Source organism: Heteronotia binoei, chromosome 4 (assembly GCF_032191835.1).
Source record: "Heteronotia binoei isolate CCM8104 ecotype False Entrance Well chromosome 4, APGP_CSIRO_Hbin_v1, whole genome shotgun sequence".
In the NCBI taxonomy this organism is placed as follows: domain Eukaryota; kingdom Metazoa; phylum Chordata; class Lepidosauria; order Squamata; family Gekkonidae; genus Heteronotia; species Heteronotia binoei.
The window spans coordinates 74,249,941-74,371,836 of NC_083226.1; the positions used below are offsets into that span (position 1 = coordinate 74,249,941).

Here is a 121,896-nt window from a genome sequence, read left to right on the forward strand (position 1 = left end):
TGCAAAATCAGACACTGGTCTATGGTGGAACAGCCAGCTCTGAAACCTGTTTGCTTGTCCACCAGTATGTTTTCTTGATTCAGTCAAGGAGTTTCCAACGTAAGTATCTTGAGTATAATTAACCATTACTGGTGGCCATGCTAGGAGGCTCTAGAGAAGCGTGTGACTCTGGGCGTTTTCGCACTGACCTTAATCGGCAGCGACGTTCCTCTTCACCGCGCAGGATCTGTGCGGATTTCGCACCAATTGCTGCGGAGCACCCGGAAGAGCCGCAAAGTCCCATGGCTTTTGCGGCGCAAATGGAAACTGGGTTTTGGCGGTTTCCATTTGCGCCGCAAAAGCCGCGGGACTTTGCGGCTCTTCCGGGTGCTCCGCAGCGATTGGTGCGAAATCCGCGCAGATCCTGCGCGGTGAAGAGGGACGTCGCTGCCGATTAAGGTCAGTGCGAAAACGCCCTCTGTTTCAGACAAACAGAGCACTGGAAGTGAGATTTCCAAAGCTGGGGAGAGAAAGAAGAAGAAGAAGAAGAAGAAGAAGAAGAAGAAGAAGAAGAAGAAGAAGAAGAAGAAGAAGAAGAAGAAGAAGAAGAAGAAGTGCAGATTTATACCCTGCCCTTCTCTCTGAATCAGAGAGTCAGGGCGACTTACAATCTCCTATATCTTCTCCCTCCACAATAGACACCCTGTGAGGTGGGTGGGGCTGAGACGGCTCTCACAGCAGCTGCCCTTTCAAGGACAACCTCTGCCAGAGCTATGGCTAACCCAAGGCCATTCCAGCAGGTGCAAGTGGAGGAGTGGGGAATCAAACCCGGTTCTCCCAGATAAGAGTCCATGCACTTAACCACAACACCAAACTGTCTCTCTTCTTCGGGACTCTGTATGAAACTTAACCCTGATTAAGTGCCAAAAGATTGCAGGGTTATTTGATTTAGAAGCTTGGGCCATCCAGGTGTAGGAGTCTCTTTGTGCGCTTCATTTTTTCTCTGCTGGAAGGTTTTTTGGGTGCTGCTTTAGGATTTTGAGCTCTAGGGGAGTTTTGGATATATTACTTAGCTTGCACTGCTGTAATTTGACCACTAGATTGTTTTTTGCTGCATGGCAATTTGTATCAAACCAGATCTTTGATTTGCTTTTCTTTAGTGGTTGGATTTTGTGGTCATGAGGTTTCCTTAGGAGGGTTTGCACCAGCCAAGAATAAGGCACTGGTATAATGAAATCATTGTGTCTGTGGCATTTGCTGAGATCACAGTGTTTCAGAGTTGAGATACTTTGTCTGAGCTAAAGTATTTTTGGCATTGATGGTCCACTTTCTCAGACCAGATTAACCTTCTGCAGCTCGGAACAGATTCTAGGTCAACATTGAATTGTTCAGAGATACATTCTGATAAGTCGCAGATGTTAAGCTCCAGAGTGACTAGAAGATGGTCACTGTCTTGTCAAGACTCTACTTCTAGGTACATATTGTGAGTGACCAAATTATAGGATGTCAAATAAAGTCTATAGTATTTGCACCACGCTCTCTCATGGATTGCTGCCTTGACGTGGTGAGAAGGCTTGCGCAGTTCAGTGATGCTGTGGGCTATGCCACGCAGGGCCACCCAAGATGGACAGGCCACAGCTGAGAACCCAGACAAAATGCGATCCACTTGAGAAGGAAATGGCAACTCACTCCAGTATCCTTGCCAAGAAAACCTCATGGACAGTAACAAAAGGCTAAAAGATATGGCGCTGGAAGATGAGCCCCTCAGGTTAGAAGGTGCCCAATATGCTACTGGGGAAGAGCGGAGGGCAAGTCCAAGTAACCGCAGAGTGAAGCAGCTAGGCCAAAGCCAAAAGGACGCTCAGCTATGGATGTGTCTGATGGTGAAAGAACAGTCCGATGCTGCAAAGAACAATACTGCATTGGAACAAGGCTTCCAGTTTTGGATTCATGGAGGATTGACGTGCTTCTCAGTGAGGAGCAGACCAGACCCTCTGTTCTGGGCAGAGAAGGTGTTTTAATGCCTGCTGTCCACATCTTCTGAGGAGATTTACTTTGGCTGATGAGGAATCCCACAGGGGTTTCTTTTTGGCTTTGAAGAGTCTCTGGAGAATAATTCCATTCCAGCGTCTACAGAGGATATCTGGAGTCGTTAAATCAACTTAAATTCATCATGAGCCAAAGCTTCTTTGGGACTAATTAATATCTAATGGAATTTGACGAGTGCTTTTTGAAGGATCATGTCTTAAAAAGGTAACGATCTTTATCTATTGCTCTGGGACTAAACTAAGATTTATTTGGAAGAAAAATAAAGGTCTGGATACTAATATAAGACACTAAAACAAAGGAGGAGGAGGTGGGGGAAAATTGGAACTGAGAAAATTAAAGCAATGACTAAAAAAGGGGGAAATTGGAATTGTACATGCCTGTGGTCAGCTACCCCCTCCAACATTAAAAGAGAACTGCAGAACAAGAAGACGTCACAGGAAATGACATCATAGAAATATCACGAGACTTCTATACCATAGAGAACGAGACTTCGTGGCAAGAAAGGAAAGTGGTGGCCATTAAAAGACGGGAAAATATAAAGAAAGCACCTGAAATCTTTTCGTTGGGATTACAAATGGAAAGTTTTCCGAAACAAGACAGAACATTGCTTTGGTACATGCTTTCGGCTGCACGAACATTATATGCGCAGTTGTGGAAGCAAAATAAATTACCAGAAAAATGGGACTGGATTATGAAAGTTATGCATTGGAGCAAAATGGACAAACTTACTAGAACTTTAAAAGAACTTGATATAGATAAATGGGAGAAATTTCAAAAGTATGTTGAAAAACAGTGGAAGGTGAAAAGACATTTGGTGATTTTTAATAATGGTTAACTTTTTTCTTTTTTTTTAGGATAAAATTTCAACTACAGATAAAATAAAATTATGGAAATATACAGTGTTTTTTACATATGGGGATTTATAGATAACAATTAAGACAGATAACACCAAAAATTAAGTATAGTAATATTATAAGACTATTAATTAAGATAGAAAATAATAAGTAATTTTATTCTTATTTGTATTTTATTATAGTTATAAGTTTTTAGAAGGTTCTTAATAGGTTAATATTACCTTTTAAATTTTTTGTATTTTAAGTTGAATGCACCGGGGAAGTCATAAAAAGGGGGGAGGGAGATGGGAAATGTGATGCAATATGTTTGATGTTTATTTTGGATTATTGATTAATGTTGCTGAATAATAAAAATTGTTTTATCAAATACTGCGTTGGAACGTGGAATGTAAGATCTATGAATCAAGGTAAGCTGAATGTCTCTCTCTCTCTCTGAACATCAACATATTGGGAATCAGTGAACTAAAATTGATGGGAATGGGTGAATTTAACTCAGAGGATCACTACATCTAGTATTGTGGGCAAGAGTCCCATAGAAGAAAGGGTGTGGCCTTTATAGTTAACAAAGGAGTGAAGAAGGCAGTAATGGGATACAATCTCAAAAATGACAGAATGATCTCAGTCCGTATCCAAGGCAAACCATTCAATATTACAGTTATCCAAGACTATGTTCCAACCACTGATGCAGAAGAGGCTGAAGTGGACCAGTTCTATGTAGATCTACAACACATTCTAGAATTAACACCAAAAAAAGATGTCCTCCTCATCATAGGGGACTGGAATGCCAAAGTAGGAAGTCAAAAAATAACCGAAACAACTGACAAGTTTGGCCTTGGAGAACAAAATGAAGCTGGGCAAAAGCTAATAGAGTTTTGTCAAGAGAACAAACTGGTCATAGCGAAAACCCTCTTCCAACAACCTAAAGGCAACTCTACACATGGACATCACCTGAATGGCAACACAGAAATCAGATTGATTATATACTCTGCAGTCAAAGATGGAGAAGCTCCTTATGGTCAGCAAAAACAAGACCTAGAGCTGACTGCGGCTCAGATCATGAGCTACTCATTGCAAAATTCAGGCTTAAACTAAAGAAAACTGGGGAAGCCATTATGCCATTCAGGTTTGACCTTGATCACATCCCTTATGAATATACAGTGGAGGTGAAGAATAGTTTAAGGAACTAGAGTTGTTAAACAGAGTGCTGGAAGAATTATGGACGGAGGTTCATGACATTGTACAGAAGGCAGCAATCAGTACCATCCCAAAGAAAAAGAAATGCAAGAAAGCAAAGAGGCTGTCTGATGAGGCTTTACAAATAGCTGAGGAAAGAAGGAAAGCAAAAGGCAAAGGTGAAAAGGAAAGATTCACCCAACTGAATGCAGATTTCCAGAGAACAGCAAGGAGAGATAAGGAGGTCTTCCAGAAGGAAAAATGCAAAGCAATAAAGGAAAATAATAGAATGGGAAGGACAAGATCTCTTCAAGAAAACTGGAGAAATCAAGGGAACGCTTTGTGCAAAGATGGCCATGATAAAGGACAACAACGGTAGGGACCTAACAGAAGAGATCAGGAAGAGGTGGCAAGAATACACAGAAGAATTATACAAGAAGGATCTCAATGTACATGACAACCGTGACAGTGAAATCGCTGACCTGGAGCCAGACATTCTGGAGTGTGAAGTCAAATGGGCCTTAGAAAGCATTACTAACAACAAAGAGAGCACAGATGATGGTATCCCAATTCAGCTTTGCAAAGTCCTAAAAGATGATGCTGTTAAAGTTATGCACACATTATGTCAATGAATCTGGAAAATGCAACAGTGGCCACGGGACTGGAAAAGATCAGTTTATATTCCAATCCGAAAGAAGATGCCAAGGAATGTTCAGACTATTGCACCATTGCACTCATTTCACATGCCAGCAAGGTCATGTTAAAGATCCTACAAGCTAGGCTTCAGCAGTATGTCGACTGGAAACTACCAGAAGTTCAAGCTGGGTTTCGGAGAGGTAGAGAAACTAGAGATCAAATTGCCAACATTCGCTGGATTATGGAGAAAGCACGGGAGTATCAGAAAAACATCTATTTCTGTTTCATTGACTATGCTAAAGCCTTTCATTGTGTGGATCACAACAAACTGTGGCAAGTCCTTAAAGAAATGGGAGTACCAGACCACCTCACGTCTCCTGAGAAACCTGTATAAGGGTCAAGGTCAGAATGGGATATGGAACAACAGATTGGTTTAGAATAGGAAAAGAAGTTCGACAAGGATGTATATTGTAACCCTGCTTAGTTAATTTATATACAGGGTGCATCATGTGGAATGCTGGCCTGGATGAAGCACAAACCGGAATTAAGATTGCCAGGAAAAACATCAACAACCTCAGATATGCAGATGATTCTACTCTAATGACAAAAAGTGAGGAGGACCTAAAGAACCTCTTGTTGAGGGTGAAAAAAGAGAGCACAAAAGTAGGCTTGCAAGATCACTGCAGATGGTGACTGTAGCCATGAAATTAAAAGACGTTTGCTCCTTGAGAGGACAGCTATGGCAAACTTGGACGGTATAATAAAAAGTAGAGACATCACCCTGCCAACAAAAGTCCATATAGTCAAAGCAATGGTATTCCCAGTAGTAATGTATGGCTGTGAGAGTTGGACGATAAGGAAGGCTGAGCGCAGAAGAATAGATGCTTTTGAACTGTGGTGCAGGAGAAGAATCTTGAGAGTCACTTGGACTGCAAGAAGATCAAATCAGTCAGTCCTAAGGGAAATCAACCCAGACTGTTCCCTGGAAAGTCAGATGGTGAAGCTCAAATACTTTAGCCACCAAATGAGAAGGAAAAGATCCTGATGCTGGGAAAGACAGAAGGCAGAAGAAGAAGGGGATGGCAAAAGATGAGATGGCTGGACAGCGTTACTGATGTAACAAACACGAATTTGAGCAGACTTCGGAGGATGGTGGAAGACAGGAGAGCCTGGCATGACTTTGTCCTTGGGGTCGCAAAGAGTCAGACTCGACTGTGCGACCAAACAACAACAACAAATATTTGCACCACACTCAGACCAGTATGTATACTCCCCAGGGATATCTCCTTTGATAGCCCCATTGAGAATGGAGAAATCTAACCGAGATGCAAGCTGTATATACAGCACTGAGTATCATGCTTCTGTGACTCTGCAAAACTCTGCTATATTAACCAAATATCACAATAGCATATATTTGATTTCTGTCACTGGAGAGCCACATAAGATTTTCTAGCAGGGAACCCAGCAGCTACAGCCACCCAGACTTAAAACACAATAGCTGGCCTTCACATATGGCTTTCTTCAATTTCCATCTAATTGTACCTTAAATTGAGTTAATTCTATTCTTATTCAGTGATCTCTATAGTTAAATATATGAGCTGTAAACTTTACAATAATGGTTTATTAATACTTGACTGCATACTCCCCAATTATAAATTTTGGAGTTGTTTTTAACATTGCTGAAGCCAGCACTATCTATTTAATGTATTTGTTTATTTTTTCATGAATATTTATACAAAGTAAACTCTCAATAAATTGACAGTGCTTATGCCAGTCCCCACTGTAAATCATTTCACATAAATTTACAGTTAATTTGCTAGAATCTGATGCACAGTCAAACACAGTAAATTAAAAGTTATATTCCAAGCTATGTTTATGGCTTCCACTCAGTGATAAATGGATTTTAGCATGGTGGTATTTGGGAGGAGGAAGTGGGAGACACGTAATGCTTTATAAATAATCAGTAGATGGAGCGGGTGGGACAAAAAGGAAGAAATTGAGAGAAGAGGGACATTAAATGAAAACCAGTAAGGTGGATGGCAGGAACACATCACTCAAGTACAAAAGGGGATTGTGGGGTACTGAGGATTAATTAGTTGAATTACTTTCAAGTTCCTTGCAAATGAACAGTTTTATATATATATGCTAAATGTTATTATTAATCTGATTCTCCTGCCACTTCAACAGTATTTTCAAGCTTATCCAGTATTCTGTACCTCTTCACGTTTTTGACATCTACAAAAAGAAGATGTGAGACAGAGTTATTGTTGTATATGTGTTTAGAATTGTATCTATGATATGGAGTTCTTGCCTGGCTCATTGGAGCCTGAAGGACTGAGCTTGGGGTAGGGTGGCCATAATGTCTGAAGGCCAGCCAGGGACACCTTGGGGGGGGGAAGGCAGGAGTGCGCGCGCGCGCCGCCGGAAACAGGAAGTGACGTCACTTCCGGCGACGTCACTTCCGGCGACATCATACCACCGCCGGAAACAGGAAGTGACATCACTTCCTGTGACATCATTTCCCCCGCGCCACCTGCCGGAAACGGGAAGTGACATCACTTCCTGTGACATCATTTCCCCCAAATGGCATCATTTCCCCCAAATGCCACTGCCGGAAACAGGAAGTGACTTCACAGCACTTCCTGTGACGTCCCCAAAAATCCCCCAAATATCACCGCCGGAAACAATTTTGTTCTCAAATCCTGTATATACTTCATCAGTATATGGGATAAGGCACTTTCTCAACTGTGCTGCATAATGCAGCCTATTTATTTTGTCCTGTTGGCTCTGTTGGCTCTATCTGCGCCACCTTCATCACTTTCGGGGTGTGGATCCCCCAGTGGGGTGGGCTCCCGACTCCCTCCGCTGACTGTTTCTGATAGCCCTGCGCCCCCTCTTTCATTTGATATGTGTCCCGTGCGGGTGCCACCCTCCTGCCGGGAGATGCCGCAAAATGAGCCCCCTTGAGGCTTATGGCGGCAGGGCTCGGGGGAAGCAAGCTAGACTGCTGTTCTTTTGAGGGGTTATAGAGTGTTTCGAGCCCCTCCCTGTGGCATTGGTCCCATCGTCGTGGGACCCAGGGGGCCGGCGCAGCAGCCTGCCGAAGCAGCCTGTCACTAATAACACAGGTCGAGATGCGGAAGTGACTGACAGGCTGCTTCAGCGGGCCGCTGCGCCGGCCCCCTGGGTCCCACAACGATGGGACCGATGCCACAGGGAGGGGCTCGAAACACTCTATAACCCCTCAAAAGAACAGCAGTCTAGCTTGCTTCCCCCGAGCCCTGCCGCCATAAGCCTCAAGGGGGCTCATTTTGCGGCATCTCCCGGCAGGAGGGTGGCACCCGCACGGGACACATATCAAATGAAAGAGGGGGCGCAGGGCTATCAGAAACAGCCGGCAGAGGGAGTTGGGAGCCCACCCCACTGGGGGATCCACACCCCGAAAGTGATGAAGGTGGCGCAGATAGAGCCAACAGAGCAAACAGGACAAAATAAATAGGCTGCATTATGCAGCACAGTTGAGAAAGTGCCTTATCCCATATACTGATGAAGTAAATACAGGATCTGAGAACAAAATTGCACCAGAAGACACAAACACAAAGCTCCCTTACACTGAATCAGTGCTTGGGTCCACCAAAGTCAGTATTGTCCACTCCAGTCACAAACACAAAGCTCCCTTACACTGAATCAGTGCTTGGGTCCACCAAAGTCAGTATTGTCACATAAGAACATAACAGAAGCCCTGTTGGATCAGGCCAGTGGCCCATCCAGTCCAACACTCTGCGTCACATAAGAACATAACAGAAGCCCTGTTGGATCAGGCCAGTGGCCCATCCAGTCCAACACTCTGCGTCACATAAGAACATAAGAGAAGCCCTGTTGGATCAGGCCAGTGGCCCATCCAGTCCAACACTCTGCGTCACATAAGAACATAACAGAAGCCCTGTTGGATCAGGCCAGTGGCCCATCCAGTCCAACACTCTGCGTCACATAAGAACATAACAGAAGCCCTGTTGGATCAGGCCAGTGGCCCATCCAGTCCAACACTCTGCGTCACATAAGAACATAAGAGAAGCCCTGTTGGATCAGGCCAGTGGCCCATCCAGTCCAACACTCTGCGTCACATAAGAACATAACAGAAGCCCTGTTGGATCAGGCCAGTGGCCCATCCAGTCCAACACTCTGCGTCACATAAGAACATAACAGAAGCCCTGTTGGATCAGGCCAGTGGCCCATCCAGTCCAACACTCTGCGTCACATAAGAACATAACAGAAGCCCTGTTGGATCAGGCCAGTGGCCCATCCAGTCCAACACTCTGTGTCACATAAGAGAAGCCCTGTTGCATCAGGCCAGTGGCCCCTCCAGTCCAACACTCTGCGCCACATAAGAACATAAGGAGGGAAGGAAGGGAGGAGGGAAGGGAGGAGGGAATGGAAGGGAAGGGAAGGGAAGGGAAGGGAAGGGAAGGGAGGAAGGAAGGAAGGAAGGAAGGAAGGAAGGAAGGAAGGAAGGAAGGAAGGAAGGAAGGAAGGAAGGAAGGAAGGAAGGAAGGAAGGAAGGAAGGAAGGAAGGAAGGAAGGGAAGGGAGGGAAGGAAGAAAGAAAGGAAGGGAGGGAGGAGGGAGGGGAGGAGGGAGGGAACGAAGGGAGGAGGGAAGGGAGGAGGGAAGGGAAGGGAAGGGAGGAAGGAAGGAAGGAAGGAAGGAAGGAAGGAAGGAAGGAAGGAAGGAAGGAAGGGAGGGAGGGAAGGAAGAAAGAAAGGAAGGAAGGGAGGAGGGAGGGAGGGAAGGAAGGAAGGGAGGAGGGAGGGAGGGAAGGAAGGGAGGGAAGGAAGGGAGGAAGAAAGGAAAGAAGGGAAGAGGGAGGGAAGAAAGGAAGGCCGCCCCCCCCCGCTTTCGGCCCCCTTACCTGCGGTGGCGGTCGGCGGCGAGTCGGGCGGCGGCGGCGGGTCGGGCGGCGGCGGCGAGTCCAGCGGCGGCGGCGAGTCCAGCGGCGGGGGCGGCGGCGAGGCCAGGGAGGCGTCGGAGAGGCCTTCGTTGGCCGGCGCTGGCCCGGGAAGGCCTTCCAGAGGCTCTGGAAGGCCTTCCCGGACCAGCGCCGGGTGCTCCGCGGCCTCCCCGCGGCCTCCGCTGGTCGCTGGGGGCCTTCCAGACACTCTGGAAGGCCCCCAGCGACCAGCGGAGGCCGCGGGGAGGCCTTCGCTGGCCGGCGCTGGCCCGGGAAGGCCTTCCAGAGGCTCTGGAAGGCCTTCCCGGACCAGCGCCGGGTGCTCCGCGGCCTCCCCGCGGCCTCCGCTGGTCGCTGGGGGCCTTCCAGACACTCTGGAAGGCCCCCAGCGACCAGCGGAGGCCGCGGGGAGGCCTTCGCTGGCCGGCGCTGGTCCGGGAAGGCCTTCCAGAGGCTCTGGAAGGCCTTCCCGGACCAGCGCCGGGTGCTCCGCGGCCTCCCCGCGGCCTCCGCTGGTCGCTGGGGGCCTTCCAGACACTCTGGAAGGCCCCCAGCGACCAGCGGAGGCCGCGGGGAGGCCTTCGCTGGCCGGCGCTGGCCCGGGAAGGCCTTCCAGAGGCTCTGGAAGGCCTTCCCGGACCAGCGCCGGGTGCTCCGCGGCCTCCCCGCGGCCTCCGCTGGTCGCTGGGGGCCTTCCAGACACTCTGGAAGGCCCCCAGCGACCAGCGGAGGCCGCGGGGAGGCCTTCGCTGGCCGGCGCTGGTCCGGGAAGGCCTTCCAGAGGCTCTGGAAGGCCTTCCCGGACCAGCGCCGGGTGCTCCGCGGCCTCCCCGCGGCCTCCGCTGGTCGCTGGGGGCCTTCCAGACACTCTGGAAGGCCCCCAGCGACCAGCGGAGGCCGCGGGGAGGCCTTCGCTGGCCGGCGCTGGTCCGGGAAGGCCTTCCAGAGGCTCTGGAAGGCCTTCCCGGACCAGCGCCGGGTGCTCCGCGGCCTCCCCGCGGCCTCCGCTGGTCGCTGGGGGCCTTCCAGACACTCTGGAAGGCCCCCAGCGACCAGCGGAGGCCGCGGGGAGGCCTTCGCTGGCCGGCGCTGGCCCGGGAAGGCCTTCCAGAGGCTCTGGAAGGCCTTCCCGGACCAGCGCCGGGTGCTCCGCGGCCTCCCCGCGGCCTCCGCTGGTCGCTGGGGGCCTTCCAGACACTCTGGAAGGCCCCCAGCGACCAGCGGAGGCCGCGGAGAGGCCTCCCCCACCGCTGCCGGCCCCGCGCGCGGGCGGGGAAGGCGGGGAGTGAGGGAGGGAGCGTCCCTGCGCGTGCGCAGGGGCCCTGCGCAGGCGCAGGGACGCTCCCTCCCTCACTCCCCGCCTTCCCCGCCCGCGCCCGCGGCCCACCGGCTCCTGGGCTGCCTAAACCGGGACCTTTAATGGTCCCGGTATAGGGAGCCCGGGATCCGGGATTGGGTGGCCAGATCCGGGAATGTCCCGGGAGACCGGGACGGTCTGGCCACCCTAGCTTGGGGAATAAGGAACAATAGGGAATAGGATCCAAATTCCTGCTGCCCTGCTCCAATCACGAGTCCCCGGCTGGTTTGAATGGTCCAATCACATGCTAGCATTGGAATGTTGGGTGTGTATATAGTTGGCCCTGTGGCCCCAGTCTTCAGTCTTTTGAGACAGCTCTATACTATGCTGTATTCAATAAAAGAGCAATGTTCACTACCACCTCGCCTCATCATTGCATAGAACCTACTATATTATAGTTATCAAATATATTTCTATGTTCTGCCATTATTTCATTCATTGCTATCATAGCTGACCATAGGAAAAAACTTGAGTTGGACCTACATTTTATGTAAATGAGAATATAAGAACTGCCATGGTGGATCATCAAACTTAAGCTCTTATCAAGTTCAGCATTGTAACATCTGGCTTTCAGAAACAGAGAATGATAGGCATTAATGATGTGCACAAAAACATTTTTTACAGTTCATTTTCTTTTAAAAATATCATTTGGATTTGTTACAATCATTATAAATAATTACTTTTCATTATTATATTTGTTTCCATTGGTTTCAATAGGAAATACATTTCCAACTATAACTCCCCCCCCACACACACAAGTTTCCTCCTGGCTGCATTTTAGACAGATAGGAGAAAGTGTACCTATAACTTCTCAAGAAACTGACAAACCTAACAAAAGTAGGAAATGAGTACCAAAAATTAAATGTCATTTGTCATCACATATAGTAGAAACATGGATGCCTTTTCTGTACTGTGCACTGGAGAAAGGCAGAATGCCACCACCCTAACACTGTGCTACTTCTGAAAGAATGAGTTTTGGGGAAGGAGACCTTGCATATTTATCCTCTTGTTCATACATCAATGTGGGTGTGGGTGTTATCTGCCATCAGATTACTTCTGACCAATATTCCCTCTAAGCTGCGGAGTCTTGTGAGCAAAAATTCTATTTTGTGAGCTACTGGCATTAAAGTTTTGAACTACTGGAATTAAAGTTTTTAGTTACTCCATAAATTGCTCTAGGGCTATTTTTCCTGAGCTGAGACAAAAATGTGTGAGATGGAGTCTAAAACATAGTGAGCTAGCTCACACTAACTGAGTTTAGAGGGAACACAGCTTTTGGTGATTCTATGAATTAATGACTTCCAAAATGCCCTATCCAGGGGTCGTTTTGTAGAAAAATAGGTGGTGGAGCTCATCCAGGGATTGTTATGCAGCTGCAATACTATTCAATGGACAAGGAGGTGGAACTCTCAGAATGAGGAGGTGGAACTCTCAGAAAGGTTCAGGAGCTGTGCTTCTGTGAGCTCCCACTGAATCTGAGGCCTGGTCCTATCATTAACAGCCTTGCTAAGGTCTTGCAATTTGAAGGACATGGCTTCCGTCATTGAGTCAATCAATCTCTTGGATCTTTCTCTTTTCTTACTGCCTTCAACTTTTCCTAGCATAATTGTCTTTTCCGCTGAGTCTTGTCTTCTTATGATGTGACTAAAGTACAATAGTCTCACTTTAGACATTTTAACTTCTAGGAAGAGTTCAGGCTTGGTTTAATCTAGAACCCACTTGTTGGTCTTTTCTGGTTCATGGTATCTGTAAAACTCTCCTTCAACACCACATTTCAAATGAATCAATTTTCTTCCTGTCACTGTCAGCTTTCTACAAATTGATATATAGCAATGGGGGAATGCCATAGTATGAATTATTTTGATCTTCAGATACACTATCTTACATTTAAGGATCTTTTCTGGTTCCTTTGTTGACTACATTTCCAAGTCTCAATTTCCTTCTGAATTTTTTGTTGCAGTCTCCATTTTGGTTGATTATGGAGCCAAGTAATAGAAAATCTTTTAAGGATTTCAGTGTCTTCATTGTCAGCCTTAAAGTTGTGTAAGTGAACACCTCCTGCCTCCAACTAATGAGAGATGTCCAGATGATGAACTCTGTAGCCCCCTATGGCCTCCATGACCTTTCCTAGCCTGTTAGTCATCTTCCTCCTTGGCACATCTACCATTTCAGGGAAACTTGCCTCATGCCTCAAGTGCCATTCCAGCCAGTCTGACCAGAAGATGGCCATGGTTGTTGTTCTGCCTGTAGTGTCTGCAAATCTGCCTTAGCCTGGTGTGCCAAACTGATATCTGTGTGGGTCCCCAAGTTGTTCTTGTCCAGTTGTATCACCAACACATCCAGGGGCTGTTGCCTCTCCCCATGATGCCAGATTGTAGGCAGCACTGCATCCCATCTTACTCTTCTTGTGCTGATCCAGGTGACTTGTAGAGTCCCTTCCAGGCTAAGGTCCCTGCCCCATCCAGATGAGGCCATGCAGATTCCCATGCTGTGCCCACATATCCAAACTAATGTGCACCATGTCACTTTAATGGGAAAAGACATTGCTAAACATCAGCACTGAGATGCAGCCAGATGTAAGTCCTGTATGCCTCAGAGTGCTATTCCCAATGGCCTGGATGAGAAATGGCCATAATCTCAAATTGGCTGCCATGGTTGCTGTCCCGATATGATGAATGAGGCCCAAATTCTCTGGCATGGATGCCAAGAGCTGCTATACCAGTCCATAGAATCCCAGCAAACGGATACCTTGTTAGGGGAACTGTTCCCGTGAATGAAGAGGTGACCTAGTCTGTGGAGCCACACCATTAGGGAAAGTATCATAGGGGACCCAGCTTCGAGAAAGCCCCCATGCCTGCTAGTCAGTCATAGACCTCCTGAAAGTCAAGAAGAACCCTGATGTGTCGATCAAAATGTCTCTGACCCCCAGAGGGAGATTGGTAGCATCCACTCTAATATTTTCCACATTCAGTGTCCCAAAGAATGCTAAGGTAAGTGCTGCCTCAAATAAGTTGGCCTCATAGGGGGACCAGCACAGGCTTGGGAATTCTCTCACTAGCAGTGTCAGAATGTCAAATATCAAGGGCATAAATGAATCATGTGCTCTAGGAAAAGTAGCTACACAGGTTGGTGAAGCCATTCAGCCATAAAGCCATAGGCTTTGCTGAAGAATGAAATGGCAGCCATGCATTCCCATATGGTTCTGAGGGCAAATAAATTGGCTATGGAGGACCCACATCTGACACTGGCCAGGCATCTGGACCCCATGCACAAGCTGAAAAGGCCAAGAATGCCATGGCTGCTGAAGAGTAAAAGTGAAAACTGAAATACTGCCTGCATTATGGTGAAATACTCCCTGCTTTATGGTCCAGAGCTGCCCTGAGCCTGCCTTTGGCGGGGGAGGGCGGGATACAAAAATAAAATTTACTTTACTTTACTTTACTCCTTGGAAAATGGGTCTAGATAGCAGTTGGCCTCCAGTGCCAAGCTATGAAAACTTTCTGCCACATGGTGGGCTGAGAAGTTATGTTAGCACACAAACACATGAGGACAAGCCTGTGTACCCGGCACACTACCTGCTCTGACTGTGAGATTGCTTATTCACCATCCTCGCCACTGTCAGGTTATCACACCAGAATTTGACCCTCCTGTTTTGAAACTGATCCCACCATAGCACAACCACTATGAGGATCAGGAACAGTTCTATGAAGGTGAGGTCCCACTGGATATCTGCCTCCACCCAGGAGGCTAGCCATTTTTTTGGCACACCTTTTTGTTGAAATACATGCTGAAGCCACCTACTGCATCAGAGTGTGACTACCTGGCATGAGAAGTTAAGATGCACTATGAGTGATTGCAGCTTTCTCAATGTAGATTTAGTGCACACCAGTGCAAGGGTAATAAGGGCCTGCAGGGCAAGCAGCTTGTCCTTAGGCAGGTGGGAATCCCATTCAGTGGAATCCAGTTGAATGCCCAAATAAGTTAATTGTGTTGTGGAATGCTCAGTCTTATAGTAGGCCAGCAGGACTCCCAGTTCCCCAGCCAGGGCCTGCACAAGCTGTACTGCCTGCTGGACCAGTAAAAGAAAACCATCAAGATAATGTGTGAAATGCAGAGTATTAGCTGTGCTCTTCACCACCCACTCTAGGAAGGTGCTAAATGCCTCAAAGGCTAAACATGCCACTGCACAGCACGTGGCCATGGCCTTGTCTATATACCACAACCTCTAAAATGTAAAGTCCAACAAGCAGAAATCCCCAGGGTGCACTGGGAGAAGGCAAAAGGTCAACTGTACATCACATTTAGCTATGAGCACTCTGGGACCACAAGTCTTTACTAACCCAACCGCATGATCAAAGGATGTGTAGTTAACTGAGCACAATTCTGGAGGAATGGCATTGTCAACAGAGATCCATCCCCTTAGGGAATGACAAGTGATGAATAAGCCTTCTGGGGGACTACTCCAAGAGGAGGTTGGGCAATGGAGGAACATCAAAGGGGGCTGCAACTTGGTCAACAGTACACTCCTTTTAATTTTTGCAGCAGTGATCTCAGGCATCTCCCTATTTGATTTGAGGTTATTGGAGTCCATTGCAATCCATTGACTAGTGAAAGGGATAGGGAACCTGAATGCAAAACCACCTCTAAGATGAGTGGTGACAGACCTCCAGGGGTAGGCATCTAGAATGGGGTGAAGAGCCTGCAGATTGACTGGGGTGATGGCCAAGCCTCAACCTTCAAGCACTTGCTGATTTCCTGGATGAGATGCTAGAAGAGGAGGTGCTCTTGAACTCTCTCACCTTGCAAGTGGCACAGTTGGAAGAGAGCCTGCTGCTCAGAAAGGGAAGGCCTCATTTTCACCTAGTTTCACTGCATCCACCTGGCCCCCAGCTGCCAGTCAGTCAGTTTATTTTTACAGTCTTTGACCAGAACATTTTAGGGGCCCCAGCTGTCTGTGCAGCTATCCTTCCTTGACACAGCCAGGCATGGCTGCAGTCACCTTCATTGTCCTCCCAGACCACAAACAAGATCTGTGGGTGAGTCAGGGCCCCCAGCTTCTGCTTTAGTCATTTCAAGTCTTCACTATTTTCTGTCAGTGATGTGGGTGTCGTCCACATATCTCAAACTGCTAATGTTCCTTCCACCAACTTCCACTCTACCTTCTTCTAAATCTAATCTAGTTTTCCTTAGGATATGTTCCACATATAGACTGAGCAGATAGGGAGATCAAATACATCCTTGTATGACACCTTTGCCAACTAGAAACTCTTCTGTTTCTCTATATTCTGTCCTAACAGTAGTTCCCTGTCTTTTTTTAAAAAAAAAAAATTATCTTCCAATATCTCTCTTTTTTTAAACCAACACACATTTTATTATGAAAAATCAATAAATACAATAAAAATAAAGCAAACTGCAATTATCAAAATTATATCATACTATTACAAAGTTTGAAATATTCAGGAGAAACACTGCAACTAAAGTAGCCCCCTGTCTGAAACGCAGATTCCACTTCAAACCAATCAGATGTTATGGCACACCCATTTATTTTAAACCTGTACATAGCTTTTCATGATCCACATAGTGGAAAGCTTTACTGTAATCTATAAAACACAGCCTCAAATTATTTAAAGCAATAATAAAACATGCGGGTGACCCCTTCCTATGCCTGACCAAGTGCTTTTGGAATTTTTCTCTTTAGTTCTGACAAATGAGTTGGCTGATGAGGAGGAGGGAGATATTGAAAGAAATAGAGAATTGTAAGATAAAGTATGAGAAGGCACAGATTAAGTGCCTTTTGCTTGATTTTTATTTTAAAATATATCCCCACCCCCCACCCTCCTACATTTGATAAGAATGGGAGGGTACTTGAATAGAAGATGTGCAGATGCATCCCATCTAGTTTGGACTGTAATTTAATGAATCAAAAGTGTCACTTTTTACTTATTTCATATTACAGCTAATAGCAGCTTGTGAAAGGGATGTGACTTTCATAGGAGAAACAGCATAGATGACCCCCCCCCCTTTAGTTTTATCACGATAAAAAAAAATGCCTCATATATCTGTGTGGGTTACTGATTGCAGTTCAGCTGCCAAACATTATTGAGATGCTGCTGCTTACTTGGGTGGCATCAGCAAGGGGTGGTACAAGCAAAATGTTTACAGTAGGTGTGCCACTCATTACTGAGGAAGAGATTATAATGTTTGTCTACATACTCTCCAGCTCTTCAGCACTGCTTGTATACTAGCAAACAAAGCACCAGATAACAGAACAGCTCTGACACGTAGGAGTTAGTGATTACATAAAAACAAAGCCCTTCCCCAAGCTGCTGAGCTTTCAGTGTTACTGGAGATTTCCCAAATTAAACAAAAACCTATTAGGGAACTTCTCTTCAATTGCACAGTCTGTGTTACTCTGCTGATTGCTATACATTTCTGTTAGTTACATATCTGTCAGATCAGTCCTAAACATCAGTGAATTCTATACCAGGCAGCCAGACACCAGAACAAATTGCCAGGTAATACTGTTTTCAGAGATGGATTGCTATTGTTGTGAAACTGATTAGAAATAATATTTATATTAATGGGTCATTTTTCATTCATGAATATCCAAATGCACATCCTAATTGGACTCATCAGGTTTTTTGACCCTACATCTGATAAATGGAAATATGCTGCCAAGGGTAAGGAGGTTCCATGCATAGGTCAGATGGCATCAACAACACTGGTATTTGGCTTTGGGCTATCTGAGCCTTAACTTTTACCTGACTATGACCAACTATGTTGCCTTTTTCCTGACTGAATACTTATCTCCCCTCAGTCCTTGCTCTTTGTATCATTCCTCTGTTGGTGTCTTCTGCTTTCTTTACCTTATGTCAAAACCAGCTTTCTCCAGGCTCCTAATGAAAGAAATTACTTTGGATATAGGTATATTGCCATAGGGTACCACTTGTACCACAAACTGCACTGGCTACCCCTTGAGTATTGGATCCATTTCAAGGTGTTGGTCCTTACCTTTAAGGCCCTTTATGGCCTGAGGCCTGCATATCTTCGGGACCGCCTCTCCCCATATGAGCCCCCCTGGGTTCTGAGGTCAGCTGCACAACATCTTCTTGTGATCCCTAATCCTACGGACACCCAACTGGCTTCAACACCAAGCTGGCTCTATGGTATATATATGGCTACACCACTACACCAAACTGGCTCTGTGGTATATAAATGGTTGGAAAGTGTACTTTTCCCCAAAAGGCAGCACTCTCCAAACTTCATTAGTCACTTCAGGGGGATATGGGATACTCCCAGTATGGAAACAAAGAAGAACATCAGTAATTTAATTCCCAGCAAAACCTCAAGTAGTGTAACTCATATGGAAGTGAAGATTTTTACCTCTGAGCCTACACACATGTTGTTTGAAGGGTAGATGTGAAATTGTTGATTCGAAAGTCTTGGGCAGACAGAAAGGTCTTAAAGTGGTAGAAACAGGTCTTTTTATTTTTTGAGCAGGAAAGCACAGGAATTCAGTTCCGGCTGGCTTGGTATCAGGGGATGTGGCCTAATATCCAAATAAGTTCCTGCTGGGCTTTTTCTACAAAAAAAGCCCTGTGCAAAACAATGGTAACATCAGGGACATGTTATTTGACATATGCAAATGAGTTCCTGCTGGGCTTATTCTACAACAAAAGCCCTGAGTAGAAAGACATTCAAAAGTAAAATTAGAAAGTCTGTTCAGACTGACAGTATTCAGACATCACTTCCATAAACTAGAGGAATGGACTAAATGCAACTGAAATGCTGCAGCCCCCAAATCTTTTGATTCATACCCTCAGCTTCTATAAAGTTGAACCTATTCAAAATTACATAATCAACTGTCTGCATAGACAACATGTGAAGACAAATGCTTGGAGCTGAACTTAGTGGAGTGTTTTTGTGAATACTTGAAAATAAAATTGTTGTGTTCGCTCCGTATTTATGTGCCAATAAATTCATGTTGCAAACACAGTGTGACAAACAGCAACATTTACATGTAAACAAGATTGTTCAGACTCATATAATTTTATATATTAAAGTTAAAGCCTAATTAGCCTTTCAAGTCAAGCTGATTATTTCTTGTTTGCTACAATATTCATTCAGAGACATAAACTATACTAAGCAGTGTTCCATCTGAATCCTATCAAACAAAGTTACTGAAGCATGAGGCCTAGGCACGCAGTGAAGCAGAAGACCATGCTATTACATGGATAAATGCTCCAGAGTTACTGAAGCAATACAAAAACAATCACAGAACATGCCTTGCTGAGGTCTCCAGTGCAACTCATTTTAAAAAATAGAGAGAAACAAGAACAAAGCCATTCGCTACCTAGAGGCCTCCAACTGCCCCTAATGCTAAAAGTGAAAAGCAATTTTGCTTTTTAATATTAGGTAGTATGGAGGCAATTAGAAATCAAACATGCACAAGTGTTCTTCTTTGGTCCAGACCAATTATTCTTGGCATAGAGCTATAAACAAAAACTACAGTGCTGTGCTGAAAAGGCAAGTTACATTCTGAAAGGCCTGATGTAAATGAAGCTGAAAAGGGAATAATTATTTCAGCCAAGATTCTGTTGCCAGCACATTAGGATATTTTCACAAATGACAGAAAAAAAATTAGCCTCTCATTCTGTACTTTTGAACTACTGTAATATACTGTATAGTATACTAGAGTAGGGACCCCAGCCTTTTTGAGCTTGTGGCCACCTTTGGAATTCTGACACAAGATGGTGGGTGCAACCACAAAATGGCTGCTTCCAGAGGCAGAGCCCCCCCCCCTCCAGAGGAAGTTCAAATGCAAGGGAGAAGAGGGGTAATTAAAATATGTTGGGAAAGAGGGAGAATAATACCAGCACTGTAGTGGCAGCTACCATCAAAGCAATCTTACTGTAATCAGCATAGCCAGTCAGAAGCCATGCAGAGCAAAATCCCCACCTGGCCCCGTCCATTTTCTTAAAGCACTCCACTGGGGCCAAGAAGGTACCTCCCTCCCCATTGGCCTCATGGTGGGGACCGCTGTATTAGAGATAGGGTTGCCAAGTCCAATTCAAGAAATATCTGGGGACTTTGAGGGTGGAGCCAGGAGACATTAGGGGTGGAGCCAAGATCAAGGCTGTGACAAGCATAATTGAACTCCAAAGGGAGTTCTGGCCATCACATTTAAAGGGACAGCACACCTTTTCAATGCCTTCCTTCCATAGGAAATAATGAAGGATAGGGGCACCTTCTTTTGGGGGTCATAGAATTGGACCCCCTGGTCCAATCTTTTTGAAACTTGGGGGGTATTTTGGGGAGAAGCACTAGATGCTATACTGAAAATTTGGTGCCTCTACCCCAAAAAAAGCCCTCCCAGAGCCCCAGATACCCGTGGATCAATTCTCCATGATTTTCTATGGGAATAAATCTCCATAGGGAATAACAGAGTTCCCAGCAGACATTTCCCTCCCCTCCCCCCACTTTCTGATGACCCTGAAGCGGGGGGAGGGCCTCCAAACCGGGGGATCCCCTGCCCCCACCTGGGGATTGGCAACCCTAATTAGAGAGTGATGCCTAATTCTGCTGAGAAAGGAAGGGATCCTCCCCTTCTAGATGAACCTACCCAGTGATGAAGAACTGCTCAGGAGTGTATGCTGAGGATACTTACCCACTTCCATGAGGGTTAATCTTTAGATGTTCAGTGGATTGCCTTTACTCTTGCTGAACCAGCATTATATAGTGCCAACCTGTTATAAATTTTAAGAACCTGGTAGAGATTTTCCCATTAATTCCCCCACTAAATTATGCTGTTAAGATGGGTTTCTGACCATGAGTTAAGATGTTCAAATGATGCTGTATGATTGCCTACTTAGGTCTTCATATGTGGTTTCAGTTACCTATGAAAGAGCACCAGCCCTCTGAACTTAGCATCTGCCCTTCTTTCCACTGAGCAGCATTTGCTCTGGGGCAACAGCTAGGGGTATGGATGGTCATGGTTGCAACCCAATGGTGAACAGATGCAGAGTACACACACTGGACTGGTGATAGTGTCATCATCAAAACAGATCCAAAGAATTCATGAAATGACTTTCATGAAAACACCCCTTAAAAATGACTGCTCAATCCATGTTTCAATTAAAATGAAAGGAAAGCTGATCAGACAGGCAATTATCAACACCACCTAAAATAAGGAACATTTTTTTAAAAAATGACAGAACTAACAAGAACCAACCCCCTGCCATATACAAGAATGACAGACATACTTCAGTTATGTTTACATGTGGACATTCAGTCAAACCTTAATCAGATTCTGATAACATTTTCTGGTTTAATGAGCTACTCTTCATTATGAACAGCTGACCTGTAGCCATTCACATCCATAACAAAGTGTTTTCCTATCCCGTTTCTGAAAAGCATGCCCATCATGAAATATGTATAAGATTTTTTAAAAAAAACATTATCATTAACTGTGACTAATAAGCCAGCCAACTTGATCAAATATGGTTAAAAAGCTACTTTGAGGTTAAGATCTTGTATGACAGGTTTTGCCTACAGCATTTTTGAAAAAAGCCCCTCTTAAAATAGGATAGTCTGCCATTCTTTTAACTAGTTTTTTCAAGTGAGCCTGCAAATAACCTACTTTTAAAATTACATTTATTTTTAATGATTATTTTTTCTTTTACGGCTACGGGTGCTGAGATTATTGTTATTGTTGGAAAAGAAGGGGCTTGAGTTGTACAATGCTGCCCTCTTGTGGTAGCTATTAATCAAGAAGCACTTAGTTTTCCAGGATTTCTTGTTGCCGCCATCTGCAGTTAGACTTTTTATGATCACAATGCAAATTTCCTGACTAAAGGTTAACAAGAGCTTTGGTTTGTACAAGCAATATAAAAAGCAAATATGCAAAGCTGACCTAACAATTCTAGCATTATGACGCAACTGGGCTCAATTGTAAGGGAGATGCAATGCAAACTATTCTACATTACACATAGGTAATACCTGGGGTTTCTCAAGTCTCCCTCTCCCTCCTCTCTCCCTCTCTCTGCATGGTTATTTTCATCACAAGAACTGCAAGGTGAGATTTGGGAGGTCTGATGTGCTGCCTGAATCACAATGACAGAAAATCATTTGGAATTGATTGCTCCGAACAGCTGAATTACTCCATATAGTTTGATCTTTGATTTGAGTGTAAGGCTTGGGGGTTGGGAGGCAAAAAAAAAGACATGCAATCCACTAGCCACAGAGTAACAGTTTGGACTAAGATAACTGCAAATTTGCAGAGCCAAAAGAAATTATTCTAAGAAATCAAATAGAATGCATGTGTGATAAGGTTGCCAACCTCCTGAAGATCTCCCAGAATTACAGCTCATCTCCATATGACAGGGATCAGCTACCTCCAGAGAATTCATCTCTAGCAGCCAGCAGCATCGCTGCTTGGCTGCAGGGATGTCTTTGCCTCCCCGGAAGGAAAAGGGAGGACTTCTGCTGCCTGTTTGGGTGCAATTCTGAGGGGACAGAGATTGCTGCTGTAACGACAGCACCATTCACCCCCTACCTCAGTCTTCGACAGATGATCGGTGGAGGCAGGGAGCTTTTAGCTCACTCCTGCTTGGATCGTCTCAGTTTCCCTTAAGCAGAGATTGAGTGGCTTAGAGGGTTGGGCAGGAGCGTTTTTGGCTCGCTCCTGCTTCGGCTTGTCAGTTTCATTCCCTGCTTTCCTGCAGACTGTACTGATCGGGTATCTGATAAGGCCCCGGAGGCCTTTCTTTCCTCTGCATTGTTACAGTGAGCTAGAGATCGGGGCTGCTGATAAGGCCCCTGCTAATGCGATGGCGTGGGATCGGCACAGGAGAGAAGGCTCTCTAATTAACAGCCTGTTTAAACTTCACACACTCTTTCTTCCCTCCCCCACCCCTTTTCTTCTTAAGAAGGGGATTTGGCATTGTGCTGGTGGTATTGGAACTCTTCTTAAAGGGGTGGGGAGGCTGGATTTTTGGCAGCTTCCTTTGCTACCTCACTGCTTGTGGGTTATCATCCCCCCCCTTTTTCCCCCCTAAGACTCTTGTATCAGATATGGGGTCAAATATGATGTCTAATCTGACCCGGCAGGTGCTTGCTTTAACAAAAGTGGATCATCATACCAGTATAGCCTTTCAACATCAAGGGAATGGCTTAGTGGAAGTTACTCAAAAAACGTTAGTAAACATGCTGCGCAAATATGCTCTGGCTCATGATAGTACTTGGGATACAATTACAATTACACTGTGCAAGAGAGTTTGGGTTTTGCCCCGAATGAGTTGGTGTATGGTAGGACCCTAAATAATCCCTTATCCCTGTTAAAGAGTCAATGGGAAGGTTTTGTGGGAAGGTTTTGTGGATGCTAAACCTCAGTGTGTTTCTTATGCTTGCAGACTGCAGCGTAGCTGCTAGGCTGCATGAGGAGAGTTTCTTCCCTGGATGGGAAGAGTCGGGGGGCGCCCGTTTCGGCATGCAGAGAAAAAGGCGGGATCTGACCGTCTGTCAGATCTGCGCTCCTCATTGGCTCCTTCATCTTGGCAGACAATCGGCTGAAGCTGAGGCTTTTCTTTTGTTTTTGGTTGGACATTGGGGTTTGTTGGGGCAGTCGATTGGGCAGCAGTGGGTGAAGCGTCAGCTGGAGCATTGGCTGCAGTGCTGCGGGCTGGCAGCGGCATCGGAGGCGGTGGAGGACATGGCGTTGTCCTTGTTGGCTGAGTCTGCCTAGGGTTTGGGGTCTGCTGGGGCAGGGGTTGTGGAGCCCAGGGGTTGGTCTTTCCCCTTTTAATTTTTGAGGGTGTGGGCCTGTGGGGCAACCTGGGTTTTTTATTATTGCCCTTGAGGTTGGCAGGTGACCATTTTGGAGAGCCTCCCCCCCCCCCCATTTTTCTCCTACTGGAGACATTGGTGTGCAGCAGAGGCTTTTGTGGCCATTTTGAGTTCCCTTTCTTCTTCCAGTGGGAAGCCATTTTAGAGTTGAGCTGCAGGAGGCCATTTTGTGGTCTTGTGCTTGCTATTTAGATGGCTGGTGGAAAAGGGTCAGGCAAGCCCAAAGGAAAAAAAACAGCGTCTAAGGCGCCCAAGGCTCCTGCGAAAAGGCCACCACCGCCGTTATCCTCTTCTGACGAGGACGGTGATATGGTGGTTGATTCCAATATTGCTTGTAGATTGAGAGCATTGGAACAAGCAGCGGGCATCCTTTCTCCAGGTGGGGAGGATGGTGTGAGGCAATCTAAGAAGGGTAAGCAGGCGAGTATTCTCATCAGGCTGTCTATTCTTGAGGGCAGGTCTGGTGGAGTCGTGCCTGGCAGGGACGCTGGCCTTTGCGGTCTGGATGTGGGTTTGATGGCGGCTGGAGCATCGGGGGTTGGTTTGCCATTGGTTCCTGCTGGATTCGGAGGTAGGTCGGGTGATAATTTACAGGCGGGGCCTGGGCAGGTTTGGTCATGGGGAGCATAGGGGCCTGCTTCAGTGGCCGGGCAGGGCGCCTCCATGTCAAGCGCAGGGGCGCCTGCCTCCTCTGCATTGGGCACATTTCAGAATTGGGCTTGGCCATGTGGGCAAGGCATTCCTACTGTGTACTCGGGCACAGGGCATCCTGGCATGGCTTGTTTCTTTATGGGGGCACCCTCAACATATGGGATGGTGCCTTTTGCTGCTCTGCTGTTTGGGGAGGTTGCCTTGCCGCTGGGGGACCACTTGCTCCCCGCTGCTAGGGAAAAATATTAATAGGGGAGTACGTGGATATATTTTCTCTTCTCTTTCGGGAGGTTGAGAAAAAAGACAAGGAAGAATTGGATGAGACAGAGAAGGAAAAATTGAAAAAATGGAAGGTGGACAGGACCTGGGCTAATTGGCTTCCTGGGTTCTGTATTTATGCCAGGGTGATTGCGAGGGTGCAGCCGTGGCGGGCTGTTCCAGTATTTGGACATAATTTATAAAGGCTATACGGCCTTTAATGGACCAGCCTGGTTACAATATGACCAGGAATTTAGGATGAGGGCTGCCCTGTATCCGTCCCTTCAGTTGGATCAGATCCATCAGCAGCTTTGGCTGCAGGTTATGTCCCCGGCTAGGCCTAATCTGGGTGATCGCTCTGATAGTGGTCACTTGGTGAGTAGGTCATCCACATCTGCTGCTGGTTCATCAGGCTCTCCCCATGGTGCAGCGGGGCAGGCAGTTCAACCTCGCATGCTCTGCTGGGAATTTGGATCCCTTGAGGTATGTAAGAGGAAGGCGTGCCAGTTCAAGCACGAGTGCCCCATGTGTGGTGGTTCCCACTCATTTGACAACTGCCCTAGAGCCCGTGGGCGTAAAAATACGAAGAAGCCTGGCGGGAGCGGAGGTGCCTTTCCAGCTAAGAAAGGGGCCCAGCCTGATAAGGGTGGGACCTCTTGAGCAGTAGCTGTCGAGGTACCCTCGAAGGGTTGAGAGTTTGTATTTGTTAGAAGGTTTTAAAGTTGAGTTTAGGATCCCTTTTCAGGGTCCTCGAGTTCCGTTTATGTCAGGAAACCTTAAGTCAGTTCAGGGCTTGGAGCAGGTCGTTAGGGACAAGATTGCAAAAAAGCTGGCTGAGGGAAGGATACTGGGTCCCTTTTCACATCCTCCAGTGAGTACTCTTAGAGTCTCACCTTTGGGTGTGGTGCCTAAAAAGGCGCCTGGTGAATTTCATTTGATTCACCATTTGTCTTTTCCTAAGGGGAAGTCCGTGAATGATGGGATCCTGGAGCACTTATGCTCTGATAGGTACACCAGCTTTGACCAGGCTATTGCCATGGTGAGGCGTTGCGGGGTGGGGGAAGAATTGGCAAAATGCGACATTAAGTCTGCGTTTTGCCTTTTACCTGTCCATCCTGATGATTTTGAACTTCTAGGGTTTTCTTTTGAGGGTCAATTTTACATGCCAATGGGCTGCTCTGTGTCATGTTTGGCTTTTGAGCGTTTCAGCACACTTTTGGAATGGGCTGTGCGGAAGAAAATGGGTTTGCAGGATGTCATTCATTATTTGGTTGACTACATTTTTGTGGGTCCCGAGGGGACTGGGCATTGTGGGCAGTTGCTGTCTGGCTTTGTTGAGCTGGTGGCGGAGCTTGGGGTTCCTTTAGCGCCTGAGAAAACTGAAGGTCCGACCCAGAAGTTGACCTTTTTGGGGATTGAGAATGACACTATCGCGCAGTTGTCTAGGGTGCCTCTTCAGAAAATAGTGGAGCTGAGGGCTAGGATTTCTACCTTTCTTCTTAAAAGGAAGGTTACTTTGTTGGAGTTGCAGCAGCTAGTTGGGCACCTCAACTTTTCTTGCAAAGTGGTTGCTCCTGGGAGGGCTTTTCTTAGAAGGCTGTGCGATGCTATGGCAGGGTTACGCTTGCCTCAGCATAGAACTAGGGTCACCTGCAGCATGAGGGATGATTTGAGGGTTTGGCAGGTATTTTTGGAGTCCTTTAATGGAGTCTCTTTTTGGAGGGACGACATGAGGCTCAAAGCTGAACTTCAGGTCATGTCTGATACTGCTGGTTCCTTGGGTTTTGGAGTCTATTTCCGTGGACACTGGTGCACAGATAGTTGGCCTGACTCCTGGGTAAAAGTTGGTGTGAACCGGGATCTTACGTTTCTCGAGTTCTTTCCTATTTTAGTCGCAGTTTGATTGTGCAGGAAGGATATGGCCAATCACACTGTCCATTTTTGGTGGGATAATATGGCGGTGGTCCAGGTCATTAATTCCCTTTCAACCAATCTGGCCGGGTTATGAGATTGGTGAGGGCCTTCACTCTGCGCAGTTTGCAGCTTAACATTTTGTTTTTAGCAAGCATGTTCCTAGGGTGAGTAATGGAGTGGCTGACGCTCTATCTCGTAAACAGATGGAGAGGTTTCATCAGCTGGCCCCAGATGCCAACAGAGAGTTGGTGCCAATGCCCCAGGAGCTATGGCTGATTGGAGAGCCGAGGCCTGCAGAGCGATAGGTCTAGCCATTGCGCCCAGCACCAGGAAGTCTTACGAACGGGCTGTGCGGCAGTTTGAAGACTTTAGGGCTGAGGTAGGGTATTGCAGGGTTTGTCCCCTCCCGGTGGAGCATTTGATCCATTACTGTGCTTCGCTGTGAGGTAAGGGGTTGGCTCTGCGATCCATTAGGGGGTGCCTGTCTGCATTGGCTTTTGTCAGTAAGGCGCTGGGTTATAGGGAAGAAACAGCTGACTTTCATATTCGAAAGATGCTGGAGGGGTGGGCCAGAGAGGCCGGTCCCAGGGTTGATACGCAGAATCCTGTGTCTCCTTTGATTCTGCGGGGTTTGAAGAGGGTTTAGGACGTGGTGTGTGCTTTGTCATTTGAAGCATGTTTGGTTCACGCTGCGTCTTTGTAAGCTTTTGGGGGGGCTCTTAGAGTAAGTGAGCTGGTGGCACAGTCTAGAAACGATGTTTCTGGTAAGGCTCTGTTGTTAAGGGATCTGCAGCTATTTGCGGGTAAAGCAGTCATCACTGTCCGTCGCTCTAAGACAGATCAGTTGCATAAGGGTACGGTGCTCGAGTTGGGTAGTGGTTCAGAGCTTGAGCTGTGTCCAGTTACTTATTTGGCTGCTTATTTGGCAGTTAGGGGGCCCACGGAGGGGTTTTTGTTTATACATTCGAATGGTAGCCCGTTGACGAAGCATCAGTTTTGGGCAGTAACGTCACGGGCTTTGGGTGAGTTGGGGTTTTCTGGGGTGCAGTTTTGGACCCACTCCTTTAGAATTGGGGCAGCCTCAACAGTGGCTGTCATGAGGTATCCATCCACTTCCATTCAGAGATTGGGCAGGTGGCGTTCCTCGGCCTATAAGGCTTACGTGCGACCTTTTATTAGGCCGTGAGTGACTTGGTGTCTGTTTATTGTTGGTTCTGTTCTTGTTTAACTGTTTTTTCTCTTTAGATGCTGTTGTTCCTGGCCAGAGGAGCCGAGTTCTCGTATGCAGCCATAGCCACGTGTTTTGGGCTGCTCATCAGGCTCGGAGAACTGCAGTTGGCTCTCAGCTGGGACTCAGCCAGCATGTGTGTATTGAATGGCGGGGGTGCCGGGGCCTTCAGTGGCCGGGCCTGCTGCCTTTGTTGTTTAAAGATTGTGTGGGTCCCCCTCCTCAGGTTTTAATTGTTCACCTGGGAGGTAACAATCTGGGACTCTTAAAGGGCAAGGCCTTAGTTTGGCAGACCCGGGAAGATTTCCAGCACATTCAGGAGCGATGGCCTGGGACCCCCATAATTTGGTCAGCCATGCTGCCCCGCCTGGTATGGTGTTGTGCTTGGGATCCTGCAGCTTTAGAAAGGGCCCGGTGTAAGGCTAATAAGGAGATCAGGAAGGTGCTGGAAAAGGGGTTGGGCCACTATTTGCCCCATCCGGACCATTTTGTTGATATTTCCTGACCTCTACAGAGGGGATGGGGTCCATCTCTCGGAAAAGGGTATTATGCTTTTCCTGAGAGATTTGCAGCAAGGCTTGCGGGTGGCTTTGGGCTTCCTGGTGAGCGCTAAGCCCTAAGTAGAGACTTGGCCTTAGTAGTGGAAGGTTTTGGGGGTTTAGGGCACTATGTGGCTATGGGAGGACTGTGAAGCATCCCCCTTTTGGGGAATTTGGGGTCTGGCATGATCAGCCTTCAGGTATGAAGACCCGGGTTTGGTGAATGCAGACTGTCCGGGAGGCTCGGCTAGAGGGTGCCTTTCTGGCGAGACGTGCGTCTGGGTTTGGGCCCTCTGGTGCATGCCTCCCTGCTGGGCCTGCCTGGAGGGAGCTGAGTAACACTCAGCTCTGGCTGGGGGGCTGGGTCTCTCACCCGTTAATGGCAGGGGAGCAGTCATGGTGATCCCTAGCCCTGGCCAAGCTGCTGGTGGGGTACCCTTGCTGTTTATTAGAATATTGAATAAAGTGGCCCAATTTTATACCAATACTCTGTGTCTGACTCTTTATTCCATCCTTGGGGAGCAAGCTGTCTATTTCCAAAACTTACGGCGCACTTTGTTGGATGTCTGGGAAGCAGCTCAAAGTAATTTAAAGGCCGCTCAGGAGAGTCAAAAGCGGTTTTACGATCATAAGGCTGTAGATAAAGAATTTTTTCCTAATGAAAAGGTGCTGATTTTGAAGCCAGTTAAGCCACATAAATTGAGTCCAAAGTGGCTGGGACCTGGCACTATTGTTCAGAGACTGTTCAGTGCATTATTTAGTGGCCTGTCCAGAATTGCATTCCAAGCCCCGAGAGTATCATGGGAACTCACTTAAAAATATTATGAGAGAACTGTTAATGTTGTGAGTTTGCAATCAGAGGAAGAGGAGTTGTTTCAAGGTCCCCGTGATTTACTGGCAGAGTATCAAGCTTCATGCTGCCTTGATGATGTTTTGTCTAATTCCAGCTTGTCTGAAGTGCAGACTGCTCAACTATAATTCGTTAAAAAACTTTGAGAGTGTTTTTTGTGAGTGGCCTGGAAGAACTTCTTTAATAAATGATCATGTTGATACTGGAGCTGTTGCTCCAGTTTCAAGTAGACCTTATTGGGTAAATGATGCTCATGCACAGGATGTGGCTAAGGAAATAGCCGAAATGCTTGAACTGGGTGTGATCAAACCTAGTCAGTCACAATGGTCATCACCTGTGGTATTAGTCCCAAAGAAAGATCAAAGCATAAGATTTTGTGTGGATTATCATAAACTAAATGTTTTAACAGTGGCTGATTCTTTTCCCCTCCCTCGTATTGATTCATTTGTAGAACGTCTAGGGAAAGCAAGGTTTATTTCTGTTTTTGACCAAAGGTTATTGGCAGGTACCTTTGACTCCGGAAGCTGCCCTAAAATCTGCTTTTGTAACCCAACAGGGATTATATCAGTTTAAAGTAATACCTTTTGGGATGCGTAATAGCCCTGCAACCTTTCAATGTTTGGTTAACATTATGATTAGTGGTCTGTCTGAGTACTGCTGTGCTTACTTAGATGATATTGCCGTCTTTTCTGATAGCTGGGAACATCTGGAGCATGTGCAAAATGTGCTTCAGCGTATTAAGAAGGCCAATTTAACCATCAAGCTGTCTAAATTGGCTACAGTGGATTACTTGGGACACAGAGTGGGATCTGGAACCATCAAGCCTCTGCAGGCCAAAGTGCAGTGCATTGTTGACTGGCCAGTGCCTACTACAAAGAAACAAGTTCAAGCCTATTTAGGATTGATAGGTTATTATAGAAGATTTGTGGCCCATTTCAGTACCCTGGCAGTTCCCCCTCCTGAGTTGTGTAAGAAAAGTTTGCCTACTAAAGTGAAGCGGACACCTGAATGTCAGAAAGCCTTTGAGGGCCTGAAAGGTGCTTTGTTACAATCACCTGCTCTGCAGGCTCCTGACCCTACCCAACCATATGTGGTTCAAATGGATGCTTCTCATACTGGCATTGGATGTGTGCTCCTGCAAAGGGGTGTTGATGAGGAGCTGCATCCTATAGTGTTTTTGAGTAAGAAGCTTCTGCCAAGAAAGAGACATTTGTCTACTATTGAGAAGGAATGTTTAGCTCTTGTGTGGTCTCTTACAAAGCTTCGTAGTTATTTGTGGGGGCAGAAGTTTGAAATTCAAACTGATCATTCACCTTTATGTTGGTTGGATAGGATAAAAAATTCTAATCAAAAATTATTTAGATGGAGTTTAACCTTACAAGATTTTAATTTTGTTGTGACCCATTTATCTGGAAAGGCTAATAAGGTTGCTGATGCCCTTTCTAGAGTGTATTCGGGTGATGATTACAAATGTAACTGATCTTTTTGTATGGGAGCCTGAAAACACTGAAGAGATATTTGTATGTTCTGGTTGGAGAATATGGAAATTGTTGACTGTTTTATTTGTATAGTTAGTTGAAAATTTTGAGTTAAACATCTCTAAATTTCATCTTGAAGGGAAAGGTGTAATGAAGATCTCTCTTAAAGGGTATTGTGGATTTTAAAAATCTAATTATATATATATATATATATATATATATATATATATATATATATATATATATATATATATATATATATATATATATATATATATATAGGTTTTGATTTCTGGGCTGCTTGCCAATTTTTATTCTTCCAGCAGTGTTTTGGTTATGTGTGACCTTGGAAGGAGTTGTTCTAATCTCCTTCTAATTAATGGTTACCCTCAGCTGCATTGGGTTGATAGGTTTTTCCATGATGCCCATTTTTTGTTTGTCATTAGCCAGCTGAGGGGGATTTATACTCTTTCCCAAAAACGTTTTTTTTTTACTACTGTTTTCTTGGCAAAAAGCCGTCCTACTTACCGGCTGGTGATTACGGTGTGATGTAAGTCGTATTAGTTATATTCTATAATGTTGTTGTTTTCTTTGCACAAGTCTGTTTTAAAACTGCCTGCCAGCTCAATAAAGTAATATTTTTGCTTATCTTTGAGTTGTGCTGCCTTGTCTGTCACTGTAAAGAAAACACCTTGCTCTGCCTCGAGCTGAGGGGAGTGTATGATGTTACAACATAAGGGCCAAAAGAGGCAGGATGGGGAGTAGAGGTAATTACCAAGCTGGAATAGGGGACTCTTTCTCCCTGTCCATCTGGCTGCAGGAGTTTTTGGAGTCCTTTAATAGGATTTCATTTCGGAGGGCAGACATGAAACTTGAAGCAGAGCTTCAGGTCATGTCTGATGCTGCTGGGTCTTTAGGTATTGAGGTTTATTTTTGCAGACATTGGTGCACAGATATATGGCCAGATTCATGGATTCAGGTGGATGTGAACCAAGATCTTATGTTTCTTGAGTTCTTTCCCATTCTTATTGCTGTTTGGTTGTGGGGGAGTTATATGGCCAATCACACAATTCATTTTGGTGTGATAACATGGCAGTGGTACACGTCATTAATTCCCTTTCATCCAAATCTCAACGGGTTATGAAATAGGTGTGGGCCCTCACGCTGCGTTGTCTGCGGCTTAACATACTGTTTTTAGCCAAGCATGTTCCTAGAGTGAATAACGGAGTAGCTGACACTCTCTCTCATGAACAGATGGAGAGATGTCATCAGCTGGCCCCAGAAGCCGATAGAGAGCCGGCGCAAATGCCCCTGGAGATGTGGCTGATTGGAGAGCGATAGGCCTAGCCATAGCACACAGTACCAGGAAGTCTTAGGTTACAGGTAGGGTATTGCATTGTTTGGCCCCTTCCGGTGAAGCAGTTGCTCCACTACTGTGTTTCTTTAAAAGGTAAGGGATTGGCTGTGCGAACCATTAAGGGATGCCTGTCTGCACTGGCTTTTGCTAGTAAGGCGTTGGGGTATAAAGAGGAAACCGCAGACTTTCATCTGCAAAAGATGCTGCAGGGCTGGGCTAGAGAGGCCGGGCCTAATCCTGATGCTAGGAGGTCTATTTCCCCTTTGATTCTTAGGGGCTTGAAGGGGATTTGGGGCAGTGTGTGCATTCTATTCTGAATCCACCCTGTTTCATGCTGCTTCCTTGGTTGCCTTCTTTGGGGCCCTCAGAGTCAGTGAGCTAGTGGCACGCTCCTGAAATGATGTTTCTGTTAGTGCCTTGTTGCCACAGGTCCTGAGGTTGGTGGAGAGTAAGGCTGTCATTACCATTCGACGCTCTAAGACTGACCAGCGTCACAAGGGAACCATTTTGGAGCTGGGCACATGCTCTGAGCAGGACTTGTGTCCTGTTTCCACTTTGGCTGTCTATTTGGCAGTACGCAGTCCTAGGGATGGATTTTTGTTTTGGCACCTCAACAGCAGTCCACTGACAAAACATCAGTTTTGGGTTGTGACTTCTCGAACTTTAGCTAAGCTGCCTTAACTCCCTACCTTAATCCCTAACTTTGTGCGGTTTGTAACATGAATTTTATGGTTATTGATTCTAGTTTGACTGTTTTTTCCCTTTAGATGCTGTTGTTCCTGGCCAGAGGAGCCAAGTTTTCATCTGCGCACAAAGTGTGTTTTGGACTGCACAGCAGGCTCAGGGAACTTTGGTCGGCTCTTAGCTGGGACTCAGCCAATGGGTCACTATTGAATGGTGTGGGTGCCAGGGTCTTCATTGGCCAGGCCTGCTGCAATTGTTATTCTACCGGAATGCTGGCCCTCCTCCCCAAGTCCTAGTTATTCACCTGTGTGGGAATGAAATTGGGCTAGTAAAAAGCAAGGTGTTGGCCTTGCAGGCCAGGAATGATTTTAGGGCCATTAAGGTGAGATGGCCTGGGACCATTATAATATGGCCAGATATGATTCCCCACCTTGTTTGCCTTAGTGTTTGGGACCCTGCAGGCATCGAGACAGCCCGTCACAAGGCTAGCAAGGAGATTAGGAAAGCCTTAGAAGGGGACATTGGGACCTGCCCATCTGGATATTTCTCTTAAATTCTCTTACCTCTACAGAGGGGATGGGGGCATTTCTCTGAAAAGGGTAATATGTTTTACTTGAGAGACATTTGGCAAGGGCTGTGGGTGGCATTGCGCCTTCTGTTGGATGCTAAGGCCTAAGCAGAGGCTTGGCCTTAGTGGTGGCAGGTTTTACTATGCTTATGGTACTGTGCGGCAAGGGGAGGACCAGAAAGTATTCCCTCTTGGGGGGTTAGGGGTCTGGCAGGATCAACCTTGGGGTTTGATGACCCGGGGTGGGAGAATGTAGACTGTCCTTTAAGGCTAGGCTTGCCAATCCCCTGGTCCCAGCGGGGGGTCTTCCGCTTTCTCAGGCTCCTTCCCGCCCCCAGTCAGCTGGCCGGCGGGGGGAAGCCCCACCCCCAAAGCCATCATGTGACTTTCCCCCTCCAGAGGCTCCAGTCTCCAATTGAAAAGGCTTCCTCTTGGAATGAGGTGTCTGTGTTACTTAGAAGAAGTTGGCTGCAACTCATGAGTAGAGAAGCCAATCCCTCACTTTAGAGTCACCAGAAACGGTGGGGGGAGGGGGACGTCTGCTGAGCACTTCATTATTCCCTATGTGGAGATCGATTCTTATAGGGTATAATGGGGAATTGATCTGGAGGTTTCGGGGGCTCTGCGGGAGCTGTTTTTTGAGGTAGAGGCACCAAATTTTCAGTATAATATCTAGTGCCTCTCCCCAAAGTATCCCCAAGTTTCAAAATGATTGGACCAGGGGGTTCCAATTCTATGAGCCCCAAAAGAAGGTGTGCCTATCCTTCATTATTTCCTATGGAAGGAAGACATTTTAAAAGGTGTGCTGTCCTTTTAAATGTGATGGCCAGAACTCCCTTGGAGTTCAATTATGCCTGTCACACCCTTATTCCTGGCTCCGCCCCCAATGTCTCCTGGCTCCACCCCCAAAGTCCCCAGATATTTCTTGAATTGGACTTGGCAACCCTATTTAAGGCTCGACTGGAGGGGGCCTTCCACTGAAATGTGAGTCTGGTGGTTGGACCCTCTGGGGCTTGCCTTTTTGCTGGGCTGTCCTGGCCGGAGCTGTGCCACACAGCTCCGGCTGGGGGCTGGGTTCCTCACCCATTGAATGGCAGGGGAGAGGTCTGTTGAGACCCCTGGCCCTGACCAGGCCGCAGTTTCAGTACTGAAGGGTGCCTTCAATTGAGACGTGTGTCTAGTGGACGGACCATCTGGGGATTGCCTTCTTGCTGAGCTGATCTGGTGGGAGCTGTGAAGTACAGCTTTGGCTGGGGGCTGGGTTCCTCGACTATGGAATGGCAGGGGAGGTGTCTATTGAGACCCCTGGCCCTGACCAAGACACAGTTTCGGTTAGCCCTTGCCATTTGTTACTTACACTTTAATAAAGTGTCCCTTAGTTATACCCATACCTTGCATCTGACTTTTTATTCTGACTTGGGGGGCAATTCATCTCTAGCAGCCAGCACATCGCTGCTTGGCTACAGGGATGTCTTTGCCTCCCTGGAAGAACATGAGAATGTAAGAGAAGCCATGTTAGATCAGGCCAATGGCCCATCCAGTCCAACATTCTGTGTCACACAGCGGCCAAAATATATATACACACTCACACACACACTGTGGCTAATAGCCACTGATGGACCTCTGCTCCATATTTTTATCTAAACCCCTCTTGTAATTGTTGTCTACATTGTTTTATTTAAATCATGGTATTCCATGTCTGTGAGCCGCCCTGAGCCCGCCTTTGGCGGGGGAGGGCGGAATACAAAAATAAATTTATTATTATTATTATTATTATTATTATTGAAGGTGGCTATGCTTGTGGCCGCCACCACCTCCTGTGGCAGTGAATTCCACATGTTAATCACCCTTTGGGTGAAGAAGTACTTCCTTTTATCCGTTTTAACCTGTCTGCTCAGCAATTTCATCAAGTGCCCACAAGTTCTTGTATTGTGAGAAAGGGAGAAAAGTACTTCTTTCTCTACTTTCTCCATCCCATGCATTATTTTGTAAACCTCTATCATGTCACCCCACAGTCGACGTTTCTCCAAGCTAAAGAGCCCTAAGCGTTTCAACCTTTCTTCATAGGGAAAGTGTTCCAGCCCTTTAATCATTCTAGTTGCCCTTTTCTGGACTTTCTCCAATGCTATAATATCCTTTTTGAGGTGCGGAGACCAGAACTGCACACAGTACTCCAAATGAGACCTCACCATACAATTTATACAGGGGCATTATGATACTGGCTGATTTGTTTTCAGTTCCCTTCCTAATAATTCCCAGCATGGCGTTGGCCTTTTTTATTGCAAACGCACACTGTCTTGACATTTTCAGTGAATTATCTACCACGACCCCAAGATCTCTCTCATGGTCAGTCTCTGCCAGCTCACACCCCATCAACTTGTATTTGTAGTTGGGATTCTTGGCCCCAATGTGCATTACTTTGCACTTGGCCACATTGAACCGCATCTGCCACGTTGACGCCCACTCACCCAGCCTCAACAGATCCCTTTGGAGTTCCTCACAATCCTCTCTGGTTCTCACCATCCTGAACAATTTAGTGTCATCCGCAAATTTGGCCAGTTCACTGCTCACTCCCAACTCTAAATCATTTATGAACAAGTTAAAGAGCATGGGACCCAGTACCGAGCCCTGCGGCACCCCACTGTGTACCGTCCTCCACTGTGAAGACTGCCCATTTATACACACTCTCTGCTTCCTATTACTCAGCCAGCTTTTGATCCACAAGAGGACCTGTCCTTTTACTCCATGACTCTCAAGCTTTCTAAGGAGCCTTTGATGAGGAACGTTATCAAAAGCTTTCTGGAAGTCAAGGTAAACAACATCTATCGGGTCTCCTTTGTCCACATGTTTGTTCACCCCCTCAAAGAAATGTAGCAGGTTAGTGAGGCAAGATCTTCCCCTACAGAACCCATGCTGAGTCTTCCTCAATAGGAAAAGGGAGGACTTCTGCTGCCTGTTTGGGTGCAATTCTGAGGGGGCGGAACTTGCTGCTGTAACAGGCACCATCCGCCCCCTACTTCAGTCTTGATACACAATCAGCCCTCCCTTCCCCCTGTTTGTTATATAGGCAAACGCTGGTCGCCTCATAGGATTGGGGGGGGGGGGGTAGGAATTTTTTGCTCCCCAGCTAATTGGCCATTTGGTGCAGGTGTTTTTTCGCCTACCCTACATAGCAGATCAGTGGATTGCAGATTTGACTATAGGAAGGCACTGTTAAATAGATTGGTCATTTTAATTTTGGCAGGTTTTACTGTGCTTATGGTACTGTGCGGCTAAGGAAGGACCAGAAAGCATCCGCTCTTGGGGGGTTAGGGGTCTGGCAAGATCAAGTGGAGGGGGCCTTCCACTGAGACGTGCGTCTGGTGGTTGGACCCTCTGGGGCTTGCCTTCTTGTTGGGCTGGCCTGGCGGGAGCTGTGAAGTACAGCCCCCTGGCCCTGACCAGGCCGCAGTTTCAGTACTGGAGGGTGTCTTCCATTGAGATGTGTGTCTAGTGGATGGACCCGCTGGGGATTGTCTTTTTGCTGAGTTGACCTGGAGGGAGCTGTGAAGTAGAGCTTCGGCTGCGGGCTGGGTTCCTCGCCTGTGGAATGGCAGGGGAGATGCCTGTTGAGACCCCTAGCCCTGACCAAGACACAGCCCTTGCCGTTTGTTACTTATACTTTAATAAAGTGGCCCTTAGTTATACCAAATACCTTGTGTCTGACTCTTTATCCCAACTTGGGGGGCAAAATGATTACTTTGGACAATGGAATCTGTGGCATTATACTCTGCTGCACTCCCTCCCCTCTCCAACCTCAGCCTCCCCAAATTGCACCCCCAAATACCTCCAGGAATTTCCCTTCCCAGAGTTGGTAATATTTGTGTGTATTTTGAGAGTGAGAGAAAATTCTGTAAAGATGAATAATGAATTAGAATCCATACTATGCTGGGAATTAAGGCTGTAAATAGACTATAAAGGAGGGGTTTTGCATCACAGTTAAAACCACCACAAAAATATGTTGTGAATATTACAGCAACAAGAGTTGTGCTACATATGACAAACTTGATCTTTGAGAAAGTCTTTGTGCATTGCAATAGGAGCTAGTTTATTGTAATGCTATGTTAATGCTAGCTCCTCTCCTGTATCAGTAGGATGGTCAGTTTAGAAGTGTGGAGAAGATGGAGATCTTTCTTGGAAGAGGAGGAGGAGATGTTTGTTGACCTTATTGTTGTTTTCAAACAATTTTATTAGTACCATATGGTAATAAATTCCAATTTCTTACTTCATTAATAATTACTTTTTTTAATTTATCCCATATATTACTTTCTACCCACTCCACCCCCCGTTACTTGACCCCCGCCGGTGTTATATACTTAAATCTTAATATTAAAGGTACCCTTAATTAATAAGAACCAAAATTAATATCCTCCTCCCTCTTGTACTTAGTCATTATCAAAAATTGTCCAATGTCCTTTTATTTTCCACTCTTTTTCTACGTATCTTCTGAACTTTTCCCATTCCATCTTAAATACTTCTAAATCATAGTCTCTTAAGGTTCTTGTCAACTTGTCCATTTCACTCCATGTCATAACTTTTACAATCCAATCCCATTTCTCTTGTATTTTTTCTTGCTTCCACAACTGCACATACAATGTCCTAGCAGCTGAGAGCAAGTACCAAATTAAAGTTCTATCTTCTTTTGGAAATTTTTCCATTTGCAATCCCAACAGAAAAGTCTCTGCAACTTTATTAAATTTGTATCCCAAGATCTTAGAAATCTCTTGTTGAATCCTCTGCCAGTACTTTTTCGCTCTTTCACAAGTCCACCACATATGGTAGAAAGAGCTTCATGTTTTTTACATTTCCAGCATCTATTTGGCAACTTTTTAGGAGTCATATACCATCTGTACATCATCTTAAAACAGTTTTCTTTAATACTCTGACATGTTGAGAGTTTCATAGAGTTCTTCCACAAATATTCCCATGTGTCCATCTGTATTTCTTTATTTACATTAATTGCCCACTTAATCATTTGAGATTTCACTACTTCATCTTCCGTAGACCATTTTAAAAGTAACTTATAGATTTTTGAAATTAATTTTTCATTATCTTCAAGCAGAACTTTTTCCATTTCTGTTTCTTCTTGTCTTATTCCTTCAGTTTTAACATCGCTTTCCACCAAACTTTTTATTTGTTGCATTTGAAACCAATCATATTTATTATTCAACTCTTCAGCAGTTTTCAATTCTATTTTACCGCTTTGTATTTTTAGTAACTGATTATATGACATCCCTTTTTCCTCTCCTGTCTCAGCTGTTATTCTTATTACTTCTGCTAGCACTATCCATAGTTGTTTTCTCTCATCGCCATATTTCTCTCATCGCCATATTTCTTGTTCATCCAAATATTTAGTAGATTATTTCTTATATAATGGTGAGAACATAACATAAGAGAAGCCATGTTGGATCAGGCCAACAGCCCATCAAGTCCAACACTCTGTGTCACACAGTGGCAAAAAATTTTATATACACACATACACTGTGGCTAATAGCCACTAATGGACCTGTGCTCCATATTTTTATCTAAACCCCTCTTGAAGGTGGCTATACTTTTGGCTGCCACCACCTCCTGTGGCAGTGAATTCCACATGTTAATCACCCTTTGGGTGAAGAAGTACTTCCTTTTATCCGTTTTAACCTTTCTGCTCAGCAATTTCATCGAATGCCCACGAGTTCTTGTATTGTGAGAAAGGGAGAAAGGGAGAAAAGTACTTCTTTCTCTACTTTCTCCATCCCATGCATTATCTTGTAAACCTCTATCATGTCACCCCGCAGAGAAAAAACCCATCCGACTTTTTCTTTCCATAGTACATATAAGTGTGCCAGCTGAATTCATTTCCATGACCTTCCAACACTAAAAGTTTTTTCTTCAACAGCGTCACCCAATCTTTTATCCACACTAGACAAACTGCTTCATGATATAATCTTAAATCTGGTAGTTGAAATCCTCCTCTTTCTTAAGCATCTGTTAAAACTTTCATTTTAATCCTTGGTTTTTTCCCGGCCCATACAAATTCTGAAATCTTTCTTTGCCATTTATTAAATTGATTACTGTCTTTCATAATCAGAATAGTTTGAAACAAATACATTATTCTCAGCAAAATGTTCATCTTAATTGCAGCTATTCTACCAAGCAGTGACAGATTAAGCTTGTTCCATTTTAGCATATCTTCATCCATTTTACGCCATAACTTTTCAGAATTGTTTTTAGACAAATCAATATTCTTCATTGTTATTTCCACGCCCAAATATTTTACTTTAAGGGGAACTTCACATCCCGTTAATCTCTGCAATTCCTTTTGTTTACTTACTTGCATATTTTTACACTAAATTTTTGACTTTTCTTTATTAACATAAAGTCCCGCCAATTCTCCAAAGTCTTGTATTTTGGCTAACAACAAAGGTGTTACTTGCATAGGATTTTCATTTATAAACATTATATCATAGGAAAATTCTTTAATTCTCGCTCCTTCAATTTCTTCATCTTGTATTTGCACCAATAAGATTTCAAGAGTCATTATAAACAACAATGGTGAAAGCGGACAACCTTGCCTTGTACCTTTGCTGATTATCATTTCTTCTGTAAGATCTACATTTATACATAACCTTGCATGTTGTTCAGTATAAATTGCTTTTATCGTTCTTATAAAGTTTCCCCCCAACTTTATTTTCTCCATTACTGCAAACATAAAGTCCCAATTCAAATTATCAAAAGCTTTCTCTGTGTCCGCAAAGAATAATGCAACTTCCTTCTCTGGGTGTCTTTCATAGTATTCTACAATATTTACAACACTTCTAATATTGTCTCTTATTTGCCTTTTAGGGAGAAAACCCGCTTGGTCTTCCTTTATAAAGTTTATTAAATATTGTTTAAGCCGTTCTGCTAAGATTCTTGTGTATATCTTATAATAATTGTTTAATAATGAGATTGGTCTATAATTCTTTACATTAGTGACATCTCTATCTTCCTTTGGAATCAACGAAATTACTGCTTCCTTCCATGTATTTGGTATTTTCCCATTTATTCTTATCACATTCATTAAATTTTGAAGCTTTGATATTAATTCTTCTTTAAATGTTTTTTAAAAATTTGCCGTAAATCCATCTGGTCCAGGAGCCTTTCCAATTTTCATTGCATTAATCGCTACTTCAATTTCTATTTTTTCAATTGGATCATTCAAAACTTTTTCCATATAATCAGTAAAGGGTGCTATTTTAATCTTCTGCAAATACGCTTCCAACTTTTCCTTCTTTACTTTAACACCTTTAAATAGTTTAGCATAATATTTAAAAAATTCTCTTTATTCCTTCTTGATCTACCATCTCTCTTCCATCAACCACAATTTTATTAAAAATTTTACTTTCTCTCTTTTTCTTCAATTGCCGGAACAAATATTTTCCAGGTTTATTTGCTCCCTCAAAAGATTTCTGTTTTAATTTTTTCAAATTCCATTCCAATTCTTTATTTAACAGATGTCTCATTTGTGCTTGCAATATTGTAATCTCCCTTATAATTTTCTTTTTTCCTGGCCTTTTCCTTAATTCACCTTCTTTTCTCTTAATTTCATTTTGAATGTCCAACATCTGTTTATCTTTTGCTCTCTTGTCTTTATTATTCAATGTTATTAATAATCCTCTCATTACTGCCTTCTAGGCATCCTATACCATCTGAAATTCTATATCCTCTCTGTCATTTACTTGGAAGTACGCTTTGGTTTCATTTTCTAGAGATGTCACTATTTCTTTATTTTGCAATAAATCTTCATTTAATCTCCATCTTCTTGATTTTTTTGATAATTTTGTAATCCACATTATTGGGATATGATCAGCTCCTATTTTAGGTAATATCTCTATTTTCTTTGTTATGTCCCAAATCTTTAGAACCCCACAACATGTCAATTCTAGAAAAAGAGCTATGTCTGGCTGAAAAAAAGGTATAGCCTGTACTTCAGGATTAAACTTCCTCCATATATCTTCCAAACTCTCCTGTTTAACCAATTCAAAAAAAGACTTTGGCAATTTCCCTTCTTTATCATTTTTTTTCTTCCCAGATCTATCTATCGTATTCTGAATTGTTCCATTAAAGTCCCCCATCAATAAAATTTGCTCATAGGTCACTTCATCAAGATGTTGTGTAATATTTTAAAAGAAAATGTCTTTAGCACCATTTGGAGCATAAAGTCCCAAAAACAACATTTTTGGCATTCAAAGTAATTTCTACCGCTATATATCTTCCATTTTTATCTTTAAATGCCAATTTCGGGTCTAATTCTTGTTTAATATAAAAGACTACTCCTCTCTTCTTCTGTTCAGCCAATGTAGAAAATTCTAGTCCCAATTGTTTATTCCATAAAAATTTGCAATCCTTTTGTCTAATATGCACTTCTTGCAAACATACTATATTACAATTTTTTTTTTTAATCCAATGAAACGTTGCCTTTCTTTTTTGTAGTGAATTTAGTCCATTTACATTCCAAGATATCAATTTGTAATTCATATGGTACAAATTCTTTATTTTCTTCATAAAATCTATGCAGTTCCTGTGAATTTGTGATTGTAATCCTTTTCCCTTGAAGTTCAAAGCTCAAACCTTCAGGTATTATCCATCTATACCTCATTCCATTGTCACATAGTTTTTCTGTCAATTTTTTATATGCCTTTCTGTCAGTTAACACTTGTCTTGGCAGTTCTTTCATAATTCTTACTCTAATGCCTCCCATTGTCAATGACTTTTCAAAGTTTTTATTCATGATTTTTCCCACCATTTCTTTTGTCATAAATCTTATGACCACATCTCTTGGCAGATTTGTTCTTTTTTGCATAGAGTGAATTTACTCTATACATAAAGTCATACATATTTCTATTCCCTTCAGGATCTTCCTCCAAAAATTCTTGCTATTATTTTTATTATGTATTCTTTCAAGTCTGATTCTTCATCTTCAGCTACACCTCTCAGACGGATCTGAGTTTCCATCAGTTTGCAGTCATGAATTGCCACTTTTTCTTGTAATTTTAACAAGGTGGAGTCATCTGTTTTCACTCTCTCTTCTGCTTCTTGTACTTTCTTTGTTATTACCACAGTATCATTTCTGAGATTCTCTATTTCTTTTTTTAATTCTTTTTTTGAGTCCTCAGTATCATTTCTTTTCTTTTTTTTTGAGGCAGTTATCATTTCTTTCACCTCCTTCATTATCCTAGCTTCCATTGCATCTAATTGAGCTTGCATTTTCTCTATTGAAGTAGACCTAGCACGAGTTTGTATTGGGTCTGACATGTAAAAAAAAAATCAAAAATTTTGATCTCACCAAATTAAATTTGAACCATCAGGTTTGATAAAGTGAAACTTGCCCTTTCCAATGCACCCAATTTCGTTGTCCTCTGAGCCTCCCAGGCTCAGATATTAATATTTAAAGTTTTTATTTCTCCCAAAATGGCAGTCACAACTTTTGCTTCACTTTAAAAAAAAATTCTTTTTTTCCCTTTTACCAGTTCAATTTTTCTTATCTACTATCCAACAGTAGTAATTTTTAATTGCCAAATCTGTTAACTCCACCAATTTTTAATGTTCCAATCATTTTAAAAATAATATTAAAACTTAGTCCTCCCAACAACAACAGCCACCAATGTTTCTCTCTGGTATTATAATCTTAGAGTAGGCTGTTTGCTTTGTTGACTTCCTTCTTCTTCCTCCAATACTTCCTGCTTTTCTTGCCTTCAAATCTCGTTTCATTGGTAGAGAAATCTCACGATATCTGACGTATTTCCTGTGTTGACTGTGAATGTTGCAGATCTGGAACTCCGGAGCTGCCTCCTCAACCACAGATAGACTAAACAATAAATTCCTTTCTTCTTTTAACACTGTCTTTTAAGTTTACAAAGTTCAAATTTAGCCCCTTATCTTCTTCTCCTTTCAGGCTTTCAGTATTTCCAACTCCCACCTTTTACTTTTGTTTTGTTTAACTTTAATTAGTCCCGGAATAAAGAGATAGCAATCAGTACCTTTTTTCCGTAGTTTAACCAAATCAACACCAGTCCTTTGTAGATTATATGTTTAAAATTGTAAAAGAAGGTTTGGATCCTGTCGAGCTTATGCCAAATTGTTGACTCCGGAAACTTCTGCAGACGATGAATATGCAACTTCTCTCCAGAGATCCCCCCAAAGTCTCAATGGAGCCCCCCCCCCCCCTCGGGACTCTCTTTCAGCCAAGGTAAGTCTTCTCAAAGTATCTGTGCATATCTTGGACAATTCTCTAGTTGAGAAATGTAGGCAGAAGGCATTAATTTGCCTTTTACAACCCTGAACAGAAGTGCCAGCCTGCCCCCGTTAGGGAAAGCAACTCAGCTCGCCATTTTCCAACCCCGGAAGTTGACCTTATTGTTGAAATGCATGCTGCAGGCTGGTTATGCTGGGCTTGGGGAGAACATGCACATATTTCACCAAACGCTGGCATGAAGAAAGGAACAACAAATTAATCCCTCATATTTAAAAACTCATATTCCTCTTCTGCATAGATTATAGATAACATTTTCTGTTTAAATTAATTTTAAAGAAACATTTAAAATACAAACCATTTCATTTGAAAAGTTTGATGTAGGACAACACCCCCTTTTTAAAAAAATTGATTGAAAGGAAAATATCAATTTCCTTGAATTGTGTGAGTGAAAGAGTGGCATTTCTTTGTCTTTAATTTCTTGACAGGGTCTATTAACCTGTTTTTTTGTTGCGTAAATAAGGCACAGAGGCAATGGGTCATTATTTCAAATGAAGCTCCTTATCTAAGTCTATTAGGAAGAGGGAAATACAGGATGGTTTTTAAGAAAGTAACAAAAATTACATATTTATGGACTTCCAGTTTCGGTGACGTGTCTTTAGGAGTGGCTCGGACCGGCGCGTCCAGAGCCGCTTCTAAATCAGACTGCAGAGGGGTCCCCCACACGGGGTAACTCGACTCTGGGACCCAGGACTGCAGAGGTCCTGGAAGGCAGGGAGCTCGAGCGGTTGAAGGGGAGTGACAGCGGAGGTGGCTGCCCCTCGATCCCAGCTTGCTCCAAGCCTCGCTGTCTTGATTGCCATTTTAAATGGCTCGAGGGTCAACTGCCAGACTTTTCCTTTCCCTTTTCTGACTCAAGCGACTCTGCATCTCAAATGACAAGCTGCATCTCCACTATTACGACTGTAAGTTTTCTTTCTTCTTCTTGCTGATCTCTGAGGCATTGTTTCTGGCAAACAGGAAAAATGGAGAACTGAGAGCTGAAGCGGAATTCAAATAGAGGCAAAGATAAGAATGGGGGGGACTCTCTCTCCTCTTTCAAGGCTTCTAAAAGTTTTTGCATATCCTGGTGATGCTTATAATCCCTGCATGAGAACAATCATACTAATTCTTAAACATAGAAGAGACTTGATGGCTGAACTTAATTGATTTGTTTTAAACCTCCTTCTGGAAAAAGATCTGACTTTGGGAAAGTTATTTGCAAGCATATATGGATCTGAAGGACAGCTGGCTTAAGAAGTAACTTGAAGCTTAGGCTGAAGTGCTCTGAATAAATTTATATGAGCTCCAACTAGACTCTTAAATATTAGGGGACATTGTATACTGGATTATAAAACATAACATGATTGTTGGTTGAAGGAAGAACACCTGTGCCAATTTCTAAAGTGGATTATAATTCTCTGATGGTGGATATTATGGATATAACCCTTTAATTCTGTTTTTATTTTTATCCATGGATTGAATATTTTAGATATGGTTTGAATATTTTTGACTTTGGATTTATTCTCCCATTTTTCCTCCTTTTATTTACCAAATTTGGAGTCTTCCTTTTTTCTGCTACTATGTTTTTTTGGGAGTGCCTGGTCCAACTTATGTTTTTTGTTTTTCTCTTGGGTTATTTGTTTAAGTTTTAATTTTTGATCTCACTTGTGGATTATAAATAGGGTATTCAGTCCTGGATTACAAATTTATACCTTGAAGTAGTCAGATGATCCTGTAGTGACTTGGATTTCAATTGAACTATCATTGGCAGAAGACCTGTTATAGTGAATTGTTTCTGTTCTAGTGAGTTTTGGCTAAGTGGAACTGAGGGTGTTGTACTAAAAGGCCTCTGTTTATCACTAGTTTTATTATTGTTTTGGGTATGGCAAATTGTTGATGGAAGCTAGAAGGCTGTTTTCCTTTTAAAATCATTCCATAATAATGGCACTGCCTGGCAGAGATTAGCTTATCTGTTATAAACAGGAATATTGAGTTCCAAAACAAACCTCGAAGAGGCAGAATACTGATCAGGTGACTGTGAGTGCATTTACTTTAATAAGAATGGAAAATAAAGCTGCGATTGGCTTTAAAGAAACAGTAAAAAAAGAAAAAAGAAATTCGAGAAGGAAAACCACCAATACCTTCACCCAGCTCCGCATCTGGGCCAGGGAAATTTACGACCATGCAGGGAGATATGAAAGAGATGCAAAATACTCTACTAACTGCCATAGCACAATTGACTAGTAAGGTAGATAATATTGGAGAACAGATGGCAGAGATCAAACAAGAGCTTCTGGAAAAAAGAAAACAGACAGCAGAGACCAATAAAGCCTTAAAAGTATTAGATGCCCAGGTGACAGATAATACACAAAAGGTGGAACAATTGGGAAAAGAACAGAACATACATGATTCCAGACTCTTGCAGTTGAAAATAGACAGAGCTGCCTATATGTTGAGGTTCCAAAACATACCAAAACTGAAGATTTGCAGAAAATACTAAGTGAAGCCTTGGCTGAATTTCTACAGGTGACTCCTCAAAGTATGAAAGAAGAGTTTGATCAAGTTAGATGAGTGCCATCAAGCTTCACGAGACGGAACAAACTACCCAGTGAAGTTCACTTGAAGTTTATAAGAGGACCAGAGATGACATTTTGAAGCAAGCAAGAGACAAACCTATGATTATAGCTGTAAATATGGTGAAAATTTTAAGAGAGGTACCATGGTCAGTGAGACAAAACAGGAGAGAATAACTAACAGGCTTCCTGAGAGAAAGAAAAATACCCTATACATGGCAAAGAATCCATGGATAAAAATAAAAATAATGCAGTTTCTGATAGACAACTGGACAAAAAAACACATAAACAGATTAAAAGTAAAAGTCTTCAATTGCCAATAGGTTTTGGAAGCTAGCAGAAGAATTGGATTTGGTTGATGTATGGAGAACAAGATACCCAAATTTGAAGGACTTTACCTATTACTCTCCTAGTCACCAAACTTGGTCAAGAATTGATATGTGTTGGCTCTCTACAAATTTGGTCAAAGATTTAGTTGAGACAGAAATTCAAACAAGAGTCATATCAGATCATAGTCCTGTAACGATAAAGTTCAAAAGTACACGAATGAGAAGATAATGGAGGTTAAATACCTCAATTTTAAAAGATAAAGATTTTCTTAAGAAATCTAAGGTTGAAATGGAATCCTTTTTCAAAAAGAACATAACACAAGATGTAAAGATGCAAGTAGTTTGGGATACTGCTAAAGCATACTTTAGGGGCCTCACAATTAGATATAGTGCCAAGAAAAAGAAAGAAAGAACTGAAAATTTTTAAGAACTAATGTCTCAAGCTGGAGAAGCTGAAAAGAACTTAAAAACACAACCGCCAAGACAGGAGTTCCAAAATAAGGTGAAAGAAACACAACATCAATTGAACTTGTTACTCATAGAGGAAATGGAGATAAAATTGAGATATGCCAGACAAAAAATTTTTGAGCATGCCAATAAGCCTGGAAGGTGGTTGGCCTATAGGATGAGAAAAGAGAACACCAAAAGAATAACATCAGTCTTGAAAGATGAGAATAATAAAGAGAAAGCTCAAAAACAGGAGATATGTCAAATCGTGGAACAATTATACAAAAAATGATATGAAGATAAACAAGTTCACAAGACAGATTTGGAAGATTACATTAACCAAAACAAACTTAACAAATTTACAGAAGAACAGCAAAAAAATTTAAATGAACCAATAACAATAAGTGAACTTAGAGACGTAATGGCATCTCAAAGAATGGTAAAGCCCCGGGTCCAGATGGACTGCTTGCAGAATTCTACAAAGCTTATAAGGAGTCTTTACAGTTACCATTTAAGCATCTCCTTGAAAAGATTCAAGATGAAGGCCAAATACCAGTTTCTTGGCAAGAAGCTACAATATCCTTAATCCTAAAAGAAGGTGCAGACTTGAAAGATATAAAAAACTATCGTCCAATCTCTCTTTTAAATGTGGATTATAAAATCTTTGCTGCAATATTGGCACAATGTCTGAAGAAAGTTTTACAGTCTACAATACATCAAGACCAGGCTGGATTCCTTCCTAGAAGATACTTGAAAGATGTCAGAATAGTTTGTAATATCTTGGAATATTATGAGACTCATCCAGAGAAACAACTGGCACTAATTTGCTTGGATGCTGAAAAGGCCTTCGATAATGTTTGTTGGCAATTTATGTTTCAGCAACTGAAAGGTATGGAATATGGTGAATTTTTTTTGAGAGCAGTAGAAGCAATATACTCTCTTCAAAGAGCAAGGGTGACAGTGAATGGTGAATTAACAGAACCAATTAATATTCAAAAGGATACAAGACAAGGCTGTCCACTGACACCACTACTTTTTATTTTATCTTTAGAGATATTGAATAACCAGATAAGAGAAGGCACAAGTATCAAGGGAGCGGTGATAAAAGATGAACAATACAAACTGAGATCTTTTGCAGATTATCTAGTTTTTATATTAGAGCAACCAATAGACTCAATAGACTGTCTTATAAACAAGATCACTCAATTTGGTTTCTGGGCAGGACTGAAGATCAATTACCACAAAACAAAATTTTTGACAAAGAATATGACGATGGAACAAATCCAATCTCTTCAACAAAAATCAGGGTTTTTGTATGAGAAAAGAATCAAATATCTAGGTTTACTTATCTCAAATAAGTGCAGCAGTTTAAAAATGGACAATTATGATAAACTTCTTAAAAGAAATTTAAAAAGACTTGGAAAAATGACATGATTTAAATTTATCCTTAATGGGAAGAATAGCCCCAATAAAGATGAATATCCTCCCAAGATTATTATTTTTATTTCAAACTATTCCAGTATTTTTAAATAGTGGGTTTTTTCAAGAATTGAAAAAGATGGTCTCTAAGTATATTTTCAAGATAAAAACCTAGAATCAAACTAAAGATATTGCAAGACTCTAAACTGAGAGCAGGTATGGGTATCCCAGACTGGCAATTGTACTATAAAGCTTCTGTGCTCCTGTGGGTAAGAGACTAGATACTATTGAATGTCAAGAGGCAACTGCTGTTAGAGGGACATGATCTCACTCTGGGCTGGCATGCGTATTTATGGTATCAAAGACGTGAAGGACATTCTTATTTTAAGAACCATTGGTTTTGGAAATCTTTGTATCATACATGGTCATGGTTAAAAATGAGAATTTACGAGAAAAATTCCAAGATGGTCCAGTGGAAGCATTTACTCATCCAAATCTTTTAAAACCTAACCAGTGTTATAGATATGATGACCTGTTGGGAAAAGACAATCAACTGAAAACCAGAGAGGAGTTGGAAAACATGGACATTAAAATGAATTGGTGGTTGAGAATGCAAGTTGAATCTAGGTATGTCAAAGACAAGACGATATGCTTTAACACAGAACAATACCCATTTGATAAAATTTTCCTAGGCCCTCAAGAAAAGCTAATCTCTAAACTATATGCATACCTACTACAGATGAAGACGCAAGATGAAGTTGTAAAAGATTGTATGGTCCAATGGGCGAAAAAAATGAGTCATAACATTACATTAAAAGAATGGGAGAGATTGTGGAAGTTCAATATTAAATTAACTAGGTCAGTAACTTTTAAAGAAAACTTGTTTAAGATGTTTTATAGATGGTACTTGACTCCACAGAAATTGTGCAAGATGTATACTAATATGTCTAACAAATGTTGGAAATGTGCTAAACAGGTGGGTTCTTTTTATCATATGTGGTGAACATGTGAGATGATGAAGGACTTCTGGAAAATGGCTCACAAATTACTACAGATTATGAAAACACAGATTCAATTCAAAATAAAACTATTTTTATTGAATATATTTCCTGAGGACTATCCCAAAGAAATTAGACATTTGTTGGCGCATTTCAATACAGCAGCCAGGATTCTCTTGGCGCAGAGATGGAAATCTCAGAAAATCCCCATGAGAATGGACTTGGTAGGAAAAATTCTGGAAACAGCAGAGCTGGACTTTTTATCCCAACTGTTGGCTGGTAAATCTAAGAAAGAAGCAAGAAAATATTGGTTGAAATGTTATGCCTGGCTAGATAGTCAAGACTCTTAAGATTCTCTGATGTGAACTCATATCTCCTTTTCCCTGTATTCTGTATTACAAGATTGCTTTTACTGGAAATGTCAAATTTAATAGATATTTTAACAAAAAAGATTTATAATATAAAATATCGAAATGTTGATGATACACAGTTTAGAGACAACAATATGTGATAATTTATGTATTTTAAGAAAGTATTGCAGATGTAGACTTTTATTCTTTGAAAATATTCTCCATGCAGATTAAGATGATTTGTAATCTTTATTTCTCATCCCTTCCTATTCCCTATTCCCTTGAAACTAATAAAACTTTTAAACTAAAAAAAATAACAATTACATATTTATTCTAGAAGGTAGGCTTACATAAAGCTTGGGGAAAGGAGCTGCTGCAACAGGTAACAAGTACAAACAGATAGCAAGGTTGGTTGTGAGGCTAATAGGCAATTAACCTCTTTTCTGCAATCTTGACAGGAAGAAACTAACACATTAGCCAACCAAAAATGCTGCAAAATTAAAACCAATTAACACACATGATTGGCTCTAAGCCAGATTGTACTTCCAGGTCAGGTATTTGCTACAATCATAACAAATGTGTTAACCTATAATGGCTGAAATTTAGATCTTGCCATATCCCAACTTTTTTTTATTTTGGCATCTACTTTGATGACTTTCAAAAGTTTAAATATTTAAGAAAATGGAAGGCTTCTCTCCCAGTCTCAACTAGTAGCATGATGGTCACTTTCTACCTACTGAAAAGGATTTTGAAAGACCTTTTAAAATTATTTTAGGTAAATATTTTAGGAGCTGTGAGAGCCACTGCTTTGGCATGCAGAAGGCCCCCAGTTCAACCTTGATATCTCCTTTCATGCCCGCATTTCCTGCTTCATTGTCTGATCACACAAGGAACTGCCTGCAATCAGGGATAAGGTAGTCCACTTGATGCTGCCTTACAGATTAGATGTGGCCCTACACTACTACCACAAGAGATGTAGAAACAGAACATTGCCCTCAAATGGAACAGACATTTTCTCCCCCACCCTTTCAATGCAATCCTTCTCAAAAAACACCAAATGAGGTGGTACCTTTGGATGATGCTGAAAATCACAGCGCCGCCACCTGAAGAGCTCCAAAGCAAAAAACACATTGTGTGATCCTAAGAAAATTATGTATTAGGTGTGCACCAGATGCTTCATTACTATATTTCAGTTGTTCTTTGCAGCCGTGGCACTCCTTTTCCATGAATATTTCTGAATAAGGAAATAGTTCCTCGAAAGAAGGAACAGATTACAAGCTTAGTTTGTGGCATGTATTCTTTCCACTTATTGGCTCAAATGTATTAAGGAATTAAACCCAATTCAATCAATTAAACAAGGTCCACTGCTTTTAATGGCACCATGGGCTGCGTCTACACAATATTGAATATTGTGCTATAATGATCATTTGCAACTGGATTGTCTTGTTCACACAAGGAACTTCAGTTGCAAAATGATTGCTGTAACATGATAGTACAACAGCCAATGAAGTGTAGATGCAGCCTTGGTCACCATTAAGTTTCTAATGAATCATCACAGAACCTTCACATACACACTTACAGTAAATAATAAGTCTACTACATTGCTTTTAAGCAATGTACCTCCTCTGGATTACCAGCAAAAATAATTCACAAACTGAAGTTGCCTATCTGTTCCATGCACAGCAAGTGTCACACTCCATTCTGAACAGCCTCAAAATCTCAATTTGCTAGCATGCTCTGTGGGAGTGCCAATTTAAACAAGAAGCTGTCCATCCCAGTAGTCCATTACTTGTAAACATGCTTCTAAACACACTCAATATGCAGACCTTATTTTATTTTTAAACAGGAAGAAAACCTTTTCTGTCAGTGTGCACATATATCAAATGATCCGTGTTCCCCCCTTAAGAAGCACAGATTTCATGCCCATCAAAGCACTTCACTCTTCAAATTATTCATGTTCCTCAGTTGTTCAAAGCACACAGTTGTTCAGGAGGGGAGGGAAGCCCATACTGCTCAAATGATCCATAAAGTCTTTGAGGAATGCACAATTTATTTCTTTTGGCCTTCTTAACAGGGTACATTATCCACACTATCCTCTAAAAAGCATCCAAAAGGTCTTTATGTTAAAGGGGATCCACATTTTAGTAAGAGATTGGTTGGCATTTTTATATCACTTGCACAGAACCCAGATAGTAAAGAGCACAGATCTGTACCAAAGGTTGCTGAGGTCTTTTCCTTCATATTCTACGTGCCTGTGTAGAAAAATAGTAGCAAAAGGTTAGCTTCAAATACCTCTTTCTTCCTGAAAGACACTTCTGCAGGGTAGCTTGGAAGAGGAATTATGCTGATTCCCATGGTCGACACCCCCAGTAGTGACCCGTGATGGAGTCTCAACCCCCAGAACAGGAAAGTTCCTTCCAAAGAACAGCACTTCATAAGCCGTACTTTGGATCCAGCCAGGGCTTATTTTTATAGCAGGAACTCCTTTGCATATTAGGCCACGCATCCCTGATGTAGCCAATCCTCCAAGAGCTTACAGGGTTCTTATTATAGGGCCTACTGTAAGCTCTTGGAGCAGCGTTTCCCATTGCAGAATCATGTACTGGTCCACTGAAGCCTCAATACCGGGTCACAAGAAAAGCTAAAGCTAGCCCTGCCCCCAGCAAAGCATGACCTCTGCTCTGCTTTCTTCCTTCCTCTGTCTCTCTGTTGTGCAGAAAAAAGCGAGACTGACACAGGCTTCAAAGCCTGAGCTCCGTTTTGCTTCCTTCCATCCCCCAACATCTCTCTGTTGTGCAGAGAAAAGCTAGGCTTGAAGACTGACACAGGCTTCAAAGCCTGAGTTCCATTTTGCTTCCTTCCATCCCCCAACATCTCTATGATGTGCAGAGAGGAGCTGGGTTTGAAGCCTGACACAGGCTTCAAAACTTGAGCTCTGCTCTGTTTACATCCATCCCCTGTCTCTGTGTTGTGCAGAGAGGAGCTGGGCTGCCTCTCCTTCCTTTTCCCACTCCCAGTATTTGAGAGAAAAGCTGGAGTCCACTGGCACTTTAGACCCATGAAGTGTTCTTCAAGGCATGAGCTTTCATGTGCCCTGCAGTATGTTCTTTTGGAGAGATTTCCCCGGGGAGGCCTGGGGCAGCAAAGAAGGAGGGGATGTTTTTTTCAGCCGGGAGGGGGGGGAGTGGGCATTCCAGCTTTTTTTTTTAACCAAACGACTCCTGGGCAGAATTGTTGCTGGCTGGGGTCATCTGATGGTGATAAGGCTTTTTTTCCCTTTGTCCACCCTTCTTTCTTTCCCTGCAAGTGATGCTCTGTCTGTATTCTTGGTGCTGGGGGGGAGCAACAGTGGGAAGGCTTCTAGTGTCCTGGCCCCATTGGTGGACATTCTGATGCTTTTTGGGCACAGTGTGAGAGAATTTTTGGACTGGATGGTCCACTGGCCTGATCCAACATAGCTTCTCTTATGTTCTTATGTTATTTCTTTCCATGTCTTTATTTTCCTTTCCTTCCATGTCATTCTTTCCCTGACTTTCCCTTTCTCTTTCTTTCCTTCCATTTTTACTGGATGAAACTTTTCTGTTCATCATACTGTTGTTGCAGACATAGCAGACATAGGAGCTCTGCCAATGAAAAGTTGGCACCCCCAGTTGTAGCCAGCTGGCCTTTCTATGAGATTTCTGTGTGAGTGAATGAGAGGTGTGGGGCAGAAAGAGATTATTGGAGATATACAGCAGTAATGGACGTGATGGTACTATGAACTTGGCACCATTTTACTGGTCCTGCTTTTAACAGATGTCTGACATAAAAATTAAACTCCTCCTGTAGATATTTAAAAGGATGAAAGAAGTTCACTGGCTAAATATCTGCAGAACATGTTGCTTTTAAAGGCACGGCCAGTAAAAAGCTGCAAGTCCCTCATAAGTATCCTTTTTGGGATAACTGCAGAAAAGCTTGTATGAACTTCATATAACTTGAAATTAATTAACTGCAGTACAATTCTCTGCTACCTTTCACAGATATTTTCCAGTGTTTCAGCCAAGGAAAAATAGCTGTCAAAAGATTTTCTTGAAACCAAGCAAGCTTGGTTGTAGCTTGAGGCAGGGTTCCAGTAGTAGCAGCTGAAGGAAGGGCCTACTAAATGTGTCAGCATATTTTAAAGTAGAGCAGTTGCCAGGGCCCAGTGTGGGTGGTACACAGTGCTGGCATTCTCGATGGCAATGGCAACAGCACTCCCAACTGCATACACTGACCAGTGCTGTTGAGGAAGAGGTGGGTAGGTGGTGCAGGCAATTAAACATGGGCATTAGGGGTGCTTGCAAGCTGGAAAAAAACACACAGATAGGTGCATGTAGGTAGAAAGAGAGGACCCTGGGAATGTATGAAAAAGTTGCAGACTGCCCACTTCCCACACCCATTTTGCCTCAGCATGAGTTTCAGAGAGATTTTCCCAAAAACAAAGTTACTTCAGAAGAAGAGGCAGCTTTGGGGGAGTGCCCTGGAAGTGACATTACAGGAAGAGGTAGAGTTTTGATTCAGTGTACCCTGGAAGTGACATCACTTGGCCCTTTACCTGGAAGTGACACCACAGGAAATGACATAATTCCTGTCTCCCAGCTCCACATCCAAAGTCTCCCGGCTCCACCCCAGAATTTTAGTGGGCCACGAAGGAGAAGTGCAAAAATAATCAGGCCATGGGGAAATAAAAGTTCAGGAAATCCTGTCTTGGAGGATTAGCTACGGCAGGGGGTGGGGGATGGCCTAATATGCAAAAGAGTTCCTGCTACAAAAAAAGCCCTGGATCCAGCCAAGAATAGCTACACTACCAAACCCACAGACTATATACAGCAGCAAATTTTTCACAATATATAGCAGAAGTGACTGTCCACTACATAAGAAAGATCTGAGAATAAAAACTTTTATGAACTTATCTGGAAAGTCTCAGTGAAGTTCATTGACCTTTTTGCTGAATACACATGCACATATGCAATCCTGAATAGGTTTACACAGAATCCTAGTGATATTTACTCAATGTGTTCTTAGGAAACTGTTCTTAGGATCACACCATGAGTTGCCTTAAACATCTTCCCATTAAATCACCCATCAAGGATTTCAGCCAATAGCCTGTCCCATAGTTCAATGTGTAAACTATATAATCTCAGGTCCACCTGAGATGTTATGAATTATATGGAATACATCTCTATGTAAGAAAAAATGGTGATTATATGAAATGCCCCTTGAGATCATTCCATACAAATGTTTCAGTAAGGAGCTATCTACACTCAAAACCCACGATTAATCACACCTTTTGTTTATTAATGATTTGGAGTTGGGAGTAGGCAATGAAGTGGCCTAAGTTTGCAGATGACACTAAGTTGTTCAGGGTAGTGAAAACCAGAGACAATTGTGAGGCACTCCAGAGGGATCTGTCGAGGCTGGGCAAGTGGGTATCAATATGGCAAATGAGGTTCAATGTGGGGAAGTGCAAAATAATGCACATTGGAGCAAAAAAAAAATTCCTAACTATAAATATGCAATGATAGGGGTCTGAACTGACAGAGTCTGACCAGGAGAGAGTTTGGTGGTCATGGTAGATAATGCACTGAAAATGTCAACTCAGTATATGACAGCAATAAAAAAGGCAAACTCTCCACTGCAGATTATTAGGAAGGGAACTTAAAACAATTTAGCCAGTATCATAATGCCCCTGTATAAGTCAATGGTACAGCCTCATTGAGAATACTGTGTACAGTTCTGGTCACAACACCTCAAAAAAGATATTATAGTATTGGAGAAACTGCAGAAGAGGGCGACAAAAACCGTTAAGGGGATGGAACACTTTTCCCATGAAGCAAGGTTAAAGAGGTTAAGGGCTCTGTCGCTTGGAAAAATGATGACAAAGGGGTGACATGATAGAGGTTTACAAAATTATGCATGGGATAGAAAAGGCTGAATAAGTACTTTTCTCTCTTTCTCATGATACAAGAACTCATGGGTATGCAATAAAATTAATGAGCAGTAGGCTTTGAACAGATGAAAGCAAGTTCTTTATTCAAAGAGTAATTGACACGTGGAATTCACTGTCATAGAAAGTGGTGGCAGTAAACAGCTTTAAAGAGGGGATTAGATAAACATATGGAGGTCCATAAATGGCTATTAGCCACAAGGTATAGATGGAGCACTATATCTGGACAGTGATACTCTGTATTAGTGTTGGGGGCAACAGTGGGAGGGCTTCTCAAGTCCTGGGCCCACTGGTGGACCTCCTGATGGAACCTCCTGATTGTTTGTGACACAGAGTGTTGGACTGGATGGGCCACTGACCTGATCCAGCGTGGGTTCTTTTATGCTTGTACACACTATAAAGTAACAAGAGTTCTATCACATGCAATGTAAGTCTGATGTTCTGTGGAAGCTACAAGTGCATAAAATAAAAGTGGCAGAATATCTATTATGTGGTAAAATGAATTTTAAAGGGGCAGATTTTAGAAGCTGAGGCGATTCCAGGCTTAAGAGCCCACAGATTGTGTTTTGCTTTGATAGCCAACTGCTGCATGTGGTGGTTGCTGCTGTCCCTCCTCTTTCTTCACGTTTGTTGGCATGCACAGAGAACAGGGGGTCAAAATCTCAACCCAGTATCACATGAGATTAAAGATTTATGCTACTCCCCAACCACCCCCAAGTCTGGAACTTGGAGGAGATATTGTCTCTGGCTTCATGCTGTGCTCTAGATATCCAAAGCACATCCAAAATGCAGTGCTAAATCAGGAATAAAATCCGTCTACTCCTAAAATCTCTGTATATGCCAAATCCCAAGTACAGCAACGAAGCAGGCATTCTTCTTTCACTATGTACTGTTCTTTGGGTCTCTGTGCAAAATTAAGTCAGAGTAAAGGAAGGGCCTACCACAGTTCCCATGGCAGTTGCTGTTGGGGAATATCCCAAATCCCGTGGGGTTCATTTCAATGGATGAATGGAGAGAGGCTACTTAGGCCTCCAGAAGAAAAGGACCAGAAAGAACAATAACTTAAAACTCAAACTGTTTATTAATTCTTTAAAACCATACAAAATACAATAGCATATAACAGCCTCAATATCTGATAACAGTGTATACTTTTAGAAAGCACAAGGAATGTCCCTGGACTGCAGGAACAAGACCCTTACACATACCAGCGGGGTGTTAGCCAAACAGCCCAGAACAAAGTCTGGACTCAGAGCCACATTTTTATAGTCTTTCCAGTCTATGGGAACTAACTGAAGCATCAATCCAGAATGTACTAAGCCAGCCCACTGTATGGTGATAACCTGAATTTTTACAAGAGTAAACTTTTGCCTAGATATATTTTATTAACCACAATTTCAGCAAGATTCAGACAATTATGGCATTTCCATAGCAGTGAACGTTTAGGCTTTGCAGACTGGCACTTGGAGAATGGGGAATGAAAGATACAAACTCAGGCAAGAGTGCATTTGCAGGGCAAGGCCTTGGACACCTAGGCTGCCAGAAATAAATAAAGGCCTATGGGATTTCAGAATCAAGAAACCAAAGTCAGTGGCAGCGAAAACTACATAGCATAGAAGAGCAGAAAGGCCCAGGTTCATGTGACCTGAATTCTGCCAGTTGCAGAATTACAGAGCCTCAAGGCTGACCAAAGAAACAATTGTAAACCAACAGAAAACATGACTGAAAAGAGCTAGTTAATCTTTCAAGACAGTAGATAGCAGCAGAGTAATCCAAGTTTCACAGAACCATGAAAACTGAAAGAACGATACAGATCCATTCCACATGGGGATTTTACCCCATGTAGAAAGATATGATGCCCCTGCTTTTCTTAGACCTTTCACATGCCATTGTGTTCACTCCAAAAACAATGTTTGGGGTTCTTCCCTTTATGCCAGAACAAATAAAAACCTCCTTAGATCTAGCTTAAAGAAGAAATGTGGTGTGGCTGTAGACATCGTTTCCATGTGGAAAATTTGCCTGCAGTCAGTTTGGACAGCCAAATAGAGAGGAGCTCTGCCCTCATGAAAGAACTCAGTACCACATTTCTCCCCCCACTCCTTTCAGTTCTTTAACAGGTCCCCCCCCCCCAGTTCACAGCTAAGCCATGGAACCTGGAACACAACAGACCAGACGTGAGCAGGGCCGTAGCCAGGATTTGGAAGGTCGGGGGGCATATACATTTTTCAGGGGACTCTGATGCCCCCCTGTGCCCCACACGACCTTCCCTCTAGTGACAGGCAGTGCCAGCCCTAGCCTTTCTGGCTAGTCAGTATAGCTCTGCCCCGCCCCAGTCACCGGATCTGCTGCCTACTCATGAGTAGCCCTCTGAGTAGGCGGTACTCATGGGAACTGGGGGGGGGAGAGGCAGGCAGCAGAGGCGAGGAGAAGCAGTGATGATCGAGGCTGGGAGGGAGGGGAAGGGGCAAGGAGAAGCCGCTGCGATCAGGGCTGGGAGGGAGAGGAAGGGGCAAGCAAGTGTCTGTGATCAGGGCTGGGTGGGAGGGGAAGAAGCGAGGAGAAGCTGCTGCGATGGGGCTGGGTGGGAGGGGAAGGGGCAAGGAGAAGCAGTGGCGATCGGAGCTGGGTGGGAGGGGAAGGGGCGAGAAGAAGCAGTGGCAATCGGGGCTGGGTGGGAGGGGAAGGGAAGAGGAGAAGCAGTGGCGATCAGGGCTAGGAGGGAAGGGAAGGGGCAGGAGAAGTGGCTGCAATCAGGGCTGGGAGGGAGGGGAAGGGACAGGAGAAGCAGTGGCGATCGGGGCTAGGAGGGAGGGGAAGGGGCAGGAGAAGTGGCTGCAATGGGGGCTGGGTGGGAGGGGAAGGGGAGAGAAGCAGTGGCAATCAGGGCTGGGTGGGAGGGGAAGGGGTGAGGAGAAGCAGTGGCTATCGGGGCTGGGTGGGAGGGAAAGGGGCGAGGAGAAGCAGTGGCGATCGGAGCTGAGAGGGAGGGGAAGGGGCAAGTGGCTGCGAAGGAAGGGAAGATTATGGTGGGAAAAATAGCAGGGAGGGGAGGGAAGGGAAGCTCTTCCTTGCCTGCCCCTCGCCAACACCCTCCCTTCTTTCCCTGCCATTAAAATAGCGTGGGGTGGAAGCAGAAGCAGCCCCAGCCCCCCTGCTAGTTAAAGGGCCCGCAAAACAGCTGATCATTGGGTCCTTTAACTGGGAGGGAGGTGGGCAGCTGCTTTTGCCCCCCCCCCCAGCACAGCTATTTTAATGGCGAGGAAGGGAGGGCAGCTGCAAGAGCAGCAGGGAGAGAAGAGAATACCCTTCTTTTCCCTCTCTGTCATTCTGGTCACAACCCTCCCTTCCTTCATTGGTGGAACCGCAGCAAAAGCAGCCCCCATCTCCCCCCTGGAGTTAAAGGGCCCGCAAAACAGCTGATCTGCTGGCCCTTTAACTCCAGGGGGAGGCTGAGACTGCTTCTGCACCCGGCCGGCCAAATTGCTTGTGGAGCCAGTGGCAGGCCCCAGAGCTATGGCAGAGGCCCTGGGGTCTGGTTGGGGCGTCCAGTCAGGGGGCCTCACCCAGAAGTCAGGGGGCTGTGCCCCCACAGGCCCCCTTGTAGCTACAGGCCTGGATGTGAGGGAAGAAGTGGGTTGCTGAGCCACAACAGAGTCAGTGTAATGTCATGGTTAGAGTGTTAGACCCAGATTTGAATCTCTATTCTGCCATGGTAGCTTGATGGATGACTTTGGGCCAGTCACACACTCTGACTAACCTATCTCACAGGGTTGTTGAGAAGGCAGAATACAGGCGGAGAAAAGGATGTGAGCCACTTTAGGTCTCTGCTAGGGATAAAGGAAGGTTATAAATAAAGTAGCAATAAATAAGGTGGGCCACCAGAACTTCAGTACTGACAGAAAGGCAGAGAGTGGGGGAGCAAGGACAAGGCATTGCAGTATTAGAAATACTGTCAAACTGAAGTTTTCAATAAGTACAACATCCACTCATGTGCTTTATACATGTAATTTTATTTCTAAGATATTTTATGGAGCATATTTTGGCACACAAACTAATACCAGGATATACCTGATGACTACCAAAGCACATGAGATTATATAGTAAAAACACAAAAAAGTGATACTATTTTAAAAGATAAAGGCAATAAGGGACAAAAATAATCTGTTAAATGCATAAAAATAATCTTATGTACAGATTTTCTCAGAAAAAAAACATACATCTCCCTTTGAAAATAAATACACATGTATAAAGGTAACATGGCCACTAAATAAATAAAAAGACCACTTAGCTTGTACTTAAATCAAAAAAGAAATATTCTTACAAATGGGCTGCTCTCTAACAGCCACTCATACTGGCAGAAATACATGCGGGATCTGTTTGGTGCCATGTGTTCCAATCCCAGAGTTTGACACATGTTCCCTCTGATGTGTACATGAACTTCCAGCATAAACTGGCTTCCCCATTTACTTGAATGGATGCAGAAAGCCTCATAAATCAACCCTCACTGTACACATGAAACTGCTCATACCATGGATATGAACAGAGGAGCTCTTGGGAACTCCACATCCACAAAGGATCACTTGGACTTAATGACATCAAAAGTGCAATTATGTTAATTTAATGTTTGTTGACTGCAACGATGGTAAAAATCAAGCCAGGTATTTATATCTTTCTTCCTCTCACACAATTAAGTGCTTTGATATTGTGAAAACTTTAAAACAAATTACCAGAAGAACTCTAAACTCTATTAAATTAGTCCTGATTCAGGCTAGCACTGTGAGGTTCAAAAGCAAAGCCTGTATATATTATATATATCACACACACACACTCAACCCAGTAAGATTGCATTGGATATTCAAAAATTAAGTACATGCTTCAAAAAGTCTCAGACCAGAACTATTAAAAATACAATATTTTGTTTCAAACAAGATCTGGATTCATTAATACCTTAGCCTTTCATCTACTGATGCTTCAAGATAATATTTAAAATAGCAAGCAATAACACACCAAACCATGAAATATGGCAGCTTTGGACTGATGGCTGATTTGTTATGTTTACATATGTATGTATTTTTAAAGAGGAAATATTCTGCAAGCCACGTGGGCTTAGCTTACTGAAATGATCATTTGTGTTGGTTTGATTACACAAGCTTCATCTACCAATGCACCTAAACTTTTAAATGTTTTTGGCTGGTTTAGTGGCTTTCAACACCCCAGTGTTAAGGTTTGTGGTGTTTCATGAGTTGTCTTTCGCATTCCATATTTGCTAGTATGGCAAATTTCAGATCTCATTTAAGAATTTTTTTGGGGGGGAGAGGTCTTCTTTGCAGTTATTTTATTTCCCATTAACCCCTCTCTTCTTAAAACCTTGTAGTTTTTCTTTGGCTTGTTTAAACTACGACTAGCACAAAGGTACTTCCAAATGAGCTGTTTTGTCAGAGCAAGATAGACATCAGCTGATGATGACACAGTTTAAGAATCCTTGGGTTAATTAGACAGAACTATAGGCCATTGCTGGTTTAGCTCCATTGCATAAAGACATAGTTTTCATTGAGGCAATAAACCCATGGGCAAGGCCACTTCAGACTGAAGGCAAGGACTCATCTTTATAAGAGAAAACTAGCATCTGTCCACACAGAAGACTACATATCACAGGCAAAAGTTCTATATTATCCTTTTGCCTAAGATTCTCGTTTTCTGTGTAGATGAACCTTTTTCTCACTGAATATTTTATCATATAAGCTCTTACCTGCAAGCTATAATGGAAAAGCCTGGACCCTGGGTTAGAACCTCAGTGAGATTTAGGCCTCTCTTATTCATCCCATTAACTAATATGTACAGCTTCAAACAAAAGTAACAAACTTGCACTGCTTATTTTTCCCAGGCTAAACAAAGCCAATCATATGATTCTGTACTGGACAGCTGCTCTTTGGAGAGGCAAAAGTTTGGCTTTGAACAGCGCCACATTTTCCTTTTCCATTTAGATTCAACTCCTCGATTGCAGCTGCCATTGTGTCTCCCATGATTTTGGCACGACATGGAACAGAGAAATTCAGAAATTTCAGCAACTCTTCCAAGAATGGTATGAGTTTCAGGTTGACAGTCAAATTCCTTGAAGATGTGACAATGTATTCCAGCTATGGAAGAGGAAGCAGAATTTCCATGTTTATAGTTTAGTATTTACTACTAAAGTGACACCAAGAAGAAAAATGTATTTAATTCTTTGCCAAGCAAGTCAGTGCAAAAAAGGCACATATGGTTTGAAGCAGAGTGGACCTACATTCAGCAAGTGATTTTTGATGCTGCTGAACTGGAGATCTACTTCTTCGTGACTTGGTTTACCTCAGCATTATTCCAGGAACCGTGAAGTTGCTGAGCAGCCTGATGGACCAGGCCACTGTACGATGACTCCCTCTCTCTCCTCCACAAACGCTCTAGCATAAACTATCCTTCATTTTTTTCCTCGGATTGTTTTAGACCACAAAGTGTGTTCCTTTTGGGGCAAAAAAAAAAATCTTGTTCATCTAAACATTGCAGCAATTTTTGGTGAGCGCTGACCTCTTTGTTGTTGTCCCTGTCAAGTCGGTTACAGACCTGTCGTCATCTTCACTATTGCTTCTTTTCCGCACTTCTCTATAAAACAATTAGCCATGATTAAACAGAGCAATATCAAAGCAGAAATCTACTGCCTATTGTGAGGTTTGAATAAAAAGCAAAGTGAGCATCTTGGACCAGCCCAGCATCAGGTTCCCTGAGCTAATGCTACATTATTTATAGTCATTAAGCAAGCCACAGAGTCACAATACCACCACAGAAGAATATGGCCAATCATGCTATAACTGTGCACAGTAAACATCCACATCTGCCACAGTATAAATCCACATTTTAGACATAAGCTGCTTTGAGTAGGTCTCTGAAAAGGCAGCATAAACTTCTGTAAATAAATAAATAATACATTTTGCAGTGTTTTTTCCAAGAATACAACCTATAGGGAAAACGTGCACTACATGAGTTATACTGAAGTTTAATGGAAGCTGCACAACAGAATTTCTCAGTGGATTGTGTTCTGTATGACTCATTGACCAAATGATCAAGGGATATAAACAACCAACTAATCTGTTTTAGATTTGTCTGCACTCTTGCACTTCGTTGTATTTAATTTTTTTGTCCCAGTTGAACATATGAAGCTGCCTTATACTGAATTAGACCCTTGGTCCATCAAAGTCAGTATTGTCTTCTCAGACTGGCAGCAGCTCTCCAGGGTCTCAAGCTGAGGTTTTTCACACCTATTTGCCTGGATCCTTTTTTGGAGATGCCAGGGATGGAACCTGGGACCTTCTGCTTCCCAAGCAGATGCTCTACCACTGAGCCACCATCCCTCCCCGTCCCAGTACTAGTTGTTGTATGTTTCACTCATAAGCATAACACATTTTAGGACTGCAGACTGCAGGGAGGGAACAGTTTTGAATTCTGGAAAACAAGCTCCACTACCCCAGATTAGAAGAAATTAGTGAGATGCCAAAAGGAAACAAGTTAATTGACATAAAAGGCAATGTGCCTATAACGGACAGTAAATGGTTAATGTTTTGACCTGGTCTGAGAACCTTGAGTAACAGGAATCAAATGGAATACTACAGTTGAGTGTGTCAGTTAGGAGTGAGTTAAGAATGACAGCTGACTGCGAAGGAAGGCTAAGGGAATGAGAAGATCAAGAAGGATCCCCATTCAAGCCTGAGGGAAATGGCTCAGAGAAAAGGGAGGTGATCCCTATTATGTGGTTAAGAAGGGAAACTAGAACTTGTGTGAATGATCTTGCCTTCACCAACTTAAGTGTCTTAGAGACAAAGGAGCTTACGTTGTCTATTTAAGCAAAGACTACCAAGAAATCTCTTTTCTAAGTGTTTAAAAACCAGTCTGCATATCTAAACAGCTACGTGTTTTTGGCAAACATATTTATACAAAGTTACTTTGTTCCTGTTGCCTCTTTACTAAGTTCTAAACCTAACCTGATCATTCCCCTCAAAAGTAAAAGTTTGTTTTGAATTACCATCAGCATCTCGTGTGCTATTATCAAACAAAGACAAAAGAAGGATTTTAGTTGGTCCCTCAGATCCCTAGACTGGGTCAGTAGATACCTATAATCATGCTAAACAACTAGGTGGGACAGACAGAAAAACAAATAAGAAAAGGGGCTGCTCAGCTAAGAATAAGATAATGGGAACCTGGGAGAATCATCAGAGGGTCAAATGAAGCACCATCTTGATACAACTGTGGTACTGATCACATAAATGGAATACAGCCTACTCTGGATGAAGTGGATTCCCCCTTAAAGAGCAGGAAAACATCTTGGGAGAGCTGTTAGAGCCAGATCAACAGTTTAATGATACAATGTCATCTGGAGCATAATATGCTTTTAAACAGGCAATCCATTTGTTAATGTTTTAACAAATGTTAAAATGTTATATTATTTATATTGTGAATCTCAGGGGTGTTAAACCACAGGCCATACCAGGCCCAACCCAGGCTTTAATCCATTCTGAAGCTCTTTTCCCCCCTTCCTGTCCTCATCCTTTGAAGCTCCAGGCTGCCAAAGCTCCCTCTACCTTGTCTTTGCTTGCTTCAGCAGGAAGCTCTTCTGGGCATGCAAAGAAAATGGAGAACAGATTTTTGCATTATGGTCTCTGGGCCCAGATAGTCTACTCTGGGACCATATATAGCAACAGAAACAGTGTTCTGGGACTGGATAGCCTCCACAGGGGAATGACAATTCCTAGAAACAGAATAGGAGGAGGATGGATTTATACCCTGTCTTTCACTTGGAGCCCCAGAGCAGTAAACCATCTTCTTCTCTTCCTCTCCTCACAACAGACACCCTGTGAGGTAGGGGGGGCTGAGAGAGCTCTGAGAGAACGTCATTCCAGCAGCTGCATGTGGTAGAATGGGGAATCAAACCTAGTTCTCCCAAATTAGAGTCTGCACACTTAACCACTACACCAAACTGGCCTTGCAATTTTCTTTGTGCTGCAATGTATTTCAATGGAGTGGAGCGCAAGCAGTTTCATTTTCCAGTGTTTGTATGCTAACTGAAGCTGTTGCTTGCTGGAGTTGTGTCCTTGCAAATAAACAGCTGATGTTTTGAGCAGCTTGAGTCTGCTGAATGGACCTGAGAACGGGTGCCTGAATGAGTACTCTAGTCTGTATGCCCACAACTAAAGGGGGACATTACACTGGAGAGTCACTGTCTGGGGTGGAGAAGTTTGCAATGCCCAGCCCTTTCATGTTATCCTAGGCTCAGAGCACTTTTAAATTTTATTTTTAATTCCTACTGTGATCCTTGCATTCTTCTTTGTTTTGTTTTTAAAATTACATTTCCAAATCCCACTATTCGCCCACCTTTCCATTTTAGGCAGGCATCTTTAAAGGGCAGTAGGGGAGGGAGAAAGGGTTTTTTTAGGGGGTGTCAGTTATCAAAGACTATTAAATAAGTAAAATATCACAAGGGTTTTAAGAAACTTTGTTTTTTAATTTTTTAAAAATATCTTTAATTGTGCTTGTATCCTTTATAAATGTTATATCTCTGCTACCTGGTATTACATTTTATGACACACATGGCCCAGCCCAACAAAGTCCCATTCATTTCAGACATTGCTCTCATAACATGGCCCTGACAGAGGAAAAGAGCTGGACAAAGGCTGGGGAAAGGGACTTCTATCCAGACTTATTAGCTCATGACCCAACGAGGATCCTGGGTTCTGTACAGAATCTTTTTTTGGCTGGGATCTGTGCTTAAAGCTATATGTATGGGTTCTCTGCAGTGGTTAAGTGTGTGGACTCTTATCTGGGAGAACTGGGTTTGATTTCCCACTCCTCCACATTGACCTGTTGATGTGACCTTGGGTCAGCCATAAGTTCTCTCAAGGCTGTTCTGATCAAGAGCAGTTCTGGGAGAGCTCTCTCAGCCCCACCTACCTCATGGGGGAGTCTGGTTGTGGGGAGGGGAAGGAAAAAGAGATTTGTAAGCCACTCTGAGACTCCTTTGGCTAGCGAAGGGTGGGGTATAAATCCAATCTCTTCTTCTTTTCTTCTTCTTCATATAATTATTGCTGCACTGGCAGCCATTATGCCAATCTCTGAATATAGGACAGTTAGTTTTATATCTAATTTTTAAAAATTAAAAATGCTTGCCTCTAAGTAGTACCAACCGTGTATTTAAAATGTCTTTATCCAAATGACTGTATTGCCATATTGACCCCTAGAATTCATTGTACTTGGTCATGACCAACTGGTACTTGTCAAAGGTAATGGCAATATAATGAAACTTCAGAGTGTTATACTCCACAGGTTCAACAAGCTGCCCTACTGAAATATTATTTAGCAAAGAAGTCATTTTTCTTCTTTCCTCTTTGGATCTCCTGGATCTTTTCACACATGGTCTGCCATTGCTCAAATATATTAACATGCTCCAGAGAAATAGGTTTCTTTTCCAGGGATGAAAAAATAGTTGAAATCTGAGCATAGCAAAGAGAAGAATATTTTAACTCTAAAATAAATTATTTAATCATCCTAAAGTTAGAGCTAAAGGCCTGTTTCTATCCATTGTTTGGCTTCTATAATTGTACTACAAAAATCCCTAATGTACTGAATTATTTAAAAGGGCGCTCCTGAAAATTCTTGGAAATGAATCATACATGGCAACAATTAACTTTGAATTGACATTTCCAGATAAATGGCTGCTTACTCATCTGCGGCACCTGTTGCCACTGAAAGATAAGGGATTTCTTAACACTCTGAATGAACAAACAGCTATGCCTCTTTCCAGGAATCCATTTTCTTTCCTTTATTTTTTAAAGTTAGGGCATCTGAACCCAATACAGAAACCACAACTTGTATGTGAATTTAAGATGACTCCCTTCCCATTTTTTGATGACATACCAGGGAAAAATTCAGTCTTGCATTTGAGTAAATACAACATGGTTAACTTGGCTATAATACCAAAATCACTTCAGCATCGCATAGTTTTGATTTGAAGCATCATATATTAAAAGTAACAGAGGGAATAATAATTCATGCAAGTTCCAGTAGTGAAACAACAAACAGCATTTATTATAGCTTGGAAATGAATTATTACTAAAGGCTTGCTGAATGCTAAAAACACTCTGGCAGAATCCTAAGTTGCCTTTGGGCTGGAGCACATTAGTTTTGACACATGCAGACCACCATTAAGTCAGCTTCCCTGTGGAAAGCAATCAGTACCCCAGCATACTATCTACGACATTCATACCATGGATCTCCTTTCATCACTTATATGGCTCATTTCCACTCTCTGTAGCCACAAGAAGAATGGCGAGAATAGGCTGTGCCCTAGGCTGTCATTGTGCTACAGAGCAACCACTTGCAACTGGATTGTCTTCTCCACACAAGAAAACTGTTGTAAATGACGTATGTAAATGACATATACAGAACATTCAGCCACAGAAACTCACAAGCAATGAAAGTCATCCGCACGATGGGGCTTTACTTACCACAAGATGGTCGTTTTTGTTGGCATCCATACAGTGAATGCAACATGTGCTCTGGCTCTGAGAATTTAAGGTTATCAAAGCTGATTCATGTTACAACATTCCTTCACAGAAAACAATCCCTACACGCAGGGGCTGATGTGAAATTGTGTGTCATTTTTAATATATGATGACTACATATGTATTTATTGTTCTGTGAACATATGGCAAAAAAAGTAAGTTGATGTAGACCAGTACATGCTATCAGTAAAAAAAAAAAAAGGGCCAATTCTAAGCCCATGGCAGCTTTTGAAATGGTTGCCCCAGCTGTTGTAGCCTGTTAAGGGGCTACTACCACCATTAGGTAGCTGGGGACAGATTTTGACACAGATGAGATTTGATCATGCATATTTTATGTCAATCCAAGCGCAAAACAGACTTTGGAAGACACAGAGGGAATTTGGAGTAGAGTACATGGTTCTCACTTCCCTTGTGACAACCACACTGCAAGGTGGTCCAGTTATCTGTTTAAAACAATTTATTGTAATGTAATATATTGTAATAACGTGTCATAATTTGTCATTAAGTGTTAGTACACATATATAACATTTTCTCCACCTCGCCCCCCCTTTTGTGACCCCCAGCAGTGCATACCTCCTTAGCAAACGTCCCCGTATTACTATTTGATCTAATTTGTTATAAGGTAATAAACTCTATCTATTAAAGAATCTTTCTCCAAAAAAACTCAAAGGTTATAATTATAATCCATCTTCATAGTATTTCTTCTTAATCATTTGGGGGGGGGGGGAGAAGAAAAAGAAAAAGTTATAATCAAATGTTTTTTAAACTGTAATCCATATATCGTTTCTTTAAAAATTAACCATTGTCAAAGATCACCAAATGTCCTTTAATGTTCCATTGTTTTTCAATGTATTTTTGAAACTTTCCCCAATCGTTTTTAAATTTCTCTAAATCTTGTTCTTTTAAGATTCTTGTAAGTTTGTCCATATCACTCCAATGCATGACTTTCAGAGTCCATTCCCATACTTCTGGTATTTTGTCTTGTTTCCACATTTGCGCATATAATGTCCGTGCAGCTGAAAGCATATACCAAATTATTGTTCTATCTTGCTTTCGAAATATTTCCATTTGTAATCCCAACAGGAAAGTGTCTGGTGCCTTCTTAATATTATATCCCAAAACTTTCGAGATCTCCTGCTGAATCATTTGCCAGAATTGTTTCGCCTTTTCGCAAGTCCACCACATATGGTAGAAAGATTCTTCATGGCATCTACATTTCCAACATCTATCTGACAACTGATCGTTCATTTTTGCCAATTTCTTAGGTGTCATGTACCACCCATATAGCATTTTAAAGCAATTTTCTTTAATGTTGTAATGTAGAAATTTTCTTAGAGTTCTTCCATAGGTATTCCCATGACTCCATCTGTATTTCCTTATTTATATTTATTGCCCATTTTATCATTTGTGATTTAACTACTTCATCTTCCATAGACCATTTCAATAATAGTTTATATGTCCTTGAGATCAGCTTTTCATTTTCTCCAAACAGCATTCTCTCCAATTCTGTTTGTTCTTGTCTTATTCCATCGTTCTTGATGCCCTGTTCAAGCAAGCTCTTTATTTGTTGCAGTTGAAACCAATTATATTTATATTGTATTTCTTCAGTTGTTTTTAATTCCACCTTTTTTCCTTGGATCTTTAAAAGTTGCTTGTATGTTAACCACTTCTCTTCTTTAATATCTGAATACAATTTTATTACTTCTGTTGGTACGATCCAAAGCGGTTTCCTCTCGTCACCATATCTTTTATATTTTGACCAGGTATTTAACAGATTGCTTCTGATATACTGATGTGAGAAGAAACCATCCATCTTATTTTTCCCATAGTACATATAAGCATGCCATCCAAAGACATTTCCATGTCCTTCTAATGTCAGTAACTTTCTGATATTAATTTGTAATCCATAATGGGTTTTATGCTCTAATTCCCCAGAGTCTTTATGCTCACTCAGAAAGTTTGTCATTTGCTGGATGGTTGTGATGGTAAATCTCCATCCTTTGAATTCAAAATTCAAACCCTCTGGAAGTTCCCATCTGTATCTTATTTCTTTTTCTCTCAGCTTTTCTGTCAACCTTTTGCAGAGTCTCCTGTCACTGATGACTTTCCTTGGCAGTTCTTTCATAATTCTTACTTTACTGCCATCCACCTCCAGTGGGCTCTTAAATTGTTTACTAAGAGTCCTTCCCACCATGTCTCTTGTCACAAATCTTACCACCACATCTCTTGGTAATTTATTTTTTGGGAGTATTCTGAATTTACCCTGCAAATATAATAGTAATGATCAGTTTCTTCTGGGTCTTCACCTAAAAATTCAGCAATAATTTTAATTATATATGTCCTTAGATCAGTAGTAGACTCAGGCACCCCTCTTAGCCGTAATTGGTTCGCCATTAATTTACAGACAGCTAGTAATGCCTTCTCCTGCAATTTTTGCATAGTGGAAGCTACATGGTCCATTCTCATATCTAGGTCTTTCACCTTTTCTTCTACTTTCTGCACTTTCTGCAGAGCTGCTTGTGAATCTTTTCTGAGATCTTCAATATCTTTTTTCACATCTTCTGCACTTGTCTCAATGTCTCTTTTTAACTCTGTTTTTGTTTCTCTAATTATATTTGCCAATCTTGCTTCCATAGCATCCATTGCTTCTTGCCATCCTGCTTTATCAGTCTTGTCTGGTTTAAATTTAACCATTCTCTCTTCTTCAGGTGATCCAGCCGTCATACGTTGTTGCTTTGCTGCTGATCTCAGCTCTGTCATAGCTGCTTTAAATAGGTTCAAAAGTTGACCTCTCAGAGTCACATTTTAAGCACACAGTCTTATAGATTAGATCATGCCCTGTTAAATGAGCCCAAAATCACCGTTCTCCGATGCTCCTAAGTAAAAATAATTTTTAAAAAAACTTTTTGCATAAACTGGCTGCTGTAGTTTTTCTGTCAGTTTAAATAGTTTTTCCTTTTTTCTCCAAAACAGCACCAAAATTAGTTCTAAGTATATAGTCCAATAGATTTTAGCTTTTAATGATGATATCTGCCAGCTCTGCTATTTTTCAATGTCCAGATTTCTTTTTATTAACTTTTAAAATTTTGACCTTCTTGTAATGGCAACTGATACTTCTCTATGGTTTTGAGTACTAAAGAGGGCTGGTTATTTTTTCCTTCTCATAATGGCACCGTCCTTTACCGTCCTTCCTTTCTTGACACAAAGTCTCGTTTTCTATGGTTGTGAAGTCTCACAACACTTCCTGTATTATAATCACATAATAATGTGATTACTGTGATCACATAATAATGTGATTAATAATATATATAATAATGACGACACTTCCTGTATTATAATCACCAGCTCAGCAGACCCTCTAAGAGGGGTTTTCTATTCAAACCGAAGGTATTCCAGACAATATCTATTTTTCTTCTTTTAAACTTGTTTCTCACAATTTTAAAGTCCCAATTTCAACCCCTCCTTTATACCCCTAGATATAATATTACGTTTCTGGTTCCAGACCTTTGCTTTTAGTTTTATTTAGTCTTTTATTTGTCCTGGAGCGATAGATATAAATCTTTTACCCTCAGTTCTGATATCCTTTTTCGCACTGCTCTCTTAGTTATCAGATGTTAAATCAGTCTCATAGAAGCTTTGTATCTTGGTGGATTTAAGCCAATTTAATGGCCTCAGAGATCCTCTGTAGACGATGGAATGCAGTCCTTCTCGGGGGACTCTTCAAAGCCAAAAAGAAACCCCACTGGAGTTTCTTGTTAGCCAAAGTAAATCCCCTCAGAACTTCATATGCATTTCTTGGCCCCCTCCCTACCTGGAAGGGGTAGGCAGATGTTAAAATCACCTTCTCTGCCCAGAACAGAGGTTCTGATCTGCCCATCTGCTGAAGAGCAGCTCAATCTTCCATGACCAAAACCCAGAAGTCAGGTGGGTCCAGTTATCTGCATAGGCTGGGATGACAGCTGGAGTGGGCAGCATCTGAGTAAGGGAGCAGGGCTAGTGACATTACCAACAAAACAGTTTACGTTACTTCATCCCTGCATGTGGAATATGAATTCTGTGAAAGTGTGGCAAGTCATTGCTTCTCCATCGTGAGCCAAAAGCAATGAGCACATATAGACAAAGTGAACCAAATCCTTTCAATTTAATGCAATATATGGAAATAGTAAAGCTAAATAAAACTTGTACTTCAAAAAACAAAGAAAGTCATTGAAGAAATATGACAGTCCCAAAGGCTATATTGATCAAAACACTCAGAAAAATAAGACGTCGCAGATAATAAGCTATGGGAGCTCTTTTCAGATAAATTGTGAATGCAGAATAATGGGATGACACCCACTGTCATCACTCCTGATCTTTGCACATTGATCTCTTTGAAGTTTAACAAATATACATGCAAGCTCTGCATGCACGGGTCTTGGTTGAAAAAGCAGAGCACAAAAGTGAATGCAGCATGCACTATTACAGTGTGCCAACACCTGCATATTCACCTACTATCTGGAAAGGGTTAGCATATTTTGCCTTCATTTCATGCCCTTTAGTGGACCTGACCCTTTTAAAACAACTGCTTAAGACAGACTTGGCAGGGTGGCTGGCATATAAATCCCATTATAAATACATAATAAACAAACTAAATGAAATTAATACATTTCAACATACCGAGCAAGGTGAAGAACTGCCTCCACAACATTTGATCCATCTTTGGCACTTGTTTCACAGAACAATGCATTGTAAGCCTAAGAGAAAAAAAGAATACCCATGGAAGTACTCTTTCAAATGAATTTATTGAGACACAACAACCCAGTAAAAGTTTGGAGGAGAAGTTTAGTTCTCCATTTACATTTTACATGCCTCACTGTGCAGCAAATAAGCACCCAGAAGATGGTAATTATTTTTAAATTAACCACCAATTAAGTGTCAAACCAATGTCATTTCCTACCAAAATGAGGTATATCAATCCTTTACAAAGTCTTATATGATTACATGGTATGTCTTCTTAAGCACTGTTCACTAGAGATGGGCAACCACCTAAAAATTCTGGTTCAGAGCAGTTCTCAAACTGAACCCCAAACAGAGTAAAAAAAATGTCCCGAACCGAGCAAAATATGCCCCAAACTTCAAAGCGGGGGGAAGGCAAAACTGACAGGTTTAATTGCTCACAGCCATTTGAACCTAACAGCTGAAGGGCTGACCCTCCCCACTGTTAGGTTTAAATGGTTCACAGACGTTTAACTGGTTGGTTTCGTTTCCCTCCACTTCCAAGTGGAGGGAAGTGAAACCTACTGGAAAACGGCTTGCAGCACCCATCTGCTGTTAGACTGAAATGGTTGGCAGCCATTTCAGCAGTTTGTTTCACTTCCCACCACTTTGAAGTGTGTGTGAGTGGAAATTGACCAGTGAAATGTCTCTCAGATGCGGACCTGCACCACTCAGCTGCTAGGTTTAAATGGTTGAACAGCCAAACCAAACTGGATAAAAGTCTGGTAAATGTTCTGAGGATGCACCTTCCCAAGCGTCAGTTCAGGGGCTCCAAACCAGGCCAAGTTCCTGCTGAATTTTGGCTCATCCCTACTGTCCAGTTCTTACCATGGCCAGCTTTTCTCCATAATTTACTGGTACTGGTATACATTTATCTCCTTGTTCATAAGCCACTGGACGAAGGTCTGCTTTGTTTCCGACCACCATGATTGGAATATTTTCATGTGTTGCATCCTGCAAAGAGTATAGGTTTGGGTAGGGTTTTTTTTTTTTAAATAACACCATAATACATAATATTAATGGTATCAGAATGAGAAGGAAAAATAGAAATATTAGAGAATATTAGATATGCTATCAAAACAAACTCACTGGTATATTCCAACCAGATTACCTAATAAAATTAAGGATAATAATTTAGATATTAAAGTAACAGTTATTGATTATTAATGCACTGAATTTGAGCTGCATTGTCTGTAGGATAAAGCAGGTTTCCCAAGCAACAGCTCCCACCAAAGTGCCACCGCACAGCAGTTGCTACCCTCTCATTTAATAATGGAACTTAATTTGCCCTCTATTGATGAAATTTACTCCTTATTCAGTATTGCTAAGGTCAAGATATTGATCAACCGCTCACTCCGGAAAACTACTTTTTCCATTACTTATGGCAATACCACCACAATATTCCTTATCCCCAGGGATCTTTACACCACATGTCTTCAGTGCTCAAAACCAAATTGAGGGGGCACCAGCACAGCTAAGCACACCTGAATAACCTGTAAATATTGCAGGCACTGAACTAGAAGCACTCATGGCAAGTTTCAAAGTTCTTACCTCAATCATATCTATCCATTCTCGTACATTCAGAAAACTTTTCTCACACGTAACATCATACAGTAGCAGCACACCATCTGCTCGTCTGAAGTATGATTTTGCGATGCTTCGGAACCTTTCAAGAAAAAAGATTGAAAGCCACACTTGAATAAAAACAGATTTAAGATTAAGTGACTTACTGTGAAGAGTATGCAACACAATCATCATTAAGATCCATTGAACATTTTTACTTACTGAAGGTAAGTGTCTAATTTAAATATGCATGGATTATGTAACTACAAAAATAGGAATTATAAATGTTAGCGATTAATCATAAGTTTTTGCGTGCTGTGAGCAACTCGGGACTAGCTTTGTACTTCAAGCAGACATTGCTAGGCTTGGTTAGAGTCCAAGAATGATCCAGTTACAAAAAGTACAAAGTCACCAGAATCCCACCCCATGGCTATTATAAAAGCTTATCAAGGAGCTGCACATGTGCAACTTTGCCCATGGAAAATTCATCTTTCTGTCTATAACTTCACACAAGTAGCAATTACTCTATCAGCAGTCAATCTTCAAATACTTGCTGCCATTCAGCTAGCATTATCTTACTGCACCAGCTTTTTTCCTGCTTTCTCCGACAGAGGGTGCTTTTTTCTAAGCAAAATGAGTGGAGCACGATGGTGTCAAGAGTCACTCCATCTTTATTCCTCTTGCCAAATGGCTAACAGTTATTCAATGCTAACGCTTGTGCTTGCTATGCTGGTTGATTACTTTGAAGCATCCCTGCTGCTTATCTAGAGGGAGGGTGGCATGTCTGGGAACTCGCACATTACTATGCAACCAAGGTCAAGAGAGCCGGTGGAGATGTAACTGAGGGGGTAGATAACAGGCACCTGGGGTGATGATAGAGTAGGAGGGAACCCGTGCAAAATCCCGGCTGCAGCTTGGCGCGCTTGGCTTGAACTGTAACAGTCAGGGCAAGGGATTATAAGAGTGGGGAACTGACAGAAGAGCCAGTTCTGACAATGCCTGTACCTGCCTGTGATGCTGGAATAATGATCTTGAACTTTACTTGTCTGTTCCTTGCCTCTGGGTTTGACAGATGGAAGCTTTGCATGGGAAATCAAATTCTACAACTGGACCTTGCTGTGCAGTTTTCAAAATATTCACACAATTTGCTCTACAATTTATTACATTTTTGTCTCATCTTTCTTCCAGAAGCAGAAAGCTTTCTTCCCTTCTCTATTTTATCTTCATAACACAACTCTGTGAGGTAGGAAAGGCTAAGAGAGAAAGACTGAGCCAGTATTATCCAGAAATCGGTATGGAAGAAAAGTTATTTGAACCCAGGCCAGTTCAGTCCATCCAAGTCTGAGACTCTAGTCACTTTAACATTTGAGGGCAAAATTTGATTTATCCTTGCAGCAGTAACAAACATTCAAAATGGATATGATCTGTGTATTTTAAAATTACAGTACGTGAGCGTGTTGGTTATAAAATTCCCAAATAAAAGCAATAGAACCATACTGACCTCTCTTGCCCAGCTGTGTCCCATAGCTGTAACACTGTAGGTTCACCATCAACAATAAGCCTCTTCATCTGAAAATCAACACCTTAAAAGCATAACAAAATCAGTATTTTAAAATAGTATGAATTAGAGGTTTGCACTGATGTTAATACTGATGCCATTACAAGTGAAGAGTCAAACAGTCTCTTTCAGCAAAATTAATTTTAAGCACCTCACCTATGCAATTACTAAACTATAGGAATTTGGTATCCTAGCGGTGACTCAAGTGAAATCGTCCAATAATAGAATGCAAATACTATTATTTTTGCACATAACATTCTGTATTGCAACCTAATGTTTATTGTTGGGAAAACAACTATAATTACGGAGTATTATTGGATACTGTTCATAATCTGAAACTGGATGATAGTATTAAAATAGATTGGTGGATAAAGACGCAAGTTAACTTAAGATATCAAGCGGATACGGTAATGGGCTTTTCTAGAAAACCAAATGAATTTGATACGATAATACTAGATAATCAGAAATCAATTTCTAGAATTTATCATTGGTTGTTGCAGTACAAAATGCAGGATGAGACAGTCAAAGAGAGTTGGGTAAAATGGCTGAAAGATTTTGGTTTTAATATTGAATTGAAGGAATGGGAAAAAATTTGGAAGCAAAACTTAAAATTAACTAAATCATCGGTATTTAAAGAAAATGTATATAAAATGGTGTATCGCTGGTATTTGACTCCGGAAAGGTTGGCTAAGATTTATCCGAGCTATTCAAATAAATGTTGGAAATGTGGGAAAATAAAGGGGACCCTTTTTCATATTTGGTGGCAGTGCAAATATGCCAAAAATATTGGACCCAAATTAATATCTGGCGTCAAAAATTTTTAAAAGTAAGGCTCTTACATACACCAGAATTAAATTTGTTGAGTGTCTGTAAAGCAAGTATGCCCAAATTGGAGAAAAAACTCTTGCTGCATATTATTACCGTGGCTAGAATCTTATATGCAAAATATTGGAAGGTATCCAAAATACTGGACAGGAATGAATTTTTGCAAAAATTACTGGATGCCGTAGAAATGGACATGTTAACAATCAGATTAAGAGGAGGGAACCTTCAAGAATGCAAAAAGACTGTATTTATGGACAAAAAGTTTGGGAATCGATGAGAAATTCGAATTTATGCTTCGGAAATACCCCTTAAGCTCTTGGTGTCGGTGTTGGTTGGTTGGGTAGAGGTTATTGTGTATGTTGAATGTTTATATTATTGTTGTTTATTAGTTATATTTGTATGTGAAACTGGAAATAAATTTGTTTTTAAACTGAAAAAAAAAAAGCATTTTGTATTGCTTAAGCCTAAGGGGTATTTCCGAAGCATAAATAACTAGATACAAAAATATATGACCATTAGGTCAGCTGTAAAAGAAAAAAAATGTATAAATTATGGCTTTTCACAATATAGACAGGTCCCAAGGTGAAGCACAACACTTTCAGCTTGGACACAGGGAGCCACAAAGGACAATCATAGGTAAGTCACTATTCACCATACAGAAGTACACAGACTTCAACATTTAACAACTACTTCAGAGAAGGGAGTGAGGGTTATCTACCCCAGGCTGCTGAGGCCAAACGAAGGAACAATACCTAGAAAAAGCAAGAAGTCCCTGAGAGGAGGTGAGGGGACACAAGCATTTGCAGTTCTGCATTTCTTTGGGCACCACAAACCATGAGAAAGCACCAGTCTTTTGCCATCACTGTGCAGCAGAACCAAGAGTCTCTGCAGCACAGAGACAATGCTCAACTTCTAAGTGGAAGTTCTCCAGTTAATTCAGAAGAAGGAACAGGGAAAATATTAGCCCTGTGGCTCTCATGATCAGCAAGTTACCCCCATTAGAATGTTCCTTCGTAGGGTGATTTTTTTTGGGGGGGGGCAGGGGTATTAATAGTTCATTTTAACTGTTCTTATGAACATTATAAGCTGCCTTGAAGGAGATATGCGATGGAAATGAGAGACAGGTATCTTTTAAATACACAAATATGCCACCTCACAGGTATGGCAAGGACAAGCTGAGCTGAGTAGAAGGCTACCATGCTAACTTTCAGGAATGGGCCACCATCACTGATATTTTGTTTTAAAAGAAAAATATGCATTTTGTACATGTCTGTTCTTCATAACTGATGTAATGCATGTATATTTTGGAATCCATTCCATACCCAAGCACAAACTGTCTCACAAAAACCAGTACTAAACTTGTGAAAAGAATTGTTGATAACCTATAAAAGCATAACAGACATACCTAAAGTTGCACTGGTGTTCCCTCGAAATTCATTTTTGCAAAGTCTCAAAAGAAAACTAGATTTTCCAACTGCTGCATCCCCAGCAAGAACTATCTTGTAAGACTTCTCTGAGCTTGCGTACCTCAAGTTGCAATCTACGGAGTCTGGCTAAATTTAACAAACACACACCATATGACATTATTAAAACATGAACATTCCAGCATACAAATGTCACTGCTAAATCACGTTTCTGTACCTCATGGCTACAAAAATTTTCAATACTGGAAGCAAAACCCTAATCATGTATATACTTAAAGGGATCCAAACTGGCTGTAGTCGGTAGAAGTTTTTGGGGTCATAGTGGAGAACAGAATGAAAAATTAACTCAGTTCATGATGGGAGTGAAAAAGAAAACTCCATGTTAGGGAATATTAGGAAAAAACATTGAAATTAAAAGGGCGTTATCCAAATCCCTTTACATAAATCTGTGGCCCAATGGTATTTAGAATACTATGTGCTGATCTGGCTGCTCCCATCCCAGAAAGACATTTGTCCTGGAAAGTTGCAGAAAAAAAGTCAGCTAAAATAATGAAAGGGAAAGCTCTTCCTTTTCAAAGAAAGGCTAAATGTCTGTGGTAGAAACAGAATGTAGGACCAGGTGGAACCTTGGCTTGATCTAAGTATCTTCATATGTTGTAAAATATTGTAGTAGCAATACATTTTAGAAAATGAAAAACAATGAGGCCAACCAAAATAGGGGAAAAAATCATAGGGTTTTCTATTAATTTCCAAAAACAATCTGTGATTACTTTCCCCCATAGTCTCTCTCATTTTTTTACATTCCCTGAAATATGCTTATTCTGAAAGTATAACACAACCAACCATTAGAATACGGCATCCACTACATTATGTAAAAATAATTCAAAATACCATTAAAGTATTATTATATTAGAAGTAGCTTTCAGATTATTGTAGTGGCTTAAAAAACAGCATGTAGTTTGGAACCAAAGGCTCTCACAGCTACTCCAATGTGCCCAATGCAATGTTGTATTTGTGTTTCCCAAACAACAGTCTCTCATACTGCATGCCAGCCTTCTTTTGAAACGGAAATATTTCAAAAGCAGTTCATGCTGCTCTAAACCAAAAAAGTCAAAGATTCCTCAAGATGTTGGAAATCTTCAGAGTAGCAATTTGCACCTCAGCTTCTGTGTTTGCAAAGCCTTCAGTGTGACCACTTTGTATTAATTACCTGTGGAGAGAGGGCAGAGATGTACTTCCTTGTGGAAGCTCCAGAACTGCTTCGACTAATAGGCTGGCATGGTTTCCAATCTAAGACTGAACTGACTTCCTCAGGGTTATACACTTCTTCATCTCTGATATCAGGGACCTACACAAACAAGCAAATATTATTTTCCATAATAACTAGGTTAGTCTGTGGTTTTAGAGGAGAGAGTAGAGCCAACCAAAACACAGTGTTAAAACAGAAGAAAGTGAATAGACAAACAGAAGAATTACAGATAAATTATAGACTAAAGATATGAATGTGCTTGGAAACCTTCTCCCAGAAATCACACCACACAGTTACAATAATTGCCTAAAGGAGGAAAAAGGGAACAGCCTTCAGAGAATTACACAATGTGTGGTGGCAGTGTTGAACCCCCACCTGTGATGTCAACCTCATTCAGCTTTATACACCAGATGAAACTTTTGTCAGGTCTTTGGTTAAAAGGGTGTGATCTGATTCTCCTCCACCCTTGCTATCCTGATGACCAGAAATGTTCCTGTTTTGGGTTTTGGTGATTTTACTTCTATAGCTTTTAAAAATATTATTTTAAGGCTGCTGATTTATTGTTTCATTGCTAATTCTTGATAACTTGTGAACACTGCATGCCCAACAACTTGCAATTTGGACCCATGCCCTTCCTGGCTGATTAAATCTGCCAGAGGGAGCTTAGATATCCTGTATGGGATATCATAAATAGATCCCTGAGGGAGGGGCACTTTCCAACACCGCTTAAAGAGGCAGTGGTCCGCCCCCTCTTGAAAAAAAACGTTAGACCAGGCCGAATTGGCACACTACCGACCGGTCTCGAACTTGCCCTTTTTGGGCAAACTTATCGAGAGGGCAGTGGCGATGCAGCTACAGAGTTTCCTGGAGGATGCTTCCGTTCTTGATCCCCTTCAGTCCGGCTTTCGCCCGGGCCATGGGATGGAGACGGTGTTCGTTGCGCTGGTAGATGACCTTCAACAGCATCTGGACCGGTGCGGCTCGGCAGTGCTGATGTTGTTGGACCTGTCGGCAGCATTCGACATGGTCGACCATCGGCTACTGACCTGCCGCCTCGCCAACGCGGGGATTCAGGGGTTGGCCTTACAATGGCTTTCCTCTTTCCTTGAGGGTTGGGGACAAAGGGTCGCGATTGGGGGTGAACTGTCCCGGAGACACACACTTGCTTGCGGAGTGCCTCAGGGAGCGGTTCTCTCCCCGATGTTATTTAACATCTATATGCGCTCCCTTGCCCAGATTGCCCGAAGGTATGGGCTGGGTTGTCACCAGTACACTGATGACACCCAGCTCTATCTGCTTATCGACGGCCGACCAGCCTGCGTCCCAGAAAATTTGGACCAGGCGTTACAGGCTGTGGCTAGGTAGCTCAGGCTGAGCAGGCTGAGCGGGCTGAGGCTCAATCCGGCAAAGACAGAGGTCCTTTGCTTGGGTCGTCATGGTGCAGGAGGCAAAATCCCCCTGCCAGTTTTTGACAGTGTGCCACTGACAGCGGCACACAAGGTCAAAAGTTTGGGGGTACTATTGGAGCCTTCCTTAACGATGGAGGCTCAGATAGCAGCCACTGCTAAGTCCGCATTTTTTCATCTTAGGCGGGCGAGGCAGTTGGCTCCTTTCCTGGAGCATGACGACCTAGCAATGGTGATCCATGCAACGGTCACCTCGAGGTTGGACTACTGTAATGCCTTCTTTTTTTTTTTTTTTTTTTTTTTTTTTTCAAAAATTTTCATTTATTGAGGTTTAAGGAAAAACAATACAAACAAGAAAATCAATGCCTTCTACATGGGGCTGCCCTTGTGCTGAACCCGGAAGTTGCAGTTAGTGCAGAATGCCGCTGCCCGGTTGTTATTGGGGCTCCCAAGATGGGAGCACATTCGGCCAGGGCTCCGGATTCTGCACTGGCTGCCAATAATATACCGAGTTCGGTAAAAGGTGCTGGTTATTACCTTTAAAGCCCTATATGGCCTAGGACCTGCCTACCTTAGGGACCGTCTCTCCCCACATGTTCCCCAGAGAATACTGAGATCGGGATCTCAAAATCTGCTTGTTATCCCTGGGCCAAAGGAGGCCCGCCTGCAATCCACCAGGGACAGGTGGCTCCTTTCTGTAACGGCTCCTTTCTGGTGGAACCAACTGCCGGAAGAGGTGAGGGCCCTGCGGGACCTTGGCCAGTTCCGCAGGCCCTGCAGGACCTTGGCCAGTTCCGCAGGCCCTGCGGGACCTTGGCTAGTTCCGCAGGGCCTGTAGAGAGCCAGTTTGGTGTAGTGGTTAAGTGTGTGGACTCTTATCTGGGAGAACCAGGTTTGATTCCCCACTCTTCCACTTGCACCTGCTGGAATGGCCTTGGGTCAGCCATAGCTCTGGCAGAGGTTGTCCTTGAAAGGGCAGCTGCTGTGAGAGCCCTCTCCAGCCCCACCCACCTCACAGGGTGTCTGTTGTGGGGGAGGAAGGTAAAGGAGATTGTGAGCCACTCTGAGACTCTTCGGAGTGGAGGGCGGGATATAAATCCAATATCTTCTTCTTCTTCTTCTCTTCCGGCTGGCTTATAATTAACTGGCATTGGAAGCTGAGTGTAGTTATATGTTTTATTATTTTACTGTTTTAACTGTGTAAGATGTTTTAAATTCAAAAATTATGTTAGATTTTTATGTGAGCCGCCCTGAGCCACTTCGGTGGGAAGGGCGGGATATAAATTTAAATAAACTTGAAACTGCAGGATATACATATTTTAATAAAATAAACTTTATCTAAATTTTATTCACTATAGGTTGAAAGAATTTTTCCCAAAAAATGATGAAACTCAGTCATAGAAATATATCTCCACAAGTCACTAAAACATTCAGTTCACTTACATATACTGAATCTTTTCCTTTAATGTTTGTGCTTTGCTTTACTTTTAAAAGCCAAATTTCAGCACCTAGCTGACTCTGACCTATATGAAAAGAACAGTTTCATTCTACAGGTAGCAAGAACGTTTTTTCCACCTCTGCACACAAAATAGATTTTTTTTTAAAAAAAATGCAGTAAATCTGGAGCTTACGTCTGTATCAGAAGCATCTCCTGCAAAGCTTTCCTGTGGACACTGTGACCTTTGAGAAATCCTTTGATGCTTGGATTCCACTTCTGAATCATATTCATTGGAGTCTCTCAAGGTAGACAGACCACTGTCAAAGCAGCTTTCAGGCAAACTGTCTACCTCACAGTTTATCCTCTGCATGGGATCACAAAGTGCTAGAGAATCACAGTCTTCATCCACATAGGAAGAATGAGATGACCTAATTGGAACGAGAGATAGCAATTGAGAGTATATTGGTTTCCAAAATTACTAATATGGAGGCAAACATCTCTGTGTACTTGAAAAATGCACAAAACATAACCTCACCTAGATAGCCCAGACAAGCCCAATCTTGTCAGATCTCGGAGGCTAATTAGTGCCAACTCTGGCAAGTACTTGGATGGGAGATCTCCTTGTAATACCACCAGGCAGGAGGCAGGGGCAGACTTTATCCAGCCACTCCCTGAATCTCCTTCATGTCCCCAGTAGGGGTCAGTCACCAGAGGTCACCAGGATTTCCAGGAAAAGGAGGAAGGAAGGAACATGTTTTCTACCATTTGAACTTCCTTTCTTAAATAATCCTCTTGGCTGCTCATGCTTCCCCTGCCGCACCACGAGCAAACCTTCAACATAGTATTGCCAGAGGCACTGCCATTACTCTTGGATTTCTCTCCCGGAACTCTTAGATTATGCTGCTGTTAGAAACATCTTTTCCTGCCCACAGTTCTAATTTGGGGAAGTACAAGAAAGAGAAGTCCCTATTGTGCATACTGTGCTTTTAATTCTCCTTCTGTTTTTTTTCCTTAAGCACTCAAAAGCTGTGTGAGAGCTGTCCCAAAAACAATTCTTAACAGTTTGGTCACCTTTTACAATGTTAAAAGGTTATAATAAGATGAGCTTCATAACATAAATTTTAAAGCAGTCAAAATGCATCTTAGGTTTATGGTTCAAATTTACTATGATAAACAGGTCATATAAATTCAATAGCTAATGAACACAGTTAACCATCTTCTAAGCGTACATGATTATTTCTAAGTTCGCATAAGTATCTTTCTGTGGAAACCACAAAGGAAGCATTACAGTTGTTGAAAATTAATGTTTAATCTATTAGTCAATTCTCAAAAGGCTTTCATATCTACATCTAACATGTAATGAGACATACACATTTTACCAGAGATACAGAGGTGTTTCAAGAGCCCCACTCTGAGATCTGCAGAAAATTCAAACTCCTCCAAGCATTTATTGTATCTGAAATTAAGGAAGCTTCCCCATGATATCTCAGTGAACTGAGCTATGCCAAACGCAGGTATGCAAAGTTATTCATCTAAAGTGGAGCTTCAATTAAAGAACAGTTAATGCAGAAGAAGCATCTCTTTATTCAGTCTTCTCCTCCATGGGGCAAAATACAGAACAGTCATTCTTAACAGCCAGTTGACAGAAGACTACCTCTTGCTCCTAGCTGATCATATACTCCAACAGGGAGCAGCATGGGGTAAGCATTAGTATCCCTGTCAAGAAACGGGTCTCCTTTAAGAGAGATTTTGCCGGCTGAAGTGATAAAGTTAACGGCCAAAACAGTCAAGGAAAAACAACTATCATACAACCAGTTACTAAAAATACAAAGCGGGAAAATAGAATTGAAAACTGCAGAAGAACTAAACTATAAATATGATTGGTTTCAAATGCAACAAATAAAAAGTTTGATGGAGAATGATATCAAAGCTGAAGGAATAAGGAAAGAACAAACAGAAATGGAAAGAGTTCTGCTTGGAGATAATGAGAAATTAATTTCAAAAGTGTACAAATTACTTTTACAATGGGCTACAGAAGATGAAGTAGTGAAATCTCAAATGATAAAATGGGCAATTAATGTAAATAAAGAAATAAAGATGGAATCTTGGGAATATCTGTGGAAAAATTCCATGAAACTCGCAACATGTCATAGTATTAAAGAGAACTGTTTTAAGATGATGTATAGATGGTATATGACTCCAAAAAAATTAGCAAAGATGAACAATAAGATGCCAGATAGGTGCTGGAAATGTAAAAAGCATGAAGGTTCTTTCTACCATATGTGGTGGACTTGTGAAAGAGCTAAAATGTTTTGGCAAATGATTCAACAAGAGATATCTAAGATCCTGGGATATGAATTCAATAAAGAGGCAGAGACTTTTCTGCTGGGATTACAAATGGAAAAATTTCCAAAAGAAGATAGAACATTAATATGGTACTTGCTCTCAGCTGCTAGGACATTGTATGCGCAGTTGTGGAAGCAAGAAAAAATACCAGAAAAATGGGACTGGATTATGAAAGTTATGTCATGGAGTGAAATGGACAAATTAACAAGAAAATTAAGAGACTGTGATTTAGAACTTTTTAACCAAGAGTGGAAGAAATTCAGAAGATATGTAGAGAAAGAGTGGAAAATAAAAGGACATTGGACAATTTTTGAGGATTAAGATTTTTAAGATAACAATACAATTCTTGAAGGGGGTTCTTCTTCCCTATGTTTCTTTTTTGTTTCGTTTTTTTTTCTTGATAGTTAAGGGTACCTTTAATATCTGTTTTTTTAAAGAAAATAACACTGGCGGGGGTCAAGTAATTGGGGGAGGGGTGGGAGAAAGTAAGATGTGGGGTAGAATGATGGTCTTTTTCTTAATATATATTAAGCTTTTTATAAGTTGTAGTTATAGTTCTACTACCATATGTTACTAATAAAATTGTTTATTCACAAAAAAAAAAAAAGAGAGATTTTGCCTAAGTGTTAACTTTCTTGTCTGTAAAAGTGATTACCTCTTGTTTGTAAAAGTCATTATCCCCTTGTCAGTATGTTATCAGGACTGATGCTTAGGCTGGACAAAGCAATTGACTGACCGCAGCGGTGAACTGTCATCTAAAGTGGTTGATAGCTCACAATCTAGGGATCCACCCTAGTAACAGCTTCTTGATTGGTCAGACGGTTAATGGGCTGAAAACACAGCTAGCATAAGAACACACATGTAGAAATCTTAGCAAGTTGAAGAATTTGTAGCACAGCGAGACAGCGAGAACTGCTACTCTCTTCAAATTCCACCTTGCTGTCATACTGCTGGAGACTCTGTTCAACTGGAATGCCTGCTGAGATGTCAGAGCCATGTGACTTATCAGAGTAGTAAGTAGTTAAGCCAGCAAGGTTTTTTGCGTTGTTTGCATTCCTTGCTGAACTGCACACCTTTTCCCCTCACTAAGTGTTGTTTGTCTTTTTCTCTTTTGTAAATAAGGTTTTATTTGTTTTTATTCAAATTGGAGTGAGCTTACTGACCAAACCCAGGCTAAATTAATCCAGAGCCAAACCAACCAGCAAGAAACTATCCCCCCTTTTCCATTTTTTTACTTGCCCTGATATTCTTCACAATCCTTCAGTAGTGCTGATCTCTTAATAGAACCTTCATTACGTGAAAACATGTTCTTTACATGCACCTGCAAGGCACATGTAGCAACTGTCATGCTTCCACAGCAAACCAATCCTAAACAACTGCTTGGAGGTGAAACCTCATTATTTTAGCCAAATCTGTTCATGTGTGCATTTTAAGGTTACAGCCTACAATGCAACTCTTTATTTCCAACTCTTATAATTCAAGAGACAAAAAGATCAGACCTACCTGTCATATCGTGCATTTTGGGGAGACTGGCCACCCATGCATTTAGGACTGTTTCTGGAGACTGTGTTTGCTGGAGAAGAGTTAGTTAGACGCTGAAAAATACAAGTCAGTAGTAAGCTTTTTAGTATAACACAGGACAATACAACGTTCATTTTAACAGGCAGTATTCCAATCTACATTTTTTCCTCTGGAACCATTTTCTGTAGCCCATATTCTTTTCAGCAATGCTGATGTAATGCAGTCCATTATTCTGTCACAAAAAATGAACAACAGGAGATGGGTTATGGCTCAGTGGAAGAGCCTCTGCAAGGTCCAAGGTTCAGTTCTCCCAGCATCTCCAGTTAAAAAGGACCAGGTGAACTGAAGACCTCTTCCAGTGACCTGGAAACAGGGCCCGCACGTGGGAGTTGGCCAAGTACGTGGCCGCCTTGGGCGGCCTGGGGGCACCTCTCCCTGCAGCCACCCACCGCCATTCACCTCCCTGTGCCCACCTGCCTCCATCTCCTTCCTGCCCACCACCCTCCATCTCCTACAGCCACCCGCCACCCTCCCCTCCCTGCTGCCACCCACCTGCCTGCCAGCCACTGCTTACTTCCCCTTACCTGCCGTCATCCCCTGCCTGCTGCCACCATCCCTGCCCACCCTCTGCGCTGGCTGCCAGCTCAGCAAAGTCCGGGAGGGGGCACATGGCAGTGACTTAATAATGACGTCACTGCCATGCGCCCCCCCCCACCAGGACTTTGCCGAGCTGGCAGCCAGTGCAGCAGGTGGGTGGGAACAGCGGCGGGCAAGGGGGAATAAGCAGCGACCGACGGGCAGCCGCGGGGAGGGAAGGGCAGTGATGTTATTATGACATCATTGGTGCATGCGTAAAAAAAACCCTAGGGGGGCAGAGGTCGGGGATTCTGCCTAGGGGATGCAGGCACCCCTAGCCCCGGGCCTGCCTGGAAAGCCACTGCCAGTCTGAATAGACAGTACTGACGTCAATATCCTATTTTGGTATAAAATAGTTTGTGTTCATGTGTACATAACCACATGCAGGAAGATATGGGAGGAGTACAGAATATTGTTATGGTGTTCTCCAGTTGCATTCCATTATTAATATACCCAGTTCAAAGTAGAGACTGACCACGTGGATAGAGGATTGTCAATTCTTGACAAAGCTTTCGAAACAGTTCTTATTGAATTTTGGATCCTAATTCAGCTGATATAAAGAGCCCCATGGCGCAGAGTGGTAAAGCTGCAGTACTGCAGTCGGAGCCCTCTGCTCACGACCTGAGTTTGATCCCAGCAGAAGCTGGTTCAGATAGCCAGCTCCAGGTTGACTCAGCCTTCCATCCTTCCGAGGTCGGTAAAATGAGTACCCAGCTTGCTGCGGGGGGGGAAGCGTAGATGACTGGGGAAGGCAATGGCAAACCACCCTGTAAAAAGTCTGCCGTGAAAGCAATGTCACCCCAAAGTCGAAAACGACTGGTGCTTGCACAGGGGGCTACCTCTACCTTTTTTAAAAAAAATTCAGCTGATGCTTTTTTATTCTCTGTAGCTTGGTGGAGGGAACTTCAAGCTACACAAGGATCTTCGATTAAGAGATCTTAAAGTATATGGACTTTATACACTTCTGTGAGTGGGTTTTCTAAATAGTTTCAGTTGTCTGGAGGGGTCTATTATGGAATTTGAGTGTATTCATTTGTATCTATTATGTATAATTGAGATTTATGATGGATGTGATATGAATTATATACCATGGGAAAACATGCTATGATTTATTATATTTATCTAAACAGTTTCCTCACAGTCCTGTTGGTTTGCCCTTTCTGAATCATGACACAAATACAATCTAGGAACCCGTGATAACCACATACATGTGCTTCAACCTGCCTCCACAAAGAAAACAGGGGCCATTTTAGGCTGCTCATTCTGGACAACTGGCTTCCTGGAGTTTGTAAGAGGGAAGGGGAAAGCCCTGCTCTCTGCAGTACACATCCCACATTCCTGGATGCACTATGAAGTCACTACTACATGATAGCACTTGGCACATAATGAAGGCAAAGAAGGAAGGCAAACTGAAACAGAGTACAGTGATATTGAGTGAAGTTTTCCATCTTACTCTGTAGCAAAATTCTGTAGTTTATTCAACTAAAATTTATTAAATCAAACATTTAAACTTCTTTTCTTCTAAAGACTACATACAATTCATGATACCTAGATATATAAATAGAAAACATATTGGTTACACACCAGAATCTCTCATTATCTTTGTCATAAAACTAGACTGACTATATTATTTTAGTGACTCTCATTGAGGGCACTTTCAGTGACCCTCCAGGAGACAAGATGATTGAGAGGTGATATGATCACCACCTTCAAGTATTTGAAGGGCTGCATATATGGTGTGGAGTTGTTTTCTGTTGCTCCAGAAGGGTGGACCAGATCCAACAGGTTGAAATTATATCAAAAGAGTTTCTGGCTAAACCTCAGGAAGAACTTCCTGACAGCGCATTTCTTCAGTGGAACAGGCTTCCTTGGGAGGGGGTGGGCTCTCCTGCTTTGGAGGTTTTTAAACAGAGACTAGATGGCCATTTGACAGCAATGCTGATTTTGTGAACTTAGGGTGAGGTATTTGTGAATTTCCTGCAGGGTGTTGGACTAGATGACCCTAGAGGTCATCTAGTCCATGTCTCATATTGACTTACAGCCATGAGCAAATGTTTATATATTACACAATTAAACACGTTATACAAAGTTAGTAACTACCAGCGATCTGTTATATATGCTCCAGCTGTTCTCTAATGCACTTCGTAAGCCATCGTTACTGTCATGAAGTTTCCTGTTCGCTGACCTAAAAAGCAAACAAGGAAAATAACATCCATGTGAAAAACAGGTCAAGAATAGCATTTCCAGTTTTTAAAAGTGATCATTAGGACATCTAGCAAAATTAAGGAACTGCGAGGCATTCTTTCACCCTTGGGAAAACTCTTATAATGGCCAATAACAGATCTTGAACCACCAGGAATAATAAGGAAAACTGTTAATTCCACACCTCATACAATTTAATATCCCACCTTCTGTATTTGGGCCAGGAATCACAACAGACCAAAAGGAGGCATAAAAATAGGTGGGATTTTTCCATAACATATGCCACTTAATACTCCATGTGTTCTCCTATTAGGGGGCTGATTGTTCTGGTTCACTCTCCCCCAATTCCTTTTACATTTTAAGGTTTTGCTAGAAGGACAATGGGATTGGTAAGTTTACTACTGTGATTCTTTCTTCCTTTACAAACACTGCCCAGTTTTTACATATTAAAGTTCATATATAAAAAAGTAATTGAAAGTAGCTTACTGCAGTATTTCTATCTGCCTTTCCAAGCTATCTCTGTCTTCAGTATATTCTCTGATCATTTCCAGGTCTCTAAAACCCAAAATAAATAAGGTTATGTTAATTATGATATATATCCACATCGCTAAACAACTATTTTCTATCAGTATCATTATTAAAAAATCATACCTCTCTGAATTCAAACTCTGATCCGCAAGGTCACTTTTCAAAGTATCTAATTCACTCTGAAGGACAGCAATGTTCGTTTGCGCTTCCATTAGATCTTTTTTAAGTTTCTGATTTTCCTAAAAATAAAAGCAAGAAATTTTAAATTATTCATCAGACCACTTTGAAAAGAAGCTCTGTTGATTCAAATATCTTAAAAGGAACTAAATATGAAAAAACTGCTATGAAATGGTAATATAAAAACACATAATCGGTGATGATAGTCAAGAATTAGATCTACATGTCAAGATTATTTAAATGTATTTCCAGGGTGGGAATAAAAGAAAATTCTCCCTATTACAAGCAATCATAAAAATCTATTTGGGAATTCAATTTAACCTCTGTTATTTACTGTTCTCAGTATCTTATGCATGGAAGTAAAACCTAAAAGTGGAAGTAAAACCTAAACATTTAAATATATATAATTTGTAAGAAAGGAGTGAGTTTAATAGTTGCATAATGTAATTTTATCTTTTATGTTTTAAATCGTTAGCCACCTTGGTGGCCCTTGTAAATGCAGAAATCTACAAAAACAACAACAGTAGTTTAGAGAGAAATGTTTTAAGGGTATATATGTGGTATGCATCAATTATACAAACTTATACACGCTAAAATGCTAACAATCTTCCCCAAACCTTGACAGATTTCAAAAAGATGCAACTATCCAGCCAAAAATTTAAAACGTTAGGTGGAAAACAGGTTAGATATGCTGAAAAGGGCCAGGCTGAAATACAGCAGTAACTTTTTCCACCTACCACAGTCCAATTTAGTTATACATGAAACATTTATTCTCTCCAGGCACAGAGAGATTTCTCTTTATCATTCCATCATGCTAATCATCATCTTTTCCCTCTCCCCACCTCTTTTTTTGTTCCACTTGTTAAACAAAGAGAGTGCTAGTAACTCAAAAGCTCACTATTTTGCATTGTTTAACTGGTCCGCTCAATTGGATTATCACACTGTTATCACCCACAGTTTTTGTCTGTCATGAGTAAGAAAATCACAAGGTCATACCAATGTCAAATCACGTATCCTGTTCTTTAGCAGTGCCAAATCTCCTTTGTGATTGATGTTTTTAGATTGTTCTTCAAGCTGTAACAGTAAAGAAAGTGTGTTTGTTGCAACAATGTAATTTTATTGCCCTATTAAAATCCACAGAATTCAGTGGAAAGGGACCAAACCTTTCATGGAAGTACAATGTACATCTTCAGTACATCTTATGCATCATTTCTCCTCATATTGATGTCTCCTGCTCAAGGCCCCCTATAGATCCCCCCTTCCATGCTATTCCTAAAGGTCCAGTGACCTAAGAACAGATTTTGATGACCACAGCAAGCTGTCACAGGAATCTGATAAGAACCCTGTTTTGAGTCCATCCCAATATACATGCATACAAACACAAATAATGTTCTTTGAGCCAGCTATAAATATAAGGCATCAAAATGTATTAGGTTACTGAAAAAATAAGAGTAATTTATCAGCTTGTTTAGACCAACTTTAGTCACTTGCAGCTAAACTGAAAGAAGCAATAGTTTTTCTGTTCTCAAACAGTAAGCTGCGTAGGCTCTTTACAAGAAGAGATTGGATTTACATCCTGCCCTTCACTTGGAGTCTCAGAGCAGCTTGCACAGGGCCGTAGACAGAAAATCTTGGATGGAGGGGCCCAAGTGATAAAAGTTCAGGTGAGGGTGTCACCAAAAGGGAGGAGGAGGAGGAGCCACCACAAGAAACACTCAGACATCCCTGCTGCTCCTTCTTGTCTGTTGCCTTGAAAACCCAATGGGGGGGATCCTCTGCGACTTGACGGACCTCTCCACCCCAAATGCCCTTTTACACCACCATGGAGACATGCTGCACTACTGGAAACTGCCTCGCTTGGAGACTCTCCCCCTTCATTTCTCCGTCTTTGAGTCAAAAAATATCCTTCCCTACTCTACATTTCTCAGTCTCGATTTCTGCCCGGCAAACATTCATTAAGGACTGCATGTATTGTCCTTATTCTTTTAAAGCATCGCAATCAGAACGAAGGCCCTCCGCCTTCCTTAGCTTATCCATTTTAAATAAGTTTAAAAAGCCGGGAAGGGGGGGAGAAGATCGCCCTGCAGCCGAGCCTTCCCTGTGAAGGCAGCCCCCTTACCATCTCTGCAGAAGAATAGCCCTCAATTTCTGGTGTGGCTCTTCCAGATGGAATTTCCCAGGCTCATCTGGGAGGCGAGCTCAAATAGCCCCCTTTTCGCTACGAACTGGTGTTACAGGCAATGCTTTTAAGCCTCTTAATTTTGATGGGGAAATTAGCTAAGAGACTAGGCAGAGCGAATTTAGGAGCAAAGATCTTTTCATTCAATGATACGGAGTTCGGGTTTCAGCCAAGAATAGTCCAAGCAATTGTATTTTTATAGTGTTTACTTAGGATATATAGCAAGAGGATTTACACACACACACAAATCCATGTACAAGTAATCAAGAGATTAAGAAAATAGAGGTTATCAATAGTGGAATTCAAGGATTGTTGAAGCGGGTAATATTCACCTGATCCAGAAGAGGAGACTTCCGTTCAATGGAAAGTACACGGAGAGAAACGCGAACGACCAGTGTAACTCACCCTATAGACCAAATTACAGGAGTAACGGGTGGTACAGACTGCAAATGGCGCCCTACATAATGCACATAGAGATGGGGTTTTGACCCACACTATATAGGGGTTCAACGGATGGGGGTCGTTAGTTACCAAGGAGCTTTGATGTTCCATTGATGGCTATCTTGAATCGCTATGTTGGGAAACTTCACACATTTTGCTAGGATAAGCTCGGAGCAATTGAATAATTTGTTACCGGTTTTTGGCTGACACTCAGAAAGGGATCAAAGACATTTAAGGGTAGGATCAATCAAATTATGCATTTGATTGGAGTTAGCAAGGTAGAGGTGATAGGCTGGAGGAAGAGACAATTGGCAAGTAGCAGAAGATCAGAGTGAGAGTAGTATTTCCCCGCAGTTCCCATGTTATTATGCATCCCATTTGGGCGGAGGCGCTGGAGGGGGAATGGGTGAGTCTACGCTGAGACACAGACTTCAGGCACCAACCAAAACAAGCTCTCTACTGGGTCTACTCAACCTGTTTAGATGGAGTGTTTTCTTGGCCTGTCTTTGGTTGGACTCCATTTTGTTTAACAGAAGTAGGAGACCCTCTCTATTTGCACTGTTTTTATCAGGCAGTGCCTCTCAGTAACAATTCCCCTCTTTGCAGTCGTGCTTATCCATGGATATGATGACTGCACATTCACGATGCCAGGTGGCGCTGCCGTCGGGGAACTGCACTTTCCAGAGAAAAGGAACAGACAACAGAGAACAGCAAAAGTATCAAAGACAGGAGTGTCATCTAGAAAAATGGAGCGCCAACTCTGAGAGCTCGTTTCTTCCTTGAGACCAAATCCAAAAATACCAAATTAAAATGGAGGGCTGCAGGACACTTTCCCCTTCTGGATGTGTGCTAATAAGAGGGTACATTTGAATAATAATGGCAAACCAAACTGACTTCTGCATAAGTGCAATGTGACAGGGCGAGTCTATACAGGAAATAGGAGGGTGCTTACTAAATCAGTCTACTAGAAGCATCAAAATCATTCATGCAAAATGTGCACACATTATATACGAAGGCTAAATACATGGTGGGTATGGCAGGCAGTCTGCCCTCGACCCAGGTTACAAAATAACACTCATCTATCTAACATAGTTTTATTTCTACCTATACCCACAGTTCTTCATTCTTTACATACTCCTTCGTGCCTGTTGGCACAGAGGCATCTTTCATTTTTTTCCCCATAATACATTGTCTTTGCACTGGGGTGAGAGGCTCAGGCCTAGGGATTTGGAACAATTGCCCCAGTGACTAATTGCTCTTTCTCTTAAAATAATATTAAGGCCTCATGATCAGTATGGGGAGCAAGCACATGTGGATCCCCGGGCTCCTGGGAGAACAATCACAAGCCTGAATAAAGGCACTTGGAAACATAAAGCAAACTAAAAGGTTAGCTCATCTTCAGAGAAAGCATAGCTTTAGGGGAAACCCAGTTTTTACGGCTGTAGGGCTCATCAGTAAAGCTGGGCTGCATTCCTTCCCGAACAGCACAGAGTCTTGTTCAGCAATAATACACAGACATGGGAGAAAACTCTGATAGGCGAGGGACCCCTGATATGCTAAAATGGACTAGAGCATCATGGGTACATTGTTGGAAGAGCACAAGAAATTTACCTTTAGCTTATTCATTGAAAGACACAACTTCTAAACCCAATTTTACAAGGTTCCCTCGGTTCCCCAACCTTCTTCTGGTGCTGGTGCAACATACCTATATTCATTATAAACCAAAAAGGACTTAACACTGTAAGGCTGCGTCTCAGCAATGCAAGCCTGCACTTTTTCACTTTTCCCCACTGTCGATCAGGGCCTCGATTCGACAGGGGCTCCTAATGCAGATCGAATCCTAACCCGTAATAGGCCAGGGAAGGCCCACTCCTCCCCCCTTTTGTTCCCAGGAGACCCTGACATCAGGGTCTCCTCCTTTCAAATTGTAAAAGAAAATGTGCCTTGTGCAGTCCCATCTACATGACTTCGGGATGGGGTTGGAGGTTCGTTGCATAACCGAGCCTCCTGACCTTACTCCCACAATCCCTCAGCGTCTTTCCTTATCTCTTCGGAGCATGCTCCATCTTTTACAGGGGCTGTACATATGTAAAACAGTTGTCTAAAGGCATTATGGGGAATACGTTCCAGGCTTATTCTGGCGGTGATCCTTATTACCAGGTACTGTTACAATAGATATATATATCGAATATGTGAAGGTGAGCTGTTTCATTATTGATCGGTAGCAGCATTAGGCAGACTCACATTAGCATGCTATTATGAAAGTAGGTCTCTGCAAGGTAGGCTCTGAGTGTCAGCAATGTTTCAGTATCTGGGACCATGGCCTCCAGAGAGTCTATCCTGACCCAGGCTTGCCCAACAGGAAAGCAGGAGTGCCTGTCGAACCGGTGACCTTTTTCTTGTGTGGCCATGCATATGAGCAGTCTAAGTTTTCCACATAGACCGCTTGAAGTCAGAGATTACAGACTCTATAATGTGGAGCCACTACAATACAGAAACTGCACTGGGTCAATCACAATGACCCCAATTTTTGTTGAAGACACAGTCTTCAGGTTGGGATCCCAACCACCCAATATAGTAAAGAAAAGATTTTGACATACAAAAAAAGGGGGGGGATGAAACTGGTGGGATATTTTCCCCACAGCATCATTTCCTTGTTTGCAGCAGTTCCAGGGGTGGGGAGTATAAGCTTTCAATGCGCTTGATTTGCTTACAAACCCAGCAGAGCACGGCCATGAATGCTCCCACTACCACGATCTGAAAAATTAATATTACGATAATGGGCTGCAGCATAACATTAAGAACGCCCCCAGCCATAGGGCTCCATTCAAGAAATACCTCCCACCAAGAATGTTTTGCATAAGAAATGATGTCAGCTACCCTACTTTTCTCAGTCTCGATTTCTGTCCTGCAAACATTGATTAAGGACTGCATGTATTGTTCTTATTCTTTTAAAGTGTCGCAATCAGAACAAAGGCCCTCAGCCTTCCCTAGCTTAGCCATTTTAAATAAGTATAAAAAGCCGGGGAGGGGGGGGGGAGAAGATCGCCCTGCAGGCGAGCCTTTCCTGTGAAGGCAGCCCCCTTGCCATCTCTGCAGAAGAATAGCCCCCAATTTCTGGTGTGGATTTCACAGGCTCATCTGGGGGGGGCACAAATGGCCCCCTTTTCGCTGCGAGGCGCGGATTCTTGCTGCTGGGATGGCTGCAGTAAAGCTCACCCTTTTATGCCCAGAGGGCAAGGCAGATCTGGGGAGGCAGGAACGTGCAGGATGGGGAGGAGGAGGCCCTCGCAGCATTGCTGCTGCCACCACATAGCTCAGCCAGGGCTGAGCCAGGCGCACTGCTGGCCATCGAGGGTTCTGGAGGGGCCCTACATAAGGAAGGGGGGTCTCACCCAGTGGAAGGGCCATGGAGCTTAAAGGGGGGTTTGAATGGAGGAGCCATGCCCCCCTCTCCCCACCCCTTGGCTACGGGCCTGAGCTCGCAATATCCTTTCCCTTCCTCTTCCTACAACAGACACCTTGTGAGGTAGGTGAGGCTGAGAGAGCTCTTTCAAGAACTGCTCTTCAGAGAGAGCAGCTCTTTCAAGAAGAAGATGAAGAAGATATTGGATTTATATCCTGCCCTCCACTCCGAAGAGTCTCAGAGCGGCTCACAATCTCCTTTATCTCCCTCCCCCACAACAGACACCCTGTGAGGTGGGTGGGGCTTGAGAGGGCTCTCACAGCAGCTGCCCTTTCAAGGACAACCTCTGCCAGAGCTATGGCTGACCCAAGGCCATGCTAGCAGGTGCAAGTGGAGGAGTGGGGAATCAAACCCGGTTCTCCCAGATAAGAGTCCGCACACTTAACCACTACACCAAACTTGCTCTCCACACCAAACTGTGACTCACCCAAGGCCACTCAGCAGGTGCATGTGGAGGAGTGGGAAATCAAACGTGGTTCTCCCAGATTAGCATCTGTGCACTTAACCACTACACCAAAATGTCTCTCACCACCACATCTGTGGTGGTGACAGCCAGTTTACTGGCTGTGTCATGTACTTAAACAATACAAAACAGTACTAAGAATTATTAAGCTTAACTCTCAAAGATTTTCTTCTTCTTCTTCTAAATTTAGCTGTTACCATTGTAACTTTTGAGGAAAATGAATAACCAAATGAAACTGCCTCAAAGATAAATGTAGTATGCTTGTTGACAGACAGATCATTGGTCCCACAGGGGAAACAATCATAAAAGGGGAGAGCTACCTTCAGTCCATCTAAAGGTGTTCATTCTTGTGGCTAGCACTGCCAATTCCAGTTTTGAGGAACTCCTGGAGATTTCGGGTGGAATCCGGGATGGACGGTGTTTATGGAGGACAGGGAGCTCAATAAGGATGTAATGCCATATTGTTAACTTTCTGAAGCCACCATTTTCTACAAGGAAACTGATTTCTGCACTGTAAAGGTTTCTGGTAATTCTAGATTTCATGGAGGCCAACAACTCTACTTGTGGCCCAAAAAGTTTTTATTTATTTATTAAAATACTTATATCCTGCCTTTCCTCATGGTTCAATGTAGCTTACAGCAAGATGAAGCCCAAACTTCATAAACTGAAGCCTGATACTTCAGAAATAGTTACTATATCATAATCTGGTCCAAAAATCAGTGCTACCTACCATTTTAAGTTTCTTTATTGTCACTTGGAGGTCATCAACTTCAGCTTCATACTGGTGCTTGAGATCATTCAGAGCCTCTTCTGCCTTGCGTTTCTCCTACAATATTTCACATTTTTGTTAACTAGCATGTGGCAACCTTAAACAAACTTTCTTTCACTACATGTATTGGGAGCATATTTTCTCCAACTGAAGTATAACAAAACCCATTTTGAGCTAACTCTGAAGTTTGTGTTTTTACAGGAATGCAATCAAAAGCAAGGAAATCCCACAGTACTGACTGGAATGTGAATTACAATTTCTGCATCATAGGTCATCACTGTATCGGTAATAACAGAGTGCATAGTAACCATGAAAATTTATAGTACAGTACTATCCCACAAAGTAAATATCACAGTAACCTTGCATTTACATTTGGGGTGTTATACTTTTGAAAATATGTGGAGCTATGAATGTAGAGCTACAGAGCAAGATAAGTTACTAAACTTTAGAGAATGATAAAGAGAAATATTCCACCCATATACTGATACCTAGATACTGAACTGAAGAATACTTACCAGACACCTATACATGCAAATGTTTCATTGGTATTTTTAATACAAAAACAATCATTAAAAATTTAGAGTCATAATTCTAGGCCACTGTCTGACTACACCCACATGACCAGAAGGGCTTGGACCATTTCAAAGAGAAGAGCCACCCCACTACACCCCCCCCCCCTTTCAGAGCAGAAAATTTTTTAAAGGCCAAGGAATGTTCCAAAGCAGATTGTGATAAAGAATGTGAGTCTGCCATTCCTCAAAAGACATGAGAAGGGTAACAGGGCATACACTAGCCACAAGACCAGGCCTGCACAACTTGAAATACTACAGCCTCCACTGCCCATCAGTCTGTTATCAGCCCAGCCAAATGCTTTGATAAGCTCTCATGTTTTTGCAGGTCCTCCAGGGCTACATGGTGTAAGGGTTATATTCACTGGCTGAGCCAAAGCAGCCTTACGCATTCCTCTGTAGTTCTCTATATCATGGCCATATCTTTTTATTCTTAAGATCCAATCAATGACTGAGCAAGATGAGGAGGCTAAAGCTCTATAATGTTATACAGTGTTAAAAAAAAATCACGTGAATACCATTCAGGGGATACTGTTTTTGGTAAGTGTACAATCACACCTTCTGATGTAATAAGGTTAATAGTTTGTGGAATATGGAAATGTCATTATTGGAAAATTGCAACTGCACAATGCTTCTTGGCTTGCAAGAAAGAGTCATGTTATAAGCTGCCACATACAGTTACCTCATACAGTATGCAATCTTCACATGGTAACTCAACATGCAAATAATATTTAGTAGGCCTAAATCAAGGGAAAGTTATTTCTGCATAATGAGAACAGTTCAGGGAAAGCTACAGGCATCCTTTTTTAGGAGGTCCTATGCCAAATTTACCCAAGCAGTTTCATGAATAGCTTCTGGTCAAAATTATTCCTAGTTTCTGTTTTGGAATAGGTTCCCAAGTAATATTTGGATCATTGAAAAAAAAATCCCTAAGTGCTAGACATTATAACAGAAGAGTCTCTTAGGTTCCCATTACTTCCAGTGCAAGCAGTGGAACAAGCACAGAGTTGAGATTAATGGGATCTAAGCATCCCTAACTTTCTCCAGATTACACCCAAACAAAAATTTGCAATGCAACATCAAATCTTTTAAATATTGCATGTTTTGTCAAAACAGCAGAAAAAAAGATCCGCCACAATAACACAGTTGTAGCGAGGGGCAAACCAATGCTCCATGGCACAATAGGGAGATTCGCTGCCTGGCACCCCCCCCCCCCACAGCACCCCCATGCCTCCCCCCCTTCCCCACCCCATGTCAGTTTCAATGCTGGAACTGGCTCTAGCACCTGTTCCAGCTATGTAAGGCCTCTAACCCCCCCCCCATTGATCGACCAACGGGTAAAACCGTGCTGCGGGACCACACTCACAGTTTGCCAGGACGAGCATCCTGAAAGGGTGGCCTTACTGTCACTGGCTCCTCCCCTCCCCACTTCCTGGATGCGACTCCTATCCAGGAAGTGGGGAGGGGAGGAGTCAGCGACAGTGAGGTCACCCTTTCAGGACGCTAGTCCTGACAAACTGTGAGCACAGCCCTGCAGTGCGGTTTACCCATCAGTCGATTGATCGGCGGGGGGGGGGGAGCTTTAGATAGCTGGAACAGGCGCTAGAGCCAGTTCCAGCACTGAAACTGACATGGGGTGGGGAAGGGAGGGAGGAGGAGGCGCGGGGTGCAAACTAGGCGTTTGCCTAGGGAGAGGGGGGAAGGCCGAATTTGCCGCTCCTGCCTTGCCGGCACCCTAGGCAACCACCTAGTTTGCCTAGCAGGAGAGCTGGCCCCGGTTGTAGCTTAGTGTCTGAGCGCAACCATTATAGCATGCAACTACTAGCCTCCCACAAAAACTTCATTCCTTTTAAATAACATCTGGGATTATAATGCATTCAATTATTAGACGTTAAAGTTGTTGGACTTGGTTTCTCAAATGCTTCAGTATTGTGTTCATGGTTCATAAACATCATTTTTAAGACATGTGACTGCAAAATTAGTATTTTTCCAGAGACAACCTGAACTACTTAGCAATTGTATGATCCCACAACAAGCTAGTGGGGGGCCCTCTAAAATATGATAGTTTAGTAGGCTTGCCAACCAAGTGCTGGCAACTGATCATAGAGTCTGGTGGGTGAGTACACCGTAATCAGCAACATACCAACACAACAATGTCACTTCTGGTGTAATGCTTTAGGATTAACCTGAAACTCTATGGTTGCCCACCCCCCGCTGCTTTTTGCTCCTTATGCTCTGCAGAGCAGCAGCATGGTGCTAAGTACAAAGTCCCCTTCCAATTTTTGAAGCAAAGTCCTCACTTCAGACTGAAGGGCGGGGGGTGTCACCGGATTCAAAGCTTCTCCAAGCAAAATGTTTTTCTGTACATCTTCCTAATCTCTTGTACTTTACTGAGTAGAATGCATGGAGAAACATTCAATTATGTGAGCCCTGCACAAAGATCACAACAGTTTAGCTTGCAGATAGTCTGACCACCTCAGTGAGAGGTAGTCCTGATAAACACCTGGTTTCCATCATTTCTACAGTGGCTCATTACTATCTACAAAGTAACATACCTTTTGGCTATATGTAAAATTAGTTGCCTAAAGTATTTATATGCCTGCCTTTCTTTGTCCTTCACATGCTCAAATTAATGGCAAAATGGAGAGAACAATAATACACAGAAATATTTTTTCATATAACACTTGGGCTGTACAAGTCAGAGTTCTGTAACTGTACAAGTCAGAGGAAATCATCTTTAATATTCAGAGCTACAGGCATGAATAATTCACCTCTTTCTTGATTTTGTGCTCTGCAGCCTGTATTCGCTGGTCCATCTCCTCTTCTAGTTCACTCAACTGCATTGCTGCTTTATCCTGTGCCCTAGAATGTAAACAGTTTTAAACATGTTCACATAAAACACTCTTAAACATCAAAGATAACTAGGGGAAAAATATGATTTGTTCTACAATGACCCCAGACAGATGAACAGAGATATTTCAGGTTGGAAAATAAAGAGGTGAATAAACTCAGTACTTAAAGTTCCAACTTAAAGTCACCCCAATCTCAATATTCAGGCTACTACATTAAAGTGATAACAGTCTTGGAATGGAAAAGTCCACTGAATAGTTAAGGCATGATAAAAAACATTGGGCACCAGTTGAAACCACACACTGAGGTTGCTGCACAAATTGCCAAGTATGCCTACTACACTATCAATTGGATCCCATCACTCACATTCTCATTACACTGGAGGAAGAAGCTCCACACTTAAGCTGAGCAGAGTGATAAGACCCAAACTTATATGTGGACTGGCATTGTTGCATGAAGTTTTGTGCATGTAATTAGTAGTTGCTCTGTTGCCTCAGTGTGTGGAGCTGGCCTGCTTTATAGTGACTTAGCTCAGAAGTCTGCATATGTAATTCTGAATCCAGCCTGAGTAAATCAAAAAATCTGCACATTGGGACCAGGTAAAGAAAGGGGAGATGCTTCTACAAATCTAAGAAAACCTCAGGTTTGCAGGAAAAAATATTTTTAAAAATAAAACATGTTTTAAAATAAAAAAAAATCATGAGGTATTAGCAGCCATTTTATGTTGCCTAGTCAACAACTTTCAGTTGCCCAGGTACTATGGAGGTGAGTTGTGGGGGTGGGATGGGAAGGCAGAAAAGACAAGAAGATAAGTAGGAGGAAGAAACTAAAGAAGACCGTAGATTTATACCCTGCCCTTCTCTCTGAATCAGTGCTCAGATCGGCTTACAAAGCCAGAGGAGAAGGAGGAAAGAAAAACAAAGCAAGTGTAGTGGAGGCTGGAGGAAATGAAGCAAGCAGGAAAAATGGAAATGCTGCAGGGGTTATGAGACAGAGAAAATACAGATATAGTGTGGGAAAAGGATGAATGGGAGGATGAGATTTCTTACACATATACAGATGGGTTCTCATTTATCCTCTGTTTGTCCTATGTCTAAAGATGAAAATGGTGATGCCTGGACATTTGCCAGAATTACAGCTGATAAACTACCGTATTTGCCAGCGTATAAGACGACCCCCCAACATTTCCACTCAAAATATACTGAGCGGAGCCCTTGGGTGCAAGCTCTGGAGGCCTTTTGTCTGAGAAGCACCCACGACGGTCAACCAGGGCGATCTTAAGTGCCGCCTGGGTTCCCTTCCCAGGTCGGATACTGCCACACAGCTGGTTTGGGGATCGCACCCGTGCTGCTCCCCTTGCCCCCCCCCCAGCCACCAGATGCAACAGGGTCGAGGTGGGGGCGCCGGTGCGAAGGTTCGGCTGGTCTCTTGGCAGTCTTGCTCGCTTTGGCGGGGGGGGGGGTTTGAAGATCCCAGTCCACCCCACCCAAGGGCTTGTAGGGCCCGGCTGCACAGGCGCCATGATGCGCACTCCCCCCCCCTCCCTAGGCACACCAGCTGCTCCCGCCATTTCGCTGCCGAAGTCTTCTCCTGGCCCCCAAGTCCCTTTCAGGGCCCGCTGCTGGCCTGCTGGGGTGGGGTGGCTTTGGACAAGAGCCGTCTTGAGTGGGAGCCAGCTGGTGGCAGAGCGAAGGGGGCGAGCAGCACGCACGGGCCCGAGAGCCGCCCCCGGCCCCGGCTCTCTTCTCCCTTCTCCCTGCCCGGACTCACGAGGCCTGCAGGAGACGGCTGGAGCTGCAGCCACATCAAGGCCTGTGGAGCTGCTTGAGCAGCCGGACGGGACCCCCAAACCGCTGGACCAAGAGCAAAGCGCGGCGGCTCCAGCGGCACTTCCAAGGCAGCCTCCCAAAAGCCCGGCTGCTGCGTCTGGGGGACGAGCAGGGAACCCTCCTATTCAACTGAAGTGCACCTGGCGTATAGGACGACCCCCCCACTTGGAGGCATGTTTTTCAAGGCAAAAAAGTCATCTTATACACCGGCAAATACGGTAAGTACAGATATCTGTCCCCTAGAGAAAATGGTTGCTCTTCACTCTATGGCATTATACTCCATTGATGTCCCTCCCCTCCCCAAATCCTGCCTTCCCCAAGCTCCCATACAAATATCCACAAATTTCCCAACCCAAAATTGGCAACCCTAATGGGATGCCATTTGTCTCATATTTCCTGTAACATGTAATTAAATAAGAACCAGGCAATCCAACACTAAAAGCGAGATATAAGGAACCATCTTTTTTCTGAAACAATACAATCAAGATGCCATTAATAAAAATATTAAACATGATGTATTAATCATTTGGGTCTGGATATTTTCTCAAATGGCATCATTTCAATACTGTTTTAACAATTCTGAGCCATCTTTAATAAAAGCCTCTGAAAGTTACTGGTTCAGCTTCAGTCAGGGATCTTTAAGTTACAATTTAGATTTGCAAACCAGAGGCCTCTGGGACGAAGTTAAAAAAGTGACATGCTGTCAGGGTAGGATAAGTAAAAAGACATTTAAAAAAACAGTAGCCAAAATAAGCACAGCGTGCAGATATGTTCTCTTACTGTAATCTTCCTTTGAGTTATAACAACTTCCAACAGCACAGACTGTTGGAATACTGGCTTGTGCCTGTACAGAAAGTCAAATGTTTTCCAGTGTAATATCCAGTACCCACTATTCCCAAAGTCAGAAGGGAATGGAGACTACACATTAACACATTTTGCCATGAGCAACAACAAGAACCACATTCTGCATACAAAAATAGTAATTAACAACAATAGCAATTAACAAAAATAGCAATTAAGAAGTAGAAAACTATTTGCTACCTTTTTACAGCTATGGCTAAGTTTTCCATCTCTGCACTTTGAAGCTTGATCTCACGAATGAAGTTCTTAATAACATGTTCATAAGGCTGAATTAATCGTGGTTCCACTATACTGATGTTCTGATACAGAACACTGACCTGCTCTTGCCTAGAAGAAGAAGAAAAGGCATTACAGATTTAATCATCAGGTTACAGTAAGAGATGACAACTATAATGAGGAGGGGGAAGTACTCATTCAGTTTGCATATGGTTTATCTCCACCACACACACCCAAACCCAGGCTATATCAAAAAACAGAAATTAAACAAATGGATAACTAGAGATGGTAAAGTCTACCACCCATGGCAAAATTAACAGTACGCTGGATCAGACTAGCAGTTTTATGGTTGCAGGTATTTCTGCCTATGAAATACAATTTTCCTGCCTGCCCCCTCCCATGGCAGTCCAAAATGCCCCCACCAAACCCTTTTCCCAGCGTCCTCTCTCCCCCCAAGAACAGGATTTCAGGGGCATTTTGAGAGAGGGGATGGAAAAACTGTGCTCCATAAGCAGAAATGTTTGTGCCTTGGAAACAACTAGTCTGAATCCAAGCCGTTATATGTATGCACCATGTGAACTGTCTAGCATTTTTAAACATTTTAAAAAAACTTTATTCATTGATCAATTAATGTAACCAATTCCAGTTTTTCCTACAACCCCAAGCCTCACTCTCCCTTTCTCAAACAACTTCGCTGCTGAGTAAGGTGTGCACCCATGTACTCCATGTTTGCTGAAGCAGTGAAATGTGTACCAGCAGTCACACAAACATAAAGCAAAATCATTCTGTCTATGGAGGATCTGAAGTCCCTCATTTACCCTCTCACCGGCTTGTTTTCATGTCTCTCTTAACTGGTATTATTGCAATCCTTTCTGTCACTTTCTATAAATATCCCTATCTGCCCATTCTGATTGTATATCCTATGGAAATACTTAAAACAGACATTTACTGTGTTTTTAGAGAGCTCTCACATTTTCTAACTAGCTTCTAAGACAATTCTACATAAACATGGGGGTGAATTCCTTGTTTTTGAGGCACCATAAAGCTTTGATTTTGTGTTTGTTTTTTAAGGATTCAACAAAGAACCATCTACAACTTTGTGTACCATTTCAATGCCTGGAACCAAGCAATTAAGACTGCTGTATTTTTCTAGTTTGATGTATTTTCCTTTATATTTAATACCACATCAATTTCAATATCCCTTACAATAAATACTGACTACTTTAAAGCTATAATATTGTGCTTTAGGATATTTCATGCATTGGCTATCCTGCCCTGCTTGGGCAATTATTGAGGTTGTTTCTGTCATTAATCAAATATCTCTGAAGACCTTTAACAACAGAATGGTGGCAGCTCTAACAAGATACTGGACCACTGGCTAAGTTAAGGAGAGGGACTGGATGTGCAAGGCTAAAAATAACTGTGCATTGAGCTTGCACTGCCCTTACCTTCATATCTACATAAGTAGCTTCATTCATACAATGGAAGGCAAGGGTGTCCCAATGCCTGGATCATGCTTCATCATGCACAGGAAAACCATGGAAATGCTACATAATGAATGGGCCATATAACAGACATAAAATATTCTTACACATAATTTTCACTACACAGGGTTGGGAGACGGGTGGAGCTCTTTATCATGTTTTTTCCTCCTCCCCCCCCCCCCAATATAATATTAATAAGCAGGCCTCATTTTGGCAGAAGTGCACAGGAACAGAGCTCCAGAATATTAAATTTTATTGTGCTCTTTGTTTCTTACGCCATCCCACCAATACTTGCTTCTAGGCTCCATTGTTCAAACCACCTGTGAGAATTTTGCTGAACTCTAAGATTTGACAAACTTTCTAATATTTTCCCCACAAAAAATGGGAAAAATAACCAAAACATATAAAGCAGACAGATGGAAATCTTCATCATGCCACTGTGGCCACATAGGAGAAAGTAATTTTAAAAGTATGATAGGAGTAAGGTTTTATTATGACATAATTCAAGAAACATTTTAAGGTAGATGCTGAGCTGGTATAATTCTGGTGACATCAGGAGTGTGTGGCATATACAAATGAGTTATGCAAATGAGTGGTGCTAATGAGCTCTGGCACCTCTTTTTCTACAAAATGACTCCTGTTAATGAACGTTGCTCAATGAAATATTTAAAACAAATGCCAGAGATAGATTCTACTTCTATCCTATCATTCCACTGAAACGGATTCTGAAAATCTGGAATCTGAAACCTTCCTCCAGTCTAAAGAGGAATCCTCAAATTTAATTGGCTCTGAGCTGCTCAAGTTGAAGGAAGGATCCATGGAAAAGAGTGGAATCTATTATAGTGGCTTTTCTAAAATGCCAAGTTCCTTGCAATACCGAGATCTGAAGTAGGGACTTTCAGCTTAGAACTCAGAAGTGAATGTAGATGAATTCCAGAATTCATGAAATATGAGCTTCACTCTTCCTCTTTCATCCACTGTTTTATGCATTAAGTCACTTTGTCTTTTATGGCGGAGGGGGATCCAGGATTGATTTTTTCTTTAAAAGATTAACCATAAGAATGGGCCCTGGAATGCATAAAAGGGGGAATACACTTGGAGGCTGGTTGCTACCACGTTGTCTAAATATCATAATTTGCTTCATACTCTTGAACTGGCTAAACAGGAAGCATATCTCTGCCCCCTTCTCCCCCCCCCCCCCCCATTTTTATAAAGTTATCCTCTGGAGTCTGGAAGAGAGCTTTGTACTCTGCTCTGACAGTACTACCTTTTGTTCTGCTCTCAAATACGTCACAGCTGCTGTTTTCAGAGGGTTTTGAACTTCAAAGATTAAACAAACAAGAAGCCTGAAAGAAGGAAAGTGGACAGCTATACCTTTTTACCCTTGCTTTTCAGTCTGGCCTTGTATGTTGGGCTTGGGAAAGTCATTTTCTGCCATAAGCATATGGTGGTAACTGTGGCAGTTTTCTCATGCTGTTTCATCCCTGAGCTACCATATAGTGTCATTGTTCTTCACAGGCTCAATTATGCATGTTGAGTACTCACTTCAACAAACTTTGGTGGCGGTACAAGTGAAAGAGTGAGAAACCAAACCTGAGGCAAACAGTTGTGCAACCCCCAGAGGAGCACCAGGAGTCACAGGAAAGGGATGGATTGCTTTTCAGCTGAAGAGGACAGTAGTGGCACTCACCTAAACACTTGCACAAGTCTGCAGGAGATTTAAATTAAAAACACAAGTCAGCAACCCACAGAAGCCATGAAGAATTCAGGCACATTTTAAAACAGCTTATTCAAAAGTCACTAGAAGAGCTGCTGTTCACAAATAGACTATATTTGCACCAATTTACACAAGATTGATAGTAGTGGCATTCAGTGATCCAGGTGAATGCACTGAACTTTTATAAACGGACAATTATTTAAGCTGTTTTCTTATGGAAAGAGGAGGGGTTATACAGGGCTTTTTTAAATAGCAGGAACAAGTCCCAGCTGACTTGGTGTCAGGGGTATGGCCTGATATGCAAATGAGTTCCTGCTGGGTTTTTCTGCAAAAGAAGCCCTGTGAAACAATGCTGATGTTAGGGGGTGTGGTCTAATATGCAAATGAGTTCCTGCTGGGCTTTTTCTACAAAAAAGCCTTGGGAGTATAAATGATATAACTAAATAAGAACTGAATAATATATCTGAAGACCAAAGGGGGGCAGATAAAAGGTAGATTGGTTGGTGAGTCAGAAGGAGAAAAAGAAGAGGGAAAGGCAAGAATATGAGGGTTGTCAGGCAAAGGGAAAGAAGAATAGTGTGGGAAGGGGATACAAGGCCTAGCCTGTGCACAATTGGGCCTAGCCTGGTGGCCGGCACCACACAACTGGGCCATAATTTTCCCAGACAGTCTGCCAGGGGAAGGGGAAAAACGAAAGACAGCAGTGCAGATAAAGGTAGGTTGGCTGGTGTCTGGAAAGGAGACAAGGAAGCAGAAAAGGGGGAGAGCCTGTGGATGCTTTCAAGAAAGGGCCTGCATATTGTGAATTGTGACTGTATTTACAAAAATATGAGTATGAACTTTATGCACTTAGAAGCACTTTAATAATTGTTTAAAAATACAGAATACTTTTTGCAGTAATTGGCTGCAAGCTTTGCTTGTACTTGTTGGTTGTGTTACATGGTGTCCTCTTGGGTAGTTTGCCTTAGTCAACAATTTTATTATTCTCATGAATAGATACTATCATTTTACTGTACATCTGCAATTGTTGCAAGTATATAAACATAAAGACTCAAGACAGAATACTAGAAAAAGAAAAGAAAAACAAGACCTTGTTCTAGATACAATAAAAAGAAAAATAAGACCTTGTTCTGGAACGCATGCTGACTCAAAAGAAGTTCAAAGGAAACGAGAGGCTAACATATCTTTTAATCTGAATTGGGAATGGTCTGCTTTGTACCAAGCTTCTTATGTTGTACTGTTTCTTTCGTCACCAGAATCATTTCATCTTGACCCTGTTCTGTCTGATGTAGTGTATGAGAATTGCCATTCAGTAGAATAAAAAACCGCATGTCTGCACACTCATGACAAACAAAGATAACAGCAGTTTTCTGCCACCCTGTTATACAATAAAGTAGCTGGATTACATTCAAACACCCATATCCATGGTACTGAGTTAAGTGTATCGACTGAAATGACACAGATGTTTAAACAAAGTCACACTGTACACAGCTAGTCATTGTACACACCTTCACTTCCCCACCTAGTCAGCAATCCTAAAGCAGGGTGTTGTATCTCAAAGGTACCCAAAGTGGCCTTAGATCTGTTTTGGAACACCACCACTACAAAAGATAATGTCAAAGACATGGGAATGTTCTGAAGTGGGAAACGTCTAGAAGTTGGGCAGAAAAAGGAGTCCGCTTGCAATGAAAGTTCAATTTCATTAAACCTTCTGATCCAACAAAGAAAACCATTAATTGACATTTCTGGTTCAAGAAAGAAAATAGCCAGTTCCCTATACAATACATGTCATGATTTTTCTTAAGATTTTTCACAAGACCTTATCCACTGGTTCTTCCAAAATAAGGACAATGGAGCAATCTTAAAAGATGACTAGTGATCAACTGAATTACCCCTTGACATTCTACACAATCTTTCCATTTTAACCTGTTTTTTCCTTCAAGGGGCTCCAAGCAAAACACATAGATCTCCCTAACCTCAACTTTGTCCTCACAGCAACTCTGTAACATAGGCTAGTCCTAGGGTCATCCCATGAATTTAATGGCTGGATAGAGATTTTAATCAAGGTGTCTTAAATCATATTATATTCTAGTCACAACACTACACTGACTCTCCCAATTTATTCAGTGGTAAACTATAATCTAAACTTTATTAAAATTTTGAACACTAGGTTCTAATTTGACTACATGGGAGTCTACTAAAGGAGACTAGAAATCAGTACTGTTTTGCTCTTGTAACTTCAGACCAACATCTTTATATGCTACAGAGATGCCATGGATTTAGAGAATTCTAAATCCAAGAATGAGTGTGTGCGTGTTTCTTCTTTGTCCCATGGGCCTGCATACCGTTCTTTATAGAAATTTTCCCACTAAAATAAATGTTTGCACAGAGAGCTCAGAAAGCAGCATCTTAACCTCTTGGATTTTAGACTGCCAGTTTTTGTGTTTCTTCCAACACAGCCTTGACTGATAAACTATTGCACATTTCAAAACATCAACAAAAACTCAACACTACAGTTTAATCTTGTACAGCAGACCCTCATCTCTCCCTCACATTTCTGTGGAAACTCAACTCAAAATTTTAGTTCATAACCATTTAAGAGAGTTAGTGCGGTGTAGTGGTTACAGTGTTAGACTAGGATTTAGATGACCTGGGTTCAAGTCTCCACTCTGTCAGGGCTAGTCATTCACTCTCAGCCTAAACTACTTCACACCATTGTCATTGGAAGGATAATAAGGCAAAGGAAAGAATAATACTGTAAACTGCTTTGGGTCCCCAATGGGGAGAAAACTGAGGTACAAGGAAAGCGAAATTCTGAGCTCCCTGAAGTCAGGCAGATAGATTTTAAAAAGCCTTTTTAAAAGTGACTTTCTGTATTCTGTGTCTCAAAAACACTGATGCCAGAATTGTCCTTTGTATGCTAGTCACAGCAAATCAGGCACTTAGAACAATGTACCCAATGCCTCACTGGTTAACTATGCAAGTGAAACCAAATGCCAATAAGGTTTCAGATTACAGTACTAGGACTGAGAACAGTTCACCTCTCATGAAGCAACATTTCTCTCAGTGCGATGACTCCCTTTTTGACAGCTCAAGATTATGGTCTATCATGTGGTACAATTTGATAATTACATCTTTCACATCATTAGCTTGGTTGTAGGAAGTGGACATGGCAGATCAACTATCACCAAAGTGTTTTTATTTCATTAACAGGACATATTCATGAAGGCAACCACAATATTTCTCCAACTGCTGGGTGACAGACCACCAGTTTCAACACGCCAGCCCACAGCTATGCAAGTTTCATGTAGCACTTTTGAATCATCTGGCATAAATTTTCAAACTAATCTACATTGCTAAATTACACTCTTCCACTCAAAGGTGCCATGCATAACCACAGAATGCGAATGCGACAGATACTGTTTCAATAAAAGGTATCACCTTGTGGATTTGTTCATTTGCCTGGTCTTGTAAAAAATTCTTCAGAACAGTTATGGTCCTCATTAACTGTAGAAACTGTCTGCTAAGGGACACTACTGTAGAAGTTCTTCAGCAGACTTTTTAAAAGCTGGGATATTCTAAAACAATCTGTTTAAATATGGACCCAGCCTTTCCTTGAGACTCAAGAGGGCTTACAAATCACAGCTGAAAGAATACAGCAAAAAACTCCAAACAAACCCCTCCCTCCTTAAAAATATGCCTTCAGTTAACACCCCATTACAAAGGCTGCCCAAAAAAATTGTTTTGCAGCACCTTCTAAAAATCTCTAGAAATAGCATAGCATCCCACAAAAAGTTAAGCTCTTCTAGAACAAGAGGTATTTTATGTTAATGTAACAGGAGACTTCTTGAAATTGGAGAAGGAAGCCCTGCTTGTTTGAAACAGCAAAGGAGACAAGAAGCGACGTGGCACCTTACAAGCTTGCAGCGGGAGAGATTTTAAAAGAGCACAAACCAGGAGAACGCATACTCTAGAAGTACCACATGGTTGTATTTTGTTAGAAATTCTTCAACACACTTTCGTGTTGCTCTGTCTCCAAAATCAGCCCTTATCCTGGGCCTTTATCAGCAGTAAGTGACATAGTCTCCTGACTACAGTTGCTAGCTTGCTGTTAAAAGGACATGCGTAAATCCCCATCTTATCAACAATGGACCACTAACAAAGACATAAGCCCAGGGAGCAGCTTCTACAACAAGCCCAGATGCCAGCTCTATATCCGGTACAAGACCTCAATTCCATCTTTGGCTCATTCTCCAAAGGATGTATCAACCATGTGCCAGCAATGCCCTTCTACTCACTACACTGGACAGTCAGTCCCCAGAAAATAATACAAAGACATAAATCTGTCATTGAAACCAGTAATAGCCCAGAAATAAAGAAACCAATAAAAGAACATTGAAACTGCCTGGGAAACACTGTGCAGACCAATCTTCAGCGAATAAAATAAAATCAAAGACGAACTCCAGAAAGAAACTAAATTAAATTAATCAAGAAGACTGGCACAATCTCCACTCCAGGGCTAAATAAGAACTCAGAAATGATACAGTTGGATCCAATCAACTTTTTTTTGCTAGTGAAAATGCTATGTGATGTCGCCTCTGACCACCCAAAAACCAGCACAGACAAAAAGCTATGTTGGATGGAAGCTACAGGAAGGAGGTGATAACTGGGCAAAATTGGGAAAGCTGGTTGGAATCCCAGCATCATTTGTAAATACTGTCAGTCTTGGACAAACTTAGACTCCACAATCATTTTTGGCATTAATTGGCTTAGGAGAAATAGAGAAATCGAATTACTGCTATCGCGTCCTCTTGAATGTTACATAATTTCATACTTCCCACTCATGATCCTTGGCCTCTGCTATTTCTCGCCCTCCACAGAAATGTTTACCAAGCAAGGACCCACTAGACTAGGTCCTGGGCCACGAAGCTTATACTGGAATAGAATCCTCCCGTTATGGCATCTCCAAGCAAGCAAACATCATTGACCCTCTGCAGAATCTGCCGCGTCCTGTAGGGCTTTTAAAGGGACAAGAGTTTTGCTAGGAAACGGCGGGAGCCCTCTTCCAGGCAGACGCCGAAGAAATGGGATGCCCCTCACACACACACCCCCCCCCCGCAGGGCAGCCATGGGTCCTGAAAACGGGTGATCTTAAAGCGCCTCCGTCCACAGGGGAGGACGGCTTACCTGGGGATGCATCCTGCTTCCTCGCCGAGCCGAAGCTCGAACTCGCGCCAAGCCTGGCTCGGCCCCGTTGCAGCAGTGGCCGCCGCCGCCATCCCAACCAAAACGTCGAAGGCGTCGCTCCCGTCCTGCTCGCGCCCCTCGTCGTCCATCTCCTCGTCCCAGGCTTCTCCTCCTCGGTTCTTCCAGTGCTGTTGTTGCCTCCGCCGCCGAGTGGCGCCGCGGAACCCGCGAGCGAACTCGGGGAAGGTGATGGCGCCGTCGCGGTCGGTGTCCAGGCGCTGGAAGATCGTCTCGGCTTCGGACGGGCGGACCCGCAGCTCTGCGCACAGCAAGCCGAAGTCGTCGCGCTCGATTCGGCCGGAGCCTTTCACGTCGCAGGCGAGGAAGAGCGAGCGGAGCCGGGACACGTCCTTTATGTCCAGCTTCCCTCCTTCGGGGGATCCCATAACAGGGGAGCGAAGCCGGGCCGGACTGCGGCTGTGAGCGCGCAAGTGGGATCCGGCTTCGGGAACGAGAGAAAGTCGAAGCTGCCAGGTGAGGCGCCCCCGCCCCCGCGGGAGTTCACCCAACCTGCCGGCGCCCAGCCCCCGGGTTCGCCTTCTGGGGCCGCCCTTCGCCCCGCCCCTCCCCTCATCGGAGAAAGTTCTTCCAGGATTTTCAAACAGCTGGCTGTGCAAGGGCAGCTCCTTCTCGTGAAATCGCTGGGGCTACAAATAGCTCCGGTGTGCGAAAACAAAAGCCCGGTTACGTTGGAAACTGGCGCGCAGAACTCAGGAGGTTCCCCTGCAGCTCTCGCTTCTTTGCAATCAGCCAAATCGTTCTAGGCCCTGGAAGGGGGAGGAGAAAGAGAAAGGCGAGCGTAATTAACGTGACATTGTCCCAGGATGTTAAATCGTTTGCGCTCGATTGACTAGCCGTGATGCGCACGAACCATATGAAAACTCTCGAGTTGAGTTCTCAGGATTCTCATGCCAGGACCCCTTGCTTACTCGCTAGGCTTCTTGTGAGCAGGTAGGCTCCTCGTGCTTCTTATCTGCTCTATCTTAAAGACAAAAATAGCTCCTTGTAGTGCTTCCTGTAAAGGCATACCTGGAAAATCCCTCCCAGTGTGTAGCTGGCACCAGCCAAGATTTCAAATGTTGCTATTCCTCCCCCCCTTTTTTTTTCTTTTTTGCACAAGAGGTTGATTGATTCCTCAGGAGAAAAGTTTTTCTTTAAGCAAAAAATAAAAAGATTGATTGCATAGAGTGTGCTTCTGTCACATTGAATATATACGGTAGATTAAATTCATTGGTAGCCAAGTAGGCATTGGGATTTCATTCCATAATGAACACTGTTCTCCACTGTTCTCACTTTTAAAAAGTAAGCACCAAAATATGATATATTCACAAGTGATTCATTCCAAAGTTTAAGTGGTATTTACAGGGCTTTTTTGGGGGGGGGCACACTGGAATAGAGTACCAGAAACCCCTTCATGGAAACAAAATGCTCAAAAACTGTCCAAAAATTCATGAGGAGAACCAGGGGAGCATGACAGTCTTTTATCCAAACACAGTTGTCTCAAGGTCATCCTTTGAAGTTAGGCACTAAAAGCACCACCCAAAAAAGAACTGAGGAAGTTGGTGATGTGTCTGAAGTTTGCAACTGGTTTAAAGTAGAGGTGAGTTCATAACACATTAAAATAATATTGTTCCAAAGAATCCCATGTGTTTCTCCTTCATGTCTCTCTTGAGAGTTTCAGCATCTCTTTTCCAGGCAAAAAAAGCCCTGGGTATTTACATCACTTGTAAAATGCTCAGAAAACAAGTGATCAAACAGGTGACCTTGGACTTTGTGACTATAATGCCAGGTGTGTTATTTGGTCCCAAACAGGGTATTGATGCTGGGAAAGAGAGACTCATGAATACCTAGGAAGCTGCCTTATTCTGAATGAGACCATTGGCTCCTTAAGTCAGTACCGTCTATTTGAAGGGGAAGCAGCAGCTCTCCAGGTCTCAGGCAGAAGCCTTTTACATAATCTAGTTCTTAAATAACTAAATGCTATCCTGTTAGGGGTTAAAGTTTTATAGTTTTTAATGTTTGATTTATTGTTTAATACTGTAACCTGCCCTGAGCCCATTTGCAGGAAGGGCAGGATATAATACCTCATATCTTTAAATGGGATTGAATCCGGGACCTTCTGCATGGTGAGCAGATGCTCTACCACTGAGCCACAGTCTACAAATTTCTATTCTGTTTCCATGACTGAAATTCACCCCTCAAGCTCCTGTAAGCTCCAGTGGCGGGATGGGGGCAGGCATAACAGATAGGGTTAGTGAGGAGGAGGAGTTGTGTCCTTCAGGACCATGGTCCCAATCCACAACCCCCCTACACACCCTTTTGTCACTTTTTAAAGGTCCTAATTAACAAATCTGTTCCAGTTATAGAAACCTGGTATTATACATAGCTTGGCCCCCAGAGTCTTTCCTGTATTGCTGCAGCCAAAAATCCTTTAGCTGGATATGGCAGGGACTGAATCTATGACCCTTACGCATGGCTGGTGCTAGGTTTTCTGGTGCCCTAGGCAAATCACCCACTAGGCCTCCCCCCATTATTAAAAAAATAGGGAAAATAAAGAGCTGCAAACTTAAAACTTTTCACATTTTTAATTTACTGGTTTTTAATTTTTCAAAAAATATATAAGTTATAAAAAATCGTGAGAATAAGTGCTTGCCAGCCACGTCAGGAAGGGGGGTGGCAGGACACGACGAGGTAGGAAGCCAAATCACACATTGGGGAGAGGGGGGTGACTTGGCTTTGTTGAGGGCAGCTTGGTAGTGGGAGAGGACGAGGTGACAGCAGTCAGCAACCAGAGTCATGCATTGGGGAGGGAGTGCCCAGCAGTGCACCCTAGGCCAGGTGGCTCCCTAGGCAAGAGCCGACTTTGCCAACTCCCACGCACCAGCCCTGCCCTTATGTCTGCTATATCACTGATAGATATGTTAAATCTTGAATAGCTTTAGACATTACTTATAGTGTTTCGCTTAATTGACAGGGTTCATTTGAAAACTGTCACAAATCATCTCTAGAGTTGGATGCAGTCAATTTTTTTCAGTCAATTGCACTTAATCCCCTTTTTTTCCTCCATTCCCTGTCCCACATGATGTTCGTCCAGGCAGATCCCATGAAACCCAGCATAGCCTTTTTCATAGCAAACTAGTGGAAAAGCTGGTTGGATCCAACCCTAGTCTAAACATCTTCATAAGTGGGTGGTTTCTAAAAATCAAACAGGTTGACCTTTCAGTGTACTTAAGTAGCTCCTCTGACAATCAGGGAAAGGAAGTGGCATGTAGTTGTAACACTGGTTTTGTCAGGTGGTTAAGATTCACTTTCAGACAGTGCTTCCTTACTGAACCTGTTTTCAGAACATAGTCTTACTGTGACACATTTTGACAACTACTAAGATTGCATAGCCTGTGTATATAATAGCCATGTTAAAGCAACAGAACTACTCTTGATTTAAGGAATATAATTTTTTTAATGTGTATATTTACATGATAGATTTACTGACAATCATTTAAATTGATAGGTTGCCTTAATACTTAATATTTGCTCTATGTCTAAATTAACCCTGTTGAATTTTGTTTACACACATTTTACAGCTTTTCAACTGGGAGGAGAGAGATTTCTGTAATACCAGAACTAAATCTGAATCCGTGCCTTCCAAGTGCAAATGATCATGTGCCACTCTAGTATTAATATAAGGAAATATAAACAACACTAAAATCTCAGTCTGCAAGCATTTTCATCCTAATAAGCAGCAAATTCAAGCAGAATACAATTTGCCTTCTAATCTGAATTAAGTAATAATGAACAGTAATGAGATAGAAATTATGGTCACCTACTATCTGGTCCATAGTATCAAACTCTCCATGAGAATGCCACTTGTAATTTTGCTGGAGTTTATAAACAGTTATAAGATGAATGAATGCCACTCGAGCATGAAATCACTCTGTGACTTCCTTGAAATAATGAGTTCCACAGCACAAGAAATGATGCTACTAGGAGCCAAAATCCCAATAATTTGCGCTTGTGATATTAGTGGCAACCAGAGGTTGTTTTGTAGAAAAATGGGTGGTGGGGCTCATTAGCATAATTCAGTAGCATATGCCACTCCCCCCAGCCAAAAGCAACCTGATGCAAGAAAGGAGAGCCCTGGGGGAGCGAGGCCTGCTTGGGCTGGCTGGAGATCCAGCCAGCCCAAGCAGGCCTTGCTCGCCTGGGGCTCTCCTGGGCCACCACCCCGCCTCCCAGTCAAAAAGCCAGTAAGCAACCTGCTGCCCAAAATCACACAAGAAGTGGAGAAGGGGTGGTGCAAGATTCTCCAGGGGTTAATGAGGGTTGCTGGGGTCGTGCTGGTTGGCTAGGTGCCTGCTCTCCTAATTCAGGGATTGTTATGCAGCTGCACCTACTATTCAATGGACAAGGTAGGTGGGGAGGAAGAGGAGGAGCCATCAGAAAGGTTCAGGAGCTGTGCTCCTGTGAGCTCCTGCTGAATCTGAGGTCTGGTGGCAACCTTTTAAGACCCTGAGCACCACATGCTTAGTATCATAGCATGCTATACTGGAAGAGGCTATTCGGGAATCAAGATCCCACACAGAAGAGGCGGAAATCAGTTTAGCTCAATATCAGTTCATCATCTGCACTCTGGCCAAGACAGGGTGTCCTGACCTAGGAAGCAGCAGATTCTTCAGCTTCTGGGCAGCAGACAGAAAATCCAGTTTTCTAGCAACAAAGGCACAACTAAAATATGAGGGCTTGTTTGGTTTATATAGGAGTCTCATGATGGTCACTTAACAATTGCATCAGAGAACAAATTCTTGTTTACTGTGCTGTTGTTGCTTGAATCATGCTCATTGGAGTCATTCAGGCAAGTTGAAGATGGCAAGAGTCTAAGGCATAGATAAGTATGCTCAGGGAGGTACTTACCTTGGCTTTATGAGCTGAGAGGGCTTTGATGATTTTCTACAAGTTCTGAGTAATTATTGGCAAGCAGAGTGGATTAGTCATAGCTGTTTCCAGCTATATATGCAATCTAAGATGGAGTTTAGGTTCAAAATATTATCCAAGAGGTCAATATTCTGGGTAGAGTAGCAGATTTCCAACACTGGCTAATAATCAGGAATGTAGCTGCTATAGCAGCATAATGCTGCATTTTGAACTAATCCTCTGACATAGCCTTTGGAGTACTCCAAGGCAGGCTCAGGATTTGTGTGCAGGAGAACCAAAAAACTGGGGTTTTGTCTTGTAGTAGCCCAACTGATTTCTGACCCTTTTCTTTGGCTTGATTCCTAAGATTAAGCATGCTTTCATTCAGCACTGTCACAGAGGAAATGTAACCTGCAAAACAAATGGCACCTACTATATTATTCAGACAGCCCATTTCAACCTCAGCAGGCTTAGCAATTATGTGGCAGCCATAGGTGCCACCCATGCTATTCAAACAGTTGGCACAAAAAGCACCATACAAAAGATGATTTATTTTATGAGCCTTAACAGTGGGCATTGAGGGCAAAGCTCCCAGCTTTAAATGGCAAAACAAGGCTTTGTTCTGAAATGTCTTACGTACCTTGTTTTTTTTTTAAAGAGATGTATCAGTTTGAATGCAGCTCTACTCAAAATTAAATCTTAACAATCTATCCAATTTAGCTCCTTTTAAGTGTACACTGTGTACTACTTGAATTCAGTAGCTGATACAATAGTATGAATTTACCAGACCTTAATATAACCAAGATTTTTGTTTATATTATGTTTCACAGACATAGAAAATCTCCGTTCTTAAAATGCAACTAGCTGTAGAATCAGAAGGATGACACAATGCTGAATAACTACAATAATTGTTATCTGAAACATGTCACATTTAATCAAAGTATTCCATTTTGTGATGCTGAAACGCAGAAAACATGGCAGCTGATTGTTGACTTGTCTGTCTGTCTTATTGTTATCTATTTACAAGCAGGGGACCCCCACAGGGACTTGTGAGGGGTATCTTATTTTTCCTTCCACTACTATTTCCTCTTTTTCTTCCATGACAATCCCCATAGTTTCTCCCCTGTTCCTGCTTCCTTCTTTCCCTTCCTTCTTCAACCAACCTACCTTTGTCTGCCCTTCTGTCTACCTGCCTCCTGATAGCTTTTTTCCCTCCTCCTGGCAGCATCCAATAAAATTATGGCCTAGTTGTGCAGTGTCAAACTCACAAATATTTTGGGGCACCTCACTTTTCCCTGTTTTCCCCTCCCTATTTCCTTCTTCCTTGCAACCTTCATAGTCCTACCTTGCTCTGCTCTTTTCTCTCCTTCCCACCTACCCACATTTTATCTGCCCCCATCTTCAACTATATTATTTACTTCATTTGTACCCCACATTTCTCCACAGTGGGTACTTGTACCTCAATAACCTGTTACAGTTCTTTGAGGGGGTGAACAAACATGAGGACAAAAGTAGGGTTGCCAAGTCCAATTTAAGAAATATCTGGGGACTTTGGGGGTGGAGCCAGAAGACTTTGGGGGGTGGAGCCAGGAGACATTGGGGTGGAGCCAAGATCAAGGCTGTGACAAGCATAATTGAACTCCAAAGGGAGTTCTGGCCATCACATTTAAAGGGACGGCACACCTTTTCAATGGCTTCCTTCCATAGGAAATAATGAAAGATAGGGGCACCTTCTTTTGGGGCTCATAGAATTGGACCCCCTGGTCGAATCGTTTTGAAACTTGGGGGATATTTTAGGGAGTGGCACTAGATGCTCTACTGAAAATTTGGTGCCTCTACCTCAAAACACAGCCCCCCCAGAGCCCCAGATACCCGCGGATCAATTATCCATTATTTTCTATGGGAATAAATCGCTATAGGGGATAATAGAGTTCCCAGCAGACATTTCCCTCCCCTCCCCCCGCTTTCTGACGACCCTGAAGCGGGGGGAGGGTCTCCAAACCGGGGGATCCCCTGCCCCCACCTGGGGATTGGCAACCCTAGACAAAGGAGACCCAATAGATGTTGTTTACCTTGACTTCCAGAAAGCTTTTGATAAAGTTCCTCATCAAAGGCTCCTTAGAAAGCTCGAGAGTCATGAAGGTGGTGGCAGCTACAAGCATAGACAGCTTCAAGAGGGGGTTAGATAAAAATATGGAGCAGAGGTCCATCAGTGGCTAGTAGCCACAGTGTGTTTATATATATGTGTGTGTATATATAAATAATTTTTTGGACCACTGTGTGACAAAGAGTGTTGGACTGGATGGGCCTTTGGCCTGATCCAACATGGCTTCTCTTATGTTCTTATGTTCTAAGCAGCTTACATCATACTCTTTTCATCCATATTATCCTTACAACAGCCCTGTGTGGTAGGTCAGCTTGAGAATATGTGACCAAAGTCACCACTAAACTTCCATAGTTAGGATTATGGATGTGGAAAAAAAATATATTTGGGGGGGGGGTCAAACCCCAAAAAATCAGTATTTCCCAATATTTCTGAATCTCAATATCAGTATGATATTGGGATTTGTGAAATATTTGCTGAATTTATTTGGCTCCACTATACCCTATGGGGACTGTCCATATCATAGATAATAATTCCCCTGTGGTGGTGGCCAAATTGAGTGCTTCCACTGGCTTAGGAGTGCATGCTACAAACCATTGACCCATCACAGCTGTCAGCATCTCTGGCCTCCCATTGGCTGACTACTGCAGATCCAGGAATGTTGAACAAACTGCCAAAACAGTCTTGCCTCAGAGACAGACACATCTCCAATGCTTCTCTCTGTCCTCTCTGCCAACTGGCCTCAGAAAAGGCTGCTGCTCTACTGCAGCCTCATAAAAGGTGGGACGGGCACCAGCAGCAACAGACGTCTGCTGCCCCATCAATGGCCCACAGAGATGGCTTCCTAGCACACACAGCCTCCAAAGGCTGCCGAAATAGCCAGGGAGCTGCCATCACTGTTGTAATGTGACTAGGCAACAAGGCCTGGCCCAGCCAGGAGTGTTTCCTCAGATGCCATGGCTGCCACCTCTTTCCTGTCAGTCCCTCCTCTCCTCAGCCTTGCCCCAGGACAGACGAGGATTGTCTGGAGTTCAGTTGTAATCCAGGAAATCTTCAGGCTCCAACTGGAGGTTGGCTACTCTAAGCCTGACTGCTTGCAACCTCCCTATAACATACAGTATTGCATAGAACAGGGATGGCCAACGGTAGCTCTCAGATTTTTTTTTGCCTACAACTCCCATCAGCCCCAGCCAGCATGGCCAATGGCTGGGGCTGATGGGAGTTGTAGGCAAAAAACATCTGGAGAGCTACCGTTGGCCACCCCTGGCATAAAAGTTGGTGTTTCAGAGCAGGGTCTGCAAGACCCACCCAGCTGTGGAAGCTGACTGGATGATTCTGGACCACTCCAGACTTTCAGCTTAACTACCGCACAGCATTGTTGTACAGATCAACAGGAAGAGAGGAGAATGGGGCTGCCACTGCCTCCTTTCCACTTCCTGGCTGGGAAGGAAGTGGGGAGGAGGCAGCAGCACCCGCTGCCCTTTCAGGCTTCGTGGTCCTTCCCGCTGCTGGTGGCTTGCCACAGCACTGACAGTGAGCGCACCACATGGTTTTACCCACTGATCAGCTGATAAGTGGGGGGGGCACCTTTAGATAGCTCGGGTGTGCGGCATTCGACTGCCAGTTCCTGGGTGTTGAAACAGACCTGGTGAGGGAGGAGGAGGCGTGGCGGGAGGGGAGGATGTGCAGGGGGTGGCAGCGGGCTGCAAGTCTGCTTAGGGCACCATGCGCCCTAGGGCAGGTCCTGGGCGTACACCCAATGCTCGATTAAATTACAGCACATTAGTCTGCTAGTCGGAATTTAAAGGGGACAGAATTTAAAGGACCTTCTGGTACATTCCAATTTGACTATAGGGAATCCCTGGAACCCGTATTTACCCATTGAGCACTATAAATGCGGCAAGAGTTGTGCTGTTTGCTGTTATACAGTTCAAACGGATGTTGTCACTATCTATACATTTACGTGGCACCTTCAACAGTATACCAACTGCGAGCATTCTAGACTAATTTACTATCTTCACTGCAGCTGCCATTTATTTTACATAGGATCATCTATGCAACCTTTTAAGGTTCGTTTTTTGGAACATTTGTGAAGCTTAAAGTGATGAAAGCACCGATTGTGAGTCATATGTCACTTTTTCTCTTAATTGGTCAACATGGAATTAATAAAAGGAAACTGGCGTGTGGCCTGGAAATGGCTTTGAAATGGCAAGCAAGACTTCTAGAGGTGTGCGGCTTTGAAATGGCAAACAAGATTTTTAGAATCTGAATGCTTCTCTTCTGTTTGTTACTTTTACCTATGGATCATATATTTTCAAAGCTAAATAGAGCAGTTTAATAGAGACTGGGTTATAGAGGTGTATGATTTTTTTCCATAGGCAAAAATAAATGTGAGAGAGGAAGCCGTTTTCATCTAGGGATCCTACTTTTTTTAAATAGAGCAATTTAATAGAGAGAGGGTTACAGAGATGGTATGATTTCTTACCTAGGGAAAGATAATAAGTATGGGAAATGAGGCTGTCACTCTTTATTAAACTTGTGCTTCTTGGAGTAATAGGAAAATAGGAGATATAGTCTACAAAAAGTTTAATGAATCTTAAACATTCACTCTAGACAAACAATTAATTTGGATCAATTTATAATAAGGTAGACAACACAGGTATTTGAAAATTTTAAAGAACTGCACCTGGTTTGGTTTTTTTAGCATTAGAATTTGTTGATATTGGAATAGATAAAGTATTATCTGCTAGGTTTTATTTTGGTCTTTTGTTATTTTTATTTTTTTTCCCTTTTTTCTCTGTTGGAAGCAACTAAGGTAGTATTAAGGATAAAGAATTTATATTCATCTTCTCTGCTTATGACTATTGTCAATATTGTTAAAGTTATTGCTTATCCCTAACGATAAAATTAACCAGCGGGCTTTGTTTTGTGGTTGGTTTCTTTGCTTTTCTCGTTTGTTTGTATTAAAGATGAATAGCTTAGATTTATAATAAACAATAGAATAGTAAAAAAATATAATAAAATAATAAGACTGTAGAATGTAATGGTTGTATTGGGTTAAAATTTAAGACTTGCAGGTAGAAAGAATTTAGTATCAGGTTTGGAAGGTAGAAATGTAACTGCTATATTTACAGTTTTTCTTTTTCCTTCTTTTTCTGTTTTGCTCCTCCCCTAACTCTTTTCATTTTTTTTGCTTCTGTATCCCAGCATCATTCCTTTCCCTTTATACTGAAACTTAATAAAAAAATTAAAACTGAAACATGTCAAAAAACCAGAAGCGTGTCACACTGCATTTTGCTGAAGAAAATTTACCAGTATAACAGTATTATACTTTATTTTGGCTGAAGAAACTTTACAGCACCTTCTTGGACACTGCACTTCTTGGACAAGTATAGAGCTTGTCTCTTCACTGTGAACTCTCTGCATCGTTGCTTAGCAATTAGTGTGATATGATTGTATACTGCTTATTTAATGTTTGCTTAGTTAGAAAACGAGCATGGTCAGAAGTGGAATAATGTGAAAGTTATTGTTGTGTTAGATATTGGAATATAAATATATACATATATATGCGATACTGACTGAACTTAAGTGTTGTTGCTTGTATATTTGTTAACACATGGTTTTCTCCAGGACTTAACCTTACCATGTTTTCCCGTTGGTTGTTAAATCTCCAGGTGAGGGCTAGAGATCACTCAGAAAAATAGAACGGGCTCTAGAAAAAGGGTCTGGGCGAGTGCCCCCCCCCCTGCTGTCTTCCTATCCACCCAAGTGAAGACAACTAAAGGGGATCTGATCTCTGCCATCTAGAGAGCAGTTGCAATTCTGAGTGATCTCCAGCTTTCACCTGGA

At 42.6% G+C, this 121,896-nt stretch overlaps 1 protein-coding gene across 2 annotated transcripts; it reads right to left on the reverse strand.

Annotated features, from left to right (window-relative positions):
* Positions 1 to 59,728: 59,728 nt before the first annotated feature.
* On the reverse strand, positions 59,729 to 112,214 carry RASEF (RAS and EF-hand domain containing). 2 transcript variants are annotated; one of them, XM_060235394.1, is made up of 17 exons: positions 110,976 to 112,214; positions 102,552 to 102,698; positions 99,603 to 99,693; positions 96,224 to 96,319; positions 89,941 to 90,018; positions 88,891 to 89,006; positions 88,726 to 88,794; positions 88,138 to 88,222; positions 85,384 to 85,475; positions 81,728 to 81,962; positions 78,652 to 78,789; positions 77,423 to 77,570; positions 75,136 to 75,217; positions 73,623 to 73,737; positions 72,900 to 73,025; positions 71,973 to 72,049; positions 59,729 to 62,370 (listed from the first exon to the last, which is right to left on the reverse strand). In XM_060235394.1, the coding sequence occupies exons 1-17, from the start codon at positions 111,419 to 111,421 to the stop codon at positions 62,262 to 62,264; spliced, it is 2,250 nt and encodes a 749-aa protein (XP_060091377.1). In that variant the 5' UTR covers positions 111,422 to 112,214; the 3' UTR covers positions 59,729 to 62,261. The 2 variants fall into 2 exon arrangements, with proteins under 2 accessions (XP_060091377.1, XP_060091378.1); XM_060235395.1 differs by lacking the exon at positions 88,726 to 88,794.
* Between the last annotated feature and the right edge of the window lie 9,682 nt (positions 112,215 to 121,896).

Coding starts and splice junctions, on each gene's coding strand:
- RASEF (XM_060235394.1), bottom strand. CDS start 111,421: ATGGGATCCCCCGAAGGAGGGAAGCTGGACATAAAGGACGTGTCCCGG. Junction 78,790..81,727: donor GAGATGCTTCTGATACAGAC/GTAAGCTCCAGA, acceptor TTGTTTGTGTAG/GTCCCTGATATCAGAGATGA. Junction 75,218..77,422: donor GAACACCAGTGCAACTTTAG/GTATGTCTGTTA, acceptor TATGCTTTTAAG/GTGTTGATTTTCAGATGAAG.